At 34.5% G+C, this 144,179-nt stretch overlaps 4 protein-coding genes and 1 long non-coding RNA gene across 5 annotated transcripts; 2 read left to right on the forward strand and 3 right to left on the reverse strand.

The window, feature by feature from the left end:
* Positions 1 to 62,785: 62,785 nt before the first annotated feature.
* On the forward strand, positions 62,786 to 63,293 carry LOC139897289 (putative lipid-binding protein At4g00165). Its single transcript, XM_071879984.1, has one exon. The coding sequence runs from the start codon at positions 62,835 to 62,837 to the stop codon at positions 63,150 to 63,152; it is 318 nt and encodes a 105-aa protein (XP_071736085.1). The 5' UTR covers positions 62,786 to 62,834; the 3' UTR covers positions 63,153 to 63,293.
* Positions 63,294 to 64,074: 781 nt separating this feature from the next.
* LOC139897290 (SKA complex subunit 1 homolog) lies at positions 64,075 to 66,158 on the reverse strand. The gene is made up of 9 exons (XM_071879985.1): positions 66,053 to 66,158; positions 65,847 to 65,971; positions 65,338 to 65,450; positions 65,149 to 65,230; positions 64,992 to 65,059; positions 64,753 to 64,858; positions 64,633 to 64,662; positions 64,365 to 64,478; positions 64,075 to 64,270 (listed from the first exon to the last, which is right to left on the reverse strand). Exons 1-9 carry the CDS (start codon positions 66,147 to 66,149, stop codon positions 64,193 to 64,195), a joined length of 813 nt encoding a protein of 270 aa, XP_071736086.1. The 5' UTR covers positions 66,150 to 66,158; the 3' UTR covers positions 64,075 to 64,192.
* Positions 66,159 to 68,607: 2,449 nt separating this feature from the next.
* On the reverse strand, positions 68,608 to 97,315 carry LOC139897291 (zinc transporter 5-like). Its single transcript, XM_071879986.1, has 3 exons — positions 96,731 to 97,315; positions 68,999 to 69,148; positions 68,608 to 68,913 (listed from the first exon to the last, which is right to left on the reverse strand). Exons 1-3 carry the CDS (start codon positions 97,313 to 97,315, stop codon positions 68,608 to 68,610), a joined length of 1,041 nt encoding a protein of 346 aa, XP_071736087.1.
* Positions 97,316 to 103,793: 6,478 nt separating this feature from the next.
* Positions 103,794 to 109,671, forward strand: LOC139897292 (uncharacterized). The gene is made up of 6 exons (XR_011776508.1): positions 103,794 to 103,981; positions 107,687 to 107,719; positions 108,153 to 108,259; positions 108,381 to 108,426; positions 108,796 to 108,860; positions 109,096 to 109,671. It is a non-coding gene; the product is annotated as an uncharacterized lncRNA (long non-coding RNA).
* A 4,530-nt stretch (positions 109,672 to 114,201) lies between these two features.
* On the reverse strand, positions 114,202 to 117,278 carry LOC139897293 (autophagy-related protein 8f-like). The gene is made up of 6 exons (XM_071879987.1): positions 117,135 to 117,278; positions 116,703 to 116,752; positions 116,493 to 116,548; positions 115,302 to 115,354; positions 114,977 to 115,095; positions 114,202 to 114,439 (listed from the first exon to the last, which is right to left on the reverse strand). The coding sequence occupies exons 2-6, from the start codon at positions 116,737 to 116,739 to the stop codon at positions 114,342 to 114,344; spliced, it is 363 nt and encodes a 120-aa protein (XP_071736088.1). The 5' UTR covers positions 116,740 to 116,752; positions 117,135 to 117,278; the 3' UTR covers positions 114,202 to 114,341.
* Positions 117,279 to 144,179: the final 26,901 nt, after the last annotated feature.

The raw sequence follows: 144,179 nt of genomic DNA on the forward strand, positions 1-144,179 counted from the left end.
TGCCAATGGACCAAAGTGGTGACTAGGTCAAGGTGGTCAAACCTCATCCCTTCCACTCATTCATCCTCCTCTTTCTCTCTTACTTTCACTTTTTTCTCTCAAACACCCAATTCAAAGAATCATCATCTAAATCATTCCAAGGAAGCAGACATCAAAATAAATTACATATTCGGAATCCTTGCATCTTCCTCTTCGAATCCATATCAACTTTATTGCATTTGAGTAACTTTCTAAAAACACTAGATTTTGTGTTTTTGATGTTTTTAACTTATAGAAGTGTTAATTAGTGTATATGGCTCAAGTCTAACATGATTATGTGATTTATATACTCGATCTCGTTATTTTGATGTAACTAGCTTAAACTTGAAATGGGTGTGTTTGATCTTAAGATTTGGTTGCTTCAATATTGTTAGATGTTAAAAGTGCATGTATTAAATGTATTACTAGCATCACTAGCTTCAATTTGGTATGTAGGTTGGCATGGATTAGCTTCATAAACAAAATTGTTAAATTTGTGATTGTTAGTTAGGGTTTGGTGGCCTTAAATATGATCTTTGATGCATTGAATGCTTTTCAATGTTAATTGTAAGTGTTTAGTTGTATTGTATGAGTAATTACCTACGAAACGGCGTATCATATGTGTGCATTTAATTCCCAAATCATAAATGTGCATTTATGAACTTGGAAGTATTTATGATGAACATTAAATGAGCATTCAACTTGGATTTTGATTTTTGTAAATGATGTTTTTAATTGATGAAAGGTGTTTAATTGCATTCCTCATTAAATTACCTTTCCAACGATGTATGGTATACGTTTTAAGTGTTTACGGTTTGCAATTTGTGCTTAATTGAAGTTTGGTTTAGACTTGAACAATTGAAACTGGCTAGGCACCAGTTCACGTTGATTGCCGCGGCGCGGCAATCCTTGGTCGCGGCGCGACATAAGCCGCATTCAGGGACTGACCTACATTGTCAAATTTCAAAAAATGTTTGATATGCTATGCACCTCCGATTCACATGTAACTTGTTCTAACATGCTTATATATGATTAAAAACCTCAGAAAAATAGTTCGGGACCCGACCCGAACGTGTTGACTTTTTCATTGAATTTGACCCGACCCAAGGTTGACTTTTAATCAAACTTAACCAAATATTTGTGCAATCGTTCTAACATGCTTTTATACTTGTACCTTGCATGAAACTTGACAACGTGACTCACATGCTATATTATCGTGTCGTAACGAGTCATAGGACTAACTGAACACTTTGACCAACCGTGTTTACCGATATTGATACAACCTATTTGTTTAGGTTGAGACTAGCATTCTTTCTTGCACACGTTTACTTGTGAAGTACTTTTACATTCGTGCACTCAAGGTGAGATCATAGTCCCACTTTTACTCTTGTATACTTATACGTGGGATGAGAAAACATAAACGATTTATACTTTTATACTTTGAACAAAAATACGAAAGCAAAGATACATACAAGTTAGAACAAAAATCCTCAAGTCCGATTATCATCAGTTACACTTGTAGGGTGTAAGCGTGAACTTATGTTGTGTGGCCATACGGGTTTAATGAACCCTTGTTCGGACGGTTCGCTACCGTTAACGAATGAAATACAATTTTATCGGAATAGTGTAGGTTCTAACACTATATGCAGAGGTAAGATTCAGTTAAGCCTTGATAATTGGACGCTCGTGATACAAACACATCTTTTGAGATGTATATGCTTGATAATCGGTTTATTCAAAATCTTATGGTTCAAAACATACTTTATACATACAACTATGATTTCACCAACGTTTTCGTTGACATATTTTTCTATGTTTTTCTCAGGTCCTTGAATACTAGGTGATACATGTTTCCGCACTATACTTTTTCATACTTACTTGGATGTCGAGTATACATGCATACGTGGAGCGTCTTTTGACTTATTATTAAATTGTGTCGCATATGTTTCAATTGTACTTTAAACATTGTAATGTAACTAGTGGTCGAACTACTTTGTAAACCTTGAAACATCCTTACTTTTGAAATGAATGTGGCATACTTTTGGTCAAACGCTGTTTTAAAGACTTATGACCACGTAACAAGACCTAAGTAGACGGCGCCGTCAATGATGATTTTGTCGGGTCGCTACAAGTTAAGGCACTTACTAGATCTTAACAGCTCCTAAAAGGTCTCTTTGGAATAGTCAATAGGCATACTAGGTCATTCATGTCTCAATTCCTAGGTTCTGTGTCCTAAAAGCGCATTTGATGCCTCTCGGGAACTCCGACCATACCGAGTTCATAGAATCTTCAGATATAGTATAACCAGGGGTCTTAATCATATGAAGAAGCTAATTTCATATAGGTGGATAAGTCCTAATCACAAACTAGGCTGGTCAATCCTTAAGAAGCTAGCATACAAATCTATCGGGGGTCACAGATTCAGTATAACAATAGCAATCGTACTAATTTAACGTAATTACACTAACCCAAACATCTATCATGGCAACATAAAGATTAATTAAGCTAACATGGCAATATCGGAAAGCATTATTAAACATAAATGATAACAATACATGTTTAATTAATAAGACAGGCGTTTCGGTTAAAAATCTGAAAAGGCTGAAGAAATCTGCTCGACATCGCAGGGACTCGCCGGGATATCCTCAGGAAAATAAAATCTAAACTGGCTACTACTAAAAACTAACTAAAAAAAATTAAAAATCTAAAGTGAAGTACAAATTGAGTGTGTGTAAAAATGAATGCAAGTGGCCCTTTAAATAGGCAACTTTTTTATTGGCATACGGCTGGCAGGCTGGATGGCAAGCTGTATGCTAGGGCAAGCCGTTTTTTGTGTCCGGATGATGGCAGGCCGTTTCCCATGTAGGAAAGTCATATGGTAGGCCGTATGGCACCTCTGTTCTGCTATTTTTCTGGGATCGTAACTTGATTTTCTAGGTCGTAACTTGTCTTTAACCGTTTTCGCTTTGGAATCTTCATTTTAGCTTCGATTTACTTGATTCTTTTTCCATCGCCTTTGTAATTACTTAGTCTACAAAATTAACCAAAAAAACGATTATTTTGGAGACAAAGTTAGGAACTTTATTGTTTTAGGGCTCAATATCGGGGGTAAAACGTGACTTTTTGGCTGATATCAGGGTGAATGTGACTAACGCAGGGAAAGTTATGTCTCCCTATTTCTTCTTAGCATACCTATTTTGTCTTTTTAGGTAGGGTGTCTGAGGGTCTATTGTCAGTTCGGCTTTGTCTAGGCATTTTTTTTCTGGGATGATTCTAACCTGCTTGTGTTATTACTTTGTTCGCCCTTCCCGTTACTTCGACCTAGCGCACTTGTGGCCAGTTGGTCAAGGACGAAAGAGATCTTCGGGCTTTCACCGGGGGTTCTCAAGTTTTGTATTTTCATTATTTCAGGATTGTTCTTTTGATGCGGTATCCATTCAGTTAACTGTTAACTCGATATATCCCAGCCTGGGCAAGGACTCGGGAATGCTTCAAATGCTAACGGGGTATTTGGCAGAAAAGGTGTGGGTATCATTCCCACAAAGGTTGGGTTTTGGTATATAGGTGGCAGGATCTGGGGTCCCATATATTGATTTTGAGGCCTCGGTCCATTCCAACTTGGATATTGGAATAACGCAAGAGCTTTTGACGCTTGGGATAAGTCAACAGGAGGGATTTCGGAGGTTACCTAATGCTGCAAGTTATGAGTTATTTCCATGTATTGGTAAGCTCGCATCTTTGCGCCTCTTTTCCCATTACTTACCAAATTTTTTCATGTGAGAACAACCCTACCTTTACGAATCCCTTCGGCTCTTAGTTCTTTTATGAATGTTCTGATGTGGTTGTAATTGTCTAGAACAAATGTTCTGTTTACTAGCGGTGGTGATTCTCAAGGTGGCAAAGCATTGTTGTGGATGAGGAGAGATGTGGTCGGTGTACTCATCATCTCTGATTCTATTTGTGATTGATTTGGGGTTGATATTTCTCTGGGTTGAGTGAACCCAGGGTTGTGTGATTGGAGTTGGCCATGGTGTCAATTATGTACTTTTTCAAACAGAGTATATGTTTTGAGGCCTATCGGCTGTGCCAATTGTTTGTACAATTCTTAGCGGGCTTTATCGAAGTATAAAATATGCCAACGTCATGTCAAAGAGAAAATTAAATATGGGTAATGTGAGGGTGAATTTCTCTTCGTTGGCAATTCCCCGAAGTTAGCGAGTGTTTGAACTGCTTTACGCCACCAAAAGAGGGTTTAGAATATGAAGATATGAACTTTGGTCCATTATGTGTTTATGTTTCGTTTATCCTTCCTATTTATAGGAGAGCTATTTCTCTTTTCAAGGCTACTAGTTCCTAGATAATTTGCAGGTATTAGTTGAATTTCCTCTTTGTCTTCTTACACCATGAAAGCTATGATGTCCCCTTTCCTTCTTTGTTTGGGCCGCCGGACTAGTAGTAGTAGGCTACTATTCCCTTGACTTCACTCTATTCGAGATTCGGTTCGTGGTTTTTGATACCACATCTCCGTCAAGGTATGCCTTCGTTTCCTTTCTTCGTAAACTACTTCGTACTTCACTTCGTGAGGGTGGGTTACGCTATCATAAATCAGTAAGTACGAATAGTGATGGACACTATATTTGTGGTCTTTTGGTCTTTATTTTTGTTTTCTTTGTGTAACTTGTGTATGTTGGGTTTTAATTCAGCACATGTGAATTATTTGGTCAGTCGGTGATGAACTTGGTCGATCGAAATTATCAGATCATGGAGGAAAAAATGTGCAGCATGGGTGACATGAGGATAGATGTGTTGTTTAGTGATTTTGCTATTTATTTGGAGTATTTTGTTATCTTTATATTACTAGAATCCGAAAATGTGCGAAGTTCTTTAAATAATTAAGTTATTGAAAAGTAAAAACCGGTAATTTTTGGCATCGAATCCTCTCATTTGACACTCAAACATCCGTTAGAAAAAAACTCCTCGTATCCAACGTGCAAAGCAATCCGGAATGTTTTAGGTTAACTGTTTGGCCAACACAGAATGAAGTATACCAGAAGCACGACCTTGAAAAAAACTCAACAACACCTCCCCCCCCCCCCCCCCCCCCGCCCCGAATTTACCATGCACTTATTTTTTCAAGGATACGACCCCAAAATCAATTGATGCTATTCACCGAGGATCGATTATTACACATTATTTGAAAAGCGACGACGTGTCCCTAACACTCGACCCACTAACAGACAAACTTGGCCCACCAACACAAACTAATGGCCCAGACGCAACAGTAATGTTCGGCCCATTTAAATCATCGCCCAGCCCAAAAGTAAATAGGTTTGGCCTAAAAGCAGAAACAGTGGAAATTCGGCCCAACATCTGAAACCCGAGGTTCATAAACTTTAGTACTTTTTAGCCCAACATCCAACCAAAGGCTCATTAACTTTAGTATTTTTTTCTAATTAGTTATTGCTTGCCATTCGTTATACTTACATACATCATGCAGATATATTTTAATTTCAAATTGTAATATATTATATTATCATATCTACTTAAAATATTTACATTCTATTTTTCATAAAGAAAAAATATACATCATGCATGTATTAGTTGATAGTTAGAGAAAACACTACAACAAAGGAGCCCTTTTCAGATGACATTTTGTGACAACAAGTCGTCTGAAAAGACTTTTGGCGATGGCATATCGTCGCTTATATGTCGTCCCTAAATCCTCGTCGCGAAAAGGTTTTCCCGACGCCTATTTGTGTCTATCCCGATGACAGAGAGACCCACTTTGACTAACACAGTCAAAGATCAAGTGACTCTTTTAACGACGACAATTTGCAACGACACGTCTTTAGAAACTAAAAAAGTCAAATGTTGACTACTTTGACCTTTTTGGTTAAAGTTATTATTTGCGATGGGTTGTGGTGGGTTGTGTTGGTGGTGGTGATGATGGTGGGTGGTGAAGGTGAAGGTGGGAGGTGGTGGTGGTGTGTGGAGGTGGCGGTGGTGGTGGTGGGTTGTGGTGATGGTGGTGAGTGGTGGTGGTGAGTGGTAGTGGTGAGTGGTAGTAGTGGTTGGTTGTGGTGATGGTGGGTGATGGTGATGGTGGTGGTGGTGGTAGTGGTGGTTGGTGGTGGCGGTGATGGCGGTGGAGGTTGGTGGTGGTTAGTGATGGTAGGTGATAGTGGGTGTTGTTGGTAGGTAGTGGTGGTAATGGTGATAGGCAGTGGTGGTGGTGGGTGATGGTGGTAATGGTGATGGTTGTTGTTGGTGGAGGTTGGTGGTGGGTCGTGACGGTAGGTGATGGTGGGTGTTGTTGGTAGGTGGTGGTGGTGCGTAGTAGTGGTAACGGTGGTGGTTGGTGGTAGAGGTGATGGTGGTGATGATGGTGGAGGTTGGTGGTGGGTGGTAAGGTAGGTGAGGGTGGTAGGTGGTGGTGATGGTAGGTGTTGTTGGTGCGTGGTAGAGGTAGGTGTTGTTAGTTAGTGACGGTGATGGTGGGTGTTGTTAGTGGGTGACGGTGGTGGGTATTGTTAGTGGGTGGTGGTGATGGTGATGGTGGGTGTTGTTGGTAGGTGGTGGTGGTTAATTGTAAAGGTTAGTGATTGTGATGGGTGGTGGGTGGTGGTGATGGTGGGTGTTGTTAGTGGGTGGTGGTGATGGTGGGTGTGGTTAGTGGGTGGTGGTGATCGTGATGGGTGGTGGTGGTGGTTGGTTTGTGGAGGTAGCAGTGTTGGTGGAGGTTGGTGGTGGGTGGTGACGGTAGGTGATGGTGGTGGGTGGTAGTAGTAATGGTTGGTGGTAGTGGTGTTGGTGGGTGGTGGGAGGTTGTGGCGATGGGTGGAGGGTTGTGCTTGTCAGTGGAAGTTAGTGTTGGTTAGTGGTGGTTCATTACTACATTACACCATCACATACCACCATTACATTACAACGTGTACATTATACCATTACATTACACGGCAACTTCCAACCATTGCATTACACCTTCACTTTATACCATCACATTACGTCGTTATATTCAACTGTTATATTACACCGTCACATTCTACTGCTACATTACACCGTTATAACATAATAATGAACTTGTTCATAACAGAATCTAGGTCAACGATTGTATGGTTGCCTTAATTTTTCGGTATTTCTAACCAATTTTACTATCTATTTGCGTTCCAAAACCAAAATCATGAACATGCTTCCTAACATCTAACACAATCAGTTTGTAGTATACGAAAATTAAATAATTAATACTTAATTTCTTTTTTCGAAATATTGTTTTAACTTAAATTATTTTTCTCGAAAAAAATTTGGTCAATGTCGACGACGTGTCATCTAGATAGTTGAGCGGGACGTATTTTTCTGATTAGCGCCAAAACAAATACATAAAAATTAAAAAAAAAATAGTTTAGCATTCCCGACGACATGTCGTCTGGAATACTTGGTGGGAATTTTATCCCTATTTGCCGCCATGACATAAAAGTGAAAAAGAAATGGGTAAATTGTTAGCGACGACACTGCGACGACATGTCGTCGGGATAGGCTGGTCAACAAAAAAGTCCGAAAAATCTGACAACGAAGTGAACTTTTTGTCGTTTTGCAGTATTAATGCTGAAGACTCGTGTCGTCGGGAAAAGTGTCGTCGACAAAAGTGTCTTTTCTTGTAGTGAAAAGAGTAGGTTATGTGACACAAGACGGTTAAGAGTTAAGACCATGTGGTGATTATTACATTGAGTGATAGCAACTTGTTCTTGATAAAAACAAACGACACAATACTCTCACTATTCTATATCTATCTATCTATATCTATATATTACACCAAATCAAAGTCAAAACGTTTTTTAGCAACGCAACAAAATAACTTTGTATGTTAACAACAAACTTAACAAAGTAAAGAAATAAGTATTCTCCAACCCATTTATAGCAAATAAAGTAAAAGAAATACATAATAAAGCATATACTAATACAATCATTCAAGAAAGCACAAACTAACATGGAATCAGAATTAACAAAGGTTGCAAAAAACGTGAGACAGGGTCGAGACGGTCGGGTCTTAAAAAAGTCGAGACGTTCGAGACGGAGTCGAGATGGGGTCAAGACGGAGGTTGACCAAAGTTGACTTTTAAATATATAAGTATATAAATGTATATATGTATACATATTTTAAAACCAAAAACTTTAATTGCCTAATTTGTACTCATAATCGCTATCATCGTTAATATAATACAGAAAATTTAAATTAAAATACGACGATCGATTTTACTGAATTTCTGGCTTTTCCGAACTTTGAGAGACTTTGACCTTGTTGGTACTATCTTCCGTGTAGAGGATGAAAGGTACCACTACAGTACAATAACAGCCTAGCGTTGAGCGATATGTTGCCGATTGATGTTTGCTGTTTGGAAGTAATTCCGTGGGGTGGCCTCAATCAATCTTTGGACCAATCTAGAATTGGTCCGTGTAGCGTTCTGTTGCTGAGCGGTTAGTGTTTTAAAGTGAAAAAGATCTATGCGAGAGAGAAAGTGTACTTCTCTCTGACTGAAGTTCAGCTGTGAAATGTGGTGACCCAACGCGTCTATTTATAGGCGTAGAATGTCCGAAATTTTCAGGAAACGCGTGTCAAATGCTGATTAATTCAGTTATGCGAAATATCCGGAACCGCCTTTAGCGTGTGCTAACGTGGCTGCATGCCGCTCACGCGTTTAATCCAGGGCTTAAGCATAGAAGCTGCCTGCAGGGTTTACGCATGACGTTGGGCGGCCTGGCCTAACGTTGGACGGATAATGCTGAAAACTGCCGAATATTGCTATCTTTTATGCTTTTGAATCCTTTCTTTTGTATAAGAACGACTTTTTTATGCGTGTATCCCCTAGGATACACCATTAAGTCCCCCCAGTTTAATATCTTTATTTTTGTAAAAAATAAAGTCATTAAACTATAAAAATAAAAGATGCCTTTTTTTCTTGGAGACATAAACTGTTGTAGCAGTCTGTTACTCTGTCTTGACGTCACCCTTCAATGATGACGTTGCCCCCAAAATGATTTTAATTTATTTTTTGAAATTCAGATTTACACCCAATTGATCTAGTCCATACACGTGGCTCAATCTTTCCCTTTTAGCTTCCACCAATTTGACTAAAAATAGTCCGTCCCTAATTCAATTTCCCTTTTCTGAAACTTTCAAAATTTCTCAAGGAACATCTTCAATTACATCTAGGGTTCATAGAAATTATTTTAAAAACGTTAGTTCTCGATTTTCTTTCTCCTCTGTTTCTATTGCATTTTTCGTACTACCATGGCTGAGTCCAGCAGCACGTCTTCTCAGAAGGATACATTCAACGTAAATACAATCCAATCGAGTATAACAGAAGCAGATTTAGATAAACTTTGTATAACATATAAGAATCTTAGGCGTTTAAATCCAGTAGTCCCATCTTCAAATTATAGAGCCAATAAACCTCCCGCAAAGATGATTACCCTGTATAAATTGCAATTAACTGTAGAAAACCTCCGTATTCCCCCTTCCATGTTTTGGCAGACAGTGCTTGCCCATTATGGGATAGGGTTGAGCCAAATTCACCATCTTGGCCTACAAAAGATTATTCTTTTTGAAATGTATTGCAATTGCCTAAATAGAGAGCCTAGTGTAAAAAATTTTCACGAACTCTTTAGGACTCGATTAGTATGTCAATGCTGGTACACATTTGATTGTAAACCAGGGAAATCCTTTACTAGTGAAAAGGAAAGGTCTTTGAAAAACTAGAAGGAACTCTTTTTCTTTGTCAATGAGCGGGTTATCCAAGATCCCTGGGCGAGTGTCCATAAATGGGACAAAACAAAAATTGGCGTTAGCAAAGCTATTGAATTATCAGAGGAAGAAAAAATAACTATAGAAGCTTGGAAGATGATGAAGCTTCCACAAAGATCTTATGTAGATTATGAAGCCATTCTGGTCCTCTGCAATATGGGTGACAATTGACGTTCTGGGTTTATGCCAGTATTGCGCTGGGCAGACCATGGTAGGCTCCCTTATGAATATGTTATGCTTTTATTATATGAACATGAGTCATATGTATTCTTATATATGCTTTTTCTGCTTGTATTTGTATTCATCTTATGCAGAAGAAGAGATGAGGGTTTACAAAACTGCTGAAGAGCTGGAGGCTGTGAAAGCCAAGGTCACTGAATTCGAGCAGTTGATAAAAAGCCTTGAACGAAATGCGGAGGGAGAAGGTGGGGGTGCTGCATAACCATCACCTGAACTATAAATTATTGAACTTACCCCCGATCCTTCTGGCGCGAAGAAAACCTCAAAACGCTCAAAGCGTGCCGGCAAGCGCCCAATAATAGAAACTACTTCTCCACCCAGCAAATAAAGAAGTATGTACTCTACATATATATTGTTATTTTATGTGTAACACAGATTATGATGATAATCATTTGTTATGTTATTGTCCAGAACTGATTCTGCTCGATGAAGATGATGATGAGGAAACCACTGCTGGTGGTAACAAGGATGATGAGAATGATGATGATGATGATGATGATGATGATGATGCTAATGATTATGATGGTAATACTGCTGCTGATGTTATTGAGACACCTCCTTTCTCTACACCACTGCTATCAAACAGTCTTGGTACCACACAATCTTCCTCTTCTACCCAACTGCCATACGTCGTGCCGCTTGACGTTTTAAAGACGTTTCTTAATGATCCTTCCAACAAGTCTAATAGCTTTGTTGAGGTTTTAAAGGTCAATCTTCTTTATGAAAATATTGAAGTCAACTACCAATACTTAATAGATAATAAAATACTTATTGTAATTGTATGTTTCTGATGCAGAAAAACACAATTTCTTATCTATCCTCCTCATTATCCATCATGACCAAGAAACAAAGCTGCCAATCCACTGCTGCATCTCTGGTGCTACATACACAACATGTGCTGCATAGCCTTAAAATGCAGAATGCACAGGAATCCATTGTAACCAATGCTGTTCAAAATGAAGCTAAACTGAAGAAGCTTAAGGTGGATGTACAGGACGTACACAAGAAGTGGAGGACTACAGCTGACTTAGTGTAGAAAAGAGAGGATGTGTTGAAACTGATGGAGGGTAATTGTGTGGAGGTGAGATCTGAGAGAGATAAACTGCTGGAGGAGAAGGAGAAGCTGATGAAGGAGGTTGAGGATTTAAGGAAAACTGTTGAAGAAAAAGAATATTTGGCTGAAGAGAACATCATTCTTACTGCTGCAGCTCAGAAGAATTTCAAAGACCTGAAAGCTGGTATTCCTGGTCTTGTGCAGAGGGTACTAGATTTTGAACTTGTTGGCCAAACCTTCCACAAGTATTTTGAAGCTTCAACTGCAAAACATATTTCTGACTTAGTTGAAGAGGTTATCAACCTGATACCCAACAAACTGGATCCTTTACCAACTGGAATTAAAAAGCATATTAAACCAGATGCTGTAGCGAAACTTGAAGCTTCCAGAGAGGAAGTTTCTGCTTTGAAGATTGTGTCATTGGAAGAGGTGTACAGGAAAGATGAAGTTTCTGTGAAGGATATACTGGATGTGCCAGTTTGATGTAAAATAATTTGAAACAATCTTGGAAATTTGTAATAATTTGTACAATAGTATGTTTAACATATGTCTTTCGATTGATGAAGAAATATGCATGATTAATAATAGCAAGGGAAACTCGTATGCCACATGCCATAGCATATATGCTTACTTAAATCCTGTCAACAAAATACATTTGTCTTAACTGCTTTTCTTATGACGGATGCATTAAATCTTTATCCGTTGTCCGTTGTGCGCCAAAGGTTTTGCTTGATGTAATATATGGTATTTTTGTTAAAGTTAAAATGTGGAAACAAATGATGAATTTTACCAATGTGATACATTCGTGATATAATTGAGTAAAAAAATAAGGACTGTGTATGATTTGAAAAATATGTTTTGAAGGAATAAGTAGTATTCCGTATAGCGTGTTGCGCTTAGGAGTTGTGCGACTTCAAAAATACATTTGTATTTTTATGTGAAACTTTCTAATTACCGTATAAATGGATTTATGCAGTTCAGATAAACCATTGTGTATGTCATGACATTAAAGAGATATTGTATTTTTTCCTCGGTGCTCTCTAGTGAAGTTAACACTTACACTAGCCGATCCCTTGTGTATATAATGTAGACACAAAAGCCTCTACCATCGGGAGCATAAAAATGCTTTACCTTTTGTGGGTAAGTATGAATGCAATGTTTTACATTCGTAACGTGTAACGCTTTGCGTAAGATAAAATTCATTGATGTTAAACTGTTGCACTTACAAAATTTTGTGTAACATTTTCGTATTGATAGGGTGATCAAATCTATCTAGAAAACAACATAAATTGCATCGTGCTTATAAGAAATGATGATAAAGAGAACATGCTCAACAACTATGCTGCAATATATATGTAATCATTTTTCTTTTCGTGCCGCGTCCTATATTGTGCTTCTAAAGTTCCATGATTTTGGATACTTTAAAATATTCATTCACCTCGTTCCTGTTAAACAATTATTTTGAACGTTGTAACATCCCGTTTTTCCCATACATGAATTAAGGTACATATTTAACCGTTTGTACGCTTATAACTCGTTCGTTTATGTGATGAAATGAAATAAGGTGTTAGTTGATGTGTAAATGTATATATATAAATATATATACGTATATATTTGAGAATGCATGCACGTATGAGTATATGCATGGGTTTTGATGGTGTTAAGTCGTGTGAGGCTTAAAGATGATGTTTAGACGTATATAGGAAGCATGAACGAGGTGTACAAGTAGAATAAACCGATAATCAAGTTAAGTTGTCGAAACTGGTCTGGTTATGCCTAACGTCGCGCCGCGATGAAGTGGGGCCGCGCCGCGGAATCTCACATAAATCAGAATCAGGAGGCGGGCTAAACAGGATCTGATTTCCCTCAATTGTCGCGCCGCGATGAAATGGGGCCGCGCCGCTGCAGACCTGCCAGTCTAACTCCAAATTCAGTTTTTAAAAGGGTTAATTTGAGGGTATATTCGTCTTTTGCATGTGGATCTGATTGGGACATTAAATCTCAACCACTTATCCATCTTTATTCATTTCTTTTCTCTTTTCTTTCTTCATTTTGCTCTCAAACTAAAAACCCACTTAGATTCAAACTAAGATTTGAAGGTGAGGAATTGTGAATCGATCTTAGGAGCAAGAAGTAATATTGTTTCCCTCGTTCTTAGCTACGAGTAGATAGTGTTGGTAAGTCTTAACTCCATGTTTTGAGTTTTAGTTAAATTATGGCTAGGTTTTGTTCATTTGAGACTTGTAAGACCCATTTGGGGGTTAAATGAGTGAATTTGGGTAATATTGATGTAAGAAAACCCTAATAGCTATAATCTAGGGTTTTGGTCATATGAATTGAGGTTGTAAGTGTTAAATTGTGTTGTTAGTCACTAATACACTTGTAAATGATGAAAGATTTGTTAATGGGTTAAGTTTGACCAAAACTTGTAAGTCAACATGCTAAAATGGGTCAAATGGGAAATGTTGACCTAGTTGGGTGAGATGGGTATGAAATATCCTAAGTTTGTGTTATTTGGAGTTAGTAGACTCTAATCACTAGCTTTTAGTGATTTATGACGAGTCATGGCCATTAATGGGCGGTTTTGGTGGATGTGAGTCATTTAATGCATTAGGTCATTAAATGCTCAAGAGTAAGTGTTGGTGGTTAATTCCACTAGTTTGTATGTTAATTAAATGCATAATGTGATAGGTGCATTACATTGAAGGTTGTGATCTTGATTCCTAGTTCACCAAAGGCGAAAAGGTGAGTGGAATAATTATGCGTGTATGTATATAATGTATTTATTTGTGTAGCGTGAATGTGGGATAGTCGCGGTGTTTAAGACACCACATTCTATGTAACGAGTGGGATTGTCACGGTGTTCAAAACACCACTCATTGGTTGATTGACATGTGAAATAGTCACAGTGTTTAAGACGCCACATTGTCATGGGAGTGGGATTATCGCGGTGTTTAAGACACCACTCATGGGCTTGATTGACATGTGGGATAGTCGCGGTGTTCAAGACAGCACATTGTTATGGGGGTGAGTTAGTCGCGGTGTTTAAGACATCACCCGGGGGATTAGTGATACGCAGCGTATGTACACTAATGGATGTTATGAACTCCGACGGTCTTTATCGAGTACCGTTCCCTTGTACGATTGGTTAACCTTGGTTGTGTAAATTAGTGTTAGCATATTAAATTGTGAACTATATGCTATTGACGTTGCTAGCTTATTGTGAATTGCGCATAGTAGTTTAAGCATGTTGTTTGCATGGTTGTTGAATTGCTAGCTTGTATGCGGTATTGTGCAAGTGATTGCAAGTAAGTAGGTTATATATGCACATGTATAATTATTGCATTCACTAAGCGTTAGCTTACCCCTCTCGTTGTTTATCTTTTTAGATGCAGGTGCGGACAAAGAGAAGGGGGTTGCTGGATGCTAGTTTTCCCCATGTTGGATTATTGTTGAAGCTTTTGAAGTCGACCTAGCGTTTTGGGTACTTTAGCCCCAAACCATGCTCGGGTGTAATTTGGATTAAAACTATCATTTCAAGTGGGTCGAACTTGTATTACATTTGATTAATGGCCTTCGTGCCCTTTGTAAACATTAAAGTTGTTGTAAGCTTAAACGGGTTGTATTGAATGGTTTAAACCTTTTGAATGGCGCGTAAATGTTTTAATTACTTTTAAAAAAAATTACTCGTGTTAAATACGGGTTGGGTTGTTTCAAACGTCCACCTCTGGTTATATTCCTTTGTGCTTGATGAACAACAGAACGCTCTCTTGTTGGTCCCACATACTCTGAACGCACCACAGCTATGCCATTAGGAATTGGGAATCGTAGTTCTGCATGTGCTGTTGAAGAAATTGCACCAAACTTTCGCAAGGTCCGTCTTCCAAACAAAGCATTGAACCTTTGTGTGCCTTCTAGCGCTGTGAAGTATACAAATTCTGTGCGAATTAAAGGATATATCCCTAGCATGACATCCAAATTGACCTTCTCAACAGCTCTCACTGAAGCTCCAGCAATGCCTGCAATTTTCAAATCTGTGTTGCGGAGCCTGTCCTTAACGCTGAACGGAAAATCCCTAAAACAACTTAAGTACAAAATATCCGCCTCGCTACTAGTATCTGCATAAATTCTGGTTATGAACTTTTTTGCAATCATAGCAGAGATGACTACAGGCTCTTCTTACAGTCACCAATTAGAAATTGTGTAGAAAATGATAGGAGCATACATCCATGCCTCCGTGTGTTGTTCACCGCATTCCTCATTCTCTTCACCTTCATTCCAAATGACCTTGATGTACCGTTCAGGAGTTTGGATCCCTCTCATCCTTTCTTTCCTCTCTTCGTTGATAATCTCTCCGCCCACCGTGATGCAAATTTTCCTGCCAAGCGAAATGCTTATTTGGGTCATTCCTCCTGTACTACTTTCCAGGCAACAAATGGTTCAGTTCACCAGCCTTGATCTTGGTAATGATCTCTCGCATTAATGACTGCAATTTTCAGTATCATGCCCATATGCATCATGGAAATTACACCACCTGTCATTCTCTGGTCCATCACTTTCTTCCATTGCGGCTGGAGGATTGAAAGTTTCTTTGATAGGTTCAGTGAACAAACTTTCTTTTAGAGTTTTGGTTAAAGCCATGATGAGTGGGTTCCTTTCTAATCGTTTGCGATAATAGTGATTATGATTCGGGTGGTTATTGCATCTCCAACCATGTTGCTGCCTTTGATAACTATTATCATACCCATGCTGCCTTTGATAATTGTCATTCGTGTCCCGCCCTCTGTTCTGCTGTCTAAAATTCCTTTGAAAGTTGTCAACTCGTGGATGTCCCATTTCTCCAGCCCTCAAATGTTTCTGCGTAACAACCAATGCTTGGTGCAATATTTTTAGGATATCATACCGCAATGCGTGAATCAAACTTGCAAATCAATGCTGATCAAGACAAAAAATAAAACCAGACACAAGCTGAGATTCTGGTATATCAGGTATTTTTTGACACTCGATAGTATAATGCTTCATGAAATTACTTAAAGATTCATTCTGATGCATAGTAATTTCATGTGCATCCAAGTGTGGCAATGTGCAACTCCTCAAACTTTGGTATTGCATGACGAATTTGGCCTTAATTCAAGAAAACTGGTAATGCTCCTGGGCGGAAGACTTGCAAACCACTTTCGTACCATTATCTGCAACACCATGAGAAACATATGACACGCAACCTCATCTTCCCAGTACTGTAGTCTCATAACGCCCTCAAACATAGTAAGAAAATCTTCTGGGTCAGTTGTTCCATCATAAACACTGATAGACGAAATCCCCAGGTTTCTAGGCAATGGATAATCTACAATTCAAGTGATGAAACATTGAGTTGACTCTGCCATTGCTGGAGGTTTGATAGCCTCATCTCCTGTGATTAAAGCGAACAATGGCAGGCTGCGCTAACTTCTGCTTGTATTTTGATGGTACCGTTTTCGTAAAGATCCCATCCAGTAACTTTCCTTCCATTTCTTCAGATATAAATGGTTGCTCTTCGTCCTGTCAATATTCCCATGTATTTTCTATAAAACCTTCATCAATGTGTTCATGCGCGGAATCATCCACCAGAGTTTGCAATTGATTGAATAAGTTGAACAATTGCTGTTTGGAGACTGCCTTTCCTTTGCCTGTATGTGTAGCATTTACATTAGATGTCCTTTTGAAATAAATGTTGTGCGTTCCCCATCTAGCTATCTACATTCCTCAGCTGGAGTTATCCAACAATGTTTTCTTCAATCGTGGTGCATCGTCATTCACATGTTCTTCTACTGTACCAGTATTCATACGATCTTCTTCTTCAATTGAAGTTTCTTCCAAAGTTAATTGATCAACTAGTATATTCTCAACGATGCTTTCAGTGACTCAATCAAATGGTGTTCGTATTGAAGTCATGTCAGTTGCTTTTGCATTCTTGGTATTCTTGTTGTTCTTTGAAACGGATGGCGCTATATGTTGGTACTATCTTCCATGTAGAGGATGAAAGGTACTAGTACAGTACAATAATAGCCTAGCGTTGAGCGATATGTTGCCGATTGATGTTTGCCCTCAGGAAGTAATCCCTGCAGACCCGGAACATGGATGAGAAATCCATGGGGTTGCCTCAATCAATCTTTGGACCAATCTGGAATTGGTACGTGTAGCATTCTGTTGCTAAGCGGTTAATGTTTTAGAGTGAGAAAGAACTGTGTGAGAGAGAAAGTGTACTTCTCTCTGACTGAAGTTCAGATGTGAAATGTGGTGACCTAAAGGGTCTATTTATAGGCGTAGAATGTCTGAAATTTTCGGGAAACACGTGTCAAACGCTGATTAACTCAGTTATGTAAAATATCCGAAGCCACATTTAGCGTGTGCTGACGTGACTGCGTGCCGCTCACGTGCTTAATCAAGGGCTTAAGCATAGAAGGTGCCTACAGGGTTTACGCATGACGCTAGGCGGTCTAGCTAAACGCTGGTCGGATAATGCTGAAAACTACCGAATATTGCTATCTTTTATGCTTTTGAATCCTTTCTTTTGTATAAAAACGACATTTTTTATGCATGTATCCCCTAGGATACACCATTAAACCTGATATTTTTCAACTTTGACCCGAATTTTGACCTTTGACTGTCATATTAGACGGTGTTCTTCAGAACGGGACGAGGTAGTCACCAAACCGACGCAACGGGCGTTGAGACGACTCGAGACGGGGTGTTTTGCTACAGTTGTATTAACACATATAAATCATACTCCGTATAAACTATGATGTAACTGAAAGAAAATCATTCACACCCAATGTAATATCTAGTAGTAGTAACGATTAGTTTAGAAGGCAAATTTCAAGGTACAGGTGGGCATGTTTCGATTAATTGAATGGGTCATAATTGTAAAAGTAGGATTTGCAGATTGATTGTAACAAAGGTACACATTCAAACAACATCATATATGAATTAAAAAAAAAACCTGTTAAAGCAAGCTAAGCTCCTTAAGCATAACACTCAAGCTGGCAAACTGCAAAGGTCATCTTTGAAGGCTAGATAGCATAGGAAGCAACTTAGATTGTGGTACCAAGGAATGAAACAACTACTTACCTGCAAGATAAGGCCAAAAACTTGACTTTACTAACCAAGCGAGAAATGCCCTTTCTATCTTCTTAGTCAAGCGCGCTAGCTGCAATCAAACTAAAGCACACACTTAAAAAAATTAATTAAACATAAAATCAAATACTCACGGGTGTAAATTATAAGAAAAATAACCCTAATCGCAGTAACCAAACGTAGTGAGTCTGTAACTGATGACGGGAACAACGATTCCGGTGGAGAACCGTAAACCTACATTGCTGACGAAGATGAAGGATAAACTAATCGGTAGATAAAATGAGGCAAAAAGGGAAAAAAAGAAAAAGAAATACAGGAAAAAAAAACGTGTCAAAAAAATAAGCAGAGTAAGGGTGTTACATGGATCCCATTATCATTTAAGGGGGCAAGTGAAAAAGGGAAGAAAAAAACACAAAATGGGACTCGAACCTAGGATCGGCTGATAAACATGTAGGAACCGTCACCATCCAATCTACACAATTTTTTTTAACAGTAAATTTTATTATCCTACTAGCAAGACGCTAAAGGAGAAGCACAAATAAAGTTACAAAGACTTTAAAAGCCAATTGTTCCACATAATTACATGTTTAAATCTATTATCCAACCATGAAAAATAATAACTACGAATCAAGTCAAATAAATCGCTCTTTTTCATCTTGGTTTCAGAAAACACCACGCAATTTCTATAGCTCCAAAGCAACCAAACCGTAGCGGCAATAATTACGTGCAAGCGAGTTTTACGAACATGATCTCCATTCTACACATCATACCAAGACAACCATTCTTGCCATGTAGTGAAAATGGGCATATCAACATCACTCTTGATAGGTCATATCATAGTGAGAATTGAAGATGTGATAAGATTGAGTGAGACTCAGTAAGGTATGAACAGACTCGGTATTAGAGAGAATCAGTAAATTTACATTCCACAGCTTCTTAAACTAGTTTACAATGCAATGGCTATCTAATTAGGACTACTAAGGTTTCTTACATAGACATCTTCTAAGGAACCATCATTTAGGCTTGTTTCACATTAACACTATATACATTTCGGGGTCCTAACAATCTCCCCCTTAGTGTTAAATGTGAAAATTACAATGTAATCCTATTTGAAACATCTAAAGGAACTTTGTTCCTCTGAAATGTACTTTTGATTTGAAACCTCTGAGTCTCTCATATCTCCTTATATTCACCCTTGTTTTAAGACGACTCTTCAATCCTGGGAGAATGTATTTGACTATCTCACTATCTTCTATTGAATAACATTTGTTGATCAGTCTCCATCTTTAATATTTAAAAGCATACATCAACGTTCCATCTGAGTATCTCCTAAAATTTGAGACTCTGATGAAGACCTTTGTGTAGTGAGAATTGACAAACACAAATCCATATGGACAGTCACTTACTTCAAGTAAGGACATGTATTGCAATCCATCAATCATTTAATTCAGTTGTTTGATTCCAATCTTTTTATGTCCGGATTCCAACCCCATCTGAAAATCATGAACGAACATCCATCTCATTGAATCAAGAATAAACCTGTAGACCACCTTCATTGTAGTAGCATGATATATTGTCGCAGATTCATTAAGATTAGTTAAGTAATTATAGATGAAGATAATGTCGTCCTTCTTTAGATTATCGAAATCCGCCTCTGAGAACTGATAGTCCTCATCATCCATTCTCTTCACATAGAAAAGTGGCATCTTCACTCCATCCTTGTTGATCATTAAAATTTTGTTTATGCTTTTAATATCTGAATTTCATTGTTCTTGAGGTTTTTCTTCATTCTTCAACTTAAACTTGTTTCGAACCTTCAGATAAGCTTTAAGGTATTCTGGTTTCTTATGAAATTTCTATGCACCAAGAACACACATTGAGGCTGTAAGGATGAGATCAGAATCACCATAGATCTTGTAAGCTTGTTGTTCAATGAATGTTGAATGAAGAATCAGCTTCTCCTCATCATCACTTAGTTGATAGTCAGCATCACGATCAACGACAATCTCCAATATTTGGAAAGGAACATCAGGATTAGGAGGTGTGGTAGTATCTGTTTCACCATTTGAGAATATCTCCTTCTCGAAATGCATCCCAAATTCTTCAATTAGAGATGTAATGTTGACAATTTGATGTTCATTAAATTCATTTACAACACTCGTCCCCTTCAGAATGTCCTCTATGTCATCAAAATTACGATTATCTTCTGGTGCTAATGTATCCTCTGTTTGTGCAACAGTATCCAAAATCATTAACATTCCTGAGTCACCTTCTCTCTGATTAACTGATTCATCTAGAAAACTATCACATTGAATCTCCTCAACCTCATCACTTTCAGAATCGAAAATATCAACTATTTCCTCAGTTCCCCAATGTTGACTAGACGAACCAGCTTCATAAGTTGAGCGTTTAAATGCACCGAACCCATAATAACCATATCTATTCTCCCCCTCATGATGATTTTCTGGATCGAAATCATCATGGTCAGGCATGTGAATTGGTCCGGGTGACTTGCACGGAGAAAGAGGAAACGCTACTCTAGCTTGTTCAATATAGATTAACATCGTCTCACGAACTTCATCTAGATCTGTTCGCTTATAAAATTCAGCAAGATATAATGCCTCCAGCTCATTATCAGAGAGATATTGAAAACCAAAATTCGAAGATGTTCGAGAAGGTGACCCAGGTGGTGAAACAACAGTGTAACAAAGTAGAGCCACTGCAGATGATGAAGGTGATGTCGGTGGAAGTGTTTGATTTTCTTTGAGCGCAGGTAAGGATAAAAGAGTGGTATTATTCTTATATGTAGGGTGATACGTACTACTAGTCAGATTGTCCCCTTCTGATAGAGGTTGGGTAATAACCAGAGTTGTCACCGTCGAAGATTCTTTCAAATCATCTGCCTCCATGACTTTAGTCTCATGGGACTCTGATAGAGTAGAAGAACTACCCGTCATTTTAGCTCTCGTGGAGATTTCATCCCCGACTCTTGAAGTCATCAATGTACCATGAGGTGGCACATCTCTTTCAGTTACAGACTCATCGACCAAACCCTGAGTTTCAAGATCTTGAAGAGACGTGGTTTGAACCAATGGATAAATTTCTTGAACCAAAGGAACAGTCTGTTGGAAGTCTGATAAATTTTCCGAAGGAATTTCAGGTTGATCCATTTCCATGGGACGCGGCAGATCTCGCTCATCAAGATAAGCCAGACCTTCAGGCCCTGTTTGATGTTAAGGTAATACATCATCACAAGGATCAAGTATATCAATAGGATTTCCAGCCGATACGTAGGGTGCCTCTTCAAGATTTTTAGGCTCCCCTTCGGCCATTCTGGACTTCAATGATTGAGTTTCCTTAATCGATTAAGTCAATGCAGACTTCACTGCAGAGGAAGAATTTACATCCTTTTGTGATGCTGAAGCACCTTTGCTGGTGGGATTTATTCTTAAATCCTAATTAAGTTGGATGGGTTGATTGGTATTTTTACCATTCGTGCTTTCAGCTCTTTTTCTACCGAAGCTTGCACTTCATTTAATGTAGGGCTTACTGTTATTATTGGATGTGATACGGAGATGGGTGAATGTGACCTAGTTGGCTCCAAGTCTTGATTTGTATCACCATGGTTATAGTAACTATTTGGCGAATGATACGAGTCAAAGTCCTAGATCTAGTTACGTGTTGGGTTGGCGGAGTCTGAGTCATCTCATCAACAATATATTGTGTCCTCTTGTTCATTAGTTCGGGAGATGACTTAGTTTCTGAAGAATAAGTGTCACTCCCCTCTGGTGTAGTTGATAGGGTAGGCTCAATCCTAAGTGGACTAGGCTCTCTGATCCTCACAGGTTGAGTATGTCGAATAACCCTAGGGCATTTCAGGTTAAACCTAAGTGAGGTAGAAGCTGGTCCGGGTTGAGCTACGGGTTCTTCTACAACATCTGGGGCTGGAACCTCAGCTGGTTCTACTGGTTCTTATTGTGCTGGGTTCGGAAGAGGTATCCCTACTGCCTCATAGTATACGTGGATTCTGGCATCTAAGGGATTATCCAACCTCAGCAACCACTCTGGTATTGGTGCCGTAAATGGATTCTCAGATAGCACTGGAGTATTCATCTTTGCCTCGGCAAAGCGTACCATCTGCATTCCCTGTGTACCTGGAATAGGAATATTTGTATTTCTGCAAGCAGTTATAGCATCATGAATAAAGAGAAATAAAAACCTTTTGCAAGGAACATGGGCATTCCTTGTCTTATCCACTTGAGCCTGTACCAAATCCTACAATAATTCTGCATAATCTGGGTGTTCTACTCTTATGAATGAGTAGAACAGTTTCAGCATCAGGACCGTCAAGCTATCAATCCACTACGTGTCATCAGAAAACACCGGTTGATGATCGAGAAGATCACATACCACCTGAAGTGTAGGTACTTCTTCTGAAACTTGGCAGGTGTAACAGAGGTATCTTCACTATATCCTAGCTGAAAGACAGAGTTCATCATTTTCTGAGTGGAAGGAAAAGCAGGAGCATTTTGCACAAGAGGAAGCTGAATGATCCTCCTGAAATCAGCTTTAGTAATTCTCCTTAATCCATTACCCCACTCAACTCAAACTCAAATCTAGCTGGTTTCCCTTGTGGATTAGCAGCTGTAGGTTGTGTGGCCTCAAAAAATTTGATAGTTCCGTTAAGAAGTCTCAAATCTGTATCAGTCACACTGACAGTAGCACTTAAAGCAGTCCAAAGTTGATACCTTTCTAGAATAGCAAGCCAAAAGTTACCAGGAATGTTGGTTTCAGTGTTGATAAAGTTATTGTTCGTCATTTGGCTGTTTAATAAGAAATAGAATACCACAAAATGTTAACAGTAATTACATATCCCTATTCTTATTTCCTTTGAAGTCCTTTGTATTTTCAATCTTATGATTTTTATGGATTTTATAAATTATAAAAATTATTTATTCAAAATATTCACAAGTATTTGACAATCATGATATCCAATTTAAGCATTTAAACAATTAAAACAAGCATCATGATTAATCAAATAATAAAACCAAAAATTCAATCAACACTTAGTCATTTTACAAATATTTTAAACAGATTCGGTAACCATAAAATTTTGTCAAATTTTGTTACCAAATAAGCTTTTCTTTTCTCATTGATGAACTAGATTAAGCATGCAAGTATTTCAAATTCAAATCATGAAGTTTTAATCTACCAAATATCAGACTCGGTATCAAGACCATAGATCAGATTCGGTATCTTCAATTTTTGTATATTATACCTTTAACATGCATTTCTAGTCATATAACACTCAAGTTTTCAACCAGAATCACTTTTAAAATCAAAAGAATCAGATAAGCATGGTATTAGTTTGAACAGACTCGGTACTGTAGCAAGAACACATTAAGTATGTACTGAATCTATTAAACACGAATTAAACATGCAATATGAGTCGGTTCTCTGATAGATCAACATCTCAATCAATGAATACACTTTGTCTCATAGCATTTAACCACAATTTAAGGTTTTATCTCAGATTCGGTTTCGTTCAAAGATTTTACAAATTGAAGGTCTAAATCATGTAATATGAGATCTTTTCTGGTTATATACTTTCATTCAACTCAGATCTATAACATGTATATCATAAACTTGATTAAAAGAATAAATTACAAAACAATTGAAGTAATTAATGAACGGACTCGGTAGTTTAGCACAGACTCGGTATGTTAATCAGATTCGGTATGAGCTTAAGAAAACGTAAGAGTCTTCGACTTTGACTCTTCTATTTATAGATACCGAAAATGAGTCAAAATTGGGCCTTAACGAATGGGCCTTAAATACCGAATACAGTCCATTTTAAAATTTAATCCAATTTAACTTCAAACTTTGACAAATCAATATCAAGAAATTCACAAGTTTATTATATTTAATTAAAATTTAAGAATGAGTGAATTTTGAGCATTTTTAGTCTTACTGAATCTGGACTTTATGTTTTCAGACTCGGTATGATGCTAAAAATAGCATTTATTCATAAAAAATTCAAATCTTTTTGCATTTTAACTCTTCAAATTTTTTATAAATTTTCTAAAATAAATATTTGTACTTAGAAAAACTTGAATTATGTACAAAGCACAAATCTTCAGTGATACCAATTGTTATAACAAGTTGCATACTGAGATGTATACAAGCCAAAGTGAATTTTATCAGATTAAAACATAAAATTTTATGAATTCACTTTTGAAAATCAATTTTCTTTTTCATTTTCTCCCTTTCTCCCCCTCAAAATGTGATATACACTTGAGTAAATCACCATTTTAATCTTCCCATAAGAAAATTTAATAACTCCCCCTTGAAACAAGATATCAATCAGTTACCTCCTCCAATCATAACAATTGAAATATAAGCATAAGGAGTTAACATGAAGGCAAAAGCTCCCCCTAGAAAGATAATATCTAAAGTATTCAGTTACTCCCCCTAGATAGAATATACTCCCCCTAAACACAAGATGTCAGTAATAAGTACCAATAGAACTAAGGAAATTAAGCACTATACTCCACCATACCTATTTGTTGAATCAAGAACTTTAGTCTAACTTCATCTAAAGGTTTAGTGAACATGTCAGCTAATTGTACTTTTGTAGGCACGAAGTATAATTCTACATCTCCCTTTTCTACATGGTCCTTGATAAAGTGATAACGAATATCTATGTGTTTAGTCTTAGAATGTTGGACCGGGTTGCTAGATTGCAATAGCACTTTGTGAATCACAATATATCGGGGTCTTAGTAATCTTAAAGCCATAATCCAATAGTTGAGTTTGCATCCACAAAACTTGAGAACAACAGTGAGCTGCAGCAATGTACTCAGACTCAGCTGTTGACAATGAAACACAGTTTTGTTACTTGGATGACCAACCAACTAACCTATTTCCCAACATCTGAATTGATCCAGATGTGCTTTTCCTATCAACATGGCAACTGCCATGATCCGCATCTGTATAAACAGTGAGAGTGAAATCAGATCCATGAGGATACCAGATTCCAAGGTGAGGTGTACCTTTTAGGTACTGAAAAATTCTAACCACCGCTTTGGAGTGTGTTTCTTAGGATTGGACTGAAAGCGGGCACAGACAGTTACAGCAAGTGTAATGTCTGGTCTACTTGCAGTCAAATACATTAAAGAGCTAACCATGCTTCGATAAAGCATTATATCAAAGGGTTCCCCATTTTCATCAGTATTTAACAAAGTCCTCATTGGGGTTGACATTGTTCTCAAATTAGTCATTTTAAAACGTTTTAGCATGTCGTTAATGTATTTTGTTTTACTGATAAAAATACAATTTGGTAATTCTTTGACTTGTAACCCCAAGAAGAAATTGAGCTGGTCAAGCATGCTCATTTCGAATGTGTTGGCCATAAGGTCACCAAATTCTTTGCATAAGGTCGGGGATGTGGAACCAAATATAATATCATCAACGTAAATTTGAACCAAGATAATGTGACAGTGGTTTTTATGGATGAAGAGCGTTGTATCAATCGCTCACGAAAAAAGCCATTGTCAGCAAATACTTTGTCAAGGTCTCATACCATGCACGCAGTGCTTGTTTTAGACTGTACAAAGATTTCTCTAAGTAGTAGACATGGTTCCTCTTGAAGATTACCATTCAGAAAAGTGGTTTTGACATCAATTTGAAACACCGTGAACTTCATATGGGAAGCATATGCAAGAAAAAGAAGAATAGCCTCAATCCTTGCAACCGAAGTAAATGTCTCATCATAATCAATGCCCTCTTGTTGTCGATATCCCTTGGCCATAAGATGTGCCTTATTTCTAACCACAACCCAATCAGAATCCCTCTTGTTCTTAAAAATCTAGTTAACCCCTATTGGTCGTTGACCCGCTGGTCTTGGAACTAAGCGCCACACCTTCAAATGTTCAAACTGACCTATCTCTTCTTGCATTGCTATCACCCAGTTCGGATTAAGTAAAGCTTGAGCAATCAAAGTTAGTTCAATATTACTAAGAAAGGCAGTATATAAACACATATTTCGAGTATCCCTTTGAGTTGAAACTGGAGCAGTTGCATCACCAATGATAAGATTAATTGGATGACTTATAGTCCATTGGTTATTATGTGGAAGAGGTCCTTAATCAGTGGTATCCATTAAATAATCAACCGTTGTTGACGTCGAGCCATGATCCTCTTGTTCTGATGTAACAGTGTATAATGGGTTAGTTTGAGTTTCTGGAGAAACAACTGGAAGTGTATCAATTGATGTATCTTGAATCGGTGAAAGAATATCATCAGGAGGTGGGAGGGAGGATGAAGACGCAACCGATGAATCAGTTGGTGTTGTATCTTCATCATAGAAACTTGGGTGTGTTTCCACAGTAATTGATTGTATTGATGATTCCGATACGGCATGAACATCTGAGTTCTGTTGAGGTGAGTAAACACTATCAAACAAGATATCCAGTTCCTCTGTAGTCACCGTAGGAACACCCTTCTTCGAGAAAATTGAATTTTGCGCGGAAGAAGTAGTAGCCAGGTTAGGATCGGGTTTTGAACTGATTTGTTCAAAAGCCATCCCCGATAACTCATCAAATTATACATTAATGCTTTCCTTTATCGTCTTTGTCCTTTTGTGATAGACACGAAAAGCAACCTTGTTTGACGAGTAACCAAGAAATATGGCCTGATCGCCGGCCATGAGGATCAAACTTTCCAAGGCTGTCAAAATCGTTAATAACCAAATACACGGAAATATTTGACATTCGGTTGTCTACCATATAGTTGAAGGTATTTCATATGCCCGAGAGACATATTAAACTAATGTGGCTAAAATGTTATGATCCAAGTCGGGTCATACCCAATAACAAGCTTATCAACACTTTTAGTATTTATCTTATCGAATGGATCTTTAATAAATAAATACTTGACACCTATACTTTAGAAATTGGTTTTCTAAAGGTAAAATGCAAGAAATAATTATATGGATAATTATAAGTAAGTTTAATTATTTATATGATTAAACTTATATATATGTGTGTTTTAATTTTATAAAGAGGTTTATAAAATTATATAAAAATGTGTAAGTATCAAAAAATTGTTGCAAGACATTTTAAATAAAGGAATGCTAAAAATAAAAATAAAAAAAAAATAAAAAATAAAAAAAGGGGGGAGGAGGGTGGTGGTGGCGGTTTTGGAGTCCCAAGGCACCCCACCCATGCCTTTTGAATAAATGTATTCCAACACTCAAGGTTGAGCATGCTTGCACAATTTTACACACACACATTTTGAATACTTGCTTTCAAACTCAAAAAAAGAACTCTCTCCCCATTCACCCTTTTGGCCGAAAATTTGGAGAGGAAGAAGAGGGTTCTTCTTGTGATTTTGCAAGTTTCTTTGGTGTCCAAAATCCTAACCCATTTGGTGGTGTTGATTACATAGCTTGTGGGTATACAAGATTTGAGGTCTCAAGTTAGAGACTAATGTTCATTCTCATCTTCATCATCTTCATCTTCTTGCTTCAACCTCCATTTTAGGAGAAGGTATAAAACCCTAACTAGCTTCTTTTACATTTTAGTATATTGTACAAGACTAGATCTATAAATGGAATACATTTTAAAAGGTTAAAATACACATTAAACAATTGAAAAATGCTTCCGCTTGCTCTATATATATTTTCGAAAATATATGCATAAACAAAATGGTTTTGTGACTTGTTTACATGTGGTATTCCATCAATGGTATCTAGAGCCAAAGTCTTGTTAATATGCTTCTTGTTTTTGGCTAGTAAACTCATTTATTTTACAATCTACCAACATGCATGAAAGTAGAATGAAAAAATCATGAGTTTTGGTGGGGTTGTTGGTTTGGCCGAATTTTTGGACCCCAAAAGTGGGTTTGGGGCTTCAAGTTTGGCCAAGATTTGTTGTTATGTTATTGTTCACAATCGAGCCTAGACCGCGTGGTTGAATGTTTGAATGATTTGGTTATTATTCATGGTTGTAATATTCTTTCATTTGGTTTGTATTAATTTGTAATATCTTGTAATTTTGGTGTGTAATAAGTTGTAATTAATCTTGTATTTTCTTCATGTAATTTATTCTATTTGTTTGTAAAAATAGAGTAGGTTGTTGTTTCATTTTCTAGAAAAATTGTATTAGGATATAATTTTGTAAAAGAAAATGAAGATTCAAGAAGAAGAACACAAGATGGAGCTTATGAAGTTACAAGATTAAGTGGGAGATTTTATATAAAATCTCTTACTTTTGTTAACCCTTAAAGGTGACATTTGTTTTTTTTTGGCTAAACAAATGTCCACCAAAATGGCTCTCGATTGTGAACATTTTGTTATGCATGTTTGTGTATGTTTGTATGATTGGTTGCTACAAGATTATCACATGTTAACACTTTCATAATACATTATAAATGGTTATAATAAAACATAACAAATGACACTAATAATTGGTTATTAGACCTAAATAAAATGGTTTATTTAAAAGGTAACAATTAGCTTATAACTAGTAATTGGTTTTACTAAAAGGACATGAAAATAAGTTTTTCATAATATACTACACACCAAATGCATGTTGGTGTATAGCACTTTGTTTTCTAAAACTAGAATGTAGAAAACATAAAATCCCTTTAACTAAAACAAGGTAAACAAGTAAAACGCCATTCTTTTGTGAAAACACTTAGACATATTAAGAAACTCTTGACGGGATAAAGGTCACCTAACCGTCATGAGCGAACTAATATGAATAAGGTACACTTCGCATACATATGGGATAAAGGTCACCTAACCACTTGTATGTTAAGTCTACATGTTTACACAAGTAGGCAGACTTGATTTGGGAATCATGAACTTAGGGTCACCGAAGCATGAGGATCAAATAGGCGTTGATGGGATTAATGTGCCGTGCAAAAGGATTGCATGATCCCATAACTTAGAAGTTGCAAAAGGATTGCAATTGTCATTATGACTACCTAGCTAAATCAAATGACGGGATAAAGGTCACCTAACCGAAATTTGATTTACCGTTGGATTCTAATATTTAATAAAACAAATTAAAAGGGTATTGTTTATTAAATCTAAAATCGATACTTAAAATGAACTTTGTTGAATTTTGTAGATGGCCGCTAATAACAACAACAACATGCAAAACGCACCACTTAACATGAACAACCTATCATTAAGGTCTCTCTTAGAGAAAGACAAACTCAACCATACCAACTTTATGGATTGGTTCCGCAATCTTCGGATTGTCCTCAAACAAGAGGATAAAGCGTATGTACTTGAGGACCCCATTCCCGATCAACCGGATGAGAATGATGTGGAGGCAATGGCCTCTTACGATAAGTATTGCCACGACTCCCTTCAAGTCTCATGCCTAATGCTTGGGACTATGATTCCCGAACTCCAAAAGGATTTCGAGCATCATAGTGCATACGACATGATAACGCAATTGAAGGAGATGTTCCTTCAACAAGCGCGTGTCGAGCGTTTCGAGACCGTTCGGGCGCTACATGCTTGTCGTATGGACGATACCCAATCGGTTTCATCTTATGTTCTTAAGATGAAAAGCCTTATTGATCGTTCTAACCGTCTCAACCTAAACATATCAAATGAGTTAGCCACCGATCTTATCCTTAACTCCCTATCAAAAAGGTTTGATCAATTTGTAATTAATTACAATATGAATGGGATGGATAAGAGCATAGGTGAGCTTCACGGTATGCTTAGAACGGCAGAAACTAGCATGGGTAAAAGGGCTTTACCCGTGTTAGCAATCAATCAAGGCGGGTCCAAAGGTAACACCTCTAAGCCAAAGGTGGCTAAGAGAAAAGGACCCGCCTATCAAGGCAAAGGGAAGGGGAAGATGGTTACCCCAACCATCAACAAGGCTAAGAAGCAAAAGGTAGCCGAGAAGGCAAACCCCAAGGAAGACCCATGTTTCGGTTGCGGTGAGATGGGTCATTGGAAACGAAACTGTCCGGTCTATCTTAAGGAGTTGAAGGACAAGAGGGATGCGGGGCAAACCTCAGGTAATATATATATGGTATATATAGAGCTTAGTATTACTTCTTCTAATACATAGGTATTAGACACTGGATGTGGAACTCACATTTGCAATTCTTTGCAGGGGTTCAAAAGAAGTAACAAGCAAACGGGAACATCAAGTCTCTTCATGGGGAATGGAGCTAAGGTGCAAGTGAAAGCTCAAGGAGACTTTGTGTTAAAACTTCCAAGTGGCTTGGAACTTATTTTGAATGATGTTTTGTATGCACCCGACTTATGTCGAAACATTATTTCTGTTTCCCGTTTGAGACAATGTGGTTTTAATGTTAATTTTATTAATGATGATATCCATGTTTGTTTAGATAATGTATTCTATTTCAAGGCTTCGCCTTCTAATGGAATTTATGAATTGGTTCATGATGACGCATCATCGAGCTCTATATACCATACTAGCACCAAGAAACTCAAAAGGGATTTGAGTGATTCCTATTTATGGCATTGTCGCCTTGGTCACATAAACAAGAACCGAATGCATACACTTCAAAAGAATGGACTTTTGAAATCAAATGAGATGGACTCGTTTGATGTATGTGAATCTTGTTTACAAGGCAAGATGACTAAAGCACCTTTCAAAGGGACCTATGAAAGGGCTAAGGACTTATTGGGATTAATACATTCGGATGTATGTGGACCCTTTAAGCCCATAGCTAGGAATGGTGAAAGATACTTCGTTACTTTCATTGATGACTTCAGTCGTTTTGGATATGTCTACTTGTTAAGACATAAGGACGAAACTTTTGAAGCATTCAAAGAATATCAAAGCGAAGTACAAAATCAACTCAATAAGACAATTAAGGTACTTCGTACCGATAGAGGAGGTGAATACCTAAGCGATGCTTTCCAAGATCATCTTAGAAGATGTGGGATTATCTCGCAACTTACTCCACCCCGGACACCACAACTTAATGGTGTGTCCGAAAGGAGGAACCGAACCCTAATGGATATGGTTCGATCTATGATGGCAAGAAGCTCGTTACCTCTATCATTTTGGGGTTATTGTCTAAGCTCCGCGGTTCGTATTTTAAATATGGCCCCAACCAAGAAAGTGGAACGAACTCCTCATGAGATGTGGTTTGGAAAACCTCCTTCTCTTTCATACTTGAAAGTATGGGGATGTGAAGCTTATCCTAAGCAATATGTAGCTAATAAGCTACATGCTCGATCCACAAAGTGTATCTTCATAGGATATCCCAAAGATAACATGGGATATTACTTCTATGATCCATCCAAGCAAACGGTATTTGTTGCTCGGAAAGCGGAATTTCTTGAAACCAAATTCCTTATGGAAGGTGATGGTGAAAGGAAGATAGATCTTGTAGAGGTACAAGATCAAGCCGATGATACACAATTGGTTGGCACTAGTACTCAACATGAGGATGTTGAAAATGATCAAGTGGATGAACAAGGTACACAAGACGTTCGGAGATCTAGTAGGATTAGTAAGCCTCCCGAGAGATATGGGTTTCTCGTGGATGGTTGCTATACGGTTGATTTGGATGAACCGACAAACTACGAAGATGCTTTATCAAGGATTGATAAAGATAAATGGCAGGAAGCCATGAACGCCGAGATGCAATCCATGTATGAAAATCAAGTTTGGGAACTTGTTGTGCAACCTCCTAGCTCCAAGCTAGTTGATTGCAAATGGCTTTTCAAGAAAAAAACTGACATACATGGAAACTTGGATACATACAAAGCTAGACTTGTAGCAAAAGGTTTCACTCAAACTCAAGGGGTTGATTATGATGAAACTTTCTCGCCTGTGGCAATGCTAAAGTCTATTAGGATATTATTTGCCATTGCTGCTCACTATGACTACGAAATATGGCAAATAGATGTCAAAACCGCTTTCCTGAATGGATATCTTGAGGAAGATGTCTATATGGTACAGCCCGAAGGTTTTGTTGATCCGAAAAATCCTAAGAAGGTATGCAAGTTAAAGAAGTCAATCTACGGATTGAAACAAGCATCTAGAATGTGGAATCATCGTTTTAATGAAGAGGCAAAGAAATTTGGCTTCATTAAAAATGGTGATGAAGCTTGTGTATACAAGAAGGCTAGTGGGAGCTCCATAATGTTTCTTGTGCTATATGTGGATGATATATTGTTATTTGGGAATGATATTACCACAATGCAAGAAGTCAAAACTTGGCTAAAGAGTTACTTCTCCATTAAGGATACATATTGGGGATAGGGATCTATAGGAATAGATCCAAGAGATTGATAGGTTTAAGTCAAAGTACATACATTGATAAAATCTTGAAAAGGTTCAAGATGGAAAACTCTAAGAAAGGTTTGGTACCTATTCAAAGAGGAACCGTTCTCAGTTCATCTCAGTGTCCTACCACGAAAGATGAACAAGAGAGAATGAAGAAAGTCCCATACGCATCTGCTATTGGGTCTATCATGTATGCAATGATATGTACTAGACCGGATGTGTCATGCGCTCTAAGCTTGACAAGTAGATACCAGAACAACCCAGGAAACAGTCATTGGATTGCTGTTAAAAGTATATTGAAATACCTTAGGAGAACTAAGGATATGTTTCTAATATATGGGTCTGGTGAGGAGGAACTCACTGTAAAAGGTTACGTGGATGCGAGCTTCCAAACTGACCGAGATGATTCTCGATCACAATCCGGTTATGTCTTCATGTTAAATGGTGGTGCGGTCTCTTGGAAGAGTTCGAAACAGGAGGTTGTTGCGTTATCCACTACAGAGTCGGAGTACATTGCCGCCTCACTGGCAGCTCAGGAAGCTGCATGGATGAAGAAATTCATCGACGATTTAGGAGTGGTCCCTTCCATTCAGGACCCTCTTGAGATCTTTTGTGACAACGAGGGTGCAATTGCTCAAATCAAGGAACCTCGTGCTCATCAAAAGACTCGTCACATTGAGCGGAGATTCAACTACATCAGGGATGAGGTTGAAAAGGGAAAGATATGTATTCACAAAGTTCACACAGATCAAAATGTTGTGGATCCACTCACGAAGCTTTTACATGGGCCAAAACATGAGGGACATGTTTGTGCATTAGGGCTTCGATATTCTAGTGATTGGAATTGATCTGTTTTAAGTATTGTAACGGAACAAAATTGTTCAAACTCATAAATATAATTATGGTATTAATTTAATTATGAGTCATGTTCCAATTTTGCATATTTTATCCATGAATAAACTATTATTCAGAATTCCGTAGTTGATCACATTTGTGGGAACAAGTGTGAGGTCTAGACTATTATGAACTTGGATTGGTTAGCATTCAAATGGTGAATGTGGGGCAAGGTTGCAACCAAGGTTCATAGATATTTGTGGGACACAAATATTGGAAGACCCGCTCTCAAGATTTACTATATGGAGCCTTTGTGGTTGATCACATATAATCTTGAGTAAAGGAGAATATCATTGTATCCTCTGACCTGAGATACATATTGGATTCAGATATTCACCGAATATCGTGCCTTGATTCTTTCCTTCGCTATTCTGAAAAGGTAGCTCATAAGGGAGGCTTCAGGTATGGTACAAAGTGTAGTGTCTAGGACGTATGTAGCCGAGATGGAATTTGTCCCTCTTATTCGTTGAGAGTTAGATGTCTAAGGCCTGATAAAGTTAAATCTATAAGAGAGTGATCATTCTATATCTCTTGGATTTAACATGACATCTAGGACAAAAGGATATATTGAAAGATTCACCTGATCATATTCGAGATGGGAACTCGAAAGGGATGATGTTATTGAATGGCACTAAGTCATAACATATTAGGGGTGATTGACGGTCGTTAGGTGGTATCCGTCACTTACATTAATTTCTTATGTTTCTCGTGCAAGTGGGAGATTGAAGGTATTTCATATGCCCGAGAGACATATTAAACTAATGTGGCTAAAATGTTATGATCCAAGTCGGGTCATACCCAATAACAAGCTTATCAACACTTTTAGTATTTATCTTATCGAATGGATCTTTAATAAATAAATACTTGACACCTATACTTTAGAAATTGGTTTTCTAAAGGTAAAATGCAAGAAATAATTATATGGATAATTATAAGTAAGTTTAATTATTTATATGATTAAACTTATATATATGTGTGTTTTAATTTTATAAAGAGGTTTATAAAATTATATAAAAATGTGTAAGTATCAAAAAATTGTTGCAAGACATTTTAAATAAAGGAATGCTAAAAATAAAAATAAAAAAAAATAAAAAATAAAAAAAGGGGGGAGGAGGGTGGTGGTGGAGGTTTTGGAGTCCCAAGGCACCCCACCCATGCCTTTTGAATAAATGTATTCCAACACTCAAGGTTGAGCATGCTTGCACAATTTTACACACACACATTTTGAATACTTGCTTTCAAACTCAAAAAAAAAACTCTCTCCCCATTCACCCTTTTGGCCGAAAATTTGGAGAGGAAGAAGAGGGTTCTTCTTGTGATTTTGCAAGTTTCTTTGGTGTCCAAAATCCTAACCCATTTGGTGGTGTTGATTACATAGCTTGTGGGTATACAAGATTTGAGGTCTCAAGTTAGAGACTAAGGTTCATTCTCATCTTCATCATCTTCATCATCTTCATCTTCTTGCTTCAACCTCCATTTTAGGAGAAGGTATAAAACCCTAACTAGCTTCTTTTACATTTTAGTATATTGTACAAGACTAGATCTATAAATGGAATACATTTTAAAAGGTTAAAATACACATTAAACAATTGAAAAATGATTCCGCTTGCTCTATATATATTTTCGAAAATATATGCATAAACAAAATGGTTTTGTGACTTGTTTACATGTGGTATTCCATCAATAGTAACTCATAAGGAGTCTTATCAAAATGTTTGTTTATGATACAATGATTTTGAGTATAACAAGCAGTTGAAATGGCCTCCCCTCACATTTTCGGAGGTAGTTTGGAGTAGGCAAGCATCGTTCGAGCTTCCTCGCACAACGTACGATTAACTCGTTCGACTACTCCATTTTGTTAGGGGGTTCGTGCAGCAGTGAACTGATGTTCAATGCCTTGGTCTTTCAAATAACCATCAAGCAGTTCATTCTTAAATTCCGTCCCATTATTAGTTCTGATGCTCTTAACATGTTTGTTAAAAGAGCGTTGAGTGTTCTTGATGAACTCAATGATAATGGCGGGGGTTTCAGTTTTGGTCCGTAAAAGAAAATTCCATGTATATCGAGTATAGTCATCTACAATGACAAGCACATGTTTCCGGCCACCGAGGCTAGAAACCCTCATGGGTCCACATAAGTCCATATACAATAAGTGCAAAGACGTTGAAGTATTGGGAACTTCCTTAAGTGGATGATTAGTCCATTTTAGCTTTCTCATTGCACATGATGGACACACATGATGCTTATCATATTGAAAGCTAGGAATACCATCAACTAAGTCTTTAAAGACCAATTGATTGATACCCTTTTAATTCAGATGAGACATTCGGTGATGCCATAACTACGAATTTTCTTTTGTATAACGAGTAGCCAAACAGATGTTTCCATGTGCTGGTCCATCATGACGACGTTCGAATAGAACTTTAAGATCTCCATCGCAGAATTGACTGACACTAAACAAAATGCACCCCAAACCCTCAACATACGAGACCCTTTTGATTGTTATGCCATTTTTCACATAATCTCCATAACCCGTTATCGCTGCAATCTCATCATTTCCAAATGTAACCGTTCCTAGGAATTTGTCAACATAATTGACAAGCAAGGATTTATCGCCCGTTACGTTCCGAGAGACCGGAGTCGATATACCAAACACAGACGTCGAAACCCTGTAAACGTTAAGTTTCCTAGAGTTTATGTACCCAAAGTTTCTTGGGTCCTCTATGGTTAGTACCAGCAATAAACTTTGGATCACAAATAAATGTATCATGTAATGCATCATGCAATTTAGACGTTAAAACATCATTTAAAAAGCACATTACATGAAGCATCATAAGCAATCTCAAGTTTTACATGATCATCAGAAGTCTTTACACACAACTTATTCCAAGTAGATGTTTTGTTCACGGAAGAAAATTGAAAAACATGTGATGACTTCCTAGGTCGACTAGCAGATTTCTTGTTTTGAGTCTTTGACTTAGGAACCCATACAGACTTTTAATTCAAGTTTGGATTATAACCTGTGACACGAAAAACACATTTGTTAGTGAAACGTCCAAACTTTTTAGTTGTCATTTGAGTAGATTGACTTTGCAAAATTTCTATTTTGATTTTACGTTCTTTTGCATCATACTCACTCAAATAAGGTTTTGGACTTGTGTGTGGTTTTGAAGACTTCGTTGGTTTCTTTAAAAGACTTTGTATATTTTAACATTAACATCAGAGGAAGTTTTTCACTACAACAAGAACCATCTGGATGATGTACCTTCTTAACAATAAATTGCTTTGAATGTGCAACTTTTGAAACATTTTTCTCAAGTTGAGAAGGTAAAGGATTTTTAAGAATGGTAATGGGTTTAGAATTATTAGATTGTTGTTTTCCCTTAACCTTCTTATCAATCCCGCCAGCACACTCAGAAACTTTATTCACACAATGCATCCTTAATAGTGATTCATTCACACAAGTAGAAGACATTTGTGGTGTGTGTGCTTGTAAAGAAGTATGCTTATGTGTGTTATCCTGCTTCAGTAGAACCATCTTACTATTTAAACTCTGAATCTCAAGACACAAGTCCTCAGCAGAAACTACAACTTCACCTTCCTTAAAAGCATAAGAACATTCTTTCCTAGGAAGTGGTGGAAGTTTATCACACATTTTAAGCATTTGTTTCAAATATTGACATCTAAGTTTCAATTCAACATTTTCTTATTCAAGTTTAGCAACTAGATGATTCAAGTCTAACTTTCCAGGCTTAGGTTCATCTTGTGGTTCTACCTTAGGTTCAATTTTTGGTTCTACCTTAGGTTCTACTTTTTCATCTAAAGCCTTTTGACCTAGTGATTTTGGCTTAGCAAGTTTGAACTTATTTTCAATCTTGTCTAAACTAGTTGCAAACTTGTTTGTTAAGTCATTCAATTCATGTACTAGATCTTCACCGATTTTAACTTTAGAAACAGAACATACACTTAAGGCCGGTAGAGTTGGTTTTGCTTCAATAGCAAGAGTCATACTAGAACTAGGATTGTCAAAAACTTCATTTTCTAGCATCAAGATGTATTTCTCTAGCATAAGTGTAGAAATATAAACCAATCTACGTGAAGGCACATAATCAGCATGTTGCATATTTTGTTCATGTTCAACTAGTTCATGCAAGAAACTAGGATGTGATTTACCCAATTTAGCATTAATCTTTTCATACATCAAGTTGATTTGATAATATTTCTTAGATGAACGATTATTAATCACATTATCAAAATCAGCATCAGATGAATGCACAAAATGATATGGTAAACGAGCTTAAAAATAATCAGAATGATATAATCCAGGAATCTTTTTGGAAATATCATACAACGTCTTGGGATCTTCATACCCAACCCCCCACTTATCACCATTAATTGTTTTCGGTCTATTCATAAAGATTGTTTCCTTTGAAAGTTTCATGTTAGTGATAGCTTTCGATTGCTCTGCTCGATAGAGTTTTTCCTCGTATCGAGTAAGTTGAGCTTTCATTTGAAGAGAATCTTTAGTGAATAGTAAAATTTTAGAATTCTTTGTGATTATGGTTTCTTCCAATTGAATGATTTTCTTGTTTAACTTGGAAATTGTGGGTTCATGTTGTTCTTTAAGGTCAGAAAGATCTTTTTCTAAGAATTGAACTTTCTACGCAAGACGTTTAGATTTCAAACGATAATCCGTCCTTTCAATCTTAGTTGAAAATATTGACTTTTTAAGTTCTTCCAACTCAGTATCCATGGAGCTGAGTTGGGTTCTCAATCGATTCACTTCCGATTGTGAATTGGATGATGAAGATTTAGTCTCATTTAGTTTGATTTTATCTTTTAAAGTTCTGTTTTCAGTTTTCAAACCTTTTATCTCTTTTGACATTGAGACTAAGTTCTTCATCATGTCATTTTGCACTTTGATAAAATCAGGTGGGATTTCAGTTAATTGTACCTCATCATCATCAGATGTTGAGTCAGAATTCTCCATTGCTTCCTTTGCTTTGATAAGCTTGGTCACTTTGCATACATTAGCATGTTCCACCTCGGAATCCGAATCATCCGTCCAGTTAAACCAAGTATCATCAACCGGTTTCAGCTCTCCTCCAGTTTCCATGACCTTTGCCATCAACATTTTATTCTTATAGTAAGCTGCATCCTTCTTCTTAGGCATATTGCACTCATGGGAGAAATGGTCAGCTTTGCCACAATTGTAACATATTCAATCATCCTTCTTGGAATCATCAGCATGTTGATGTTTTGATGAATTAGGTTTCATGTAGTAGGAAGAAGAAGATGAAATCTTGCATTGATTGCTTGATTTGCCTTTAAACTTGTACTTTTTAAGGCTTTGGTGAACATCACGGCCATCTTGACTAGTTCAAGGTGAGAGTCATCAACATCTGAAAGGTTGAGCCCTTCAGAATCAGTTGATTCTTCAACAAGCACTTTCTTGGATAAGCTTTTGGAAGTGGTGTAAGATTTGATCTTCTTCTTAGCAATGAGGGCAAGTGGATCACCCGGAGAAGACTCTTTCCTTTCCCATTGAAGTTTAGACACAGCTAGTTGATAATGCATAAGGACTCCAACAAGCTCATGAATATTCAGCTTATCAATCTCTTTGGTAGATCGAATGATGGTTCCATAAGGAAGCCAATCAACATTGAGCTTTTTGAGAAACTTCATGTTGATCTCAGCATTCACTTTAGTAATCTTGCACCTTTTCAGCTCATTCAGAACACCATTGAACCATCGGTAGGTATCCTTGAGTAGTTCTTCAGGTTCCTTCTTGAAATCTTCATAAAATCCCAGAGCCTTATTCAGTTTGGTGACATCAGACATGTTAACCTTCTTGTTGTCGTTTGATCTCATCCCATATGTCCTTAGCAGTGGTATTGCTATCAACATTCTCAAACAATTCATACGGGATGGCTTGCATGATCATATTTTTAGTTTCAATATCACCCTGAGCTCTCTCACGTTTCTCTCCAAAAAGCTCATAGACTGGAATTGGCATACCAGTTTCTGGATAGAATTCTGCAACTGGACCTTCTTTCAAAGAAGCTCATATGTACTTTGCCTTCTCACCTTTGTAGTCTATATATTGAGTGATACGATGAAGTCACTGGTTGTACTTTCCATCAAACAACACTGGAGGTCTAGAATCTGATCCAAGAATCAATGTATCTTGAGTAGACATATTGACAAAATCTGAGTTAGATTCGGTAAAGATTCGGTATATCACACAATTCAAGATTCTGGTTCAGAAAAATTTAACAAAATGTCAGATTTGGTATCTGGTTTGGTACTGTAGCAGACTCGGTATCTGGTTTGGTACTGTAGCAGACTCGGTATATCAGATTCTGTATCAGAAACTGATAGGAATAATAAGTATCACACCCTGATTCAGTATAGATTCGGTAAATACGGAATATGAAGCCTTTGAACACCTAAACCCCAAAAATATCAAGTATAACAGAGATTCTGGTTCGGTATCTGGCTCGGTAGCCAAATTCTTTAAAATTTGAACTCAAAAGAATCCAATTCCTTTGAAACAGACTCGGTAACCTTACAGCACAAGGAAACAAGTTAATAACAAACTAAATATCAATGAAATCGAGTGTTTATGATACCGAATATCAATTGTAGCAGTTGACAAACCGAGTCTAAGTGTAAAACTTAGAAAAATAATCGAATCTTTGTTCAAACCACACCAATTAGCTGCGTTTACTCAAATCGAATGTGATAGAACCACAAATACACCACAATCTGCAACAATTGAAGAGAATTCCTGACTTTGAAGCAGACTCGGTATGGCAGTTAATAAACCGAATGTTAATCAAATCTTCAAAAATTGAAGAATTAATGAAATTGAACCGTCAAATTTGTGATTAAACACCTCACGAACACTACTGAATCCTCTGATCTTCACTTAAACACATAATCAAGCTTGAATTGATCAAAATGGAGAGTTTTAGCCACGAACTCTAAAAATCAGCTTGATTCTCCATAATTGTTGTTAAAAAGCTGTAATGATGATCAAAACACTTTCTAATACACCTAATTAACCTTCGCTAAACTTTTCACAAGAATCTAAACATCGGATTATCACTTTCGATGATACCGAATGTGATTCAAGTAAACCGAATGTGTTCAGATTTAAAATCTTCAATCTCTGGATCGATATAGTGATGAAATATCACTTCCTGATGCTCTGATACCAAATGATAGGTCAGATCATAGTGAGAATTGAAGATGTGATAAGATTGAGTGAGACTCGGTAAGGTATGAACAGACTCGGTATTAGTGAGAATCGGTAAATTTACATTCCACAGCTTCTTAAACTAGTTTACAATGCAATGGCTATCTAATTAGGACTACTAAGGTTCCTTATATAGCCCTCTTCTAAAGAACCATCATTTGGGCTTGTTTCACATTAACACTATATACATTTCGGGGTCCTAACAACTCCAATCCCTTAATAACCTCCAAACCATTGATGCAACACTACATGTGAAAAAGATATGATCCATATGTTCAATGCCTAAAGAACAACTAGGATACCCAATATTGTTCATGTCTACACCACTTTGATAAAGATTTAACCGAGTAGTTAATCGATCCAGAGATGTTCGCCATAAATGAATGTTAACCTTTCTCGGAAGCACTTTACACCACCTTTTGATGGTACTAGAATTCGGCAGAAGCAAGCGGTCAATAAATCTCCTAGTTTCCAAAACCGGAAAAAACCATTACTGCTAGCCGTCCATTTCCTACCATCATTTTCATCAGAGAGAACAGTAGGGGCTACAAGAACATTAAGATCATTCAATGCATCCAAGTTACATCCTCCCACAATATCTCGTTTCCACTTCCATGACCAAACTCCACCAACTAGCATATCTGCTATAACACATTCAGGTTCCAACTCCAAATGAAAAAGCCTTTTAAATCTGTCACATAACGGGACATTGCCAATCCACGGATCTAACCACAACCAATTTGAGGAACCATTCCCAACTTTGTGTTGCATAGGATATTTATCAATTCAACCCTTAGACTTTGCTAGTACAAATGATTTCAACATAGGCTTAATCTTTCAAGAAGAGGTTTGAAGATTCGAGTGATTAGTTACGTGGAGTGTAATTAGGGAGTGGAAAGCGTGGATAATTTATTCTTTCAATACTCGTGCGCTCATGATGTTTGGCGGGCAATTTCTGTATGGATTGATCATCCGTTTCAAGGGTTCTCTTCGTGGCAAGAAATTTTGAGTTGGGTTAATTCGTGCAGATTGTTAACTGGATCAAGGGATCGGCTTATCTTCATTATGGTTGCGGCGCTATGGATGTTGTGGAGGCTAAGAAATAGTTTGTTATTTAATGATAAATCGTTGAAAGAATGTTACGTAGTTGACTTGATTAAGTTTTTTCGTTTGTTTGGCTTCGTTTTAGGGCCAAAGTTCTTCTAAACTGGAACACTTAGCTCTTAAGCCCGTTGTAATTCCTTTCTAGCATCATGCTAGAGGGTTGTACGTAATAAAAAAATCTGATGTTCCAAAAAAAACAAATGATTTCAACAAATTAAACCAAATAGTATTACGAAAAGTAACCAAATTAGATATACCTCCATTAATCCATAAACTGGGCATATAACTTTGGACCATAAACTATTGGAAAGAACTTGAAATGTCCATAACCATTTGAATAACAAAGAAAGATTAAGCTCCCCACATTTAGACCTTAGACCTCCTTTTCTGAATGAAGATAGCACCGAGTCCCACTTAATCCAAAATATCTTTATATCATCCATACTACTACCCTAAACGAAAGCACTTCGAAGACTTTCTAATTGTTTGAACACATATTCCGGACACTTGAATAAAGATAGGTAATATATACCTAAACTTCCAAGAACCGACTTAATCATTGTCAACCTACCACCATAAGATAAAAGTTTTGCTTTCCATGTACAAAGTTTGCTTTTAAATTTATCCATCAAAGGCTTCCAATTAGATTTCATATTCACGTCGTTACCTATAGGAAAGCCAAGATATTTGAAAGGGAAAACACCTTTTGTGAAACCAATTCCATCAACCATGCTGTCTAATTCAGTAGGGCTGAGCATGGGGCGGTTGGGGGCGGTTAGGAGTGAAACCCACCCCCATAACCAACAATTCGCTTAATTGAAAAATTTAACCGTTCGGTTCGATTAATAACAGTTTGGTTGATTCGGTTAAATTGGTTTATATATATATATATATATATATATATATATATATATATATATATATATATATATATATATATATATATATATATATATATATATATATATATATATATATATATATATATATATATAACGGGTAATTTGGTTAACCATTTACCGTGTAAAAAAATTCATGGAGATGTTTCTAATGCTATGTAAACTAATATTTCGATATAAACGTACGTCTTTGTCTCATATATTTAACCCAAAATAAAAGTAAATGAACATCATTTACACTCAAAAAGCATGCATAAAACCAAAAATAACTAAAAAAGAGATTTCACGTAGAGTTTTGAAGGGTTTAAATGTCTTCAGACTTCAATGTTCATTCATCCAAGAGTCATCAATGCAAGTGTCTTTCATTGTTGTCTTTCCCTTCTTTGATATGATGTCTACAATAAAAAGGACAAGCTAATACCAATAGAAATTACTAATAAATAACAATAGTATGAAGAAATTCTTACCAATCTCAAGTTTCGCCAACTTTCATTCAAGTCTTCTAGTTGTGACCCATTCACGGTCATCTCTTGCAAATCTGCCGGTATAGTGCGTAACCAATCTTGTGTGCAGACTAAGGCTTCCCATGTTTTTGGAGTAAGAGAGCTTCTAAACTTGTCGATAACCCTTCCACCGGTACTAAACACATACTCGCTAGCAACCCCAGATACCGACATTGCCAACACATGTCTTGCAACTTGAGAAAGTATGGGAAACTTTACTGAATTTAGCTTCCACCAACCTAAAACATCATATGTATCATCTCCTTTTATCTTCTTTTGTCGCATCTCTTAAATAAATCTGGCATTCCGTATCATTAACTCCAACGCCACAATTTCTTAAATATATTTCATAACCATCATCTATATCAAGATCGATAATACCAATAGCAGCACCGGAAGTAGATGATGAAGAGACAGGCGTGTTCTTTCCCTTTTCTTTTTCTGCTTTTTCCTTGTCCTGATAGAACAAATCATCCAAGGTATCTGTCACTCGTTTATTAATCTCACTAATTTTCTTTGTGTCAGTACCATGTATCAGCTTCAAACAATAGCCCAGAAAAAACAACTTATTTCGAGGATCCAAAACTAATGCAACATACACCAAAACATTCATATTATCGATGTTGTCCCAATATTTTTCATATTTCGCTTTCAAGGATAAAGCCATCTTTCTCTTTTTATCATCTTCATTTAAACACATATTTGATATGGCTGCATACATTGTTACAAGTTCTCCAACAAACAAACTCGACGTTACATACTTATTCCCTGAAATCTTTTTAGTAACCTTGAAAAAAATGCTTAAAAACTACATAAAGTGCCTATTAAAAATAAAGTAACGAAATATAAGCTTACGAAAAGAGTGGGAAAATTTCTAGCATACAAAGTAAATAAAAAGTGTATTTTTTCACGGACAACATTCATTAAAATGATAAGATACCTAGCTTGTTCCAGGCTTCTTCATTAGGAGCTCCCAAAACACATATGTCACTCTTTTTCCTCTTTATATTATTTACTTAACTCTCACCATCTTCTTCATAGACTTCAACATGAAAATAGATCTTGTAGTTACTATCTATAACTTTGAGCCTGTAAAAAGCACATCAAATTATATTAGTAAAAGGTAGAAATTTGAAATAAAGCAAATCACACATTAACAGTTATTATTAAATCACAAATTATAATGAAGAACATTCCAATAAAAGATATACCTATCAAATGCTTTGGAGTATTTCTGTGCTGTTGCTAACATACAATATGTAGAATTCCATCGAGTTTCGACATCAAGACACAGTTTATTTTTACAACTTATTTTTTCAAACTCAACAAATTCAAAGAAGTTATCATACCTAGAAGGGGAAGATCTCAAATACTTAACCGCATTTCTAATCTTCGTAATAGTATTAAATTGCTCATATAAATCATCTCTAACTACAAGGTTGATTATATGTGCACAACATCTCAAGTGCACATATGTAAGGCCTAAGATAGCATTCGACTCGTTGATCATATCCTTTAAATATCCAATTGCCGAATTGTTTGATGAAGCATTATTGACAGTTATGGTAAAACCTCGATCAATTTCCTATTCTTGTAAGCAAAGATAAACCAACTTTCATATTGTCACACCTCTATGGTTAGATATTTGACAAAAGTTAATAAATTTCTTTTGTAAAATCCAATCGTCATCTACCCAGTGAGCCGTAAGACACATATAATTGAAGTTTTGCATGGATGTCCATGTGTGTGTAGTAAGTGACACGGTTTGGTTTTTAAAAAGTTGTTTAAGCTTATTCTTGTCTTTTTGATATATTGACAAACAATCTCTAGCTACGGTCCACCTAAATGGAAATTTGATCGAGTGATTCAAATCCCAGACGAAAGCCCTTAACCCTTTATCATCGACAACACTAAAAGGTCTATTGTCTTTAATACACATGCGAGCTAGCGATTTTCAAGCATTTTCTTATGAAAAGGAATGAGCAGCCAAAATGCCCCGTCCCCCAAAGTGACGGGTTTGAGGTTCAAGGTAGTTTGTTTTTTCATATCTTTTATTTTGTAAACAGGTGATTTCTTGCATACATTTTTTAAATGATATGACATGGAGCTTGTACCGTACCATGGGTTTTCGTTCCAGCATAAATTTTTCTTGAACAAAAGCTACATTTTACGTTAGTATTGTTACTACCTTTGACATAATTAAAATACTCCCACATCCATGATCTTTTATTACCACTGTTATTCTCTTCATTTGCAATAGATTCTTTGTCGATATCAATCACATGTGTCTCATTCTTCTCCAAATCAACATTGATGATGTGTTCCTTATGTTGTGATTCCATCTACAAAGTTCAAAGTTCAACCAATCAAAGTTGCAAAGTATTATTATCAAACACGATAGTGGAACATGTGATCTGGTACAAATAGAAGTTGGAAAATATGCACATACATCTTACTGAGTTTGGCAAACAGAAACATAGTTCACTAAATAAAATATGTGGAACAACAACATCATACAAACCATACTATTCTAATGAAAAATTATGTGGAAAGCATGTGCATACACTATACACAATTAAATATACACTTCGAATAAAAAGATCATGCATACTAAACCATGAATACTTAGTTGGTTAATATATTTATATATATTATATATGAAAAATAGACGATCAAAAAGTGACTAATTGCATATAGTAGCTAGTTTTTTAGACACAAAACTCAACTCATTTTCAGGTGAGCATTCAAATTATCTATCAAAAATATTAACAAGAATAGTTATAGATTATCGTTACCGCTTAACACAACCGATATTCCGGAAATGTAGATGGTACTGTCGAACGTAGTTACAACTTACAAGTTGTGAGACTCACAATGATTAGCGATAAACGTGTAAAAGTCGTGAGATTTTACGCAAAAAATGGTACGAGTGACTAATTTTAAAAGAGATCAACCTAAAAATGATATCCAAATAAAATCTGTCGTCAATTGTATGTAAAGATAATTCTAGAGGGAATCAAATTAAAATTGGAACTAATCATAAGTATAAATAAAATATATTTTATCACAAGCTGAACAAGATTTGGAAATTTGGTCAATGCTCCGTATAAATAAAGTTATAAATTAATATAATGTGATTGATTATTAAGTGATAACGGGGCGGTTCGGTTAATATGGTGCGGGGTATCCTTTATTTCCATAACCGCCCCACAAAATTCGGTTAACCATAAGTGTTTATCATATATGCCGTTAAATTTTCAGTTCAGTTACTTCGGTTCGACTAACTCGGTTAATATGGTTATGATTCAGTTAATTCGATTTTCTGCTCAATCTTATTATTAAGTGATGAAAAAAAAATAGCGATAAATATTTCTCGTCGAAACATTTAATTATCATCTTCCACATTTATTCCTCCGTTCCAAACAAGGCTCGTTATCTATAATTTCTTAAACCATTATTAGAAGACTTTTGTTCAAATCTAACTAATAATGAGTCAAGATTCTTCCATTTCCGTGTCACATTCCTACTTCTAAATTTGTGTTAATCCCTCCTTCCAATGATGACCTCACATTCTGTCCATAGTGATCCGTGTATCCTTTTCTTTTTAACTTAATGATGAAAGATGATGATTATGATTATATTATTTTTAAAGAGTTTTTAAGACTACTCACATCGGAGCGCGGTTGGAGCTTCGTTGGCCCTCGCGGTAGGTTCACGTCGATGCTAGCGGCTGCCGTTGGGGCGCCGTTGCATCCACGCCTTCGATTATGCTATGCAACGACATTTTGCTTCACGCTAGTGGGACCCCAAATCCAATATATCCGTTGCAAAAATAGCCGTTTATATTTTATTTTTTTTATTTTTTTCAATGTAGCACTATATATAGTTGTACCCATTTCATATATATAGTTGTACCCATTTCATACATTATATACTTCAACTATTACTAATATAAACACTTAAAAAATATATTCATTTGAGAATGGATCGAGATGACGAAACTTGTGAAGAGGTATTAGCAATTGCAAATGCATATAATCCAATTCAAGCACTCGATGTTATCGATTTTTTAGAAGAAGAAGGTGAAGCCGAAGGTGAAGTTGTACCGATACCTAGAGCTCCTAGAAGACACTTTCCTAGAGATCGAGAAGAAAAAGCTAGACAACTATTCAACAATTATTTTTCCGACACCCCTACTTTCCCGCTCGATAGTTTCCGGCGACGTTTTCGTATGAGCAAATCTTTGTTCATCCGTATATGTCGAGGTATAATCAATTTTAATCAAGAACCTATACCCGATTATATTACTTAATTTAAACAAAGACGAGATGTAACCGGTTTATACGATTCTAACGTTGAACGAAACAATCATGGGGCGAGTAATCAACATTTTTGGTTTAAGTTTGTAGTTTGATTTTGAGAAAATAGATGATGAAGAAGTCTGTGTTTAATGAGTTGTGAATGGTTGTTAATATAGAGGTGGAAAAAAGTAGCCTTTTCAAAAAAAAAAAAAAAAAAAAAAAAGGTTCATTTTATAACCGTTGGGTTTTGATTTTATTTTAAATTTAAAAATATAAATAATGATAATATTAATAATAAATAAGAATAATAAAATAATTAATATTGAAAGTGCGGTCAATGTGGTGGGTGTGATGGATGTTAGTGAATGTGGTTGGAAGAATCTGCTGAGGTAACGATGATGTGGCAGCAGTGTGGTTCCATGACAGGTGTCATGGATAAGAGTGGTCTAACCGACATATGTATTTATAAATAATAATAAAAATATAAATAAGAACAACGGCAAACACGCCTTGTGACCTCACAAAACAACCACACATCTAGTTAGCCCTTATAAACCCTTATAAACAACCAGGACTAGCAAAACTGAGGACCCGCCTATACAAGTACAACCAACAATAACCAATCCGATTTCATATCAAATGGAGTCGTTACCTTTGAAGCATTATTCTGATGCAGAAATAATTAAAGTTGGGCTACCAAATATTGGATCAAAGAGTTATTGGGCTGAAAGGGTGGAACAGTTTTGGGCCCAACAAAGGAGTCTGGGTTGGGGACTTGGAATCTGCCGAGATGGATAGGATAACAATAACAAGAATTAAAAGTGGAAGTGGTCAAGGAGTTTTATTATAGTTTGAATTTTGTGTTTTTCTATTTTCTATAGTAGTCGGTTCCTACTTTCTTGCTATTGGTTATTTAGTGATTGTATTTAAGAAGTTGTGTGACGCCCCGTACAAAACCATCGTGTACGGTTCATCAACAACAGGATCATTACAAGGTCAAACACTATATGATGTTTGAAAACCAGTTTTGCATTCATAAAAAGATAGCGTTTTACAAAAGATAACATGCTTCCTATGAATAGAAGAGTTAACATAAGTATGTGACCCAAAGGTCGTTACAAAGCCTTTGTTTGAAAATAACATAAGTTACGAATGTAAAATAAAAGTTTCATGATTGAGATTTCTCTAAGTAATGCAGCGGAAATCTAACACAGCAGGTCCATAACAGCAAGTCTATAACACCAAGACAGCAAGCCTAACAGCGGAAGCAACATCGTCTAAGCACCTGAGAAATACACGCTTAAAAGTCAACACGAATGTTGGTGAGCTATAGTTTTTAATCAGTAAAGTAATGTAGACCACGAGATTTTAGTGCTTCAATCAGCAGTTTAAATCAGTATGAAAAGTATATGCTTAACCGTGGGCACCCGGTAACTAGACTTAACGTCTGTATATCACCCCCTAAAAGTGCACTTGGCGAGTGCGTTTGTCCTCGAAGTATTAAACACCCGTTGTCTGCTAGCGCGACTAGCCCAAGTGGGGTTGTCAAACCCTATAGATCCATATCTAAGATTCGCGTTCACAGTTAGGAAACCAATGATTAAACCTTACCGAGCTAAGGGGAATCTTTGTGCCGTTTTGTTACCCACACATATATAAAGTTTAAGTACTCGTGTCTAGTATGTAAAATGTAAAAAGCGCATGTATTCTCAGTCCCAAAAATAGTAAAGTATATAGGGAGCTATAACTCATAGTGAATAAGCAGTAAAAGTCGATATAAAACGTATGCACGTAGTATAGAGATCGAAATAAAAGGCTGACTTTGGACAGCTTTTACGACCTCTATACAAATCGAAAAGATGCGTAGTCAGTGGCCAAGGCTCCGTATGTGAGTCCTCTAACCGCTGAACAATTTTCAGAACCTAACTCATCTTCGTTTGATCGTGGCGATGGTTTAAGTGCGAGTAGGTCAGAAATTTCAGCACAACGTTACAAAAGCGTAGTGACTTTCGGAAGGCTATAAATCCTAAACCGTATATCGGATTTAGGAGAGGCCTAAACGAAAAGTCATCTACTCGAAACGAAATATCTGAAAATCAACTTTCCAGAAGCGCAGAGAGTTTGATCAGACCCCGAAAAACAGCAAACAAGTGCTCCGGTGGGATTCTTGGTGCTTGATGCTCATCACGGTTCTCATCCTTGATGCTTGTAGCTTCAAGTGTACAACTCATTGATGTGTTATCATCACTTTGACCAAGGTTCAACCATCAACACACAATATGTTAAGACCAAGTAAGAATGCAACTCACTTAAGAGTTTTAGAAGGATGATGAACCAAGGTTACATCATATTCTTAGTCTTAACACTAATACAAGTTCTATTTACAACTAAAGCTACAAACTATCCTTCAATCAAACAAGTATGAACACAAACTTGATCAAATAAAGTAATAGAACCCTAAGCTAGAGAGCTTGGGTCTTTTTCACACAAGTTACGAGATTACAAAGCTAGAAAGCTTGAATCTTTGGTGTTCTTGAAGATCTTGAAGCATAAAGCTAAGATCTTCAAGTTACATGAAGATCATAAACACAAGTTTTGATCTTTATAACAAAATAATGAGATCATAAGTTAGAAAACTTAGATCCAACAAAAGAAATGAAGATTCAAAGCTAGAAAGCTTGAATCTTGGTTGTTCTTGAAGATCCTTGAAGCATGAAGCTAGATCTTCAAGTTACATGAAGATTACAAACAAAAGTTTGAATCTTTACAACAAAATAAAGAGATTAAAAGCTACAAAATTTAGATCTAACAAAATAAGTGAAGATTCAAAGCTATGAAGCTTGAATCTTCCATGTTCTTGAATGATTCAAATCCAAGTTTGAATCTACAAGATATAACAAGATCTAAAAGCTAAAGAGCTAGACCCTTTGATGATAATGATGTCGTGAATGAGAAGGAAAGAAGAAGAAGAAGAAGAAGAAATTTCAATACTTACACTTTTTAGAGTGAGAAAGACTAGAGAGAGAATTAGAGAGTATGTGTGTGTAATTTGTGAATGAGATCAAGTGTGAAATGGGATGAATAAGCTTGGTATTTATAGAAGGTGAGGGTGTGACATGGTGCTGGTGGCCGTAAGTTATGGGAGGGGACAAGGGGGACACCTTTTGCTTTTTGGTTAATGGTTGTCTAAAGTTGGTGCTTATGTTAGGATCTCATGCAACATTATGGATTATGATTAACAAAAATGCTAGTATGTTCTTTCTAATAAATGGGCATTTGTCTTACATATAATTGGGTCACTAGTCATTAATAATTGGGCTAATTAAATAGTCCACTAGCTAGAGTAGGGTGGGCTTAAGTCTAACAAGACTAACTAGTGTGTTCTAGTAAATTACTAAGCGTAATTAAGCATCCAAAAACCCAAGTAATTGTTATTATAAAATAACAATTAGTATTTCGTAGTCATAATAATCCGATTACGAAAAAAGTTAAACGTGTACACAGTACGCAGTTCGTTCTAAACGTCAAGTGACACTAACGGTCATAAAGGCTTCCGGGGATCAAGTTAAGTAACCTACGTACTTAAAGGCACGTTTTCACATATAAACAAAAGTAATCCACATGTAGTAAGATCCCAGAGTATAATGTAGCTCAGTACGCACAAATACGCAGTTTCGTGAAAGCACAAAAGCAAGTCGAAAAAGTCGGGTCGTTACATTACCCACCTGTTAATGAAAATTTCGTCCCGAAATTTTAAGCTGAGGTAGATGGTAGAGTTGTGAAGAGGTGAGGATATTTCTGTTTCATCTGATCCTCTCGCTCTCAAGTAAACTCAGGCCCTCGTTTTGCATTTCATCGGACTCGGACGATCGGAATCTTGTTGCGTTTCAAGGTCTTGACCTCGCGGTCCATAATTTCGATAGGTTCTTCCAAGAAATGGAGTTTTCGTCAATCGTAAGCTCCTTGAGAGGTATGACGAGTTCTGGTTCGGCAAGACATTTCTTCAGATTCAACACATAGAAAGTGGGGTGAACTGCACTCAATTGAGTCGGAAGATCCAAACGGTAAGCAACGGGTCCAACACGTTCCAAGACTTCAAAAGGACCAATATATCGCGGATTCAACTTCCCATTCTTTCCGAAATGGATTACACCTTTCCAAGGTGCGACTTTCAACATAACGCGGTCACTGATTTGAAATTCGCGATCTCCACGTTTAAGGTCGGCATAGCTCTTTTGACGATCACGGGCCGTCTTGAGCCTCGCTTGAATTTGGACAATCTTCTCGGTAGTTTCATGGACGAGTTCAGGACCGGTGAGTTGTTTTTCACCTACTTCGGCCCAACAGATAGGAGAAAGACATTTACGGCCATACAATGCTTCAAAAGGTGGGGCCTTAATGCTTGCGTGATAGCTGTTGTTGTAAGAGAATTCGGCTAACGGCAAATGTCTCACCCAAGCTTTCCCGAAATCAATAACACAAGCACGTAACATGTCCTCCAGAGTTTGGATCATGTGTGCTCTCTGTCCGTCGGTTTGCGGGTAATATGCTGTACTCATATCTAGACGTGTTCCCAAGGCTTCTTGTATAGAACGCCAAAATCTAGAAGTGAAACGGGTATCGCGATCTGAGATAATCGATAAGGGTACACCGTGACGAGATACAATCTCCTTTATGTATAGATGCGCCAGTCTCTCCATCGTATCAATTTCCTTCATCACTAGGAAGTGTGCAGATTTGGTAAGTCGATCAACGATAACCCAGATGGTATCATAACCGCCTACCGTCTTCGGTAGCTTCGTGATGAAGTCCATTGTTATTCCTTCCCACTTCCATTGCGGGATTTCTAGTTGTTGAAGTAACCCAGACAGCTTCTGATGTTCGGCTTTGATCTGGGAACAAGTTAAACACTTTCCAACATATGCTGCAACATCCCTTTTGAGGTTTGGCCACCAATATTGAACCTTGAGGTCGTGGTACATCTTACTAGCTCCTGGATGAATCAAATACCTTGACTTATGAGCTTCGTCTAGAATAAGGCTCCGTAAATCTCCATAACTAGGCACCCAAATTCTTCCGGCAAAGTATCGGAGTCCAGTCTCCTTGACCTCAAATCGAGAAACGAGAATGTTCAATTGCTCTTGAGAAATATTCTCCTCCTTGAGAGCCTCTTCTTGAGCTACGCAGATCTGGCTGTTGAGATTCGTCTGAATGGTGATGTTCAAGGCACGAACACGAAGGGGTACCGTTCTCTCCTTTCGGCTTAAGGCATCGGCTACAACATTTGCCTTGCCAGAATGGTAACGAAGTTCACAATCATAGTCGTTCAACATCTCAATCCATCGACGTTGTCTCATATTCAGTTGCTTCTGATCAAAAATGTGTTGGAGGCTTTTGTGATTGGTGAAGATAGTGCTCTTAGTCCTATAAAGATAGTGTCTCCACAGTTTTAGTGTGAAGACAACAGCTCCAAGCTAGAGATCGTGAGTTGTGTAGTTTCGCTCGTGAATCTTTAGTTGTCGGGAGGCGTAAGCAATAACCTTCTTCTGTTGCATCAATACACACCCAAAGCCTTGTCGGGAGGCATCGCAATACACAACAAACTCATCACTGCCTTCAGGAAGGGATAGAATAGGTGTGGTGGTTAACTTCTGCTTCAGGATTTGGAATGCCGACTCTTGTTCGGTTTCCCAAACGAACTTCTTCCCCTTATGAGTTAATGCAGTCAAAGGACGCGCAATCAGAGAGAAACCTTCAATGAACCTTAGGTAATAACCGGTGAGGCCTAAGAATTGGCGAATATGAGTCGGAGTAGTGGGGGTTTCCCACTTGCTGATAGCTTCGATCTTTGCGGGATCGACTTTGATACCCTGATCGCTCACGATATGATCGAGAAATTGAACTTCCTTCAACCAAAAATTCTCACTTAGGGAATTTGGCATAAAGTTGCTCTTGTCTCAAGAGTTCTAGTACGAGTCAAAGATGTTGCTCATGTTCTGTTTCACTTTTGAAATAGATGAGGATATCATCTATGAAGATGATAACGAACTTGTCCAGATATGGCTTGCATACACGATTCATGAGATCCATAAATACGGCAGGTGCGTTGGTTAAACCGAATGGCATCACGATAAATTCATAGTGACCATAACGGGTTCTGAACGCAGTCTTCATCACATCACTCTCCTTCACCCTCAACTGGTGATAACCTGGTCGCAAATCAATCTTGGAGTAAACACTGAATTCTTGCAGCTGGTCGAAAAGATCATCAATTCTAGGAAGGGGATACCGATTCATGGTCGTCAACTTGTTCAGCTCTCGATAGTCGATACACATGCGGAAAGATCTGTCCTTCTTCTTCACACACAAAACAGGTGCACCCCAATGCGATGAACTCGGTCGGATAAATCCACGGTCTAGCAGTTCCTGCAGTTGACTCTGCAACTCTTGCAGTTCGGAGGGTGCAAGTCGATAAGGTGCGCGAGCTACAGGTGCAGCTCCTGGCACTAGATCGATCTGGAACTCCACTAATCGTGGCGGGGGTAATCCTGGTAATTCTTTTGGAAAGACGTCAGGAAATTCGTTCACAATTCGTACATCATCCACGCTCTTCTCTTCAACTTCTTAGCTTCTTCATATGTGCCAGAATAGCAAAACGCCCCTTCTTCATAACCTTTTGTGCCTTCAAGCAACTAATTTGGTTCAAGTTCGGACTACATCTCTCCCCGTAAATGATCAGAGACTCACCATCTTCGCGTGGTATACGAAGAATCTTCTCTCCGCAGATAACTTCGGCTCTTACCTTGGACAACCAGTCCATGCTGACTATCACATCAAAGCTTCCCAATTTGATGGGTATCAGATCAATTTCAAACTCCACTCCGGCTAGGTTGATAATACCTCCTCGGTCAATTTGGTCAATTTTCTCATGTTTTCCATTGGCTACCTCAACAAGCATACTCTCCTCCAAAGGAACTAACGACCAATCTATCTTAGAGAAAAAGTGTCTACATACATAACTCCTATCGGCACCAGTATCAAATAGAACAGAAGATAATAGTTTATTGATAGTGAATGTACCTGTAACCAAGTCAGGATTCTCGTGGGCATCTCTTGCGTTCATGTTGAAGGCTCTTCCACGTGCTGGCCTGCCATCCTTCTTCTTGTTGGGACATTCATTCCTAAAGTGGCCCTGTTGTCCGCACTCATAGCACTTCCTTGGTCCATTTGGGTTTATCCTCACAGCTGGGGCGGTGCTTTTACAGTCTCTGCCGATGTGTCCCATCCTTTTGCACTTCTCACACACTACGTTGCATTGTCCAGTATGATGCTTGTAGCATCTCTTACACTGAGGAAGGGTACCTTTGTAGTTAGGGTTTGAGCTAGGATTCGGGTTCGGGTTCCTCCAGTCATTGTTCCCTTTGAAATTCTCATACCTCTTAGCTGGGTTCTGGTCAAAACCTTTTCCCTTGTTTCCGTCCCACTTACGTTTCCCATTACTAGCTCCCGATTCTGACTTCGCCGTCTCTGGCTCTTGGCGGGTAATTTGATTCATCAGGGTGTGCGCCATACGCATAGCTTCTGGTACATTCGCTGGTTTCGATGAAGTGACATTTTATTGAATGTCCTTGGGGAGTCCCCGCAGATACCTCTCCATCCGCTTATACTCCGGAGTAACCGTTGTGGGGCACATCAGGGCTAACTCCATGTACCTTCGATTATAGCCATCAAGGTCAGTCCCTATAACTTTCAGTTCCCAAAACTCCGCTTCCATCTTCTGAATTTCTGTTCTGGGGCAGTACTCCTCGATCATAGCCCTCTTAAACTCTTCCCATGGTGTAGCATAAGCTTCGTCAATTCCCTGAGCCTGGGCGAACGTATTCCACCAAGTCAAAGCGCCATCCGATAGAGTGCAGGATGCGAACTTATTCTTATTCCCCTCGAAGCAGTTACTTACACGGAACACAGATTCCAACTTTTCAAACCATCTTGTTAAGCCAAATGGCCCGTCTGTTCCACTGAAATTGTGGGGCTTGCAGCTCTGGAACTCCTTGTAAGTACACCCGTTCTGAACAGCTGGGTTAGCCGGTGAAGTTGGAGCAGGGTTGGTATTCGGTATAGCCGCGAGTACTTGAGTAGCTATCATCTCCTCAATTTGAGCTGCGGCGGGGATTTCTCTAGGACCTCTTCCGTTAGCCATCGATCTTCCAAACAAAAGTTTCGACTTAAGTCAAAATCCCATAATCGGTAACGTCATAGCATAAGGTAAACAGTACGGAAACAACAAAATACACGGTAACTAAGCATGGAAAACAGCAGCAGATAGCACCAAAAGCCAACAGGTGATAACTTAAAGTAAACGCCGTACAACAATTAAGCAACAGTAATCCCATTCATAATAAGAAAGTTACGTACAATGGCATGAGGTTCGTACATTACATTAATGAAAAACAGGAAACTACAAATAGAATACATAAGGAAATCTAATACAATAGTCCTAGGGCGAAGGTGGGTAAATGATGTCCATCAGGTGGGACATCTGATCCTCGACCTCAGTTACCCGAGCACGGAGGGCATGCACTTCCCTCGTTAGTTCCTCGACGACGGGGGATGCTGGTGGGCTAGGTGGTGCAGATGGTGCTGATGGTGCAGGTGGCACCGGTGGTGCAGATGGTCCAGATGATGCAGATGTAGACGGCACAGTGTGGGCGGTCTTACGCACGAATGGATCGGCAGGATACGGTACGACCCGCTTACGGGCTATGACCCTAACCAACTGTCCATTTGCGTCCACGAACGGTCTACCTCAGTTAACCCCTGGAATTATAGTACCATCGAAACGGCACCGCTTCGTCGGCGGGGTAGAGGGCGGCTTCACGGGCTCCTTCTCAGGGTCCTCCTCAGAATCCTCCTCGGGATCCTCCTCGTTGGAGTCGTCGGATGATGAATCGTCGGAAGGTAATGCAAGATCATCGCGGGCGGGAGAAAGAGTCTGGCCAGTGGTCATAAGTCGATATCTACCTGGAGGAATCGGTACAACACATCCATCAGCAGTGCGTCTAGCCCAATGTCCATGCTCGTTATGGAAAGGACCGTCTCCGTTTCCCCTAGCAATCACAGCATCACCGGAATGGTGCTGTGGCTCCGGGAGTCTAGGGCTGGGTGGAGCTGGAATCTCCTCTGGATCCTCGTCTCCGCCTGAGACGTCCATCAGGTCAAGCGCGTGTCCACTGTCTCCGGATGAAGAATCGTCGGAGTCGCTGGAGGGTAGCGGTGAATCAGCAACAGTCGTAGGCAAGGTAGCAGATGTATCTGAGTCACTCTCGAAGTCAAAGGTCATGGGCGGCATGTCCGACATCTGAACAAGAAAAAATAACTTTTTCCATGTCAGTAACATATATAGCAAGCACGTAATCAGGCACTACAGCAACCTAGATCGTCTACCGCAGTACATAGCATGGCAATAGCAACAGTACTAAACAAGTAACATGCAATCGAAAGCAGACAGTAGCATGCAGTAACGAGGATAAGTAATAGCATACAGCAAGTTCACATAGCAGTAAGGGTAAGTAGTAGCATGCAGCAAGATCATACGGCAGTAAGCAGTAACAAGTAAACGAGCAATTTGTAGATTAGTCCTATTAGTGAATCCTACTTGGTCTGGTCTAGACTCACTAATGCAACCTAATTCCCTACAACCAATGCTCTGATACCAAATGTGACGCCCCGTACAAAACTATCGTGTATGGTTCATCAACAACAGGATCATTACAAGGTCAAACACTATATGCTATTTAAAAACCAGTTTTGCATTCATAAAAAGATAGCGTTTTACAAAAGATAACGTGCTTCCTATGAATAGAAGCGTTAACATAAGTATGTGACCTAAAGGTCGTTACAAAGCCTTTGTTTGAAAATAACATAAGTTACGAATGCAAAATAAAAGTTTCATGATTGAGATATCTCTAAGTAATGCAGCGGTATTCTAACACAGCAGGTCCATAACAACAAGTCTATAACACCAAGGCAGCAAGTCTAAAAGTGGAAGCAACATCGTCTAAGCATCTGAGAAATACACGCTTAAAAGTCAACACGAATGTTGGTGAGCTATAGTTTGTAATCAGTAAAGTAATGTAGACCACGAGATTTCAGTGCTTCAATCAGCAGTTTAAATCAGTATGAAAAGTATATGCTTAACCGTGGGCACCCGGTAACTAGACTTAACGTATTTATATCACCCCCTAAAAGTGCACTTGGTGAGTGCGTTTGTCCTCGAAGTATTAAACACCCGTTGTCTGCTAGCGCGACTAGCCCGAGTGGGGTTGTCAAACCCTATGGATCCATATCTAAGATTCGCGTTCACGGTTAGGAAATCAATGATTAAACGTTACCGAGCTAAGGGGAATCTTTGTGCCGTTTTGTTACCCACACATATATAAAGTTTAAGTACTCGTGTCTAGTATGTAAAACGTAAAAAGCGCATGTAATCTCAGTCCCAAAAATAGTAAAGTAGAATGGGGGCTATAACTCACAGTGAATAAGCAGTAAAAGTCGATATGAAACGTATGCAGGTAGTAAGTCGGTCCGAAAGGTCGTCAACCTAAGTCAAAGGTCACTAGGTCGATATGTTGTCCCGAAAAGTTTAAAAGTGAATAAATTACGTTTAAGTGTCATCATCATCATCATCATCATCATTCATCAAAGCTAAGGTAAGTTTGGCAAGAATAGAGATCGAAACAAAAGGCTGACTTTGGACAGCTGTTACGACCTCTATACAAATCAAAAAGACGCGTAGTCAGTGGCCAAGGCTCCGTATGTGAGTCCTCTAACCGCTGACCAGTTTTCAGAACCTAACTCGTCTTCTTTTGACCGTGACGATGGTTTAAGTGCGAGTAGGTCAGAAATTTCAACACAACGTTACAAAGGCGTAGTGACTTTCGGAAGAATATAAATCCTAAACCGTATATCGGATTTAGGTGAGGCCTAAATGAAAAGTCATCTACTCGAAACGAACTATCTGAAAATCAACTTTCAGAAACCCAGAGAGTTTGATCAGACCCCAAAAAACATCAAACAAGTGCTCCGGTGGGATTCTTAGTGCTTAATGCTCATCACAGTTCTCATCCTTGATGCTTGTAGCTTCAAGTGTACAACTCATTGATGTGTTAGCATCACTTTTACCAAGGTTCAACCATCAACACACAATATGTTAAGACCAAGAAAGAATACAACTCACTTAAGAGTTTTAGAAGGATGATGAACCAAGGTTACATCATATTCTTAGTCTTAACACAACTACAAGTTCTATTTACAAATAAAGCTACAAACTTTCCTTCAATCAAACAAGTATGAACACAAACTTGATCAAATAAAGTAACGGAACCCTAAGCTAGAGAGCTTGGATCCTTTTCACACAAGTTATGAGATTACAAAGCTAGAAAGCTTGAATCTTTGGTGTTCTTGAAGATCTTGAAGCATAAAGCTTAGATCTTCAAGTTACATGAAGATCATAAACACAAGTTTTGATCTTTATAACAAAATAATGAGATCATAAGTTAGAAAACTTAGATCCAACAAAAGAAATAAAGATTCAAAGCTAGAAAGCTTGAATCTTGGTTGTTCTTGAAGATCCTTGAAGCATGAAGCTAGATCTTCAAGTTACATGAAGATTACAAACACAAGTTTGAATCTTTACAACAAAATAAAGAGATTAAAAGCTACAAGATTTAGATCTAATAAAATAAGTGAAGATTCAAAGCTAGGAAGCTTGAATCTTCCATGTTCTTGAAGGATTCAAATCCAAGTTTGAATCTACAAGATATAACATGATCTAAAAGCTAAAGAGCTAGACCCTTTGATGATGATGTCATGAATGAGAAGGGAAGAAGTAGAAGAAAGTTTAAAACTTACACTTTTTAGAGTGAGAAAGACTAGAGAGAGAATTAGAGAGTATGTGTTTGTAATTTGTGAATGAGATCAAGTGTGAAATGAGATGAATAAGCTTGGTATTTATAGAAGGTGAGGGTGTGACATGGTGGTGGTGGCCGTAGGTTATGGGAGGGGATAAGGGGGACACCTTTTTGCTTTTTGGTTAATGGTTGTCAAAAGTTGGTGCTTATGTTAGGATCTCATGCAACATTATGGATTATGGTTAACAAAAATGCTAGTATGTTCCCTCTAATAAATGGGCATTTGTGTTACATATAATTGGGTCACTAGTCATTAATAATTGGCTAATTAAATAGTCCACTAGCTAGAGTAGGGTGGGCTTAAGTCCAACAAGGTAGAAAGTCCAACAAGACTAACTAGTGTGTTCTAGTAAATTACTAAGCGTAATTAAGCATCCAAAAACCCAAGTAATTGTTATTATAAAATAACAATTAGTATTTCGTAGTCAGAATATTCCGATTACGATAAAAGTTAAACGTGTACACAGTACGCAGTTCGTTCTAAACGTCAAGTGACACTAACGGTCATAAAGGCTTCCGGGGATCAAGTTAAGTAACCTACGTACTTAAAGGCACGTTTTTACATATAAACGAAAGTAATCCACATGTAGTAAGATCCCAGAGTATAATATAGCTCAGTACGCACAAATACGCAGTTTCGTGAAAGCACAAAAGCAAGTCGAAAAAGTCTGGTCGTTACAAGTTGTTTTAAGTTGGAAAAGTCATTTGAGTTTTATTACTAAAAAAGAGTTACGTGAGTAATAGACGGGCCGAGAAGGTTTTGTCAAATAAACCGTGAAGGTTTATTTCTTTAGCAATTCTATTTTTGGTGAGTAATATCCAATTATATATTGCTTTTGTATTGGTGTGTAATATCCAATACTATCTATCCATTCAAGTTTTAATTCGTTTAGCCACGATCCGTTTCTACACTATTTGGTATCAGATTTCAGGCATGGCTAAACAAGCTGAGATCGAGAGATTGAATCGCAAGATTCAAGATTTGGAAGACATGCAAAATCTCTTGCGTCATATAGAGATGAAGCTTGAAACTCCAAAATTTTTAGGAGAGACTCAACCAGATGACTTTGTTGATTCGGTCGATCTAGTTTTTAATATGGAGTATCTTCCCGAACCTTTTGTGGCGGAAGATACCGAGCCTATCTATGACACTGACAATGAGGAAGAAGAAGATTCTGAGTGTGAGGTTGCAGCGGGTGATGCAATAGATGAATTCGACACCAACATGTTTAATGAAGATGTTAAAGTTTTCTATTGTGCAAATGTTGGTGTTGTTATGAAAAACGATTTAAAACAAAATCGTGTCATTCTTGAGGATCATTTAGATGTTTCAGTCCTTCAAGTTGTAGACTCGAGGACGAGTCTTTTTGAAGAAAGAGAGGATGATGCAGAAATAAATAAAGTTGGGCTACCAAATATTGGATCAAAGAGTTATTGGGCTGAAAGGGTGGAACAGTTTTGGGCCCAACAAAGGAGTCTGGGTTGGGGACTTGGAATCTGCCGAGATGGAATAGGATAACAATAACAAGAATTAAAAGTGGAAGTGGTCAAGGAGTTTTATTATAGTTTGAATTTTGTGTTTATCTATTTTCTATAGTAGTCGGTTCCTACTTTCTTGCTATTGGTTATTTAGTGATAGTATTTAAGAAGTTGTTTTAAGTTGAAAAAGTCAGTTGAGTTTTATTACTAAAAAAGAGTTACGTGAGTAATAGACGAGCCGAGAAGGTTTTGTCAAATAAACCGTGAAGGTTTATTTCTTTAGCAATTCTATTTTTGGTGAGTAATATCCAATTATATATTGTTTTTGTATTGGTAAGTAATATTCAATACTATCTATCCATTCAAGTTTTAATTCGTTTAGCCACGATCCGTTTCTACACCATATTCCGCACCATAAATCTTAGTCGTTGCTTGTTAAAAGACAATCTGGTAGACCAAGGGGAAATGCTCGTATTCCATCTTAAGGAGAAGATAAATCAACATCTACGGTACAGTGCAGTCATCGGAAGTGATATGGTTATAGAAAATCCGTTTGCACGTCACACAAAGATAGATTAAATCAAACAAGGAAGACTGAATCAAAGTTGAAGGCGAATGAGAAACAAAAAGCGTCACAATCAACTCAGTCTTATTCGAATTTTAATTTGAGTCAGTCTTAAAAACAACTATATTGTTTTATTTGGTATGATTGTAATAAATAAATGTTACGTATCATCTATTGTAGATAAATAAATAAAAAAAGCTTAAATGAGTTCGAACAAGAGTATGTTCAAATTCGTTCTAACCTATGTTCGAACAAGGTCATATTCAAACCTTGTTCGAACCTAATGTACGGGTTCAAAATTCATTTTTCCGGTCACCAATGGTATGTTCGAACTCGTACTAACCTAGTTTCGAAGACGGTCATGTTCGAACCTAGTGTACTAGTTCGAAATGCTTGTTCGAATCATGTTGAACCTATGGTGTATTATTGTAAACGTGTTTTTTTCGTGAAATTCTCTAGTGATGAAGGTATCAATCACATGCTAGCAGTAGTTAGAATAAGTTAAAATACGGCCCAAACATAAAGCCCAATATGGAATCACAGATATCTCTCCATACACTATCTCAATTCATTTCCTGTACTTTTCTGATTCAATGACTGAAATACTTTTGTTTTCATTATGTTTTATGTATATGAGTACTAAGAGTGGTTAAGTGTGGTACGTAGTGTGAAAATTGACCTGTAAATTAGTAGTAGTACTTTTAAGTAATGATGATATTGAACAACAGAAAATATTTGGAAACAGAACCGTACCGGTACTGGAATTCCACACCGAGAACCATACCGGGGGAGTGGTCCACACGACCTCTCGCAATGACTTCATGGCCTCAACCACTTGGCTATCTTGAGCTGACGTTGGAGCTAAATATAGCGATCTATTCTAATTTAATTTAGTTTACTTTTTTGTAATAAAAGAAAGATCAAAGATCGGTCATATATATATAGAAAATTTTACTGCTCGTGTTGCTATTATTGCATATCGAGTACGATATTCCTCTTTCTGAAAAGAGTCATAGTTATGAGGACTATTTAACCTTGATATTGTAATTTAAATTAAGTTTCACATCTAATTCAAAAATAATCTTATCTAAATTAGATTCTAAGAATATAAGCATACAACTCAACAAATAACAACATTCATAGCATATATCACCACTATCACAAAGTGTAAATGTGTGGCCATCCTTCATGAGCAGATTATCGGCAAATTAATATTCAAGTCGTCTGAGCCACTCATTCATGTAAAATTCTATCAATAACAGATTACTCATATTTTAACACACCGTCATATAATGAAAAGACCAATTGTAGTGTTTCTATTATATACTCACAATAATGGGTTCTTATAAGGCAACTGCTCTATTCATATTGGTTAATGTACTTCTTTTCATTTGTGTCTCATCAAACAAGGTTTCATGCCCTCCAAAAACGACCCCTTCTGTCCCTAAAAAGCCAGCCAAATGTCCGAAAGATACACTTAAGTTTGGTATCTGTGGTGACTGGCTCGGGCTCGTTCATGAGGCCATTGGGGCTCAACCAGATAGTAAATGTTGTACATTGGTGAAGGGTCTAGCTGACCTTGAAGCAGCATTGTGTTTGTGCACAGCAATTAAGGCTAATGTGCTTGGTGTTCTAAGTGCCTATTGCTCTTAGTTTGTTGGTCAATTCTTGTGGGAAAAAGGTTCCTGAAGGATTCAAATGTGCATGAAATTTGTTTTTCACTGTTATATTGTAATGTGTATCTGTTGCTTTAGATGTGCATGGCATCTAAAAGTATCATGTTGCCTAATTTCTACTGTCAATTAAAGTTTGTCATTTGCATTTTCATAAATATGCTGGTTGTTAAACACAATGGATCAAGTATAATAATCAATTGCAAGTCACTCATAAGAACCTAAAACGACAATACAAGAATGATATAATGACATACATAACGAAACTATGTTTACTACCACCAAAAACCCCACATTATCCAAGAACCATTAGGCAATTATTCTCACAGTCCATTACAATTTACATACTTCATATTCATGATCATGTAAGTATCAGTTCTGTTTTGTGGGAAGACTGTCAAGCTCACAAGACCTTTTTGACCAAAATGTTGCACCAATACGAAGTACTAACAACATCAATGTCGGATACACGAGAAAGTTTTAACCAGTTATCATCTATAGTGCTTCCAAAGTTTAGCTAATACTAACGCAGACATTAATCTATCCAGCTTTATAGTCAACTTTTGTAATGTTTTGGTCACTTGAAATATGTTTTGACTAATCCTTGATAAAAACATTAAAGGAATCTAATCTGATGTAGAAAAAAATAAGAAAACTGATATAGATATAAGTGAAACAAGATAGAAACAAAGAATGATTTGTATATATAACAAAACAGATGCATCTAAGGTACGTAATAATATTATCCCAATGTACATGAAAGATGCACTCAAGTTCAGGATTTGGAGAAACTTAAATCAACTTCAAAGCAATTAGAGGTTTAAATTTATTTAAAAATTAAAAATCTGAGCATCATGCAACTATGCAAGATATTTATTAACACATGTAGTAGCTAAAGCAAACATCCAACTCGAACTAAAATAGTACCGAGTTTTCTCATAGGATTTAAACTTACAAGGTACATAGGACAGTGACAGTTGAGAAACACACAAGACGTTAATTTGTAGAATCGAAATATACTCAATGAGGCCTTGCAAGAACAAACACACGATGATGGCCTATCCTGCTCTCACTCAAACGACCAAGGTGACGAAGGACCTGCACATAGGTAATATTAATGTCATGTGATGAACACTGATTTTTTTTTTGCTTGGAGTTAAGAGAAATTATCATCAATGGAGAGACAACTTACAGTTAATATTGCTTTTCCAGTATTATCAAGCTTCAGTGTAGGTCCTTTAACATCGGTTTCTAGGAAGAAGTGTTTGCCCTTTACTCCTTCTGCCGTTCCAATATCTCTTATTTCCTACAAAAATAAAGGAACGGAACGATACAGGGATAATTAACCTAAAAGCCATCACATGTTATAAACTCAACTTTATATACTCCATTGTTACACAAGATGCTAAAACTAAAGTAACATTATTATTGTCAATGAGCATTACATTCAAGAAACTCACCATAGCTTTCTCTAAGGTACTTTCTGTAAGCTGTAAAAGGATATAAATTTATATCAGCTGTTGTAGAATTTCATTTTATGTTTTAAAAGCAGAAATGTAGAATGTAATGATAAAAAATACCTTCTTTCTTGGGGCTGTGATAAGCTGTGCGTTTGCCTCAGCATAAGCAGCCATGTCACTAATGGCTGCATTGACCTTTTCTAAAGTCAACCTTCCCCTCATATATCTGCATTTTAAATGTTTAACCAAATATAATCTTAATCTAAAACCATAAATGAATAGACTGACTCACTTGAACTGCAATAAAGAAATTAAATAGCTGGATTAATATATTGTAAACAGAGTATAATTGAACTTACGATGACAATGAGTCTAGTTCAGTAGCAGTGATGTACCACAAAGGTGCAGAACCTCGACCCTTTTTCTCCTAAAATGTGAACAAATTTTGCCCTAATTAGTAATTAGAATAATAACTTAATCCACAATAGAACACTACATGATAAAAGGGCTCTTCACTTTGGGTATTGGTGCAGTTTCTTCCTTGAACTCTTGAATCCCAAAAGAATTATCTTGTCTTGTAGGTTCCTCTGCTACAGAACTGAAACAACGATCAAAGAGATAATAAATAACGATTATAAGCATTAGACTCATACCAATACAACTGTCAATGAAAAACAATAATAATATAATAAAAAATAAAGGCACCATATGCTATGATCCTGATGCTTAACGCTTCCCCTTTCTGGTAAATACGATGGTACATACGCAGACATATTCTGCAACTTCTGTTGCTGCTGTAGCGACGCTTGAATTAGCTTCTACATATACACCAAGAAACGTAAGTCAGTTTTAAATCAACTAAACCTATTTTTATTTCTTCATATCCTTTAATCATGTTTTTATTTACTTATTATATATACAGTGTGTGTTACATATACATAGTTCAGAAAGCATTCAATCCAATAACAGTCCTACAAAATTAGCCCTTTGATTTACATAATCTTATCAACAAAGCAAATCAACAAATAAACGTAACATAAGATCCCAAATATTTGCCCTAATTTCATTAATTTGAACATTGAGTACCTTTCAAAAAAGAAAAAAAAAATGTTCATATTCCCCCAATTGACAAAATTAGGATATCGTGTTAGCTAACTTCAATACGCATACATAAAAACATATAATCAAAAAATATAGAAAACTAATTTTGATACTTTAGCTTTAGGAATTGCTAGGGTTTCTTCGCGCAATCGATCTTTGATCTGTTGTAATTGAAGCTCCATTGTCTTCAACGTTGCATCTACTTCCGATAAATCGGTGACGCTGCTAGCAGGATACACTGATCGGTCAAAATTAAAGCATATTAGATCTGAAATTGAGTAATGATTACGAATCAAATTTACAAAAAATTGAAACATACTGTTACGAGCAACAACGAGATCTTGAAGCTCAGCAATTCGAGTGTTGAATGATGAAACTAATGAATCCAGTGACAAAACTGCTTGCTTCACCTCCATTGCTGTTTCTTTCTCTTACTCGCTCACCAACACAAAAGATGAAGAAATGGCGGGAAAATGAAGGTCAATTTATCTTTTGGGCTTTTAAATTGGGCTATTTTTTATCGGGTCAATAACTCAACGTTTAAATTGGACTATTTTATATTGGGCTTTCAAATTGGATTTGTTAGCTAGTTCGATAGTCTTATTGTTTATCCGCTGTTTTTTTTTTTTAACGGCTGTATCGGTATCATTCAGATCGGTCTTAATCACCTTTACGATCACATGCAACCCGTACACGCGTTAGGAGAAAACTCAAATCGCAACAACATTTAGTACGTTTGATGATTGGAAAAACCTCCTCCGAAAAGCTAATTGTTGGCAGTACCAATTAGATCCCGGCCCTTGAAATTGAAATCCCGCCTACTCTTTGAAGACAAACAGGCCACCCTCTCGTATATTACTCAGGCAATGGCTCGTTGATGTTTATCGGCTCTTTTGTGTTGTTTAGTTTGGTTTTATCTTCGTTCAGATTCGGTTCCGTTTGAGTTCAGATTGAGTTTGGATTAGATTGTTTATTCTTTTCGAGCATTTTCGAAAGTGGTTTGCTTTTATATCGGTTTTGGGTCCTTCTATTATTGATGAAGGTTCCTTTTATTTTAGTGGTAATCGTTATTTTAGTAAAATAAAAAATAAAAAAAATAACTCAAGAAATTTTTTTTAGAACAGATATTTTGAGTTTTTAAAAGGAAGGTAGTAGTTTTAAGAAGTATTTAGGAATGTGTTCTAGTATTCATCATATCCATTTTTTTATGAATGTGCGTAAGCTGCATGACAAAAGGTTGTATTTGAGTTATTTGTGATCGTTAAAGGGTTTATTAAGTAACTACGAATAGCATTGAGGAGTATTGCACAGCAGTACACAATTCATTTTTGTTATGTACACAACCATCATGCTTTACAGTGTTGTATTGTACAATACTGTAAAGCACAATAATTGTGTACATAACAAAAATTAGTTGTGTACATATCACTCCCCATTGCACAGAGTATAACATATCGTACTTTCATTATAAGTAATCTTATCTGTTACGTTTTTTTTTAAAGCAGTACGGGATTACCCATGGGACTTAATCCACCCACGCGTTCATCTTCCTACAGTTGCATAACCTGCCCCCAACTGCTGTCCATGAGAAAACCTGGCCCAATCCGAGGGCATGGGCGGTAAAACCCCCATTCCCCACTGCCCCCGCAACGCGATGTGCGAAAGGCATCCGTGGGTGAAATTCAAGGGTAAAGGGGCAACCTTGTGTGCAATGTTGCACCCCACGGGAGTCGAACTCCTGACCTCTCGCTATGAGAGTCAGATCACTATCACGTGAGCTACAACACAAAGTTCTAATCTGTTACGTTATTCGTAAAAAAATAAACTTTGACAAACTTGGTGATTATTACTTGTAATACATTAAATATAAATTAAATCTTTTCTATTGATAAAATTAAGAGCGGTCATTAGCATGCATAAAAATGTATATAATTTTAAAATTGTTGTTATAAAGTCCATATGCAACTGTCACGTACAACAATGTTATACCAATTAACAATTTTTTTAGGAACTCAAATGAGAGAACTTAAACCACGCATAAGCATAATATTGATTGTAAATGCCACCCCCTCAGCACTTCGTTCTTATAACTAATTATCAATAAAACTAATAGACAAAATTTGTCTTCTTGGTATGAATAGTACTATTCAATTTTTTATTTTTTACAAACCAACCCCCTAACTTTTATTAAAATACAAATCGAACCCCCTACTTTATACCTATATTATAAATTATTATTTGTCCCATCACTAACACCAAAAACACCCACCACGCTTTACCGGATTCTACACTGCGCTCAAACAGTAGGACCCACATAAGCCACTACTGTGCTACATTTTTTTTTGTCTCCAACGATAAAAGAAGCAACTTTCTTAAAAGGAACAACCCTTCAATGCTATCAAAAGATGTCGAAAAATATTTTTTTTTTACAAAATAGATCAACTAACTTTAACGCTAAAAGAATCAACTTTCACAAAAGGAACAACCCTTCAATGTTAAATGTCGAAAAAAATTCTTAATTACAAAATAGATCCACAAAAGGAAAGACTTTTTTTTTAACTCACATTCAAAACGGAGCACCCGGCGCGAAGCGAGGGCTCCACAACTAGTTATGTAAAAAAAAAAAAAATTGAACTCTATTATGTTACTTAATTAAATCAATATACAAATATCATTGCAAAGTGTACAAGTATTAGTATCAATCGCACAATTTTGAGAACTCGGTATAAAGAATAGCTGATACAATTTTCTTTTACAAGGATACTCTTTATGGTGTTTACAATGTGACTCAGTTGTTCATAACCCTTTTTTCTGGGTCATAATGTGTTTAATTAACCTTGTTTATTGTTGTATACTCTTTTTTTCACCATATCATCAAGCCCATTTGGCTAGAAGCGACATAAGGCCGGCTCCAACAAGAAGTGAAACACTCGAGCTAAGTAAAAGGATCTTGTTGTTTTGCATTCTCTGGTTCTTGAAATCGGGTGAAATGAGGTCGACAAGTGCCATATAAATCAAGATTCCCGAAGCTGCAGCATTTAGCACGCCCTGCACAATAAGAGCAGTTGGAGTGTCTTCTTCGTATGTTTTGCTTACAAATATTCCAATCAGTATCCCACTTGGAGTCGTAAAAGCAAAAAACACTCCCATTAGTATTACAGCAACATACTTGATTTTCGCCTGTATTTTTCAAATATTACTACGCTTATGTTAATTCGGTCCTTTTTATTGCAATCTACACGAGCCTAATTCATTCATGTCTTGCCTGAAAGATGCATCCCCCAAGACCTAGTCCTTCGAAGAATTGGTGGAATGATAATGCGACAATAAGTGGTTTTATGGTTTTTGGACTTTTAGATACACCCAAAGATAATCCTATAATTACGGAATGCACAATGATTCCCAGTTCCAATACCTAAAGTTCGAAACGTGTAAAAACAATGTACATGTGTTAGTTGCATCAGTACAAATATCTACGTCTAGTTTGTGATGATATGAAATTGAAGTTAGACTTTTGTATTTTCTCTGTTTTTTAACTTGTAGTCTTTGAAGTTTTCATAACAGTTAATGTACATACTTATATAATACTGAGTATCATTTATAAAAGGTGTAAAATGTAAACTATTAGTGATCAATCCTTAATTAATGATGTTGCTTAATTACGGATTGAGTGCAATAAGATTATAATGGAGGATGGGATGTTCGATGATTATTTTGGGCCCCGATGATCGTTTTTCACTTTAACTATCAAGTGATCAACCAACCCGACCCGGTCTTCGTTATCGATTAGCATGATTCACCTTAACTCAATGTAAGAAGTCCTTGGGCAAAGTCACAAGTGAAATCTACAAAGGCTTAGGCAAATGGCAGAGAATCAACAACCTATAAATGAGAGGCCAAACTCCCTATTTATAGTATCCGTGATATCCGCGGTCTGCGAGATGCTCGGCTCTCCGCGGAAAGTCAGCGGATCAAACCGCAGTTTGGCATTTCAGCGAATACTTAACCGCAGTATTTATTTTCAGCGAATATGGCATAACTGTGCCTTATAATCCGCGTAGTTCTGTCCTTAGCTTTTTAGAAAATAAAATATACATATACAATGCTATGTATATGATCAAGTCCCCCCAGTTTATTATGATGCATTTTCGCGAAGCAAATGCATCATGATAAACTCTAAAAATAAAGAAGTGCATCTTTAAAATATCTCGCGAACTTTATTATATATTTTTTACTGTCCATTTATTACCGTTGTTTTAATTAGGCGAAACGCGTAATTACAACGGTAACTTTCGCTATTCTGTCAAATCAGCTTATTTTAACGGCTAGATTTTTACCGTTTTACGCGTCACAGTAATTACAGCCGTTAAAATTCAATGATTACCTTTTCAACTTGCTCGCCAAAATAAAAAATTATAAATAGCAGACAACGCCGCACAAAAACTTTACGCTTTCCTTTCCCAATTTCGCATTCAAATTCGTTGAATCATAATCGTACCGTGTAATTAATCAATTTCAATCTTTAACTTCTTCAATTTTATCATCCAATTTATTTGCAAATGGCATCGTCTTCTTCAATGCACACTCCCGGAGGATATGTTTCCTACATGACGGAAGCAAAACTGCAAACTTTGCAAGAATGGTACCCACCACTTGCCCAATTCGTTCCTACCGTGCCTGCGGCAGAGCAGCGAGCCGATACTTCCCCTAAAGGGATGATATCCGTGTACGAGGTTGCCATTTCTCAAGGCAATCTTCGATTTCCCCTTACCCGTTTTTTTCGCAGCGTTTGCGAATATTATAACATCGCTATGGCGCAGTTGCATCCTAACGCAATTAACAAGATTGTGCTATTTGAGATGTATTGCAACGCCATCAGCCAACCACCGCTGCTAAACGTTTTTCGGATGTGCAATAGCCTGGTGCTATATGACGTTGGGTGGTTTTCTTTCCGCAGTAAACTTGGCGTAATGACTTCACCAAAAGATTCAATTGGGAATTGGCGCAGTTCCTTCTTCTATATTAACGATACCACATATGTGAATAGCAAAATACCGAAAACGTGGTGTACAGAGCTTAATCCCGACGTCAATGAGAGGCCTGTACTCGATGATCTTGAGAATGACACTCTCAAGATACTTAAAAACGCGGGTATATTTCTGCGACCTTACTCGAATGTACCGCTGTACATTGGCAGAGTGTCGATTCAATGGCCGTGGAGCGACTATGATGCGCTTTTAGTTGACCAATCAAAAAACAGTATGCCGCTTAACTTTATCGCAATGTATCAATCGTACTTTCATTTTTCGCAATATTTTTGCTTTGCATAACTTTACGCGCTTTTATTTTTTCAGCGGTTGCACTTGACCTTGTCATGAGGTCCGCTGATATAAGCAGGATTAGCCCTGCCCGTCGCCTAAAAAATGGCGACGGCAACATTATTCTTATTGATGAACCGATCATCAATACATGCTTTATTATTGGAGGTGAGGACCGCGGTAAGCGCAAGGTTGCGGATACGACTCCCACTCCACGCAGGAAACGCCTGCGCACTCACTCTGAACAAGAAGCAAGTAAGCAAATGCTATTTCGCAGTATTTATTTGATTACGCATTGTTTATATTGGCATAAACTTGCTATATTTGCTGATCTGTTTATAACTATTCTTCCAGGGTCATCCGCTGAAGCTACACCGCTTTATAACATCAGAGGGAGAATCCATACAGATGTTCTTAATGAACCCGGGAATGAAGATTTATCTCCTCCATCTGACGCAGAAGCGTCCAACGAGGAAGAAGAAAGAGAAGCCACTACCGAAGAAACTGCCGCAGCAGATCGGGCGTTTAAGCTGTACCAAAAGCTTTATAAATTTGTTCCTGCAGAAACAAGGGAGCAATACCGCAAACTGTCTTATCCCGCAGTGGCCAGGCAACGACTGCATAATTGCTATAATGCAATTTATCTAACAGTCGATAGCATGGAGCGTTTTACTGAGATGTCAGACGAGTATGAGAAAGCAACTAAGGCTGCCAACGCCCAAGAGAGAAGGGCGCGAAAGGCTGAATCGCGGCTTGAAAAGGTGATGGAAGAGAACGCCCGACTTAAAAGAAGGGCAGAGGTCGCAGAACACGAGTTCGCACAGCTAGTCAAATATCTACCGACATTTGCGGATAAAGTGATGGACTCCGAGCCAGTCACTGAAAAATTTCAAACATATGCCCAAGCATCAAAGCTCGCCACTCGCTGCGAGTGGCACGATTTATTATGCCAACTTGGCGATCTTTCGCAACCTCTTCCCTCTGACATGGCGAAAGAAATTATCGCCACCGATGATGCTCGCGAAATACTTGAGAGGGCAAAGAAAGAGTTTGAGAAAATCAACATACCTGTTCTTGAGGAACTCAGTCAGCGGGAAGGCGTTACATTTGCAGATATCAAAACATTAGAATTTTAGCTTTGCCTTAACTAATTTGCTTATTGAATGTATTTTCGCAATTACAACTTTCGTCTGTTGTAAGATTCCGCGTTGCATACGCGTTTAATATTAATTACTTTTTTGCAGTTCGCAGTTGCAACTTTTTTATTTTTATAGCGCTTTTACTTTAATTATTCATAATTCAGACTTGTCCATTGCAATTTCCGCATTCGTTATTGTGCACATAACAAAGCGTACTTTTTGCGAAACAATCTTTTAACATTATGAATCTTCTAAGTCCGACAAAACGATCCTTAGGTAAAATATAGCATTGCCAAGCATCTAAGTGTTGGCAAGATCAAACACTTAGGAAAATTTATCCTTTCGCAATTTTTATTAACATAAGTGGGCAATTTCATCACTTGGCTTTTCTGCAAAATATTTCGAAATACAGTTATGTATTGATATATTATTTTAAGCAGGTCATGTTTAGTGAAAACAATGCCACCTTACTTAAAGCATCTGCAGAGCAAACATTAACTTAGTGTTTCAAAAAGATAAGTATTTGTATTCTGCGAAATAAACACTACGCGTGGCCACATGCAGTGTTTTCGCTGTTTAAAGAAACAAGTACTAACAAGTACTAACACTGAAATTAACTTCGCTTTATTCTTTATTAATTCGCGTTACATTATTCAAATCATGAACATAACATGTCTCGCATTAATGGAATTTCAATACAATATTTTGTTAATCATTTTCACACTAAGCAGGGTTAACTGAATGCCATTCAACACACATATCCGCACTTGTCATAACCATAGCACATGAAGGCTCCATTTCCGCAGAAATTAGCGTGCCAATTCCCTTATTAGCAGAAAACTTTAGCATACCATGTATTGTAGATGGTATAGCGCCAAACATGCGCAAAGCTGTGCGGCCAAGTATCATATTGAACCGCGATTGATTCCGCATAATGTACAAATTTAATAAGGCTTGACGCCTTAGCGACTCATCGCTATCATCAACCAATTCCATTTGTAATTCCAATTGGCCAACAGGCCATGATGATTCTCCCGAAAAATCAGCCAATGAAACCGCAGTAGGTTTCATCAAATCCTGAATTTGTGCGGGCAGCTTGAGAAAACTTTGCTCGTACATGATATCTACACTGCTACCAGTGTCAACATGTACCTTCATGATTATAATGCCGGTATTAGTAACACGACATGAAATAACCACGGGCTTATCAACATCCGCATTCAAACGCGCTGAGGGAAATGTAATAGAGGGACATTTCCAGCTAACAATTTGCGCCGAAATTTGCAGCACTGACATTTCACCGTGCACTTCCACCACATTAATCACTTGTACCCCGCGCTGATTTTCTTTCTTATTTACATCCGTACTCCCAAATTTTTCACCGCAGGAGCTTTCCGCTCAACCGCGTTTGGGGCACTCGAACCATTAGCTTCAGCTGGCATAATGATCGCATCCGCAGTGCTGGATGAGTTCTGCGCCAACAAATGGTCCAACTTACCCTGTTCATACGCTTCCGCAATAAATTCCGCTAAATCTCTGCAGCGGTTGGTGTCATGACCGTAATCGTCGTGAAAGACACAAAACTTTGATCTGTCACGCCTGCTGTTTTCTCCCAATGGCTGCGGATCAGGGAAAGACTTAGCAACTCGCTCTTGCAGTAAGATTTCTTTGGGCGTTTTTGTTAGCATCTAAATGATATTGAATGACTCATTATTCCACTTGCGCATAGAATAGCGGTTATTACGGCCATATGAATTGTTATCGTTCTGACCTTGAAACCTGTCATTACGCTGATATCCGCCGCCACCATTTTTTCGCGAAAAGCCTGGACCGCGATAGCTATCGCTGTTACCATCTCTGAAAGAGTCATTGTCATCTCGCCAACTTTTATCTCTACCCCAGCCACATGCAGGGGTAATACTGCTATCTTCTCCTCCGCGGATATAATCATAAGTTTCCTGTTGCACTTTTGCGAATGTCTGCGGGACATCTCTTCTTAATCGCCGCATAAGCGTAGGGTGTCGCTGTGGGTTGATAGCATGCAAGAAACCAGAAATTTTCTGATCTTCATTCAAACGCGGAATTTTCTGGCACTCATAAATATACCGCGTAAGTAGCGCACTTAGAGTCTCCTTGTTGCCTTGTTTAATATCGTGACACTCTATATGTGTCTTTTTCTGCGGTAATAAATTTTGAAACTGCAGCAAAAACTTTTCTCGCAGATCCACAAAGCCAACGATACTGCGAGATGGCAAGCTATGAAACCATTCCCTTGCTGGCCCCTGCAAGGCCATAGGAAACACTCTACATGCGACTGGTTCATCCCAGTTGTAAGTGCTTACGACGCCCTCAAAGCGTTGCAGAAAATCCAAGGGATCAGTGAGGCCTGAGTAAACTCCCAATGTCGCCGGCACAATCGGCGGAGAAACAATTGGATAGTCAGAAATGTGCTGGACAAATTTATCTGCAGCAGTGGTAATTTCTGTTGCCTTTTTTGCGCGAATATCTGTGTTATCCGCACAGAATTTGGTAAGCATATCTTGCAGAAAATTTGGCTGATCGAACTTATGCTGCATTGATTTCGGCACAATGCTTCTGAAAGCATCCGCTAAAAAATTTTGGGCGTTTTCTCTGCGCGCTGCTTCAGACGCTTCACCTTCCTCCCCATAGCGAGGGAAAGGTGTTGGTGGTCGCTTTCGCTTGACGTATGGATTTTTAACAAACTCTTCTGCGCTGTCTGAGTCATCAGAAAATTCATCTTCCTGCCTTGGCGCTTTCGACAATCTGGACTTGTGTGCGGAGCGCGCGTGGATTTGATCATCCGCGTTATCACTATCGCTGTCATTGTGCTCAAGAACCAACCGATCACTTTGTGATCCTGAACCACTTAATGGCCATAAGTATGTGCGCGGTATGCGAGATTCACAATTATGCTTAGCGTCTCTTTTAGCTTGCTCAATAGCAGTATTAACAATTTTCTCAGTGCGTAAACTGGATTTTCCTTATAAGATTTTCGCTCGCTTTCCTTCAGCAATTGATTCTTCGCGATTTTGCAATAACGTTCTGCGTGCGATCATTTTTTCAGCGGCAGCTTCAGGCTGCGAATCGTTTGTGACCACCCGGAAATTTCCGGCCAAATTTAAACTTGATCTTTATATGATTCCGACACGATAAGCAAAGTCTGTAATGTTGAGTCTCAAAAACTTTGAAACAGTTTACATGAATTCATTTGACCTCCGAATGCTCTCGACGATTCACGAACAATTAATTGTAAATAGATATGTGTGTATGTATATATAAATAATAATTCGAAATATAAATTGAAGTATTAAATGTTGTTGTTATTAAAAATTAATAAAATAAAAATAGGATATTATAATAATTATTATTTAAAATATATCTATATATATAAATAAAGTATGTTGAAAATAAATATTTAATGATTGTAATACTCGTTTGATGTCCCGATTGGTATTAAGCAATTTAATTCAAACTTATATGATTTCAAAATAAACGGTGATCCGAAAATGAGTTCTATAAATTTTAGGCTTATTAAAAATGTATTTAGGAGCTAATTATTTAATTTTAACACTTTTTATATTTCACCCCTAAATGAGAGGGACAGTTGATGTAATTTTTATTTAATAAATTAATGATCAAATTTTATACTATAATGACGAAAATAAATAAATATAGTTAATTTAAAAATATGGGATTTTTTCTAAAGACTTTTATCCGCCCCTGATTTTACAACGGGACATGATATAATATCCCAAATATAGTGTCGGTAGATAAATCTAAAAACCCTCGGCTGCTAACTGTGTTAAATTGTGTTAATTGGTTTCCTTTTTGACTTTTGTATATGTACTTTTGTGTAAGTTATTATTATTATATATATTATATATGTGTGTATATTTATATAGGTAGATAGATGCTCCATCAACCATCTAGTACCTCTTCCCTCCCCATCAATTCATCCCGCCACCACCTTCACGGGCATCCACCCATCACCACGATGAACCACCGGAACCCTCACCATCAACCCGTCACTTTCCATCACCATTAAACCCATCACCATTTTTCTTATTTCATAAGTGAACCACCCTTGTTAAACTACTGTAACCCGAGTCCAAACACCCTCTCTTTTTCAATCTTTTACTCGCTTTCTAAACCAAGTGATGATGATACAGTGGTAATGGTAACATGAAAACAATGTTGAACAACGATGAATTTTTTTTTATAGAAATGGTGTTAATATACGATGATCATGAGATGATTCCATTGTTTTCTGTTTTCATTTCTATTTCTGTGAAAAATGAAAGAATGATGTTTGGATCATTGGATGATGAGGACGGCTTGGGAATTGATAAAGGTGATATATATTTCTATATTTTTTTTACGACGATGAACAATAACATATTGGTCACAATTAAATCATGAGATGATTATGTTATGATTAGATTATTTTACGTAGATGATGATGAATAGGGAATGAGATGATGATGATACCGAAGCTTGATAATGATGAGAAAATGATGTTAATCGATGGAAAGATTATGATCGGTTATAGTGATAATGATTTGATGATGTTAAAATGATATTAAGATTATAAATTTATAATGATGATCATGTTTAAGTTCTAGGATAAAGATGATGTTACATGTATGAAGATGATGATGTTTACGAAATGGGTTTTTAAGAAGAAGAAGAACACAGATTTAAAGGTTAAGAGAAATTAATCTGTGAGTGATTTCAGAAAAAAAGTAACAGCTGAGTGGTTTGAAGTGATGGTGTTGAACAGGAGGTCATGGGTTCGAAACCCGGAGGCGGCAAGTAATTTTTTTTTTAAAAGCTATGTGGGCTGTTGAGCTTGTGGATCTAATTGAATGTTTAAATGGATTTCATTCTGATGGGCCTTATATATATAAGTGTTTTGTTGGGCCGTGTGTGGTGAATTGATGGGTCGAGTCCCTTTCCCCCTGTTGGGCCGAAATAAAAATAAAAGTGTTAAATAAATCAAAGTCTGGTATTAATCAGGAAAAATAGAACTGGAGCCATGGTTAAGGGGTGTTATGGGTGAGCGAGAGGTTTCGAGTTCAAGCCTTGGCAGAGGCATTTGTTTTTAAGGCTTGTTTCATTAAGGTAGCTATTTTATTATTTCTATTATTATTATTATTATTATTATTATTATTATTATTATTATTATTATTATTATTATTATTATTATTATTATTATTATTATTATTATTATTATTATTGTTATTATTATTAATTATTGTTGTTATATGATTAATATTATTATTATTAATAGGTATATCATTAACAAGTATTAGCATTAAGTATTATAAGTATTATTATCATTAATATCATTATTATTATTAAAATAAGTATTCTTAGTATTAATATCATTAATATTATCATTATTAGAAAAATTATTATTTTTATAGTTATTATAGTTATTATTACTACTACTACTACTACTACTATTATTATTATTATTATTATTATTATTATTATTATTATTATTATTATTATTATTATTATTATTATTATTATCATTTTTATCAAAATTTATATTATTATTAAAATTATCATTTAGATTATTAGTAGTATCAATATTATTATTATTATTATTATTATTATTATTATTATCAGAAAAATGATGCAAATTGATATTTATTATTATTGATATTATTTTACCAAAATAAATAACTATATAAGAATATATTTAATGTATATCATATAACAACATTAATATTTTCATAATAAATACTAACTATTTATCTAAAGTATATAAAATAAATATAGTTAATTTAGTTATTAATGAAACTTACAAATTACTAAAATAACAATTAATAATAATGCATAACTTGTTCGATTACCATCATATGTGTTAACATATATATTAATGATATAGGTTCGTGAATCCGAGGCCAACCTTGCATTGTTCAGTTCCGTCGTATGCATATTTTTACTACAAAATATCGTATAGTGAGTTTCATTAATCCCTTTTTAAATGCTTTCGCAATATATATTTTTGGGACTGAGAATATGATGTGGTAGCACGGGGTTACGAAATAGTGTATATTTTTAATACGGAATGCTACAAAATTTAACAAGTTTTAATTAAATATTTACAAAATGGATATACCAAAACCTTGCTACAACACAATAGGCAGTGTACCTAGTCGCGAAGTAGTATAGTTTTTAGTAAGTCCGGTTCGTTCCACAGGGAGACGGGCTTATGAAACACTTTATTTTTATATAACAATATATAAATATAAATATAAAAAGGGGGGTTTTACCGTTTAATGACCGGTTTGTCGATTTTATATTTTAAAGTCACAATTAAAAGCTAATGCAAAATATTAAAAATAACTAAAAACTTAATTTAAAGAGTAAAGTAAATGACGATAATTAAAATGACAGAAATTAAAGTGCGAAAATTAAAAGTGCAATTAAATATGAAATACAAGGGATTATGCTTATTTAAACTTCCATAATCATGATGTTCGGCGTATTAATTTTAGTTTTATGCCCATGGGTTAATTGTCCTTTGTCCTGGATTATTTAATATGTCCGTCTGGTTTTCGTCCATAACAGTCCATCAGTCATAAATATAAAGTGCGAGTGTCCTCGTCAAATTATTCTTATACCCGAAGTTAAATATTCCAACTAATTGGGGATTCGAATTGTAACAAGGTTTTAATACTTTGTTTAATGAATACACCAGGTTATCGACTGCGTGTAAACCAAAGTTTTACTACTTTGTTAACAATTACACCAATTACCCTTGAATGTAATTTCACCCCTGTTTTAATTATTCTAGTGGCTATTAATCCATTCCCGTGTCCGGTTAAATGAACGATTATTCGTACATATAAATACCCCGCCCATCGTGTCCGATCGAGTGTATATGGTAATTTATAGGGACGCCCAATTGTAAATCTTTATATTAACATTAACAAACTTTCATTTAGTTAAACAAATATGAAGCCCATTAATAGCTCATAGTCTAATTTCCACAAGTGTCGTTCTTTTGTCCAAACCCCAATTATGGTACAAAGTCCAATTACCCAATTTTAGTAATTAGCCCAACATCATGATTACTTCAGCTCAAATAAGCATAATAATAACTTAGTTACGAGACATTAATTTAAAAAGGAGAACATAACTTACATTGAGTATTTATCGCGTAGTGTTACACGGACAGAATTTCGACTTCAAAAACTCGTAAAATAACCTTTACATAACCCAAACTAATCTAATATAACACTAATCTATACTATATATATATATATATATTTATTATCTTATGGAGTATTATTATTATTATTTGTGTGTGTGGTGTGTTTAAACTCGGACGAAAAATGGCAAATTTATAGACCAGGCCTGATTCTGATCCTCATGCGACTCGCATGGGAAATAGCCTTCTGGCCATGCGACTCGCATGGCCACCAGAATCCAGCTCAATCATTTTTGTTTTCTTGTTCGTCGACATAATTTAAAATAAATATAAATATATAAATAATTAATATAATTATTTATATATTATATTTTATTCTTGTGCATAGTAGACTAGATATTTTTGGTCCGTTGCGTCGGGCGTTTCTTCTTGGCTCGGGTCCCGGTTCCGGATTTTCGGACGTCTTCGCGTATTATTTTATATCGTGTACTTTGCGTTCCGCAACTTGTACTCTTGTCATTTTTAGACGTTCTTCATCAATAATTTGAACCACTTTAATTGTATCTTGTACATTTGAGCATTTTGGACCTTTCCGTCTTCAATTCTTCGTTTTCGCCTTTTGTCTTCGCACTTATTAAATATAAACGAATATTACTTGAATATGGAACAATTGCAACTAAAATCCTGTCTTTCTTGGGGGATAATGCTATGAAATATATGTTCCTTTTTAGCCTTATCAATATCCCCACACTTGAACGTTGCTTGTCCTCAAGCAATACAGTCTTGAAATAATATAATACATCACACGAATCACTTCTTTATTCTTCACACTTTGTACATCAGTGATTTTGATAGAGCGGTATAAACAATGATAGTAATGATAGAACCATGGTTAAAGGTGGGTGTGTCATCCACAGTTGCCTTGGGTTTAGGTCAACGACACTTACAATCAAATAGCCGATTTACTTTCGGTTTTCAAAGCAAAGTGCACATTTGAAAGGTGGTTTACAGTCCCACATGACTATAAAAATGTAGATCCTTAAGGAAATTGGATCTTTATGAAAACATTTGATCTTTTAAAAATTCAAGCTAGATTTTACCCTAGACAAGTTTTCTGATTTGATCCATCATCGGTGTTGCAAAATATATTTGTGGATTAATATTTTGGCTTAAAACTTTTAGGTTCGTGTAATCCACTGCTATCCCGGTATTGGAAAGCACACATCCAGTTTACTTGTTTCGTATATTACCTTTCGGTAAACTACCGTCCGGTTGTAAAGGAAAGCGATGAACAAGAAACTGTTAAGGCAATGTCTAATGACATGCATTTGTTCATGGTCTAATTAACGTGTCGGATGCTAGAACTATCCTTGGTAGGAGCAATAGTAAAGATCATCCTTTGATTTTTCGGTCTGGCACAAGGTCCTGTCTTCGACCATGCTATGCAACCACCGTTCTTACGGTTGACACCCGATTTGGTTCAGGTGACCTAATGAATTCCAGGTGAATTCCTAGGATTTTACGTTCAATGGTAATGAACGCATTGAAAATGGGTTTTCAGAAAACAAATCGGTTTGTAATTTTTATCAAAATATTTTCTCGTTCAAGCTCGAGTTTAGATATCATCGAATTCCATGAGTTTGAATTCTCAATCTTTAAGGTCAATCTCAAGGATTGAGTAATATCAGGCTTAAAAGCTGATTTTTGATCTTTAAAGGAGATTATCCTTTCTGGGGATCTGATTCATTAGTCTTATCAAGCTAATTTGCACGGTGCCTCCCCATTGTACGAGATAAATCCTTCTCATGGTTAGGATAAATCTGACCACTTGGCGACCCTGTTTGATGCTGAGGTCCGTGGATTTCCTGCTGATTTTAGAAATGACTTTTCTAGATTTTTCGTCAACCTACAGCTGGTCTGGACGACAACTTCTTGACCTAAATCAAGAAGCGCGTGTCTTTTTCAGAAGACTTTACTTCCTTTTAATGATGGAATTGATTCATCGTGTAGATCCATCTTTCATTACAGTAAATCGAGTAAAACAGTTAATTTAGTCCAAAACAAAAACACCTGCAATAACTTTACAGAAACATATGATAGATAGTTTTTAATAACTTGGTATATTCTCCCCACACTTAGTTTCTTTCTTTGCCTTTTTATTCTCATTTATTCCATTTTAAATGAATTCAAGCGTTTTTGGTTGTTTCTCAATTTATGTCCTTTTCGAGGTAACGATAATTTCGGTATTATCACCTAGTTTTCATCGTTCATAAATATGTATAAACATGATTTTGACTTCATTTAGTTGAATTTTTTTTTCAAATTTTCCCAAAATTTGGCAAATAAACCAAGTATAAACCCGAGAGAATTTATAACCCTTCCCCACACTTAAGATCATGCAATGCCCTCATTTGCATGAAATCAGACTATAATTATAAATTCATGAGGGTGATTAGTGTAGAAAAGTGATTAAGATTACCTAGTTTGTACTTACAAAGCTCGTCGAATGATAGATGGCGCGCCTCATCGTTCCTTCCTTTTTGTTTTATCACACATGTTTTTCTTCAAAAATGGTTGCTTTTCTGAACTGTTTGCTAATTTTTTTGAAAATACATATTTTACCCTAACTTATCATGCATGGTTATTAACGAGTTATGCACTAACCCGAACCCCTATTTTAACGTTAAGTGGGGTTAGACTTCCCCACACTTAGCTGACGACATGTGAAGTCGGTAGAATAAGTTCCACGAATTAGAATAGTGAGCCAGTTATTTATATCTCGGGTGGTGTATAATATATCAATGGGTTTAAAGTTTAGACTCACCCGATCGTCACTACTTAATTCTTTTTTAAGTGTAGCTTTTAGTAAATGGATATGTCTCTTTTCTGGTTCTTGGTCAAATGGATCGATATACACCGACATACTTATATCTATAGGGTGGACAATTTCTAATATTTCCTTCCGTTCATTCTCGGAATCAAAGGTTTCACCTCTATTACCCAATTGGGTGAAATCCGAGGTGTCATTATCTATTACAGCTCGTGGTTCATCTTCAGTAGATGACTCGTCTATTGAGAATATTGGGTTAGGAGGTTGTGGAATGGTGAAGTTCGGTTTGGTCTCGGGGGTAAAATTTTCAACGTTATCGTTTTCCCAAGAGTACCAATTTGTTACCCTTACATCTTCTTCGTCGGTAGAGGCTAATGTGTCGATATGTTGTGAAATTGGTAAGGCTGAATAAGAATTATCATCGGGATAGTTGGTGATTTCGGAGCTCTCGAATTCATCAAAATTCGATGATTTGAGATTTTCTTGCACAATACTCCTCAGATCAACAGGTGTGTAATCTGATAGAGTTTCAGCTTGCCTATTTACAAACTCTCTCATTTGTTCCTTTTGAGCATCAAGTTCTTCGAGTTTGATTCTCATATAATCTAAAGAATCTTCAAGTTCTTCTGGTTGTTGAGTTTGAATATCTTCTTGGGAATAATCCCAATTAGAATTGTGTTCTTCATAATCGTTCCATTTAGGTTCTGTGGGTGCGTAATTTTCAGTAGGAACGTAATAGTAACATTCCCATGTTGAGTGATAATCTCCACAGATTTCACAACCAGTTATTGTTTCGTCGTTCGCGATCCAAGATTGACTGACCGAATTATCATCAACACTCGGTTGAGAGTATTGATTTAATTGATTTTGGAGTTCAAAAAGAGTTTCCAAGGCCTTGTTTTCAAAATTTTCCATTTTATTGCGATGGCCAAATTTTAGCTACTATGTGGTGCATTCACGAATTATCCTATTAGTTATAAAAATAGAAAAACTTATATAAGTTGTCCAATTAATAGACTTTTCTGATTTTGCCCACGTTTCGAATAGCCAAAAGATGCAGCAGGTAGCCAGGACCCTTTAAATCGGAAGCCCACAACTAGCCACTAACAAATCCAACTATTACTACGAACCAGAAAAATGTCAACGTCCATTAATTTAACCGCTTAAATAATTTTTCTTTCTGTTTGAGATATTAGATAAGAAATAGAGAAAATTCTAGGTCCTAAAAACTAGAGTGTCGAGAAAATAGAAAGAAATAGATTGCGCGTCGAAAAGTGTCGAAAAATAAAAAGGTAGAAAAATAGACGTCGAAAAATAAAAGTAAGAAAGTCGTACGAAAAATGGCGTCGCAAAATTCTAAAGCACCTAAATCTTAGTCTAAGGAATAAGTACTTAAGGGATTTTACGGCAAACCTAAAAATCTAGAAATATAAAAATAAACTACGGCAAAATCTATATTTAAAACTAAGTACGAACGACAAAATACAAATATTACGCTAAACGACTAAAAGATACAAAATATAAAAATATATAAAAAGTTGAGAAAAAGAATAATTTTTATAAAAAAAAATATTATTTTTATATTATTATTTTTTAAAGATATTAATTTATATATTAATAAAACTAATTAAAAGTAAAATACAAATTAATTAAGAATTAAAACTAATTAATATTAAATTAATAAACTAATTAGGGTTTATATTAATAATAATAAATAAAATACCGTATTTAATGCGAAAGTAGGGTTGTATGTGGCCCTGTCAGACCCCTCATGCGACTCGCATGGGGTTCAGGCTAAAGGTCATGCGAGTCGCATGACCTCCAGAGCCGGTTCAAATGAGGGGGGTCAAATGACAGGCTCAACCGTATTATTTATATTTATTTATATTTTCTGTTTTAAATATTAAATAAAATATATATATAATTTAAATAAAAACTTAATATTTTTATAAAACTAAAAATAGAAATATTTGATAATTTTATAAATAAAAATCTTAAAATTATATAAAAATATATTTTTTTTTTCTTTTCGGTTTTAATTTTTTAAATTTTTAGATTTTTAAATTTTTTAATTTTTAGGATTTTATATTGTTTTTCTAAAAATAATAAATATATATATACAAAAATGAAAAATAGATAGTTTCGCCGACTCCCCGGCAGCGGCGCCAAAAACTTGATGTGGTAGCACGGGGTTACGAAATAGTGTATATTTTTAATACGGAATGCTACAAAATTTAACAAGTTTTAATTAAATATTTACAAAATGGATATACCAAAACCTTGCTACAACACAATAGGCAGTGTACCTAGTCGCGAAGTAGTATAGTTTTTAGTAAGTCCGGTTCGTTCCACAGGGAGACGGGCTTATGAAACACTTTATTTTTATATAACAATATATAAATATAAATATAAAAAGGGGGGTTTTACCGTTTAATGACCGGTTTGTCGATTTTATATTTTAAAGTCACAATTAAAAGCTAATGCAAAATATTAAAAATAACTAAAAACTTAATTTAAAGAGTAAAGTAAATGACGATAATTAAAATGACAGAAATTAAAGTGCGAAAATTAAAAGTGCAATTAAATATGAAATACAAGGGATTATGCTTATTTAAACTTCCATAATCATGATGTTCGGCGTATTAATTTTAGTTTTATGCCCATGGGTTAATTGTCCTTTGTCCTGGATTATTTAATATGTCCGTCTGGTTTTCGTCCATAACAGTCCATCAGTCATAAATATAAAGTGCGAGTGTCCTCGTCAAATTATTCTTATACCCGAAGTTAAATATTCCAACTAATTGGGGATTCGAATTGTAACAAGGTTTTAATACTTTGTTTAATGAATACACCAGGTTATCGACTGCGTGTAAACCAAGGTTTTACTACTTTGTTAACAATTACACCAATTACCCTTGAATGTAATTTCACCCCTGTTTTAATTATTCTAGTGGCTATTAATCCATTCCCGTGTCCGGTTAAATGAACGATTATTCGTACATATAAATACCCCGCCCATCGTGTCCGATCGAGTGTATATGGTAATTTATAGGGACGCCCAATTGTAAATCTTTATATTAACATTAACAAACTTTCATTTAGTTAAACAAATATGAAGCCCATTAATAGCTCATAGTCTAATTTCCACAAGTGTCGTTCTTTTGTCCAAACCCCAATTATGGTACAAAGTCCAATTACCCAATTTTAGTAATTAGCCCAACATCATGATTACTTCAGCTCAAATAAGCATAATAATAACTTAGTTACGAGACATTAATTTAAAAAGGAGAACATAACTTACATTGAGTATTTATCGCGTAGTGTTACACGGACAGAATTTCGACTTCAAAAACTCGTAAAATAACCTTTACATAACCCAAACTAATCTAATATAACACTAATCTATACTATATATATATATATATTTATTATCTTATGGAGTATTATTATTATTATTTGTGTGTGTGGTGTGTTTAAACTCGGACGAAAAATGGCAAATTTATAGACCAGGCCTGATTCTGATCCTCATGCGACTCGCATGGGAAATAGCCTTCTGGCCATGCGACTCGCATGGCCACCAGAATCCAGCTCAATCATTTTTGTTTTCTTGTTCGTCGACATAATTTAAAATAAATATAAATATATAAATAATTAATATAATTATTTATATATTATATTTTATTCTTGTGCATAGTAGACTAGATATTTTTGGTCCGTTGCGTCGGGCGTTTCTTCTTGGCTCGGGTCCCGGTTCCGGATTTTCGGACGTCTTCGCGTATTATTTTATATCGTGTACTTTGCGTTCCGCAACTTGTACTCTTGTCATTTTTAGACGTTCTTCATCAATAATTTGAACCACTTTAATTGTATCTTGTACATTTGAGCATTTTGGACCTTTCCGTCTTCAATTCTTCGTTTTCGCCTTTTGTCTTCGCACTTATTAAATATAAACGAATATTACTTGAATATGGAACAATTGCAACTAAAATCCTGTCTTTCTTGGGGGATAATGCTATGAAATATATGTTCCTTTTTAGCCTTATCAGAATACATGCACTGCTTTTATAACTGTTTTACGAAATAGACGTAAGTAATCTAAAAACTACATTCTATGGTTGGATTATCTAATCGAATATGCCCTTTTTATTAAGTCTGGTAATCTAAGAATTAGGGAACAGACACCCTAATTGACGCGAACTCTAAAGATAGATCTATCGGGCCCAACAAGCCCCATCCAAAGTACCGGATGCTTTAGTACTTCGAAATTTATATCATGTCCGAAGGAGGATCCCGGAATGATAGGGGATATTCTTATATGCATATTGTGAATGTCGATTACCAGGTGTTCACCATATGAATGATTTTTGTCTCTATGTATGGGACGTGTGTTTATGAGAATTGGAAATATGAAATCTTGTGGTCTATTAAAATGATGGAAATGATTATTTATGTTAAACTAATGAACTCACCAACCTTTTGGTTGACACTTGAAAGCATGTTTATTCTCAGATACGAAAGAAATCTTCCGCTGTGCATTTGCTCATTATAGAGATATTACTTGAAGTCATTCATGACATATTTCAAAAGACGTTGCATTCGAGTCGTTGAGTTCATCAAGATTATTATTAAGTCAAATATAGTAAGATATATTACGAAATGGTATGCATGTTGTCAACTTTCGATGTAATGAAAGATTGTCTTTTCAAAAACGAATGCAATGTTTGTAAAATGTATCATATAGAGGTCAAGTAACTCGCGATGTAGTCAACTGTTGTGAATCGTTTATAATCGATATGGACTTCGTCCGAATGGATTAGGACGGGTCCCTTCAGTTGGTATCAGAGCGGAGGTCTTAGCGAACCAGGTCTTGCATTGGTGTGTCTAACTGATAATCGTTAGGATGCATTAGTGAGTCTGGACTTCGACCGTGTCTGCATGTCAAAAGTTTTGCTTATCATTTTGTGTCAAAAATTACCTGCTTATCATTCTTAGAGAATCAATTACTTATCATTCTTAGTCTAGACACGTTTTACTGCATTGACTGCATGAATAGTGTATAGACAAAATTCATATCTCAGCGTATCTACTACTTTATATCTTAACGTATCTGTTACTGTAACTTTGCCTGACAACTTCCGTAGATTCCTCCGTAACTTATGGGATTTTAGTATTATATATGCATATGTAAATTATGTATTGCAGGATACTAATCTACATCCTATAATCAATTTCTTATCGAAAATCCTTCATCTGATCGTACGAGATGAATCCTGCAACCAGTTCGAGTCCCTTAGATTCCGATAGCTATTCCAATAGTTATTCTGACAGCTATTCCGACATAGATATTCACCTAAGCTCCGAAAACAGCGTCACCAGCATGAATCAACCAATCAGCCATTATCAATTCATCTGATGGGTTCGTAGTCGACTTAATTAATGGAAACGCGCAGAAGGCAATCCCTTCCACCAACCGAATTCACCTCTTGACAATGAACCTGAAGCGTTTAGCGGCGAACCTGTTCGAGACACCATTTTCAGTCTCATTTCTAGGATAACTCGACAAGATTATATTCTATCCACAATTCTGAACCTTATTCATCCGCTCGTTCCGACCGACAATCATCCTGGAGTAATAAGTCAACGAACTTCGCGCTCGAATAATCAATTCGAAGAATATGGTGAAAAATGTACCAGCTTCAGCAACATCACCGACACCAACAGTACCATCAATAACAGCACCAGTACCATCAACAATCCATGCTTCAATATCATCATCTGTACGTTGAGTATGATCTTCGTTCTACGTATCGTTCTACCTCATTTATCTTCGTTCGACATGGCGAATATGTAATCTCTAAAGTTTTAGAGATTATTTATTCTAGTTCCAACCGAAAAGCAAATGAGTTTAATATCATATTAACTCATTAAATTCATGAATACATCTGAAGAAAATATATATGTATGTATGTTTTCATAAAGATTGTATAAAAAAAAAAATTCTCTTGTACAAACTGTTAATGGTGAAAATATTTTAACGGGTAGGTAATACCCGAGAAGTATTCAGATTTCACAGTAATAAGTTACACTGTACATTCTTCGAAGCTGATTCAACAAGTCATTTACTATCCTACCTACATCCACCGATATACGAATTCGTTCACCACAGAATAACCATTTTCATTCAAATTCAATTTCATATTTGGATTTTGACTTACCAGAATCCAACAAGTGGCATAATGAAGAAATTATAAACACAATAAAAATTGATTAGAAATAGACTAATTAACAACATGAAATTCTATTAAGAATCCACGCTAACAAAATCCTAGCTAACTGTTCCTAGCTAACTGTTAATTCCTTATTATCATTTAATTTATTTATCGCAGTTTAATTATCACAATTTATACTCTCGCAATTTTATTTATCGTCATTTAATTTCTGTTATTTACTTTACGCACTTTATTTATTGTCATTTAATTTCTGTATTTATTTTTTTTTGCACCTTAAATATCGGGACACGTATACAAGGTTTTGACATATCATATCGACGCATTTATATATATTATTTGGAATGACCATAGACACTCCATATGCAGTAATGATCGAGTTCTCTATACAGGGTTGAGGTTGATTCTACAATAATATATATAATTTGAGTTGTGATCGAGTCTGAGACGTATACGGGTCACGACACGTATTAATTAATTCGAATATTATATATGAATTATTGAAATGCTAACTGTGGACTAGTAACTGTGGACTATCAACATTGAACAATTAAAATGAATTAAAATATTGATTATAACATATGAAACTAAACAATTCTTCAAGTTGCCACATGATTTCGTCTTAAACATCATTTGTATCTTCATGATTACATTCTGCGTTCAAACCCTTCATGATTCTTGAAAACACCTCGATCGAAAGGATGAACCAACCGCACTTCGGCTACGGAAGGAAAGATTTATGTATATAGAATTACATCTGAGATACTCTCGGCAACTGAGTAAAAGTTTAACACGTAGCCGCGTCAGATCCTTTGGCATTTATTAGCAAAAATAACTTTGCGATTCCTTTTCAAAGTAGCAAATTTTGTCGCAGCTCCAGCAAGACAACTTCGACTTTTCGTACGAAACAACCTTATTATAACGTTGATATATACGCGTGCTCTTTTATTGTTACTAGAGAACCTTTCATATTCCACCATATTACCATCAGCGTTTAATCATCTAAAAACACAAATTTTTCTGAAACCACCTCGGATTAATAACCGATGATTCAGATATCATAGCATTAAATGCAGAGGAAACAGAAAAATGGTAGATGGTCTAAATGATCAAAAGTTTGATGATAAAGAAAGGAGTGTTAGTAACGCTCGATAGAAAACTGGGTATTGAAAAACAGATTGAGCTACCCATGAAGGAGACCAAGGACAAATACAAGGACCAAACCCTATATTCAAAGAATTCAGGTAATTCTGGATTCGTTGAAATCTTAAGAGAATATCTTGCTCCGAAGTCATGTTAAAATCGCGAAAAATCTTTCTCCATCAACTATCGAACTTAGAAATTCCAAAATATCATCATCAATATCTTCGATATTTCTGAGGATATTTTCATAAATATTCTCGTCCGAAATTATATACCTCCTCGTGCTTCCTGTGTATCATTATACTGAAAACATTCAATAGAAAATTTAGTACCAAAAAGCAGATTATGTGAAACTAGGAAGAAAGCCATGGACAAATCACAAAGAATAAGTTTGACTTCAAAGAATCCAAACGATTCAATGCCTACTGAAGTCTTTAGCGAATATCTTGCTCCTTACTCTAAACCCTTGCGGACAATAGTTTCTATCATTCTCTGATCTTAGATATTCTGAGGTATTATCATATCTTTCATTATAAATATCCTCGATATTTCTGAATATATTTTCATAACTAATCTTATCTGAAATCATTAATCTCTTCGTGCTATCAGTGTTACATCATATAGAAACTGTTAGTTTCTATATTCTATAAACTTTCGAACTTAAAATATGAATGTTATTGAAGTAATCTTGGGAACTAATGCATGAGTTAGTATAATATAATGACACTTGATCAACGTGATTATATTACAGTAAGTCATGCTGAGTTTCTAATGGAACGTGATGATTCACAGATCATAACGTCATCATGTGCCATGTTACATGACTCGTTCATTCTACTTCACCTCTAAACATATCAAGAAAATATATTCTTGATAGTTCTATTCTCAGTGATTCTGGTAATTTGACAAATCAAATCGTGCCATTACGATTTCCTTCTTAGAACATTAACAATATTCATTTCGAAGTCTATATCTGTGAATTCTGAACCATTACAAGCGGTGTTTAATTGCAAGAAGAAGAAACGAAGGGACAAAGCTCCAAAATATAAGAGAAAATATAAAGTCCAATAACAACACGGAGATTACAAACCGTGGGTGTTAATACGAATAGCAATATAAAGACACAGTAGAATTAAGAATAGTATCACCCCAAGGTAATAGTAGAAGTAAACAGATTCTTCTGGTGGAAGATTGAAAAGAAAGATGACAGAAATGATAATTAGAAAAATATCAAGGATTAGAAATGAATTAAGCATTTTCACAATCTTTTGGATGTATGAACTAAGAAAGAAAGTATAGTAATGGTGATAATAATGGAACGCAAGAGCTTAATTTATAATGGAAACATCAGAGTAATCGAGGCAGATCACCATATTTAATTATAAAGATCTTAATTTCCTTACTCGCCGAAGAGTCAAATCTTTTAGATTTCGAAGATTTTCTTTAAATCCTTTGAATTTCGAAATTCAACCAAGACAACGTCAAAAGTTAAGACGCACCTTATTTTCTGAATTCAATCGCGACTACGTCAAAAGTTATGAAAAATCTCCATTTCTTCATCTCGATCTTTTGTGATAGCTTCATTCATACGCTTCGATTAATCGAATCATTTTATCCATACTACTCAATGATGATAAAACTCTATTTATCAACTCATATTCGACATGAAAATATTTTTATTGTTAGCCATGATGACCTCACTCAAATTTCGGGACGAAATTTCTTTAACGGGTAGGTACTGTGACGACCCGGAAATTTTCGGCCAAATTTAAACTTGATCTTTATATGATTCCGACACGATAAGCAAAGTCTGTAATGTTGAGTCTCAAAAACTTTGAAACAGTTTACATGAATTCATTTGACCTCCGAATGCTCTCGACGATTCACGAACAATTAATTGTAAATAGATATGTGTGTATGTATATATAAATAATAATTCGAAATATAAATTGAAGTATTATATGTTGTTGTTATTAAAAGTTAATAAAATAAAAATAGGATATTATAATAATTATTATTTAAAATATATCTATATATATAAATAAAGTATGTTGAAAATAAATATTTAATGATTGTAATACTCGTTTGATGTCCCGATTGGTATTAAGCAATTTAATTCAAACTTATATGATTTCAAAATAAATGGTGATCCGAAAATGAGTTCTATAAATTTTAGGCTTATTAAAAATGTATTTAGGAGCTAATTATTTAATTTTAACACTTTTTATATTTCACCCCTAAATGAGAGGGACAGTTGATGTAATTTTTATTTAATAAATTAATGATCAAATTTTATACTATAATGACGAAAATAAATAAATATAGTTAATTTAAAAATATGGGATTTTTTCTAAAGACTTTTATCCGCCCCTGATTTTACAACGGGACATGATATAATATCCCAAATATAGTGTCGGTAGATAAATCTAAAAACCCTCGGCTGCTAACTGTGTTAAATTGTGTTAATTGGTTTCCTTTTTGACTTTTGTATATGTACTTTTGTGTAAGTTATTATTATTATATATATTATATATGTGTGTATATTTATATAGGTAGATAGATGCTCCATCAACCATCTAGTACCTCTTCCCTCCCCATCAATTCATCCCGCCACCACCTTCACCGGCATCCACCCATCACCACGATGAACCACCGGAACCCTCACCATCAACCCGTCACTTTCCATCACCATTAAACCCATCACCATTTTTCTTATTTCATAAGTGAACCACCCTTGTTAAACTACTGTAACCCGAGTCCAAACACCCTCTCTTTTTCAATCTTTTACTCGCTTTCTAAACCAAGTGATGATGATACAGTGGTAATGGTAACATGAAAACAATGTTGAACAGCGATGAATTTTTTTTTATAGAAATGGTGTTAATATACGATGATCATGAGATGATTCCATTGTTTTCTGTTTTCATTTCTATTTCTGTGAAAAATGAAAGAATGATGTTTGGATCATTGGATGATGAGGACGGCTTGGGAATTGATAAAGGTGATATATATTTCTATATTTTTTTTACGACGATGAACAATAACATATTGGTCACAATTAAATCATGAGATGATTATGTTATGATTAGATTATTTTACGTAGATGATGATGAATAGGGAATGAGATGATGATGATACCGAAGCTTGATAATGATGAGAAAATGATGTTAATCGATGGAAAGATTATGATCGGTTATAGTGATAATGATTTGATGATGTTAAAATGATATTAAGATTATAAATTTATAATGATGATCATGTTTAAGTTCTAGGATAAAGATGATGTTACATGTATGAAGATGATGATGTTTACGAAATGGGTTTTTAAGAAGAAGAAGAACACAGATTTAAAGGTTAAGAGAAATTAATCTGTGAGTGATTTCAGAAAAAAAGTAACAGCTGAGTGGTTTGAAGTGATGGTGTTGAACAGGAGGTCATGGGTTCGAAACCCAGAGGCGGCAAGTAATTTTTTTTTAAAAGCTATGTGGGCTGTTGAGCTTGTGGATCTAATTAAATGTTTAAATGGATTTCATTCTGATGGGCTGTATATATATAAGTGTTTTGTTGGGCCGTGTGTGGTGAATTGCTGGGCCGAGTCCCTTTCCCCCTGTTGGGCCGAAATAAAAATAAAAGTGTTAAATAAATCAAAGTCTGGTATTAATCAGGAAAAATAGAACTGGAGCCATGGTTAAGGGGTGTTATGGGTGAGCGAGAGGTTTCGAGTTCAAGCCTTGGCAGAGGCATTTGTTTTTAAGGCTTGTTTCATTAAGGTAGCTATTTTATTATTTCAATTATTATTATTATTATTATTATTATTATTATTATTATTATTATTATTATTATTATTATTATTATTATTATTAATTATTGTTGTTATATGATTAATATTATTATTATTAATAGGTATATCATTAACAAGTATTAGCATTAAGTATTATAAGTATTATTATCATTAATATCATTATTATTATTAAAATAAGTATTCTTAGTATTAATATCATTAATATTATCATTATTAGAAAAATTATTATTTTTATAGTTATTATAGTTATTATTACTACTACTATTATTATTATTATTATTATTATTATTATTATTATTATTATTATTATTATTATTATTATTATTATTATTATTATTATCATTTTTATCAAAATTTATATTATTATTAAAATTATCATTTAGATTATTAGTAGTATCAATATTATTATTATTATTATTATTATTATTATTATTATTATTATTATTATTATTATTATTATTATTATTATTATTATTATTATTATTATCAGAAAAATGATGCAAATTGATATTTATTATTATTGATATTATTTTACCAAAATAAATAACTATATAAGAATATATTTAATGTATATCATATAACAACATTAATATTTTCATAATAAATACTAACTATTTATCTAAAGTATATAAAATAAATATAGTTAATTTAGTTATTAATGAAACTTACAAATTACTAAAATAACAATTAATAATAATGCATAACTTGTTCGATTACCATCATATGTGTTAACATATATATTAATGATATAGGTTCGTGAATCCGAGGCCAACCTTGCATTGTTCAGTTCCGTCGTATGCATATTTTTACTACAAAATATCGTATAGTGAGTTTCATTAATCCCTTTTTAAATGCTTTCGCAATATATATTTTTGGGACTGAGAATACATGCGCTGCTTTTATAACTGTTTTACGAAATAGACGCAAGTAATCTAAAAACTACATTCTATGGTTGGATTATCTAATCGAATATGCCCTTTTTATTAAGTCTGGTAATCTAAGAATTAGGGAACAGACACCCTAATTGACGCGAACTCTAAAGATAGATCTATCGAGCCCAACAAGCCCCATCCAAAGTACCGGATGCTTTAGTACTTCGAAACTTATATCATGTCCGAAGGAGGATCCCAGAATGATAGGGGATATTCTTATATGCATATTGTAAATGTCGATTACCAGGTGTTCACCATATGAATGATTTTTGTCTCTATGCATGGGACGTGTGTTTATGAGAATTGGAAATATGAAATCTTGTGGTATATTAAAATGATGGAAATGATTATTTATGTTAAACTAATGAACTCACCAACCTTTTGGTTGACACTTGAAAACATGTTTATTCTCAGGTACGAAAGAAATCTTTCGCTGTGCATTTGCTCATTATAGAGATATTACTTGAAGTCATTCATGACATATTTCAAAAGACGTTGCATTCGAGTCGTTGAGTTCATCAAGATTATTATTAAGTCAAATATAGTAAGATATATTACGAAATGGTATGCATGTTGTCAATTTTCGATGTAATAAAAGATTGTCTTTTCAAAAACGAATGCAATGTTTGTAAAATGTATCATATAGAGGTCAAGTACCTCGCGATGTAGTCAACTGTTGTGAATCGTTTATAATCGATATGGACTTCGTCCGAATGGATTAGGACGGGTCCCTTCATCGTTAGCATTGTTTGCATTAGATTTTTTAGCATTCGTTTCCTGAACCGATTTTCCCGCAGTAACACTTGCATCTGTTTGCATTGGAAATACGATAACGTTCTGCGAATTGCCAGGCAATGCATCAGCATTCGCAGAGACGCCAGTTTGTTTTGCATTCGACGTCATGATTGTTAAGCAGATTAACAATTTGCGTATTGGAAAAAACACCTGCAAATCATCACAACAAGAACACGATTTGAAATTAAACCGTTGAATTAATTGTTTAATCGGCGTAAAACAAAAAATTTTCAGTTTAATTTGTAAAACGTGTCCCACGGATGGCGCTAATTGATCAATCCTTAATTAATGATGTTGCTTAATTACGGATTGAGTGCAATAAGATTATAATGGAGGATGGGATGTTCGATGATTATTTTGGGCCCCGATGATCGTTTTTCACTTTAACTATCAAGTGATCAACCACCCCGACCCGGTCTTCGTTATCGATTAGCATGATTCACCTTAACTCAATGTAAGAAGTCCTTAGGCAAAGTCACAAGTGAAATCTACAAAGGCTTAGGCAAATGGCAGAGAATCAACAACCTATAAATGAGAGGCCAAGCTCCCTATTTATAGTATCCGTGATATCCGCGGTCTGCGAGATGCTCGGCTCTCCGCGGAAAGTCAGCGGATCAAACCGCAGTTTGGCATTTCAGCGAATACTTAACCGCAGTATTTATTTTCAGCGAATATGGCATAACTGTGCCTTATAATCTGCGTAGTTCTGTCCTTAGCTTTTTAGAAAATAAAATACACATATACAATGCTATGTATATGATCAATTAGACTATATTCACTTGGAGTTAATGTTTTAAGAATGAGTAACTAATGTCACCCATTAAAAATTTAAAAATTGCCACTAGATACACTTATTTCAATAGTGTCACTTAAAAAAATTTACATTATCCATTGTTGTCACAAACTAAAAATAAAAATAAAAATAAAAATAAAAATAAAAAAATTCACTAGATGGTTTATTTCACGTACCGGTAGCACGCGCTACCAGTGCTAACTAAGTTGGTCCACCCGTTATGTTCGTTAATGTGTCCAAAATAAACTAGCTACTATAAGCGGAATGTTTATTTTCTTCATTTATGTTCGTTGCTCTAACGCCTTTTTAGTTATCTAAATACTCCTTCCGTCTAAAAAGAAGTGTAATCTAAATTTTTTTTTGATATATTTAAAATAAATACGATAAGTATGACTAGATTTATGTAAAAATAAAATTATTTAAGTAATAATTAGAGTAATTTGAGAATTTAATGATGTTTGATAGTGATTTTGATCATTTTTGTTAATTTCTTAATAAAGATATTTAAGAATAACAGTTAAGATTGTTTTCACCTCTTGATTCAGGTTGGTAAACCATGTACCGGAAAATCAATGATAAACCTCTTATACGTAGGAAAAAATTATCTACATCTTACCTCTCCATATCTCACTTATGTGACATTAAGTTTTGTTGTTGTTGTCATTTTGTGCAGGTAACTTAAATGATAAACCTCCTAGGTAGAAATGATATGTGTACATGTCTGATTGTATATATTCTTTCAATAACTTAACCAAACGTTATTTTTATGAACGACAACTCACACACCAAAGAATACTATACTAACCAAAAAATTAAAGATACAATTCCATACCTTTGAAATAATCCGATATCGATAAACTTGAGACTCATCTTCATTCGGCAACACAAATGATCCATGAACATGTTGATGGTTTGTGTGTACGCGTCCACCCTTTTCTTCATCCTCACCACCACCACCAAGTTTCACATCCGTTTCCGTTTTATCTTTACGTTCATAAGCCAACGACAAACTCTCAAACATTTGTGTCGCAATTGTAGCCACCATGGCCACAAACCCCGTGAACGGAAAATCAGCCCACGGATGTTCTTTCAAACACGGAGACTTTAAATTTTCAAAAGCATCAGGAAGTATATGAATAAAACCGGTAGCCAATATCACACCAGCTGCAAATGCTTTTACCAAAAAGAAATCATCCTTTTCGGGGTGTAATGCCGGGAAGATGTTGCTGGCAAATGGTAAAGACACGCCAATGCTGCCTGCAACGAGAATTGAAACAAGTGCAATTAGTTTGTACGCGAGAGCTTGGTTTTTGTTCCCGGTGATTTCGTCCCGTTCACAAGTGCAATCTGCAAATACTTTGGTGGTTATAACGGTTGATAAGAAGAGTGTAACAAGTGTTAGCTTATGAAGTTTCATTGTTTTTGGAAGTGATTAATTCGTTATAAGTCACTTAATTTAAAGGGTTGCTTGTTATATAGTGAAAAAAATATATATATATATATATATATATATATATATATATATATATATATATATATATATATATATATATATATATATATATATTGTATACGTATATATGTATTTGTGGGTCCTATATTGTATGAATGTTGGGATATATTGCTTGACCTTTCGAAGGGGAAAACAACTAATAATCAAACACAACGAACAAGAAATATAGTACCAATAGAAATTCACGCTGATAACAAAACAAAAAAAAAAAAAAAAAAAAAATTAAAAATAAATAAATAAATAAATAAATAAATAAACGTTTTAAACAATATACGTTGACACATGCCGGAACGCAAGCTCTCATTGAAGGTGAAATACTGAAATCCAAGAGTTAATTAATTTACTATTATTCAGGTATCATATGTTAACAATTAGTGTGACATTTCTTAACACAGTTATTATAAGTTATACAATTTGAAAGACAAATATATGAAACGAATACATAAAACACAACAAACGCAAATTTTAAAAGAACAAGACAAATGTTTAACATCAATTACTCAACTAAATGGTTATGAACAAGAATATTTATAATGTGCAAGATACAACTAGAAAGAAAGAATTTCTCCAGTCACAAATAAACAGACGATTATACTACGGTAAATTTCAATATTAACAAACCAAGAACAATTGCATAGACAATAACCGTGCTATGTATAACAAGAAATTTTTAATTGAATAATTATTTTAGCTTTTTTAATAAGAGATGACTGTTAAGAATGAAAAAATGGGGCAGATGGCTGAATCATCCATCAAGACTTAAGATCCAATTAAATGGGTTTGGATTCAGGCAATCAACTAATGCTTAAAATCCAACTAATCCATTCCGGTTTTGTTGTTGCTCGAAACAAATTTGTCTTCTCGATATTAATATACATTTACAATCAACATAGGAACTACTCAACTTAAGCATCTGATATCGTTGTTCATCAGTTTTCTATTTAGGTCTATCCCGAGGAGATAATTGAATCAGTGATCGATTTTCATTGAGCACCAACCCGTAAAGGTAATTGGATCAATGATCAATTTTCGTTAAGCATTTGCTTCGTAAGCCCAAATGGTTACTAAAAGATAGGGCCTTTCCTTTTTACTCCATTTTAGAAGGGTGGAACAACAAATTTAGGTTGCGCAATTGAATATTCATCTAAATGGGTCGAGCCATTGGATCAGTTCTTGGCCCATAGGTCAACTTTTTTTTTTTTTACCATTTGGGTCCTATAGGTGATTCATTTGCTTCTGAAAGTTTACTTGATAAAACTTACTAATCAATGAAACCACTTAAAATCATAGTAAAAGACTCTTTATATCACTATATTCACTGTTCACTATCACTATCACTATCATTATCACTATATACATAGAGAGTCTCGATTAGCTAATAATTGTTTTCAAAACTCCTTTCCGTTATATTATCCAACTATCCTTAACAATCCACTTAAAATATTAGCTAATAAATATTATACCCTTAAAAAAAAAAAAAAAAAAAAAAAAACTACTGATCGTGATAATCATGAAACTGCACGAATCGATTACTATTAGAAAATCCATAACCGTGATAACCTGCTCAACACGATATGATGAAACGGCGACTCACCATAGGTAAATTTGAAATTCTCTGTAGGTTATCATCCATTATCATCTTCAATTCCTTAATTTCATTTGCAATTTCACTCGATTCTTCATCCATAATCATCTTCAATTCCTTAATTTCATTCGCAATTGACCATTGGAATTTGTAAAACTGTTGTTTGTTACTAAATAGGGATGAACAACTTACAGACACATAGTTTTGTTTAAAAAGGTGTTGGATATGTAAATCCTTCAACTACTCGGTGATAATTGGAGTCTCATTAGGGACATCCCAAAGTAGTTCTTTATTGATGACTTCAAAAGACCGCCTATAGATTGTCAGGTATCAAATTATTATGTCAAATAATTTTTTGTGTATGTGATAATAGGATTATTCCAAACCGTTGATTCGGATTTTGAGTCTGTTTGTTGTAAGTTATTTCTGTATGTCACAATTATCATCATTGACTGTTAACAGTTGGCTTGCTATAGGTTCACCCAGAGAACCTATTTTAATAATCCTAAAGGAATACGATTCGACCCGTGAAATTATAACCTGCTGATTGGTTGGATGCATGGAGCTCAGATGTGCCCATTCAATTTGCAGGTTCGATATCTTTATCCACCTTGCATTTCAAGTTACATTCCTTTATCTGTTTTCACTTTTGTGTTTATACGATACTGTTGATGAGGTTTCATATGCTCGACATTATTAACAAAACTGAAAACATGTTGTTTATGAAAAGTATCTATATTGGAGAATCTGAGATTTGTATAATTTTAGGCCATAATACTTAATTACCTTTTTTGAGGACATTTGATAGCTTTTATTGCCGGTAATAGCATGATTTATATGCCTATATGTGTGAACTGTCCTATGTAAGTTATGAGTCTAAATGATCGGATATGAGGAAAAAAACTTGAGTCGGTAGCAACTAGCCATGGGAGAAGACGTTAGTTGATGAATTAGGGGATGTTTTGTCAATGCGTAATGATGGGTATGGAAGACACCTAATGAGTTTCAGTAGTAGATCTTTGATTCAAGTAATTGCAAGTTTATATATATCGCCTTTACATACGATAGATATGGGTTAATTTTTCTCTACGTGGGGGTGGAGAAACGACTGAATAATTTTAGTAGAGTAGAAGAAGGATTATTTACATCTTAATTACCTCTTTCATACCTCCATCCTTGAGATCGGGTATTATTGTTTATACTGATTAGTGTTTTTTCATTTGAATTTAATCAAAGTATAGTTTAAATACAAGGTGTATATGTGTATTCACCTTTTACATGCTAATAACCAACTCATAGATAGAAACTGGTTTTTGTTGTCTTTATTAAAGAAAAACAACTGTATTACAATTGTATTTTTGTTTCTATGTTGTATTAAATACATTATTTTGTATTTTTATTGTTATACTGTTTTGCATACATATGAATAATGTACAAAGATCATTGTTATTCTCTAATATTCGGCCATATCACTTATTACAGCTTTTTGGGTAATGGGATCTGTGAACGTGAACGTGTCATGGTTTAAATCCTACTTGTAGGATGTTATACTCTTTAACATCTACAAGTTCACATTTCCAGATCATCCATGGATCGTATATGTATATTGTCTATTTGTATGGAGAATATATTTTGGTTATATCTTAGGTTCTTTTCTAAACTTCAATGTTCCTTAGATGTGGCTATCATCCAATGAATGCATTTTACAATGACCCGAGCTTCCATCCAGTGAGTTATAATAAAGACTGCGTTTACAACAAGTTAAAATGCACAAATTGCTACAACTGTGATTCTCTATGTATTAGTTTTATTGCACTCGTGATATGGATGTTAACCTGCTCATTATGTTTCTTGATGTCTATTAGTTGAGACTGGGTAAAATAGATAGGGTAGAAGCACATGGTAGTCCAAATTTTTAATAAGTAGTGATGTAGAAGTCGGAATGGATTATATCCACCAAAATTTTTGAAGTTTTTGAAGATATCATATATGATTTAGAATGTCCCGTATTATTTAGAAAACAATTCATTTCAGTTTGGGTTGAAATTACCATATTGCATATAGTCTTGGGGACCTTGGGAACACTTTGTAAGGTCTTCTATTGGTGTTAAGTTATAATTTATAATTTTATAATGTTTGTTTATATTATTGACATGTCATTAATATGAATATGCATCTGTAGAAGATGTAAGGTTTGTATGTGGAGTAACAGCTCTTACCATAGCCATCATAAACGAGTGATCTGAAGTTGGCATGTATTTTTGTTAAGTCGTGTTAATTACTTTAGGAATTGGGTGTTGTTAATGTGGAACTGATGGCTATGTTACATTTCATAGGGTGCTTCAAGGAGTCCACTTTCACTTATGTATTGCTCGAAAACGTTTGATGGCTATGTTACTTTTCATATTTGTTTACGTCAATTAAAGTACATAAATTTTCATGCAAAATCCCGTGAAGCCGTGGGTTATAAGCTATTAGATTAAAAATTGACAATCTAATACCCTTTGATCCAAGGGCCTATATTCATCTCCTATCACTATTAGGTAATAAATCATAAACTTCTCATAATGTACCTAAAATACCTTTAAATTAAAAAAAAAAAACACGGGAGCTTTCAACAAAATTAGGGGTTAACAAATAAAGGGGTTCAGGTTATAAAACCCTACTTCATCTCCCAAATCATTGACACTTATCAAAATTCGATGCTAAAATCGGCTAGGGTTTTTTTGAGAACGATAGTTCTCTTTGTGATTAAGATAAGGTAAATAATCGCCAACTAATTATATGCATAGAGTGCATGAGGCTGGATGACAATGATAATCCCAAAGTTAATGAATTTCTCAGAATGGTTGTTAGCAGTCTCAAAAAAATACATTCAAGGATTACGTAAAACATAAATAGACATGCTTTTACATGTAGGTATTAATTTGGTTCCGGAGATTTTACATGCATTCAAGGATTACGTTAAAATTCTCATTATATGTGTCAATATGGACGGCTTTTATAATTAGTCAAGTGGGTAATATATTACGTTAAGATTCTTATTATATGTGTCAATATGGGTGGTTCTTTTATTTATATTTTTAAACATTTGAAATATTATATTATTTATTTGTGTTATCATTGAAAGTAATTTATTACAATATGTAAGGTTTTGGGTTTAGATTTAGGGTTTAGGTTTAAGGTTTAGGGTTTAGATCCTAGGGTTTAGGGTTTAGATTTTAGGGCTTATGGTTTAGGATTAGGGTTTAGAGTTTTTAGGGTTTAGTGTAGGGTTCAGGGTTTAGGGTTTAGATTTAGGGTGTAGGGTTTAGAGTTTAGGGTTTAGAGTTAGCGTTTAGGGTTTAGGTTAGGGTTTAGGGTTTAAGGTTTAGATTTTAGGGTTTAGAGTTTAGGTTTATGGTTTTGGGATTAGATTTAGGGTTTAGGGTTTAGGTTAGGGTTTAGATTATAGGGTGTAGGGTTTAGGGTTTACATTTAAGGTTTAGGGTTTAGGTTTAGGGTTTAGATTCTAGGGTTTAAGGTTTATATTTTAGGGTTTAGATTCTAGGGTTTAGGGTTTATATTTTAGGGCTTAGGGTTTAGAGTTTTTAGGGGTTAGGTTAGGGTTTAGGGTTTAGATTTAGGGTGTAGGGTTTAGAGTTTAGGTTTAGGGTTTTGGTTTAGATTTAGGGTTTAGGGTTTAGAGTTTAGGTTTAGGATTTTGGGTTTAGATTTAGGGTTTAGGTAAAGGTTTAGGGTTTAAATTCTAGGGTTTATATTTTAGGGTTTAGGGTTTAGATTTAGTTTTTAAATCAAAGGATTTTAGAAGAGTTTAGAGTTTAAGGTGTAGAGTTTAGATTTTAGGGTGTAAGGTTTAGATTTTATGATTTAGATTATAGTGTTTAGGGTTTAGGTTAGGATTACCTAATATTATCATATGTGATCTGTTTACTTTATGGCAACAATTTTATTTTATATGTGATCTGGCGAAATGGATGTTAGCCTTTTTTACAGTGTTAGACTTTCAATTTTATTTTATATGTATTGTTTTTAGGTTCAAAAAACCTACATTGATTATGAGTCAGGTAACACTAATATTGCAACTGAATCAATTTATTATAAGTCTAACAAATACTATACAAGATATAGTGATTCATACAAGTCAATGGTGATTCGTCCCTCAAAAAACTCCACGAATTCGTGAGTCTATATAATAGGTCAATTCTTGTGACGCTCATACTAATGAAATAGTTATATATGTATCTATTTAGTATTTCCATCCATGATAAAGTAAATCATTTAATTTCAGCTTCGTATGTACCTTTACTCATAAGCATTTCTTATTACAACCCTTTGATGGTTACATATGTGCAACGTATTATTGGTCTATTTATGTTATTGAATATATCACAACCTTTTGTGATTTATCTAATATTGTTTGCTTTTTAATCAACCTAACAAATACTCTATCAAATTCTATCATTTCATAAACTCCGCGAAATCGCGGGTCTTTAACTAGTATATATTAAAAGAGAGTCTCGATTAGCTAATAAATGTTTTCAAAAAACCCTTAATTACCATTAGATTAGAAAATTACATTATAATACCCTTTGATCCAACGGTCCTTAATCATTCACTGAAAAATTAGCTAATAAATCAAATTTACATACAATTAGTCCCTAAAATACCCTTCTAATAAATAAAAAAAAAAAACACGGTAATCACTAAACTATAAACCCCAAAATTTAGTGACACAATTAGGGGTTTACCTTAAAGTCAACATTAACGGTAGCTTCTAACAAAATTAGGGGTTTATCGTATCAAGTTTTACGGTTTAGTGTTATCTATCTCTATACAGGCAACGACGATCTCTCCGATCCTTGAAGAAGAAACCTTAAAACGTTGGTGATGAAACAAAGACAAAAGTCGTTGCTTTGTCAACATTCTAGGGTTCTATTGAATCCTTAAAGTATTGATGTTTGATCCTCAATTAAAGAACGCAGGTATGATTTTTGGTATAAATTTTCAATCAAAATACATTGGCTATATTTTATTCGATGTTTTTCATAACTGATCTTTTATCAAAAATTTATTGGTCATTTACAATAGAATTGCTATTTCTTTAATCATAACCTATGTTTGATTCAATGTGAATTTACATATGATTTCACAACCACCGACCAGTTGGTTAATAATAATTATAGATATGCGTACGTAATGGCTATAATGATTTGATTGTGTCTACGATTTTTTCATGATCAACGGTGTGAAAGTTAAAAGTTACAAATTTCTACTGGTATATAACCTTTTGAGTTGTGATATTTGAATATATATATATTTGGATGATTGTTTAAGTTTTTACTGTTTTTATAATCAGAATTGTGACGACCCGGAAATTTTCGACTAAATTTAAACTTTATCTTTATATTATTCTGACACGATAAGCAATGTTTGATAAGTTAAATCTCAAGGATTTTAAACTATGTTTATACATTCATTTAAACCTCGACCAAATTCCAATGATTCACGAACCATTAAATGAACATATATGAATATGTATGTATATGTGTATATGTTATAAATTGAAAATGTCAACAAAGTATTTAAACGTATAATGCTTTATATGAACGTATTTGTTTCAATATGATTATCGACGAAATTAAAAAATATATATATTAAATGATTGAATTATCAGAAACTTTGAATTATGATTACAAGTCTCTGTTGAGAGGTCCACTATGATTTGAGAAAATCTATTCCTCTTAACGATATTCGGAATAATTTGTAAAGCTATTTATAAATAAAAATAAAAAGTGTCATTTACGAAAGTTAGACAAAAGCTAGTGGAGAATTGGTTTCCATAATATTCTATTAATCTATTTTCAAACGTACAAAAACGTTTTCAGTTTAAAAAGAACTTTATTATTAAAACGTATATAACTTTTATAAATATCTAGAATCACTTTTGACAACTCATTACTTAACCAGTATAATAAATATAACGATATTTATATTTTATTTCATTAAATATATAAAACGATTTAAATTAATATTATATATATTTATACGCGTATTATACGTACATAGCTTTATACTTTTACTATACTTTAACTTTACCTTTACTTTACTTTTACTTTACTTTAACTTTAATAATTCACTTTAATAATTCATACTTTAATAATTCACTTTAATAATTCATACTTTAATAATTCATACTTTAATAATTCACTTTAATAATTCATACTTTAATAATTCATTTTAATAATTCATACTTTAATAATTCACTTTAATAATTCAAAAATCTATTATAAATAGAATTCAATAGGTTTTATTATTTCATAGAAACTTGTAAATATATTTCTCTAAACTCTCTCAATCGAATTACATATATATATTTACTTAGTATTATTTCAAGATATTATTAGTATACATAAAATATTACGACGGAGTGATGTCCGAGTGATTTCAAAATAGTTTTTTTTTGAATGAGTCGAAGCTAAGGAAATTATGGGTTATAGCTATGGAGGTGATGGGTATGGTTCATGGGTATGCTCGTAAGGTCAATCTAGTGTTTATCATCTCCGTTGCGTCTACGTATTTTTCTGCAATATTGAATCTCAATATTGATACGTGAGCACTCATAACTTAACTTTTATATATCAATAGTGTATCCCTGACTAGTGCTCGAGTATATAGGATTATGCATGCTTGTACATTCGATATTGTCCTTAGATAGGTTTGTTGAATCCTGAATTAGATACATATGCTACTGAGATAGGGTATATGATATGCATGTCATTGGAAAGCTAGCGAAAAATTAAGAACTTTTTATTTAGATATCGAATGGTTTTGATGAACTGATTAGAAGTTATAGTCAACTGAATTTTAGTATTATTGTTAAAATGATTATTATTACTATCGTCGTTATTATTTTAATAGAAATATCATTGTTATTATAAAATACCATTATTACTATTATGTTAGTATTATCATTTTATCATAATAACATTTTTAGTAAATATAAATATTGTTATTTTTTTATAGAATAATAATAATTATTATTACAAAATAATACAACTTTTACTTATTATTATTATGATCAATATTATTTTATCAAATAAATAGGGGATGCAAAGATATTTTTCACCACGCGTAATATCATTACATTAATAATACTTACCACTATAGTTTTACGATATTAAGTGAACTTTATAAATTTTACTACTTAAGATATATAAAAGTATATTTTATCATATATAAACGTTAATATAAATTTTTATTAATAAATGACTTTTATTATTATAAAATCTAATAAATATATTTAAATATATAAAACGACTATAGTTAAGTTATATAATAAACACGTATAAATTTTAGAAGTCATTTTGGGTCAAGTTGACTTTTGTTGACTTTTGTATATTAGTCTCGAGCATTAGGATTGTGGTACACTATGACTTGACCAAAAATTGTTAGACAAATATTGACCAACATATAAATATATATAATTAATATAGGTTCGTGAATCCGAGGCCAACCTTGCACTTGTTAAATGACGTTATATGTATTTTTACTACGAAATACAGTATGGTGAGTTTCATTACTCCCTTTTTATATATATTTTTGGGCTGAGAATACATGCGCTGTTTTATAAATATTTTACGAAATAGGCACAAGTACTAAAACTAATTCTATGTGGGTTTAAACCAGAAATATACCCTTAGCTTGGTAACATTAAACTACTTGTCTATGTACGGTAGGCATGAATCCTAAAGATAGATCTATTGGGCCTGACAAACCCCATCCTGACTATGAGATGCTTTAGTACTTCGAGGTTATTTTAAACACACATGATCTGGTGTACTTCAGAGGGTAAAACATGAATGTTAAGGTTTGTTACCGGGTGCCTACAGCTTATAGAATATTTTTATACACTTGCGAGTGTACATATATTTATAAACGGAAATCTTGTGGTCTATTAATATATTGAAATGATTGTTATGATAAACCTATGAACTCACCAACCTTTTGGTTGACACTTTAAAGCATGTTTATTCTCAGGTATTAAAGAAATCTTCCGCTGTGCATTAGCTCATTTTAAGGATATTACTTGGAGTCATTCATGACATATTTTGAAAGACGTTGCATTCGAGTCATTGAGTTCATCAAGATTATTATTATGTCAATTATAGTTGGATGTATTATGAAATGGTGTGCATGCCGTCAACTTTCCTTGTAAAGAAAGTTTATCTTTTAAAAACGAATGCAATGTTTGTAAAATGTATCATATAGATGTCAAATACCTCGCGATGTAATCAACAATTGTGAATCGTTTGTAATGTATATGAACGGGTCCTTTCAAGAATTAAGGTTTTAATTGTCTATAAAGAATCCATAGCGTAAGCAAACAGAAAAGCGAAAGCCAAACTGGAGGTTTATGCTCAAAACTGCATTATAAGTTTAATGAGTCAACTGCAAATGGTCATTTAGTTATAAATTTACATTTGGTCATTTGGGTCAAGTTTGCATTATAAACGAAATGGGTCAAATGTAAATGGTCATTTGGCCATAGAGTTAAATTTTATCATTTGTTCATTTGGGTCAAATTTGTATAATAAACTAATTGGGTCAACTACAAATGGTCATTTGGTCATAAAGTTACTTTTGATCGTTTTGTCATTTAGGTCATTTTGTTCTTTCGATTGTTGCAGATTCTTGAAATTGCACAACTTCAGGATGTAAATGTGAGTTTTGGCTCTTACCTTTGTATAACTATTGTTTTTCATGGAAACACCAATGTTTGCATCTAAAAAATGTTCAAACTTTATAAATAACTGGAACGACTTTACAACAACAACAACAACAACAACAACAACAACAGCAGAACCCAATACCACCTGAGTGGTGTAAAAGTGAAACGACTTTGTACATTTGAATTGCATATTCAATGTTTATAGGTTAAGTTTGCAAAATGAGCATTCAGGGTAACTGGCCAAAACGGATAACTTTTCAAGTTATCGTAAAGGTCTAATGATGTTTTAGGCTATTGATCTTAAGTGGGCAGATGAGAAGTTGACATTTGATGCTTCAGATGCATCAAGTGATGTTTTAGATCTCCACAAATATGAACATGCAGAGAAGCTTATTTGAACTGATCTTGTTTGTGTTTATGTACAGGGTAGCTATCAATTAGCACTTGAGCTCAATAAATCATAAAAGGCTCAGAGTCGTGAGCACCTATATACGTCGTCTCTTCCCTAAGAACACTGCATATTTAATAGAAAGTTCGACTCTTTATAATATAGTTCAATGAATATGCTTTCCTTTTTATTTTTATTTTTATTTTTGTCTTTATAATATAGTTCGTGTTTCATGTCTTTATATTGTGCACGTCTTCTTTTGCAGATCGAAACTTGAAGGAAGACCACAGTCTTTCAGACTCACTGATAAAGTATGTCACTATCATCATTTGACTTTCAATGTCAAACGCATGTTTTCTAAACGCAGTGACGATAATAGGATCAAAAGTCAATGAGGTCCTAAACAATTTGAGTCGTACTTTGTAAAAGTCTTTTCTAAAGAATGCCTATTTATTTTCATGAAAACCACTAATTTTAAAAATAATAGGGATCTTATCTGTAAATTTAATGTTGTCCTATACAATTTTAGTGGTATTTTTATATCAAAAAATAAATTAATTTTATTATGGGGTCAAAGTACCTCACTTGCTTGCACATACATTCGCCACTGTCTTAACATTAATTATTCGCAAGTGAATTAAATGATTATTTTCTGAATCTAAAATTCGAACCGTGTGCAGGGAAATAGTGATATACAGACATGGTTTAGGGACGATGATGCTGATGAGCGTGCTCTTCGTGGCGAGTTAGTAATTAGTTCTTCTAGCATTTAATTTCCATAAGTTTTAGGGAATTTACTTCAATAATAGTTATAATTGGTATCCGGTACATGGTTTTTAATCCCGGCTGAAAAATCAAATGCTGATTCAGATATTGTTTCTGTAAGCCGTGATGAGAAAAAGCCTTATATTCAGCGACGATAAACTTCAAAATCTAATCTAATGAATTTCGATTAACGATCATCTTTCTTGATTTTGCAGGAGTGTGCTAGGTACAAGTATACCAGGAAATTCAATAGTCAACTCATCATCAGAGGTTTGTATTGCTAAGTTTACATCATTTTTAATATATGAAATAATTCATTCTTATTACATCAGGATTGTGCTCCGTTACGAACAAATCTTCATTTGTTGGTGCTTGCTACACATTTGAAAGGCATCATGGTGCCCCCAGCTTTTTTTAATCCTTTTCGTAGAGGTTGTAAACTGAGACCTCCCTTTTTAGTTCATTAATTTTGCTTCAATTGGGTGCTGTGTATTTGCTTAATATAACTACAATACCCAATCCCACGAAAGTTATATTATTTAATGCATTCAAGGCGTTAAAATTCTCATTATAGGTGTCAATATGGGCGGCTTTTATAATTAGTCAAGTGGGTAATATATTACGTTAAGATTCTTATTATATGTGTCAATATGGGTGGTTTCTCTGGTAACCGATGATAAGAACTATCGAATATCTTTGTTGGTGCAAGATCAACGATGTCGTTCTAAATTAGGTTTGCTTTTTTCTTCGTTGTGGATCTTTATTATACGTTTTCATTTTTCCAAATCCTAAGCAAGGTTTGTTATTTGATTTATATTGTTATATTTAGGTCTGTTCCTTCCTGCATGCGTGAGGCCCATGCTGATTCCTTTGAATCGTCTAAGCAAGTTCCTCCACCTGCGTTAAGCGAAGTGAGTATCCCATCTCATTATGGTAGTCTAAATGACAATGATGATAACTTTTTTCTACTTGAAGTTTTAGCTTGTGTGTTGACCTGCACTTCCAAAGTTCCGATTTCTCAATCAGTCAATAATGGCTTATTGCAGGTGGTTGCGGGTATGATCGGTAAAAAGTAACGATGATATGAATGGAAGACCGAAGACCTCTACTCTTTGGCCCCATAAAACTAAAGAATTTTTGTTTATGTAATCTGTAACATTTTACCCATGTAATCTGTAACGATGTAACATTTTTGTTTATGAATGGAACACTTGAAGGCTTCATTTGACAAGTGCTATAACTACTTAATAACTTTTTATAAGTATGTGGGTCATTTGAATTTTAACTCAAAACAAGGTAAATGGGTCAAAATTATTTGGATTGTATAAATTGCACAATTTTCGTCCAATTAGTTCATTTATATTTGGTAACTCCTTTAATAATATTATTGAGAGGATGCGTCATAGTTTTAGTTTTATATATTTATATTGATCGGTAAATTCTTTTTAGTATTTTTGTTTAATCGGTATATTAAACACTACTAAAGTTGATTGCATAATGTTGTCATCTTCCGCTAGCTTTTTAAGTAGGTGGTGCACCAGAGAAGCCTCTAACAAAGGAAATTGTGTTACCGAAACTTATAGAATCCAATTTTAGTTGTCTATTTTGGGTGCTTCGGGCGTTCTTGCCAGTAAAAAGATATATGTCACTTTTTAAGCCTACAGTGTCGTCGTTTAACAATTTTTTTTCCAATTGAAGCGATTGAAAATGGTGTAAGGTTTGGGTTTACCTTCCGTTTGTATTTTGCAGTTGACGTTTTGATTGTTTGAATCCCACTACCTGCGGTGTGGTTGTTGTATGATTTTTTCCCGTTTGAAGCAATTGATAATGGTTAAAGGTTAGGGTTTACTTTCAGTTTGTTCTTATAATTAACGGCTTTGATTGTTAGAATCGTTAATATTTGCGGTGTGCTCGATGAAAAAAATTGCTCGTATGAAGTAGTTGATGTTTGAAGTAGTAGATGTACTATGATGTCCTTAAGTACCTTCGATGAATTTTGAACATAAATACATTGTAGTCAAGATATGTCTTCTTTTTTACATGTTTTATTTTTTTTATTGATTTGTTACTAAGTTATTTTAAGTGTTTATATCTATCTAAGAATGTCAACACCCACCTCAAGTTACGTAATATAGGAATTGTAGGTCCTGTCTTTAATGAGCTTGAACATGGAACAGATGAATTGTCAAGGTCTACATAGCTACATGGACCTTGTGATGTTTTACCATTTTGATTATTTTAATCTTTTTTAGCAATACTATTTTGGATAAATGAACATTTTTCATCAGGAAGGTAAGACCGCTATGGTTGGATTGTGAAGCCAGTTATTCAAAGTACTCCTTTTTATGAGATGACTGAGGTGTCTAGCCAGTAAGCTGTGGTGTGTTTTTTTGTCATTTTGAGTTGTTGAGTTAGTTTTGTTAATAGCGGCACTTGCACTTTCCTGATACTAAGCTTTGTTATTGTTGCAGTTTGCGATGCCTCATATGCTAAATTTTTACTTCTTTTGTAAGTGACACACCTGCTCTTCAACAACACCGTGACGGTGTATACTTCCAGATTTATTGAATGTCATTTGTTTTGATAATGCTTTATGTGACATTTGTTTATGGCTCCCATATTTTGTTGTTACTTTATTTATTGTATTCTAACGTTCTTTTATAGGTTGTATTTAGAACCGTAATAGCGTAGTAAGGCTGATAAAGTGGTCACTTCACGCAACCACTGTGAACATCCTCTTCGGGTTCTATGGATGTGGATAATGAAGGTGCATTTTTCTAATTTTGTTTTTGTTGTTATGCTATTTTTATGTTGTATGTAATCTGGCAAGCTAGTGTTTATATTTAATATATTTGTTGTAGCATGCATGTGCTTCGATCTTGCATCTTTCAACTTGTTTAAAGCCTTTGCAGATAGGTTCACAACTCTTAATCTTCCACTCAACATCTTGATGAAAGTCCCCTATCCCTTAATATGTTTCACATATATATTCAGTTAATTGTGTAATTATCTAAAGGTGGAAAATTTGACCCATTTATTTAAAAATGGCTTATTATACAACTTTTGTTGGTTTTAGATTATTATCTTTTCCGAGTAAAATATAATATTAATTATGTCTTTAGAAAAGGGTTTTATAATATTTGTTAACAAGATTTTTTAATTTTTTTACATATTCGAAATTTTGAAATATTATATTGTTTATTTGTGTTATCAAGGTTGAATTTTGTCTTAAAATATCATCATTTCATAAAACCCACAAAACCGCGGGTCTTTAACTAACTATTGAAAGTTATTGATTTAAGGTTTAGGAATTGCTATTTAGGGTTTAAAGTTTATGGTTTACATTTAAGATTAAGGGTTTAGGTTTAAGATTTTAGAATTTATGCTTTAGGGTTTAGGGTTTAGTGTATAGGGTTTACGGTTTAGTGTTTAGGGTTACGGTTAAGGGTTTAGAGTTTTGAAAGATCTGATCATAGAAGGACTGTCCAAGGGACTGCACCTCCACAGATGCTATCCAAAATTCTTTTTTTTCACTCTCCACTGCTGCTTTGGAGTAGCCTAATCTGTAACAAAGCATCAGACCAAAAAGGGGAGCTCTGGTTTCTGCAAATGTGTTGGTACCTGGGCCATAAAAGGTAGAAAAAGCAACCAAAGCGGAGCCCTTATAGTCCCCAATAATGCCACCACCGATATTACTTCGTACGAAAGACGATTCACAGAATTGTGCCTATTGTGCCCGAGAGCGTTCGAAGATGAGGAAGATAAGATCGACGCATTTGTGAAAGGGTTACCGGAGAGAATCCAAGAAGATATAAGTTCACACGAGCCTGCCTCCATACAAAAGGCATGTAGAATGGCTCACAAACTAGTGAACCAGATTGAGGGAAGAATTAAAGAACAGGCGTTTACGGTTTAGTGTTTAGGGTTACGGTTAAGGGTTTAGGATTTAGAGTTTATGGTTTAGTTTTTAGAATTTATGGTATAGAGTTTAGGGTTTTATGGTTTAGGGTTTGGGGTTTAGTGTTTAGGGTTTAGATATAGGGTTTAGTGTATAGGGTTTAGGTTTTAGAGTTTAGGGTTTAGATTTTAGAATTTATGCTTTAGGGTATATGGTTTAGGGTTTACTGTGTAGGGTTAAGGGATATATATATATATATATATATATATATAAATATTGGTGGTTTTGGGTTTATGGTTGAATTGGGATCTTGAGTTTAGTGTATAGGGTTTAGTGTTTGGTGTTTATGGTTTAAACTTTAAGGTTTAAGGTTTAGATTTTAGAATTTATGGTTTAGGGTTTGGGGTATATGGTTTAGGGCTTAGGGTTTAGTTTTTACATTTTATGGTTTAGAGTATAGATACAGGGTTTAGTGTATAGCATTTAGGGTTTATGGTTTAGTGTATAAGGTTTAGAGTTTAGATTATAGATTTTAGAATTTAAGGTTTGGGGTTTTATGGTTTATGGTTTATGGTTTAGGGTTTAGATATAGGGTTTAGGGTTTAGTTTTTAGAGTTTAGAGTTTAGATTTTAGAATTTATGGTTTAGAGTTTAGGGTATATGGTTGATTTAGGTTTTAGAGTTTAAGAATTTAGGGTATAGGGTTTACGGTTTAGTGTGTATGGTTTATGGTTGATTTAGGGTTTAGGGTTTAAGGTTTAGATATAGGGTTTAGAGTTTAGTGCATATGGTTTAAGGTTTAGGGTTTAGAGTTTAGTGTTTAGTGTATAGGGTTTAATGTTTAGGATTTATGGTTTAGACTTTAAGGTTTAGATTTTAAATTTATGGTTTAGGCTTTGGGGTATCGGGTTTAGTGTTTATGGTTTAGTTTTTATAATTTATGGTTTAGAGTATAGATATAGGGTTTAATGTATAGGATTTAGAATTTATGGTTTAGTGTATAGGGTTTAGGGTATTTGGTTAGGGTTTAGATTTTAGATTTTAGAATTTAGGGTTTAGGGTTTAGGGTTTAGTGTGTAGGGTAAGGGTTTGATTTATTTAATTTGAATCAAAATTTGGTTTTCTTATTTATTCGTTAGTACATTTTGAAACTTTAAAAATTTGAATTCCCTATAAAACATTTAGTTTAATGTTCATCGTATACTTAATAATAGTTCGATAGTACATTTTGAAACTTTAAAAATTTCAAGGCTCTAAAAAACATTTGGTTTAATGTTCATCTAGATATTATAATAGTTTTTTAATTTTATAGCTTAAATGATTAGACCCTTCAAAAATTCCGCGAAACCGCGGATCTTTAACTATTTATATATTATATTATATATTATATATTATATATTAAATATTATATAACACATTAATAGGAAACTGTTATATTGATCAATAGATGGAATTCATCAAATTATAAAAGAATATTCACACGTCAATCAACTGTCAACTGTACATATTATAAGAAATCATAAAGGTTTATTTAGCATAATGAAAAGACAGAGATGTAAGTGACTACTGAAAGGACCCAAATGTGTTCTCGCCGCTGTATTTAACGTACAGAAATCCATCAGCATCCTTCTTTTCATCGTATATAGAAGACATTATAGCTCCTACAAGCATCAACAACAAGATAACATTAGTAACACAATAATAACCATGGTTGTAAACGGCGGTTGCAGCGGCAGTTGTGGCGGTTTGGTGACTAGCCCGTCCCGTTTCGCCCAAAAGCGTCTAATTAGTCAGTAAACGCTAAAAAGTAGGGTAAAAGTCGGGAAAAATTGGTCAATGTCGGTCAAAAGTAGACTTTTTGTTAGTGCAAACGAAAATCCCTAGCCCATATAAATTAGCTGGAAAAAACACTAACTTACATAGTATTCCTTGAAGATAAACTAATTCAGTATATAAAACCTTCTAAGAAACTTATATATCGTTTTAATTAATACCACATCATGTTATTTGGGAATCATTTATTTTTAAATATGAATAAATATTCATATTTATGCTTATAATATTTATGTTTTAAATATTTATATTTAAAAGTGAACGTTGGTCGACCCCGTCTCGACAAGGTCCTGACCAACTCGTCTCCGTCTCGCACGCACGCACGCACGCACACACATATTCTATCTGTGTTGTTAAAAAAATACCTGTTGGTGGAAGGACATTTTCGACGAAAATGAATATAGCTTTCTCTGCACTCAGTTTAATTCGTTTACGGATCACATACACAAATTGACCGACAGTAAGATCAGCAGGGACAAGGTACCTGCGATATTAATAGGAAAAAGGTTAACCATTTACTAGCCGGATCGTAATTTAATTATTAAACAAATAATATCATGATAATACTAGAGATGGGCATTTTTAACCCGTTTACTTAATACGGGTTCAACTAAGATCCGAATACTTAAGAGAAACAAACTAATCATAATCCTAATTACCATAACTAATACACAAGAAAAGCAAACTTACTTCTTCTTGTCAATATTAGGAATGTCGCTTTTCTCAGCTTTTTCAACAATCACCTTCAAATTAAACAGAAGAATAAGACATTACAAATTAAAGCTAATTTTATGTAAACTTTCCATTCTACTGAGATGGTGATTGAACATTCTCAATATAACGCAGATGAAACATTCGCAGAGTCACACAAACAATCAATCACGCGTGCGCACACACACACACACACACACACAAAGTAGCGCGCGCGCACACACGAGAAAACCAAGCGAACAATCGATAGGTGCAACTATTACCCTCAGGGTCCCTATTTAGGGGTCATCATCAATACCTAAAAACCGAAACCGAACCGATACCGAATCGAACCGGTACCAACCAAATATATATGAAATGGGATTCGGTTTTAATTTTGTGTGAATTCGGGAAGCGGTACCAACCGATTTGTTTCCGATATTTATCGGGTTCGGTACCGGACCCTAAAGGCTAAGGCTTTCTATGTTGGCCACACTTCATATATTAATCGCATATAAAATATGAGCCAACAAGCAAGTGGGACAATCTGGCAAGCCAATAAATAACTTATGAGGCAGAAAGGAGTTTTTTTTTATAAAATCTTGAATTATCGCTACCTTGAATTATCGCCACCTATCAGAATTTTGATTGTTTAAGAGGCGGAATATGTATATATTGTTTTGAGTTATAACTACTTAAGTAAGATTCATAACTCAAAATTTATATTATATTGCACATGAACCTATTTGACTATTAACTCGAATAGAAGGACAATGTATTTTGTTTATTTATTTATTTCGGTACCAAACGGATATAGTACATCTTATTAACGTACCGATACTGGTATTAGACTGATTCTATCAGTACGGTATTCGGTACTCACGTTAGGATAAAAAAAATAACGGTATCAACCGGTATCCGTGCTCACCCCGTCCTACGCATATGGTGGTAAAAGTAAATATTTGTTCTTCAAACACATAACATTTAGTTTGTGGTCCCCATAAGTAACATACCTAACAATAACGAAAAATCTTAGGTATTTGACTATTATGTTCAATTGTTTGAATAATCTAAAACTTTCATTTTATCACTATCATTCACATAGCATAATAACAAGAATGCCGATCCAATCATTGATCAAAAAACGAAGTAAACATATTAGTTATTGATGTGACATAAACTCTTTCATACCGGAATTCTATCGGGATATTTCTCCCTAATCCTAGAAGCCTCGGCATGCCTCTTTGCTGAAAAAAACAATAAAAAAACATATTCACATTCACATTCACAATTAAAATTAATCTTTTATAAAACAAGACTTGATTTTTACTGATCATGGCTTCAGATCTTGTCTATGCAATTTGAATAATTCATCATCAGAATGTAAACATATGAACTTACAAAATTCGTGTTCTTGCTTAAAGCTACCCTTAGCCATTTGTATCCAAAAACTGTTAAATCAAGAAACAAAACCGGACAATTAATTATAATTACAAAATAAGTCGTTTTAACAGTACAATTATAAAAAGAAAATTCTGTATTAGCTAGAATAGAAAGAATAATTAATCAATTTACAAGGTAAATACAAGTAATACTCAATAGCATTAACATAAACAATAAAAAAAAAAAAAAAAAAAAAAAAAAAAAAAAAAAAAATTCACATGATCAAAATACTGCATAAATAGATATGTAAATAACACGATAGTACTCTAAAATCCGGCTTAATTCTGTAATTTTCAACAACAATTTAATAAGTTTATGAAACAATCATATAAAGCTAATTGCAGTTATAAGAATTATAATAATAAAATAGAATAAAGATAAGATATTAACTGAACGAATACTAAAAAAGCGAGAATGGGAGGAAACTTGATCTGAGAATTGGGTATGCGATAGAGTAAATGATGGAAGAAAAAGGTTGCGTCTTCAATTGGATAGAATTGTGCGAATAATTTTGAGGAGGCGACTATGACTTGATGGAATATATATAACCAAATTATCTAAACACCTATGGAGTTTTGGATAACCTCTAATATAACTAAATAATTAAAATAATATATACAAAAAAAAATAATTTTATTTATTAATACGATGTATTTTCTAAGTTTTAGGGATGATTCTCACACACACTTTTTTGATCCTTACACACCAATTGAGTATTATTAGAAGAGTAAAAAGTTAAAATAGGTGTGTGAGGATCAAAAAAGTGTGTGTGAGAATCATCCCCCAGTTTGTAAACATAATTCTAAAAATTATGTTTAATCCTTTCAACACAAAAAATAATTGTAACTAGTTAGAAAAATACTCCGCTAACTTGCTAATGTACATTTTTCTGCACACTTTATGTATATATATATATATATATATATATATATATATATATATATATATATATATATATATATATATATATATATATATATATATATATATATATATATATATATATATATATATTTTTTTTTTTTTGAACGGCAAGATTGCATCAGTCCGGACCGAAGCCTAGTCATCATTTGCACACACACACGTTCGGGCAGGAAACCCGAACCACGATCACAGGGATCTGAACCCTTAAACCATCCCGAGGGGCAGGCGGGCCTGACCTTAGTCCCGGATCGGGTCGGTAAAACCTTCCCTTTGGGCTTGACCTCAATGGAGCCTATTTCAGTCCATATTTAATTTGGTCATTCAGAAGCCAGGTTCGAACCTGGACCTCTTACCCGGCGAGGGTGTTAAACACCACCGCATACCACTCAGGCAAATGCCTCGGTGGTACATACGATATATATTTGACATGCGAAATTGTAAAAGTTTATTGAAACTTATTGAACCTTGAACTTATGATTTTAATAATCTTCAAGTCATAAGCTTTCTTTAGTAAACAAAAAAAAATAGAGCTTATAAAAATCACAAGGTCTTAAAAGATAAGCTACTTATAGTAATTTATGAAAAAAGTTGTAACGACCCGGATTTTTCCAATCGTTTTATACTTATGAGATTAATATTTACATAAATTAAACCTTACCAACATGATAAGCAATCCAAATTGTTGAGACTTGTGTTTTTGAAAAGAGTTTTACACAACGTTTGACCGTCCAATTTGACCGATGATATCACGAACTATATAACATACGATAATTATACGTTTGTGTATAAATATGTATTTATATATATTTAACATGATCTAAGGATGGTTTAACATCTCATTGTGTACTAATGACAATGAGTTATAAGTATATTTTGAAACTACTAACTTAAGTTTTCAAAACGATAACTATACGTAACATTCTTTGATATATATACTTATAACCAATAATGTTTATACATGTATCGTATATATAATGTATTTAATCACTTTTTAAGGACTTAAATACATAAAACAATATAAGTATATTCACAAAAGATAGCTATATTTGAATTCTCATTCCGTTTCCTCAAGATTTCTATACGTATATCTAGGGTATATGTACCCGTATCATACCCAGCTTCTATATGTATTTACTATTGGTATATACACATCAAATCAACATCCTAATCAACATTATTACTGCCCTAGATATGAGGTAACTAGGATTTGTCAAGTAGCATGAATTATTAGTAAGAAAACAAAATTAGGAATCCTTTTCTTTCTTTATAAACTAAAAACGTTTTTATGAATGAACACCATTTCTTCACTCCATTTTCTCATACCTACACCCTCATTTCTCTCTAAAAATACTCCTAACTTCATACTTGATCATCTCTAAGCATTTTCCCCATCATTTAGCTTCAATTACAAGCCTTAAACACCATAAGAAAACTCTTTCAAGAACATATCAAAATAACCACCCATTTGAAGAAGTATACTTCCAACCTTTTGATCTAACTCCACCACTCTTTGATTCCAAGATTTTTTCTTATCTCTTACAGTAACTTTGTCCAAGTAACTTGAGGTAGTAACCTTGTTCATAATCTTGTTCGATTCATAATTATATAGCTATCTTATTTTATGTAGTAAAATTTTAACAACAAGAACATAGTTTGAATTATTTCAAACTTGTTTGCAAACTAAATAGATCCTTCTAACTTAACTTTTAAAACACTTCAAGACCTGTAATATATCATAATGATATGCTAACTTAACAAGATATAACTTGGTTTTACAAAGAACACCTTAAAAACTGAATCTACGTCGTCGGAGTGCAACCGGGGGCTGTTTTGGGTTGGATAATTAAAAACCATCTTGAACTTTGAATTGGAAGTTCATGTTCTGGAAAAATGATATTTCTTATGAATATGTTAACACATAAAAATTTCATGGTTTAACTCAAAGTGTAAGTATTTTTAGAAAAATGATCATTAAATGTTGTTTTTATGATGGAAAATGATCACTTTCATAAGTTTTACCAAAGTTTAACCTATAACCTGTGATTTCGAATACAAACTAAGGTATTTTAAGTTCATATTCTTAAAATTTGACTCGATCCAAGGAAGTGGCAAGTTGAACCAACAAAAACGGAGTTGTAATGAAGAAACTACGACTAAAACATGATTGGGTATCCGAAGTTAGTTTAGCTACGAAAATATTTGGAGATAAAGTAAATTAATCATATCTTTTCTAATTAATATGATATTTTATATATAATTACTTATGATTTGATTTTATATATTTCAGGACCACCCGTAAACAACACGAGAAGATTAATCATAAGACCTCATGATTGTACGCAACACGTCATTTGACAACACGGTACTTTATGTACGCAACACGTCATTTGACAACATGGTACCATGGGTCGAGATTAATTCTGATCAATACGAATACGATGGGGTCTTTATTTATTTTATTGAGCAACTAATTGTGGACCACTAACATCGGACTGCTAACTACGGACTAAGAAAATATTAAAAGTATTATAAGTATATATATATATATATATATATATATATATATATATATATATATATATATATATATATATATATATATATATATATATATATATATATATGTAACGATTACTTGAAAAGAAAATATGTTGATATATTATATATATATGGTTAGGTTCGTGATATCTATCGGAGACCAAGTCGAGTTAAATACCTTCAAGGCAAAAGTGAGTATATAGTCCCACTTTTAAACTCTAAATATTTCGGGATGAGAATACATGCATATTATGATTTACATTATGGACACAAGTGATTAAAAATATATATTCTACGTTGAGTTGTACCACTGGCATACTTCCCTGTAGCTTGGTAACTACTATTTACATGTGATATTGTAAACGCGAATCCTGTTGATAGATCTATCGGGCCTGACAACCCCAACCGGACTGGACGACCAGTATTCAACGGTTGCACAGTACTTCGTTTTGGTGACTACACTTGGTACAGTGTAGTGAGATTTCATAATAAAGGGAATATGCGACGTTGATTAAATGTTAAGTATGGTTATCAAGTGCTCAACCACTTAGAATATTTTTATTAAAACGTTTATGTATATGAAATCTTGTGGTCTATATTTATAACGCTGCTAGCATTAAACCTATATCTCACCAACTTTATGTTGACGTTTAAAGCATGTTTATTCTCAGGTTCCTAGAAGTCTTCCGCTGTTTGAATATATGTTAGAGAAACCATGTGCATGGAGTCATACATGTTTTATTCGAGGAAGCATTGCATTCACAAAATCATCACCGTGTATTTATTTTGACTGCATTGTCAACGGAAGTATTCTTGTAAACTGTTATTTACGGTGATTGTCTACATGTAGAAATCATCAGATGTCGAAAACATTGAATTTTAAATATTCATTTATGGTATATCTTTTCAAAAGAATGCAATGTTTATAAAACGTATCATATAGAGGTCAAATGCCTCGCGATGTAATCATATGTTATTGTATTCGTCTCTATGGATTGGGTCAGGTCGTTTCATGTGGTATCAGAGCGGTGGTCTTAGCGAACCAGGTCTGCATTAGTGTGTCTAACTGATAAGTCGTTAGGTTGCATTAGTGAGCCTGGACTTCGACCGTGTCTGCATGTCAAAATTTTGCTTATCATTTTGTGTCGAAAATCATCTACTTATCATCTGTAGGAAATTACCTGCTTATCATCTTAAGTCTAAACGCGTCTTACAGCATTCATTGCATGAATGGTGTATAGACAAAATTCATATCTTAGCGTATTTGCTAATTCATATCTACGCGTATCTGTTACTGTAAACTTTGTCTGACATATTCCGTAAATTCCTCCGTAATCTATGAGATATTTTGTTCTATATATGTGGATATTCTATATAATTAGAATACCACCCGATAGCCAGAAAATCATTTCATATCGAAAAATCTTTTATTCAATCATACGAAATGGAACTCGTCACTAGTTGAAGTCCCTCGGATTCCGATATGGAATACCACTCCAGCCTCAGAAGCAGCGTCACCAGAATGAATCAATCAATCAGCCGTCCCCAATTCATCTGATGGATTCGAAGTAAACTTAATCAATGGAGACGAGAAGAAGGCGATACATTCTATCCACCAAATTACTCTCTTGACGATGAACCTGAAGCACTTACCGGCGAACCTGTTCGAGAAACCATTTTCTCTCTCATTTCCAGAGTATCTCGTCACGATTATATACTACATCAAATTCTAGATTTTATTTATCCGCTCGTCCGAACCGACAATCACCCCGGTGTAATAGAAGAAGTCAACGAGCTTCGCACTCGGGTAGTGGCTTTGGAGAATACGCTACGAAGGTTACAAACACCATCAGCAGCATCAGCAGCATAACCAGTACCGTCAATAACATCAACATCGCAAGCCTCAATACCCTAAGCACCAGCAGCATCACCAGCATCAACATCAACATGATCATTACCACCACCAACAATCACATCCGCATCACACGCCTCAATATCACCATCCGTACCTCGGATATCAACGTCACACGCACCATAGATACCAAGAAATACCAACAACAACAAACGATGAAGTATTGATTCATAACTTCATCGGAGAAACATTCTATGGTGATTATGTAATCTCTAAAGACATAGAGATTACCTATTTCTGCCTTAACCATAAATCAGATGAGTGGACAGAAATGATAAAAGGAAGAGTAGAAACCCCGACAAGAATGATGCGTAAGGTACAAGCTAGACTTGTTTTACCAACAGCATCAGCAGTACCTTTAGCCTCACCAACACAGTCAGTGCTGTCAACATCGTTAGAATCGTCAGTAACTTTAACATCACAAGCTCCACCAGTTCAAGAATCACCGTGGACATCATCAATAACGCGTATATTGCATCAACGAGTTATGAAGTTCTGAAGAATTTATATAAATATTTTATATATATGAATTCGGAAACCAAAATAAATCTTTTCGTACTAAGCTATTAAGTATGAATTGAAAAAGGGTAGATACTACTCGTTTAAATTCATACTACAAATATGCAATGATGTACGTCCTTCGTCAGCAACTTAATCATCGTTAACTACAATCCCTGTTTCAATTCAATGAATTTCGTTTTATAATAAACCAAGTGTATTATTCAATAATATGTTTGATTTTACACTTTCATCTTCAATGTACTCGAAGCTTACTGGGAAACAACATTCATATCTTGCGAAGTTAGCAAGAGTTCAATGAGTATCAGCATGATTCACTAAGGAAATATATATAAGAATTAATAATGAAGTATTGATCCATAACTTCATTAATATTCTGTGAAGAATAAGTGGTTCCTAATCGTTTTAGAGATTACTTATTCTAGCTCTAACCGAAAATCAAATGAGTCTAATATTATATTGACTTATTAAATTCATGATTACATCTGAAGAAGATATATATGTACATATATTTTCATAAAGATTGTAATAAAATTCTCTGGTACAAAACATTACTTGTGAATTTTTTTTAACGGGTAGGTAATACCCGAGAGATATATAAATTCACAATTAATATGATTATATTCTTCGACTCTGATTCAACAATCATCAACTATACTCACTACCTTCACAATAATATACATTCTTTCATAGAAATCAAAACAACCATTCTCATCCAAATTTGATTACGACAAAACGAAATCCAAGTCAAGACTTAACAGAAGACATCACTCTTAGGACTCTTACATCTTTCAAAACTATACATTGACTTCAAAACTATGCTAGAACATCATTCGATTCTTAGAACCCAGAAAAATATTTGTATCATTCAAAGTCCCAAAACATCATATGTATATTAACGATTACAATCTATGATCAAACCCTTCGAAATTCCTGAAGACACTTCAAATAATGGACAATCGAGATGATGATCCAACCACACATTACCCGCAGTCTTGCACCTGAAAAGCTCTCGAAACCAAGGACATAATTTAACACGTATCCGCGTTAAATGTTTTAGCATTTATTAGCAAAAATAACTTTGCGATTCCTTTTCAAAATAGCAAATTTTGTCACAGTTTCAGCAAGTCAACCTCGACTTTCCATTCGAAGTATCCTTATTATAACCTATAATATATACGATTACCCTTTTGTTACCAGGGAACCTTTTATATTCCACGACATTATCAGCAGATGTACCAGCAACTCGTTACCCCTTTGGCAGAATCAACAATTGATATTTTGAAATCTCGCAGCATTTCTATTTCGGCAGTTATATATATATATATATATATATATATATATATATATATATATATATATATATATATATATACAACGTCTATCCCCAAGAATTACATATTTCAAATGTGAAGTTTCTAAAAAATGCTCCAGTCTACGAATTAGTGCTATTAATTTTTGGAAAAGACTGATAAAGTGGTAAAGACAGTAGACAACAATTACGGTCAGAAGTTTGACAATAAAGAATAATAGATTGGAAAAGCTCGAACGAAAAATTTGGTACTGGAAAACGGATTGAGCAAAGTATAAAGGAGGTCGTGGACAAATCACAATGACGAAATCTACCTTCAAAGGATTCAAATGATTCAGTGTCTGCTGAAACCGTTAGTTAGAACGTTACTCCTTATTCTAAACCTTCACAGACAGATTTTCCGCGTCATTCCCTGATCTTAGATATTCTAAGATATCATCGTATTTTTTCATTATAAATATCTCCGATATTCCTGAAGATATATTCCCAACTATCCTCATCAAAAATCATTTATCTCTTCACAATATTTGCGTTACAACATAAAAGAAACTGTGTTAGTTTCTAAATTCTGAAAAATTCGAGTTTAAAATATGAATGTTTTGAAGTAGTGTTGGAAACTGAAGCATGAATTAGTATAATATAATGACACTTGATCAACGTGATTATATTACAGTAATTCATGCTGAGTTTCTAAATGGAACATAATGATTCACAGATCATAACGTCATCATGTGCCATGTTCCACAACTCTTACATTCTACCCAATCTCCAAACATATTAAGAACATATCTCCTTGATAATTCTATCTTTTCGGACATTCTGGTAACTTACCAAATCAAGATCGTGCAATTACTATTTCCTTCTTAGAACATTAACAATGTTTATTTCAAAATCCATACCTACGAATTCCAGACCATTATTCGCTTGACTCGAAGTCGGGAAGAGGAAACAGAAGTATGGAACTGTTGAATATAAAAGAAAACATAAAGCTCGACAACAACAAATAAATTACAAACCGTGTATATCAATACGTATTGCAACGTAAAGGCACGGGAGAATTAACAATACTATAACCCCAAGGTAATAGTAGAAATAAATAAAATCCTCCGGAGGTAGATGAAAAAGAAGAATGACAGAGATGAAAGTTAAGAGTATATCCAGGATCAGTACTGGATGAAGCATACTGATAAATGTTTTAAAGTATGAATTGAGGGAGGAAGAATAGAAGGTATGAGTTGTAAGGAAATGAAGGGAGGTGGATTTATAGTAAAAGATCCGACAGAGCAATCAAAATAGATGATCGCATTTAAAGCGGATTCTAATTTCCTTGATTATCGAAGAATCAAACCTCATTATGAAGATTTTACTCCAAATCTCTTGAACTTGTAAATCAATCCTATCTACGTCAAAAGATATGACGAATCTATACCTACTCATTTCACCCTTTGGTGATAGCTTCACTCGTACTCTTCACAAAAATCAAATTGCTTTATCAATATTACTTGATGATAATAAAATTCTAATTTCCAACTCGTATACGTCATGAAAACATACTTGTTGTCAGCCATGACCATCCCATTCAAATTTCGGGACGAAATTTATTCAACGGGTAGGTACTGTAACGACCCGGATTTTTCCAATCGTTTTATACTTATGAGATTAATATTTACATAAATTAAACCTTACCAACATGATAAGCAATCCAAATTGTTGAGACTTGTGTTTTTGAAAAGTGTTTTACACAACGTTTGACCGTCCAATTTGACCGACGATATCACGAACTATATAACATACGATAATTATACGTTTGTGTATAAATATGTATTTATATATATTTAACATGATCTAAGGATGGTTTAACATCTCATTGTGTACTAATGACAATGAGTTATAAGTATATTTTGAAACTACTAACTTAAGTTTTCAAAACGATAACTATACGTAACATTCTTTGATATATATACTTATAACCAATAATCTTTATACATGTATCGTATATATAATGTATTTAATCACTTTTTAAGGACTTAAATACATAAAACAATATAAGTATATTCACAAAAGATAGCTATATTTGAATTCTCATTCCGTTTCCTCAAGATTTCTATACGTATATCTAGGGTATATGTACCCGTATCATACCCAGCTTCTATATGTATTTACTATTGGTATATACACATCAAATCAACATCCTAATCAACATTATTACTGCCCTAGATATGAGGTAACTAGGATTTGTCAAGTAGCATGAATTATTAGTAAGAAAACAAAATTAGGAATCCTTTTCTTTCTTTATAAACTAAAAACGTTTTTATGAATGAACACCATTTCTTCACTCCATTTTCTCATACCTACACCCTCATTTCTCTCTAAAAATACTCCTAACTTCATACTTGATCATCTCTAAGCATTTTCCCCATCATTTAGCTTCAATTACAAGCCTTAAACACCATAAGAAAACTCTTTCAAGAACATATCAAAATAACCACCCATTTGAAGAAGTATACTTCCAACCTTTTGATCTAACTCCACCACTCTTTGATTCCAAGATTTTTTCTTATCTCTTATAGTAACTTTGTCCAAGTAACTTTAGGTAGTAACCTTGTTCATAATCTTGTTCGATTCATAATTATATAGCTATCTTATTTTATGTAGTAAAATTTTAACAACAAGAACATAGTTTGAATGATTTCAAACTTGTTTGCAAACTAAATAGATCCTTCTAACTTAACTTTTAAAACACTTCAAGACCTGTAATATATCATAATGATATGCTAACTTAACAAGATATAACTTGGTTTTACAAAGAACACCTTAAAAACTGAATCTACGTCGTCGGAGTGCAACCGGGGGCTGTTTTGGGTTGGATAATTAAAAACCATCTTGAACTTTGAATTGGAAGTTCATGTTCTGGAAAAATGATATTTCTTATGAATATGTTAACACATAAAAATTTCATGGTTTAACTCAAAGTGTAAGTATTTTTAGAAAAATGATCATTAAATGTTGTTTTTATGATGGAAAATGATCACTTTCATAAGTTTTACCAAAGTTTGACCTATAACCTGTGATTTCGAATACAAACTAAGGTATTTTCAGTTCATATTCTTAAAATTTGACTCGATCCAAGGAAGTGGCAAGTTGAACCAGCAAAAACGGAGTTGTAATGAAGAAACTACGACTAAAACAAGATTGAGTATCCGAAGCTAGTTTAGCTACGAAAATATTTGGAGATAAAGTAAATTAATCATATCTTTTCTAATTAATATGATATTTTATATATAATTACTTATGATTTGATTTTATATATTTCAGGACCACCCGTAAACAACACGAGAAGATTAATCATAAGACCTCATGATTGTACGCAACACGTCATTTGACAACACGGTACTTTATGTACGCAACACGTCATTTGACAACATGGTACCATGGGTCGAGATTAATTCTGATCAATACGAATACGATGGGGTCTTTATTTATTTTATTGAGTAACTAATTGTGGACCACTAACATCGGACTGCTAACTACAGACTAAGAAAATATTAAAAGTATTATAAGTATGTATATATATATATATATATATATATATATATATATATATATATATGTAACGATTACTTGAAAAGAAAATATGTTGATATATTATATATATATGGTTAGGTTCGTGATATCTATCGGAGACCAAGTCGAGTTAAATACCTTCAAGGCAAAAGTGAGTATATAGTCCCACTTTTAAACTCTAAATATTTCGGGATGAGAATACATGCATATTATGATTTACGTTATGGACACAAGTGATTAAAAATATATATTCTACGTTGAGTTGTACCACTGGCATACTTCTCTGTAGCTTAGTAACTACTATTTACATGTGGTATTGTAAACGCGAATCCTGTTGATAGATCTATCGGGCTGACAACCCCAACCGGACTGGACGACCAGTATTCAACGGTTGCACAGTACTTCGTTTCGGTGACTACACTTGGTACAGTGTAGTGAGATTTCATAATAAAGGGAATATGCGACGTTGATTAAATGTTAAGTATGGTTATCAAGTGCTCAACCACTTAGAATATTTTTATTAAAACGTTTATGTATATGAAATCTTGTGGTCTATATTTATAACGCTGCTAGCATTAAACCTATATCTCACCAACTTTATGTTGACGTTTAAAGCATGTTTATTCTCAGGTTCCTAGAAGTCTTCCGCTGTTTGAATATATGTTAGAGAAACCATGTGCATGGAGTCATACATGTTTTATTCGAGGAAACATTGCATTCACAAAATCATCACCGTGTATTTATTTTGACTGCATTGTCAACGGAAGTATTCTTGTAAACTGTTATTTACGGTGATTGTCTACATGTAGAAATCATCAGATGTCGAAAACATTGAATTTTAAATATTCATTTATGGTATATCTTTTCAAAAGAATGCAATGTTAATAAAACGTATCATATAGAGGTCAAATGCCTCGCGATGTAATCATATGTTATTGTATTCGTCCCTATGGATTGGGTCGGGTCGTTTCAAAAGTAGAGTTTATGAATTGAAAAATAAACTTTAACTAGTTTACCAAACATTTATAAAATATAATAAGCAACTATCAACTTTAAAAATAAGCTCTAGCTCCAGCTCCAACTCTAGCTCATAAGCTTCAACTTCAGCCACAAGCTCCAGCTCCATCTCCAATTAGTTTCATCCAAACATACCCATAATCTTTTTTTAAGCATAAGCTTTAAAGCTATGCTTAGAAAAATCCTAATAATAATATAATAATAATAATAATAATAATAATAATAATAATAATAATAATAATAATAATAATAATTATTATTATTATTATTATTATTATTATTATTATTATTATTATTATTATTATTATTATTCTTATTATTATTATTATTATTATTAGTATCAATTATTATTATAATTTATTATTATACTGTATTAAACAATTTTAATTTTTAATCAATTATTAAAGTACTTCTTCAATTCAAGTATATATCAATTTAATTTAATTAATTTAGTTTTAATCTAATTTTAGTTATTGAAGTTCAATAGTGTACATTTGCACAAAAATGTCCATTCATCGTTAGTTAGAGTTATTAAAACTTTAAGTACATACGTTTACTTATGTATTGACAGGTCGTCCTATTAATTTTATGGCATGTTCAGTAAGTAGTAAAATGTAGGGCCTATATATATACGAAAATTTTGTGTATATACATAAAAATTTGTGGTGCATGTCAAGATAAAAGTAGACATGTCTTAATCGCTTTACTTAAAAACGAGAAGATAAACAAAAACATGGAGCTTCGGAATATAAATAAGAATATGAGCGACATCAAACAAGAAATTACAAACCGTGTATATCAATACGTATAGCCATATAAAGACACGAGAAAATTAGAAATACTATAACCATAAGGCAATAGTAGAAGTGAATAGATTCCTCCGGTGATAAATGGAAAAGAAGAATGACAGAAGCGATAGTCAACATAAGGTCAAGGACCAGAACTGGATTAAGAATTTTCACAATCTTTTGAAAGTTGGAATTGAGGAAAGTAAGATGAGAATGGTGACTGTAAGGAAACAAAGAAGGTGAATTTATAGTGAAATATCAGACGTAGCAATCGAGGAAGATTACAACATTTAATTAAATAGGATCCTAAATTCCTTATTTATTGAAGAATCAAATCTTATATAGATTTCGGAGATTATCTCTAAATTTCTTGAATTCCGGAAAAATCCACCGCGACTACGTCAAAAGTTAAATCTCTATCTCAATCCTTTGTGATAGCTTCACCCATACGCTTCCAGTAACCGAATCGTTTTATCTATATTACTCAATGATGATAAAACTCTATTTATCAACTCATATTCGTCATGAAAAACATTTTATTGTTAGCCATGACGACCTCGATCAAATTTCGGGACGAAATTTCTTTAACGGGTAGGTACTGCCATGACCCGGAAAATTTTGACTAATTTTATACCAAACTCTCGATACGATTTAATATTTTTGACACGATAAGCGAAGTCGGTTAGGTTGAGTCTCAAAAATTTTGAACTGTTTCATATATACAATTACCCTTCGACTGTTTTCGACGATTCACGAAAATTATTTGTAAATAGATACATATATATTTAAATATATAAATATATATAATAATTTAAAAAATAATTGGAAATAAAATACGACTTAATTATTAGAAATAAATATGTAAAATAATATAAGAGATAATAAAATTAATTATTAAAATAAACTGTATATATATAAATAAAGTAAATTGAACAAAGTATACATAGTTTCGAATTTATTTTTGTAATCGTCAGTAACACTCAATCGCCATTCGATGGATAATAAACAAGTAAAATTCAAACTTATATGATTTAATAAATAAGCCATGATCTAAATAAAATATTATTATTATTATTGTTATAAGTATTATTATTATTATTATTAGTATTAACATGATTTTAAGATTATTATTATTATTATTAATTGCATTTATTATTATTATTATTATTATTATTATTATTATTATTATTATTATTATTATTATTATTATTATTATTATTATTATTATTATTATTATTATTACTAGCTTAAGACCCGGGAATTCGCAGAGTTTTTTTTAGAGACGAATTAAAAATTGAATTATCATAATAATTACTCGGTATATTTTATATTGTATTTGCTAGGTTATTAAGAAACCAAAGTACTAATTCAACATATTTTTATAGTATTTGTTATGTGTTTTCAGGCTATAAGTTGATTGTTTAATTATCAGTAATTTAAAATTATTATCAAATAATTAAAATATAATTATCCTGACAATTGACTGAACTAAATAACTTAGTACGAAGATGCGTAGGTAAGAATATTTTGGACACTGCATTTTATGGTAACAATATTTGTTTTTGCAATCATAAGTTATCCCTCAATCACTCCTCACTTTTTAATCTTTGATCCACACTACAAATTGACCCATGTCAGAGTTTTGAATTCGCTCTGATCCATTACAAACCCACCCAATCCATTCATGTTGTCATATCTTGAAGTAGTTAAAAAACACAGTTGTGGGAAAGGAAGTGGTACGGAATCATTCGATACAACATTATCTGTCCAAGCTCACATGCAGACCCCTACTTGTTCTTTTCTTCCAAGCACACTCAATAATCTCTCCATAGTATGATGCACACCATCTGCAGATCCATATGAAACAATATCAGAAAACCCAAACACACTGAATTAAGAGGGGGTTGGCAATTTCAACCCATTTCATGTACACGCGTTGATTTGGGCTATGTTATATCTATTATGAACAAAAAAAATTAACATATAAAAGGGTCATGGTCAGATGCTGTATATTATATCTCCATACATCCTAAATGCAGTAACTCAAATTAAAAGTACAAATATGTGTATTGTTGTTTAAACTTCAATTAACTACATTAACACAAACTTACCATAGCATTCGTCAACAATACTATAATTTGGATTAAAATTACACGAATAAGCATTGTCTGTTAAGAAGAATTTGATACCTACGTATGTCAACATATTAACAAATAAACACAAAATAAAAAATCATCATTACATGCATTAGCTCAAAGTCAGGTCATACACATGTCAAAATATAGAATCATCCTACAAAAATAATATAGCTAGACAACAAACAATATATACTAAATCCCTCAAGAAAACATATAATTTACTTTCCTACAATGTAAACCCATTGAGTTATGTTTTACAATACACACGGGATGTTGAAACCATGAGATCGTCATATATAATTGAACCTAAATGTATGTTAAATCCACATTAAATCACTCATACAAGTCTATCACGAAACTCCAATAGCCAAAAACAAAAAAAAAAGATTAAAAACTGAAGCATAACCTCAATCTTGTAGTCCTTGTTTCCTTTGGTCACTTAATTTAGTGGAGTGCATGTTTCAACGTTCAACATTGTTTAGAGCAAAGTGAATATTGAGGGTTGAATGATTTGTGAATGAGAAAGCCGAAGATATGTAGCCCATTTATATACTGTTGATAGAGGAAAGATAAACACGAAATAATTAAGGATGATTGATACGTTCATATCAGAAAAAATTACGCCGTTAGTACATGTGGTCTGTTCAGTTTTTCAGCACAACACCTAAACTTTAAATTTTGTGTCATTGGTACCTTTGGTTTCAATTAGTTACATGGTTAGTATTTATGCCTAACGGACGTCAGCACTTAAACGTCAAGCCCTCACATGTGCAACGCATGTGAGGGTATTTTCATCTGATCCAACATTTTATTTCATATTAATGGCGTTCAATTGACACAAATCTTCAGTTTCAGTTTAAAGAAAATCCCCAAATAGAAAATCCATAAACCCTAATCGACGAATTTCATCCTATTTCAAAATTCAAGCTAACAGTGGTCGATTGCTTTTATGAAAGAGCCGCTGGTATTTATCTACTTATGTTTTTCCTCAAAAATTTCTATTAGATTGATTATAATAGAATGCTCTTTTCTTTTCACGATCTCGTGCTCGGCTTTTGAATGTAGCTATACGAAAGGGTCGTCATTCTGGATATGGTAAACATTTATATTTTATGCTAAGTTTTGATGCTAAATTGGATATCCATAGTTTATTTGGTCTAATATGATGGTTTAATGAACTTAGGTAAACGTGAGGGTACAAGAGAGGCAAGATTACCAACTAAGATTATATGGATGAGGAGAATGCGAGTATTGAGACGGTTACTTAATTAAGTACAGATAGGCTAAGAAGATTGACAAACACATGTATCATGACATGTACATGAAGGTGAAAGGTAATGTTTTTAAAAACAAAAGTGTGGTTATGGAAAGCATTCACAAATCCAAGGCATAAAAGGCTCGTGAGAAGACAATTGCTTATCAATTTAAGGCTAAACGTGCAAGAATAAGGCAACCAGGGAACGAAAGTTGGCTTGTAGAGAAAAATGTTTTGCTCAGGTGTAATACTAATCCAAAACGAAAGTTGGCCCGTAGAGAAGAACTTAAATCGAATGCTAAAGAGCACGAGATCGTGAAAATGCTAAAGAGTCGAGATAAGAAGATGAAGCTGATAATTACTTTCTTGTTGTTTGTTTTTATTATGTATGTTATTTTAGTTGGGTAGTTAGTTGATTACAAATGTTCAATTTGTAAGTTCTTTGTGTAATTGTTATGAATGACTTTTGTGTAATGCAAGAACCATTTGGTTGTAATGAATTATCTTTTAGTTCCAATATATGAATCAAAGTATTGGTTCTATAGTTTTGTTGTTTATACTCTTTTGAATTTTAATTACATTTTGCAGTTGTGCTTTTACTCTTGTGAAAAATCAACAAATACAAGTCAACCCACATAGAGTTACATGTATACTGTGTCCAAGTAAATATAACATCTACATAACCCATATAAAGATTGTTAAAACCTTACACATTCAGATTACAAACAAAAGCTACTTAACACTTTGTAATCCCAACAACCATATAAAGTTATAAGCACCATAGATATGTAATCCTAACACCCACTCAATAGTCTGATATTGCTTATTTCAAACTGTTGTAATCCCATAGATATTGTAACCATGGATATTGTAATTCAAACCCAAAAACATTGTAATCCCAACCCAAAATGTCAATAACAGTTGACCCAAAAGAAAACCTTTTTTTCCAGAATCTTTTAACTGTTTTTGTCATTTAAGGTGGTCATGTTGACCCAAAAAGTCAATAACAGTTGACCCAAAAGATTTTTTTTTTCTTTATTTTTTCAGAATCTTTCAACTGTTTTTGTCATTCAAGGTGGTCATGTTGACTCAAAATGTCAATAACAGTTGACCCAAAAGAATTTTTTTTTCCCAGATTCTTTTATTTGTTTTTTTTGTCATTCAAGGTGGTAATGTAGACCCAAATGTTATTCTTTTCCAATTAATTTCTTTTAATTCTTTTAACCAAATGCTTTTAACCATTCAAGGTGGTCATGTAGACCCAAAATGTCAAACCAGTTGACCCAAATTATTTATTATTTTTTTATTATCCAAATGCTTTTAACCATTCAAGGTATTTAAACTATTTTAACAACAGATTTAACATGTATATAAGAAGACAAAATTTAACATGTATATCAGTGTATTATCAATGATATATATCAGTGTATTATATCAGTGCATAGTATATATATCAGTGTATTACAAAACTTGATAAAAAATTAGATAAGAAAAATAATTTTTACAGTATATCATCAATGTAACAGTAACAGGGGAAGAAAACAAAAGTTGAATATAAATTTTTTCAAAACAATTATGTGTTATGACCATTTTGTAAAGTTGGATTACCCTATATGAGCAGAAAACTGATACATCATCTGTACAGATGAACGAAATTCACAAATTGACTAATGATCACTAAATTAATTCATATGAATTCTTCGCATGATGTAGAGTACAGATGAGATATTCTTCCAATTAAATTTCACATTATCCGTCAAATGATAAACAATTTAATCAGATAACCAAAAACTGATTTCAATAGAGTTTTATCATGATAAACAATTTAATCAAATAACCAAAAACTGAAATGATAACGATAATCTGTAGATGAACATAAAAGTACCTGATAATGGAATCGATATGTGTAATAAAATTTAATCAATGTTGAGAAGATGAGACAACTGAATCTCCAATTGTTCGATCAAAATCAAAGCATATGTAGTTCTTGTGCTTTTAGGTTATACGGATTGAATGTAGGTGAACATAGATTTCATGAAGTAAATTGATGTTCGTGTTTTTTAAGCAGAAATTAGGGTAGTTTTCTTGTTGTTCGTTTGATGATGAAAACAATTTCCAGAACCCCTAATTTCCCTTCTGATACGTTTCTTTTTTTTTCGAATGAAATAGATTGACCCCAATTTTTTTTAGTATTATTCCACCCAAATATTAATTATAAGGGTAAAGGGTAATTTAGTCATCAGACAACTAATCAGGGTGATTATGAGGTCATAATCTTAATTAGAAAATTTGAATGGTCTAGATTATGAATGTTGTGACGATCGCTCCAAATCCATATGGACGAACACGTCATTCATTGATTTCATTGCGAGGTATTTGACCTCTATATGATACGTTTTGTAAACATTGCATTCTTTTGAAAAGGCACACCATAAATGAATATTTAAATCAAAGGTTTTTGACATCTGATGATTTCTACATATAGACAATCACCGTAAATAATAGTTTACAATAGTAATTCCGTTGACAATGCAGTCAAAATAAGATACATGGTGATGATTTGGTGAATGCAACGTTTCCTTGATAAATATACCATGTAAGACTCCATGCACATAGCTTGTCTAACATATAAGCAAACAGCGAAAGATTTTTAGGGAACCTGAGAATAAACATGCTAACAAATGTCAACATAAAGGTTGGTGAGTTCATAGTTTTAGTGTTTCGCATAATCTGTATATAAAGGTGGATCACAAGATTTCAGTTGTTTCATCCGAAACGTTTATCAAAATATTCTACGAAATTGAGCACCCTGGTAACTAAACTTAATGTATATATAATTTATACCCTTTGTATAATCATCTTAATAATGCACGCAAACCAACGTGTACGCTTCTCAAATAGCATACGTCTGTTAAAAGGCTAGTGCTCTAGCTCAGACGGGGATATCAAGCCCTATGGATCTATATACTACTACTCGCGCCCACCAGTTCTTATAACCGGCAGTTACTAGTTACCAAAGCTAAGGGATTTTCGGTTCAAACTCGGTGTAGAATTTAGTATGTACTTGTATCCATTGCGTTTAAAATAAAGTGCATGTATTCTCAGCCCAAAAATATATATTGCAAAAGCAATTAAAAAGGGAGCAATGAAACTCACGCATATAAATATTGTATATCGGTTAATATAGCATTTGCATGTATTCTCAGCCCAAAAATGTAGAGAGTACAAGGGATCTTATGAAACTCACCTTAGCAACACATAAAGTTGTTCATCGTAATGTGACCGAAACTCAGAATATCAAATAATCCTAGATCTCAACATATCAATATTGAGATTCAATATTGCAGGAAAGTACGTAGACGCAACAGAGATGATAAATACTAGGTTTGAGTTGCGAACAATACCCATGAACATTACCCATAACCTCCATAGCTATAACCCATAATTTCCTTAGTTCTATCCCGTTTGAAGCTTGTTTTGAAAGTGACACGCTCATGACCTCGTCGTAATATTTTATGTATAATATTACTAAAAATATTAAGATTAATAATAATAATAATAATCTTAATAATAATATAATAATAATAATAATAATAATAATAATAATAATAATAATAATAATAATAATAAATAAATACTTACATAGTAATAGGTGTAAAAAAACATGCGCAAGAAACCTGGTATTTATAGCCATAATTCCTGATTCTGATGCCCATGCGATCGCATGGGTTTTATGCGTATTTCTCATGCGATCGCATGGCCGTCAGATCTAGCTCACATATTTTTTTGTTTTCTTGTTTGTCGACATAATTAAATATAATATATATAATATATATAATTTAAATAATTAATTATATATTATATTAAATTCATGTGCATAGTTGACTTGTAATTTTCGTTCCGATGACTCGTACGTTGTCACTCGACTTATGTCCCGGTTTTGGTTTCTCGAACGCACTTTCGTACGCTTAGAAAACTCGCAATTTACGTTTTGTGACTCGTACTTTTGTCAAAATATAGTCTTAAATTATCAATAAACTATATCATTCAAAGTGTATCTTAAACTTTCGAGTGTTTTGGTCATTTACTTCTATAAATCATTGTCTCGCTATTTGTTAATATATATATATATATATATATATATATATATATATATATATATATATATATATATATATATATATATATATAATAACAAATCGTTTTATGACCAAGTTAATATATATTTTCAATATTCATAAACACGTTTTAAATATACGTCGTAAGTTATTCATACAATTAATATTCCAACTTATCATATATATTCAAATAAATATTTAAACCAATAAGTTTAATGTACGGTATCAAAAAAATTAATACATTGTTACGTTTTCAAGTTATAATATATATATATATATATATATATGTATCTATATACATATAATTGTTCGCGAATCGTCGAGAACAACCGAAAGGTATTTGAATATAAGAAAATAGTTCAAAAATTTTGAGATTCAGTTTTACAGACTTTGTTTATCGTGTCGAAAATGTTACTCATACAAAGATTAAGTTTAAATTTGGTCAGAAATTTCCGGGTCATCACAGTACCTACCCGTTAAAGAAATTTCGTCCCGAAATTTGAGTGAGGTCGTCATGACTAACAATAAAAATATTTTCATGCCGTATATATGTTGATGAATAGAGTTTTATCACCGTTGAATAATATGGATAAAACAATCCGATTATTCGAAGAGTATGAGAGAAGTTATCGTAAAAGAGTGAAATGGAGAATAGAGATTCGTCTTAACTCTTGACGTATTAACGATTGATTTCTATAATTTAAGGAATAGAAAATCTTCATAATCTAAATAAGATTTGATTCTTCGGAATTTAAGGAAATTAAGATTTCTTTTGATTAAATGCGTAATTTGCCTCGATTGCTATGTTTGATATTTCGCTGTAAATTGACCTCTTCCGTTTCATTATTTTCATCACTCTTACATCTTCTTCCTCATTTTCTATTTTCAAAAGATTGTAAAAATGCTTCATCCAGTTCTGATTCTTGATATACTCCTAACTTTCATATCTGTCATTCTTCTTTTTCATCTACCACCGGAGGAAGTTATTTTCTTCTACCATTACCTTGGGGTTATAGTGTTTTTCATTCTCCCGTGTCTTTATATTCCTATACGCATTGATATACACGGTTTGTAATTTCTGGGTGGTTGTTGGGTTTTATATCTTCCCTTATATTTCGATGTCTCTGCTTCTGTCTTTCCATAATCATTGACATCCATAGTTAATACTCTCTCCAATTTACTGTGATTTATATATACTTCCATTGATATTTTGAAGCTTTATGCTTTTGTTTTATCTTCCCGACTTTAAATCAAGCGAATAATGGTCCAGAATTCGTAGGTATGAATTTCAGAATGAACATAATTAATGTTAAAAAAAACGGTAATAGCACAATCTGACTTGTCAAATTACCGGAATACCTCGAAAAAGACCGAATCATTAAGAAAATATTTTCTTGATAGTTTAGAGGTTAAAGAGAATGAAAGAGTTATGTAACATGGTTTATAATGAGGGTATGATCTGTGAACCTTTATCACGTTCCATTAGAAACTCAGCATGACTTACTGTAATATAATCACGTTGATCAAGTGTCATTATATTATAATAACTCATGCTTCAGTTCCCAACACCACTTCAAAAATATTCATATTTTAAACTCGAAGGTTTCAGAATTTAGAAACTAAAATAGTTTCTTTTATGATGTTACACAGATATCGCAAGGAGAAAATTGATTTCCGATGAGAATGGTTATGGAATTATCTCCAGAAATATGGAGGATATTTATAATGAAAGATACGATGATATCTTAGAATTTCTAATATCAGAGGATGATGAAGAATATTGTCCGTAAGGGTTTAGATTCGGAAGCAAGGTATTCGTTAATGGCTTCAGCAGATACTGAATAATTTGGATTCTTTGAAGGCAGGTTTAGTCTTTGTGATTTATCCACAGCCTCCTTCATACTTTGCTCAATCCGTTTTCCAGTTCCAAACCTTCTCTTTTTCTGAGCTTTGCCAACACACTATTCTTTATCATCAAACTTTTAGCTATTAAGGTCGTTTACAGTTTTTGCTGCTTCATCAGCATTCAAAGTTATCATAACCGAATCGTTGGTTATCAATCCGAGGTGTTTTCAAAAGTTTGAAGGGTTTGCATGAAGATTGTAATTGTCAAGATACATATGATGTTCTAGAATTTTGAACGATACATTTTTTTTTCTTTTTTTTCTGGGTTTATGAATAGAAGTGATGTTCTAGCACAGTTTTGAAGTCAAAGTATAGCATTTGATAGATGTAAGAATCTAAGAGTGATGTTTTCTGTTAAATCTTGGCTTGGATTCTGATTTTTCAAAATCAAAATATGTAATTGAATTTGTATGGAAATGATTGTATATCGCTGTGAGCATAGTTAATAATTTTTGAATCAAAGTTGAAGAATGTACAGTATAACATATTAATTGTGAACTTATATATTTTCCGAGTATTACCAACCCGTTAAAGATTTCACAATTAATACTTTGTACAAAAGAATTTTTTTTATTACCGTCTTTATGAAAATATATGTATGTATATTTTCTTCAGATGTAATACAGATTTGATGAGTTAATATCATATTAAGCTCATTTGATTTTTGAATTGAATGAATAATCTCTAAAACATTAAGGATTACATAATCTTCGCGGAGTATTTCACTAATGAAATCAATACTTCATTATTTATTCTTATTCCTCGGTGAAGGATGTTGATGCTCGAGGAATTCTTATGAACTTCATAAGATATAAATGATATTTTCTAGAAAGTTTCGAGTACATCGAAGATAAAAGTGTAAAATCAAACATGTAATTGATTAATACACTAAGTTCATTATGAAATGGAATTCATTGAGTTGAAACAGATATTTGTAGTTAACGATGGTTAAGTTGTTAACGAAGGATGTACATCATAGCATATTAGTAATATGAATTAACCGAGTAGTATCTACCCCTTAAAATTCACACGTAATAGCTTAGTACGAAAAGATTCATGATGGTTTTAAAATTTATATATATAAGATATACATATAAATTCTTTAGATGAATTGAGTTATTACTTCATAACTCATTGATACAATATACTCGTTGTTGACTCGTAATGATGTCCACGGTGCTTTCTTGAACTGACGGAGCTTGTGATGTTAGAGGTGCTGCTGATTCTGACGATGTTGACAGCACTGACTGTGCTGGTGAGGCTAAGGGTACTGTTGATGCTGTTGGTAAAACAAGTCTAGCTTGTATCTTACACCATTCGGATAAGGGTTTCTACTCTATCTGATTTAGGGTTAAGGCTAGAATAGATAATCTCTAAACTTTAGAAATTACATAATCGCCGTAGAATGTTTCTCCGATGAAGTTATGAATCCATACTTCATCGTTTGTCGTTGCTGGTACTTCTTGGTGCCTATGGTGCGTATGATGTTGATATCCGAGGTACAAATCGTGATGTTGAGGCGTGTGATGCGGATGTGGTTGTTGGTGGTGGTAATGATCCTGTTGGTATGGATGATGGTGGTACCGGTTATGCTGCGGGTGCTGCTGCTGGTGTTCGTAACCCTTGCACCATATTCTCCAAAGCCACTACCCGAGCACAAAGCTCGTTGACTTCTTCTATTATACCGGGACGATCGGATAAATAAGATTTATAATATGGGATAGTATATAATTATGATGAGATACTCTGGAAATGAGAGAGAAAATAGTATTACGAATAGGTTCACCGGTAAGTGCTTCAGGTTCTTCGCCAAGAGGTGAATGTGGTGGATGGAAGGGATCACCTTCTTCTTGTCTTCAATGATTAAGTAGGCTACGAACCCATCCCTAATTCATCCAGAATAGGTGATGGCTGATTGGTTGATCCATTCCGGTTACACTTTCTTCAGAGTTCAGGTGAATATCCATATCGGAATAGCTATCGGAGTTTAAGGAATTTGAACTAGATACGGGATCTATCTTGTATAATTAGAGAGATGATTTTTGATATGAAATAGATTATAGAATTTAGATTGGTACTCTTCAATACATAATTTACATATGTATGTATAATACCAAAATCCCGTAAATTACGGAGAAATTTTCGGAAGATGGCAGTCAAAGTTTACTGTAACAGATACGCTAAGATATGAATTTTGTCTATACACTATCTATGCAATCAATGCAATAAGACGCGTTTAGACTTAAGATGATAAACATGTAATTTCCGACAAGAAATGATAAGCAAAACTTTTAACATGCAGACACGGTCGAAGTCCAGACTTACTAATGCATCCTAACAACTATCAGTTAGATACACTCATGCAAGACCTGGTTCGCTAGGACCAACGCTCTGATACCAACTGTGACGATCGCTCCAAATCCATATGGACGAACACGTCATTCATCGATTTCATTGCGAGGTATTTGACTTCTATATGATACGTTTTGTAAACATTGCATTCTTTTGAAAAGGCACACCATAAATGAATATTTAAATCAAAGGTTTTCGACATCTGATGATTTCTACATATAGACAATCACCGTAAATAATAGTTTACAATAGTAATTCCGTTGACAATGCAGTCAAAATAAGATACATGGTGATGATTTGGTGAATGCAACGTTTCCTTGATAAATATGCCATGTAAGACTCCATGCACATAGCTTGTCTAACATATAAGCAAACAGCGAAAGACTTCTAGGGAACCTGAGAATAAACATGCTAACAAATGTCAACACAAAGGTTGGTGAGTTCATAGTTTTAGTGTTTCGCATAATCTGTATATAAAGGTGGATCACAAGATTTCAGCTGTTTCATCCGAAACGTTTATCAAAATATTCTACGAAATTGAGCACCCTGGTAACTAAACTTAACGTATATATAATTTGTACCCTTTGTATAATCATCTTAATAATACACGCAATCTAACGTGTACGCTTCACAAATAGCATACGTCCGTTAAAAGGCTAGTGCTCTAGCTCAGACAGGGATATCAAGCCCTATGGATCCATATACTACTACTCGCGCCCACCAGTTCTTATAACCGTCAGTTACTAGTTACCAAAGCTAAGGGATTTTCGGTTCAAACTCAGTGTAGAATTTAGTATGTACTTGTATCCATTGCGTTTAAAATAAAGTGCATGTATTCTCAGCCCAAAAATATATATTGCAAAAGCAATTAAAAAGGGAGCAATGAAACTCACGCATATAAATATTGTATATCGGTTAATAAAGCATTTGCATGTATTCTCAGCCCAAAAATGTAGAGAGTAAAAGGGATCTTATGAAACTCACCTTAGCAGCACATAAAGTTGTTCATCGTAATGTGACCGAAACTCGAAATATCAAATAATCCTAGATCTCAACCTATCAATATTGAGATTCAATATTGCAGGAAAGTACGTAGACGCAACAGAAATGATAAATACTAGGTTTGACTTGCGAACAATACCCATGAACATTACCCATAACCTCCATAGCTATAACCCATAATTTCCTTAGTTCTATCCCGTTTGAAGCTTGTTTTGAAAGTGACACGCTCATGACCTCGTCGTAATATTTTATGTATAATATTACTAAAAATATTAAGATTAATAATAATAATAATCTTAATAATAATAATATAATAATAATAATAATAAATAAATAAATACTTACATAGTAATAGGTGTAAAAAAACATGCGCAAGAAACCTGGTATTTATAGCCATAATTCCTGATTCTGATGCCCATGCGATCGCATGGGTTTTATGCGTATTTCTCATGCGATCGCATGGCCGTCAGATCCAGCTCACATATTTTTTTGTTTTCTTGTTTGTCGACATAATTAAATATAATATATATAATATATATAATTTAAATAATTAATTATATATTATATTAAATTCATGTGCATAGTTGACTTGTAATTTTCGTTCCGATGACTCGTACGTTGTCACTCGACTTATGTCCCGGTTCCGGTTTCTCGAACGCACTTTCGTACGCTTAGAAAACTCGCAATTTACGTTTTGTGACTCGTACTTTTGTCAAAATATAGTCTTAAATTATCAATAAACTATATCATTCAAAGTGTATCTTAAACTTTCGAGTGTTTTGGTCATTTACTTCTATAAATCATTGTCTCGCTATTTGTTAATATATATATATATATATATATATATATATATATATATATATATATATATATATATATATATATATATATAATAACAAATCGTTTTATGACCAAGTTAATATATATTTTCAACATTCATAAACATGTTTTAAATATACGTCGTAAGTTATTCATACAATTAATATTCCAACTTATCATATATATTCAAATAAATATTTAAAACAATAAGTTTAATGTACGGTATCAAAAAAATTAATACATTGTTACGTTTTCAAGTTATAATATATATATATATATGTATCTATATACATATAATTGTTCGCGAATCGTCGAGAACAACCGAAAGGTATTTGAATATATGAAAATAGTTCAAAAATTTTGAGATTCAGTTTTACAGACTTTGTTTATCGTGTCGAAAATGTTACTCATACAAAGATTAAGTTTAAATTTGGTCAGAAATTTCCGGGTCATCACAAATGTTAATGACAATGAAAGGCTAAGATTAGTGGTTTTAATTTTAGATGATCTATTTTTAGTTTTGTTATTATAATATAAAGAGATTATTATTATTATTATAGCATAATCCAACTTTTTATTTAATATTATTAATATTATTTTATCAAGTAACTATTAGATATATAAAACTATACGTAATACATATAACTTAAACAATATTAATGTTTTTATATAAAATGAATATAGTTAATTTATTAAGGAAACATATAAGTTATTAATATAACGTTTATATCACTAATAAGTATATATATAAATTTGATCGATTACAATTATATGTGTTAATATATATACTTGATATAGGTTCGTGAATTCGAGGCCAACCCTGCATTTGTTCAGTTCCGCCGTACGCATATTTTTACTACAAAATATCGTATTGTGAGTTTCATTTGCTCCCTTTTTAAATGCTTTTGCAATATATATTTTGGGACTGAGAATATACATGCACTGCTTTTATAACTGTTTTACGAAATAGACACAAGTACTTGAAACTACATTCTATGGTTGAATTATTATACCGGATATCACCCTTTTAGCTTGGTACCCTAAGAATTAGGGAACTGACCCCCTAATTGACACGAATCCTAAAGATAGATCTATTGGGCCTAACAAACCCCATCCAGGTTATGGATGCTTTAGTACTTCGATTTTATATACAGATGAGTGTACCTGTATATTTGAGGATATTCTAGATGCATTTGTTAATGTCGGTTACCAGGTGTTCACCATATGAATGAATTTTAATTCGCAGGTTATGCGTACTATTTTATTACACAG

The sequence above is a fragment of the Rutidosis leptorrhynchoides genome, chromosome 3 (assembly GCF_046630445.1).
Source record: "Rutidosis leptorrhynchoides isolate AG116_Rl617_1_P2 chromosome 3, CSIRO_AGI_Rlap_v1, whole genome shotgun sequence".
NCBI classification, from domain to species: domain Eukaryota; kingdom Viridiplantae; phylum Streptophyta; class Magnoliopsida; order Asterales; family Asteraceae; genus Rutidosis; species Rutidosis leptorrhynchoides.

What these genes read in the sequence shown, in the direction of transcription:
- LOC139897293 (XM_071879987.1), bottom strand. Translation starts at nt 116,739, where the DNA reads ATGGCTAAGGGTAGCTTTAAGCAAGAACACGAATTTT. An exon ending in AATATCCCGATAGAATTCCG is followed by an intron (nt 115,355 to 116,492) that starts GTATGAAAGAGT and finishes TTTAATTTGAAG; the next exon opens with GTGATTGTTGAAAAAGCTGA. An exon ending in AAATGTCCTTCCACCAACAG is followed by an intron (nt 114,440 to 114,976) that starts GTATTTTTTTAA and finishes TGATGCTTGTAG; the next exon opens with GAGCTATAATGTCTTCTATA.
- LOC139897289 (XM_071879984.1), top strand. Translation starts at nt 62,835, where the DNA reads ATGGGTTCTTATAAGGCAACTGCTCTATTCATATTGGTTAATGTACTT.
- LOC139897291 (XM_071879986.1), bottom strand. Translation starts at nt 97,315, where the DNA reads ATGAAACTTCATAAGCTAACACTTGTTACACTCTTCTTATCAACCGTT. An exon ending in GATATCGGATTATTTCAAAG is followed by an intron (nt 69,149 to 96,730) that starts GTATGGAATTGT and finishes TTCGAACTTTAG; the next exon opens with GTATTGGAACTGGGAATCAT. An exon ending in TTGGGGGATGCATCTTTCAG is followed by an intron (nt 68,914 to 68,998) that starts GCAAGACATGAA and finishes TGAAAAATACAG; the next exon opens with GCGAAAATCAAGTATGTTGC.
- LOC139897290 (XM_071879985.1), bottom strand. Translation starts at nt 66,149, where the DNA reads ATGGAGGTGAAGCAAGCAGTTTTGTCACTGGATTCATTAGTTTCATCA. An exon ending in AAACTGCACCAATACCCAAA is followed by an intron (nt 65,060 to 65,148) that starts GTGAAGAGCCCT and finishes TTCACATTTTAG; the next exon opens with GAGAAAAAGGGTCGAGGTTC. An exon ending in GTACCTTAGAGAAAGCTATG is followed by an intron (nt 64,479 to 64,632) that starts GTGAGTTTCTTG and finishes TTATTTTTGTAG; the next exon opens with GAAATAAGAGATATTGGAAC.